Source organism: Talpa europaea (assembly GCF_964194135.1).
Source record: "Talpa europaea genome assembly, chromosome: 7".
In the NCBI taxonomy this organism is placed as follows: Eukaryota; Metazoa; Chordata; class Mammalia; order Eulipotyphla; family Talpidae; genus Talpa; species Talpa europaea.
The window spans coordinates 3,411,602-3,543,217 of NC_140074.1; the positions used below are offsets into that span (position 1 = coordinate 3,411,602).

At 60.7% G+C, this 131,616-nt stretch overlaps 1 protein-coding gene across 1 annotated transcript; it reads right to left on the minus strand.

Moving 5' to 3' along the window:
* Positions 1 to 1,851: 1,851 nt before the first annotated feature.
* HMCN2 (hemicentin 2) lies at positions 1,852 to 119,634 on the minus strand (the record flags this gene model as incomplete). The annotated part of the gene is given in 99 exon segments (XM_084237151.1): positions 1,852 to 2,695; positions 3,509 to 3,635; positions 4,371 to 4,490; positions 5,204 to 5,524; positions 5,942 to 6,070; positions 6,518 to 6,652; positions 7,295 to 7,354; positions 7,357 to 7,416; positions 7,540 to 7,602; positions 8,604 to 8,841; positions 9,229 to 9,350; positions 9,449 to 9,586; positions 10,842 to 10,991; positions 12,687 to 12,956; positions 14,593 to 14,674; positions 15,926 to 16,116; positions 17,033 to 17,167; positions 18,065 to 18,278; positions 18,907 to 19,097; positions 20,010 to 20,144; positions 20,460 to 20,594; positions 20,814 to 20,921; positions 21,163 to 21,327; positions 22,143 to 22,264; positions 22,882 to 23,038; positions 23,612 to 23,739; positions 25,017 to 25,161; positions 25,239 to 25,380; positions 25,986 to 26,122; positions 26,212 to 26,293; positions 26,701 to 26,891; positions 27,431 to 27,697; positions 28,147 to 28,244; positions 29,052 to 29,235; positions 29,591 to 29,715; positions 29,789 to 29,948; positions 30,042 to 30,185; positions 30,985 to 31,116; positions 31,648 to 31,729; positions 32,334 to 32,536; positions 33,369 to 33,482; positions 33,637 to 33,798; positions 34,388 to 34,484; positions 35,842 to 36,029; positions 36,373 to 36,486; positions 36,961 to 37,179; positions 38,200 to 38,350; positions 39,194 to 39,336; positions 39,762 to 39,875; positions 39,977 to 40,150; positions 40,851 to 41,042; positions 41,861 to 41,947; positions 42,386 to 42,499; positions 43,558 to 43,725; positions 44,765 to 45,046; positions 45,783 to 45,944; positions 47,725 to 47,844; positions 48,027 to 48,123; positions 49,140 to 49,315; positions 49,676 to 49,799; positions 50,280 to 50,437; positions 51,569 to 51,745; positions 52,247 to 52,342; positions 53,243 to 53,339; positions 53,744 to 53,898; positions 54,742 to 54,911; positions 55,097 to 55,205; positions 55,821 to 56,099; positions 56,626 to 56,904; positions 57,508 to 57,662; positions 58,158 to 58,284; positions 58,610 to 58,748; positions 59,043 to 59,173; positions 59,478 to 59,672; positions 61,187 to 61,273; positions 61,857 to 62,102; positions 64,176 to 64,303; positions 72,584 to 72,749; positions 74,031 to 74,190; positions 74,308 to 74,420; positions 76,768 to 76,912; positions 77,670 to 77,797; positions 78,041 to 78,136; positions 78,578 to 78,766; positions 81,555 to 81,704; positions 82,721 to 82,834; positions 83,555 to 83,682; positions 84,068 to 84,209; positions 85,212 to 85,484; positions 86,975 to 87,096; positions 87,586 to 87,730; positions 90,241 to 90,504; positions 92,411 to 92,531; positions 93,276 to 93,382; positions 93,956 to 94,127; positions 101,972 to 102,094; positions 102,722 to 102,880; positions 103,988 to 104,058; positions 119,391 to 119,634. Coding segments are annotated over 99 exon segments (15,192 nt in total). The 3' UTR covers positions 1,852 to 2,349.
* Between the last annotated feature and the right edge of the window lie 11,982 nt (positions 119,635 to 131,616).

Here is a 131,616-nt window from a genome sequence, read left to right on the forward strand (position 1 = left end):
ATCAAGCACCAGACTTTCAGGGAATGAGAAGGTTTTACAAGCAGGAAGGGCCGGGGGAGGCTGGGGAGGCTGGGCAGGACTGAACAGGCATGAAAAGTTGCCCAGCTTCCCCTCTGCAGGTCTCGCCTCTGCAGCAGCCCCGGGGGCTGAGCCGCAACTGGGCTGCGGAGTCTCCATAAAAAATTAACAGGACTCAAGGCTCAAGTTGCGGCCCATGTCCCTGGGGTTGCACAAAAAGGTGAGGCCGTGCTCAGCCCCAGGAAGGGCCTCCCAGGCGGGGGTGGACAGATGAGGTCTGGAGGGGGGTGAGGAGGACCTGGGGAGCGCTTCCCCCCACTTCCCCAGCCAGCCTGAAACCCAGCATCAGAGACAAGCAGGGCTGTAAGTGGCTTTGCCAGGGCGAATTACAGCTCCCACCTGTTTCCTTAAAGCCTGCAGGCTAAGGATGGTTTTTGCATTTGTAATGGTGGGGGAAAAAAAGAATATTTCATGGCAAGGGAAAATCACATGAACTGTAGGTGTCCGGGAATCCAGTTTCTGGGCCGTGCTCATGGCCCTGTGCTTGGCTGTGGCCGCTCTCGCTCTGCCAAGGCCAGGGACGTGGCTCCGCCGGACTAGGTCTTTGCAAAGCCTGAAACCCTCCCTCTCTGGTCCGTCACAAGTGCAGGCCCCTGACTCGAAAGAAATCAGCTTTAAAAGTGGACGTATCCTGGGGGGAAACGAATTGGAGCTTCAGGTGGGAGTCACCATTCAGGCCATGACTGGGGGGGGTCCCTTCTTTGAGTCTCCTTTTCCCACCTGTAAAATGGGCACAGTGATTTCCCTCCGTTACCCCAGTGTTGCCAGGAGGCCCCCCTCGCATTGGCACCCACCCTGCAATGGGCAACTGCTCAGCGTCTCCCGTGCGCAGGAGAGAAGGAGGTTGCTGAGGGAAGGTGGTGAGGGTCACCCTCCTCCCAAAGCCACGTGCAAAAGAGACAGCCTCTTCCTGCCCGGGCCATGTCCCCGTGGCAGGTGACAGGACAGTGGCCGAGGCAGGGGCCAGTCTGGGGGGGAGGGCAGGGACCGGAGGCGGGGAGGGGATGTGCGCTGCGCTTCTGCTGAGCTTTGCTGCGCCTGCTGCCCCGAGGCCGGCCCAGCCCAGCACATGGACACACGCGCGTGCTCACGCGGGTGCTCTGAGGGTGTCCCTCACCGGCTCACTCCGTCAAAGCCAAAGTCCCTCCGGTGACCCAAGGGCTCCCCCTGGCCCACCCCTCTTACTTTCTGATGGCACCCCCGTCTCCCTCTAGACTTCCGCCAGCGAGCGCTGTCCTGCCCGAGGTCTCTGGCATTTGCTGTTCCCTCTGCCAGGACCGGCCTCCCTGCAGATGTCTGCCCAGCTTTCTCCCTCGCCTCCTCTGTCCCCCTCACCAGCCCCTAACCCCGCCCCCACCACCCAACTTGGTACTTCCCCCCAACGCGCCTCACTAGCTCTGGGTGCACACTTGACTCCCCATTCCCCTGCTGGTTAAGCCCTTGGCCACTAGAATGTGAGCTCTCCAGCGCCAGGGTGAGGCCCTCTGCCCGCCACGGGACTGCTGAACTCAAGGAATTCGTGAGAAATAACAGGAACTACCTTGGCCTTCGCGTATTGCTGCCAGGTCGGACCTGTCAGGCTCTTTATTTCCCTCACAATCCTGGGGAGGAGCCTATTGGCATATTCATATTTTTGGATGAGGAAACTGAACCCAGAGAGGTGACCGGGTTCCCCTGATCCTAAGGAGCTGTGGCCCCTACCCGCAGCCCCCTCCTGGCTACAGCCCTGTGAGCAAAGCAGAAGAACTGGATGAAGAAATCAGGTTGGGTAAAAACAAATGTTTTTATAGTGGACACGTGCACACATGGGCTTCAGGATGAGGGCGCCAGCGTGGGCGGGTGACCACTTCTGCTGTGGCACAGGGCAGCGGCTGCCGCGCCCCTTGGGCAGGGGGCAACCTCGGAGCAGCTGCTGGGCGGACCTGCAGGCTTCCCTCCAGCCCTGCCGCTGACTCTGTTGCTTCGGATCAACTTCTGACCCCAGCCTGAAGCTCTGCGGCCCGGGTGGGGGTGGGTTGAGGGAGAGCACCGTCCTGGTTGTCCTGAGGTCAAGGCTGCCTGCGTGCGCACAGGGTCCTGTTTGCCGAAGGTCTCAGTGACGCACGGGAGCGGGAGATGACCTCGCTTGCCACAGCTAGCAGTGTGGACCAGGGCAGGGCCACCGGGTCCTGCTCCGTCCCTCCCGCCTGGGTGGTGGGGCCTGGGTGGACTCCTCCCTGCGCCCCATCCATAGAGGTAGCGACCCCACAACTCCTGCCCACGACGCCCCCCTCAGTAGGGGTAAGGGGACACGGCGATGAGCAGGACGTGGACGCTCTGGTGGCGCGGCGCCACGGCGCGCACGGTCATCCGGTAGAGGCCTGCGCGGGAGAGCGCGCGGCGGGTGTAGACGGCGCCCAGGCCGGCGCGCAGAGGGCGCAGCCCAAAGGGGCTGCGTGGGTCGGACTCCAGAACGCTGAGCTCCGTGCGGTTGGCAGGGACGCCAGCCTCGGAGAAGGCGGCCAGGCGGGCCACGTCGTGGTGGGCGCGCACGCCCAGCGGCAGCGGCAGCAGCTTGTACTGCAGCGTGGACGGGCCGCCGGCGCGGCAGTCCTGCGAGCAGCGGCGGAAGCATGTCCTGGGGGGACAAGCGCCCACCAGGTTACCCCAGTGAGGACCGGCCGCATAAGCCCATCTCAACTCCCCTGGGCACCCCCGCGCTGCCAGACCCCACCCCGGTCCCTACACGCTTGTCTGCCAGCGCCACCGTGAGCCCACTTCAGAGAGGCACAAACTGAGGCCAGATTCGTGCCCCTTCCTGTGGGAGTGGGGCCCTCCGCAGGCTCTCCCCGCTCCTGCCCCGGGGCAGAGGGCACAGGGCTGACAAAACTTGGAGGGGGATTTGCAAGGGGTTGGGGTGTAAAGGGTACTCGTTCCCTGATCCCAGCCCGCACAGGCAAGTCCCCCGCTCCCCGCCAGCAGACACTCTCCCTAGGAGCCGCTCAGCTGGCGCCGGGGTGGGCAGGGCCGCCTCTGTTCTTCTGTGTATCTGGGCCTGGGCCCTGGTCTTGGGTTCTGAGAGGCGTTTGTGTCTCTGCGGGTTCCTGTCCTGGGTTCATGCCTGTGCTATGTATCCGGCTCCCAGCCCCCACCCTGCCCCCCGGTTCTCTTCCCATCCCTGCCTCGCCCGGCCCAGGGCTCAGGAGAGGAGTGTCTGGCGAGCTCACACCCGCGCTGGCGGAAGGAGGCGCTGGTCTTGTGGGCACGTGGCCCTGCGGCACGGAGGCCCGTCCGGCTCTGGCGGGGCGGCCCCACCCGTCCACGAGGGCTCTGCCGAGCCATGGCCGTCCTGGACTGGGGGTCTGGCTACACGAGGGCCAGAGCATCCGCGGCCCAGCCCCGGGGGTAGCACGGCCACCCTGCCCCAGGCCTGCCCCGCAGGGCCCCTCACCCTGGGCTGGAGCCCTGCCGGTAGGTGGCAGGACATGGGGTGTCCACACACTGGTAGCTGCCACGGGTGTTGAAGCACATCTGGCCGGGCTCGCACTGGATGCCGTCCTCCTCGCACTCGTTGATGTCTGGGGCCGGGGAGAAGGGGTGAAAAGATGGAGCCCAGGGAGGGGCCGCAGGCAGAGGGAATGAGTGTTGGGGGGTAAGTGGGCAGGAAATGCCTTCAGAGCCCCAGCGAGGTGGGCAGTCCTTCCTTTATCCTCAGCAGCCCTGACCCCTGAAGCCCCAGCCAGGGGCCCCTAGCACCCCCGTGTCTCCCACAGGCATGGCAGTGGGCGCCCCAGGGGCCTCTTGAGCCCAGAGCTGGGTTGGAGCACCTGGGAGAGAGGAGGGCTGCCCCGGGCCCAGGGGACCCACTGCCCCTGGACAGAGCTTCTGACCACTGTCCGCCCCGACAGAAGCCACATCATCCCGAGGACAGTCGTGGAGCCCTGTGGCAGCAGCGGGGATGGAGACGGGACAGCAGCTCATTTCGCACTTTGTGGGGTGGGAGCATGGCGACCCCCGCCCCTGAGCATGGGGCAGCAGTGCACTCGACCTGGGACTGAGGTGGGCGGACATGACCACTACCCCCGCAGCAGCTGTGAGCCTGCTCCTTGTCCACCTCCACCTGCCTCCTCCAGCCGTGGGAGGCCCAGAGAGGTGATGGGCCCAGCGGGGATGGGCCTGCCCGTGCCATCTCTGAGCTCCCGCTACAGTACTGGGGTGGTCACTTAGCCCCTCTGAGCTCCTATGTGGCCCTGCCTCCCCAGGGGTGTCGAGGGGGCTGGGGAGAGCAGAGGGTGCAGGATGCACTCGCTCACCCTGGCAGTTCTTTCCGCTGGGGAGCAGGCGGTAGCCGGCAGGGCACAGGCACCGGTAGCTGCCCTCGGTGTTCCGGCAGGCGTGCTGGCACAGGCGCCTCGCCCGGCACTCGTCCAGGTCTGGCCGGCACGGGGTGGAGGGACCGGCAGATACTTGCTGAGTCACAGGCGCCCAGGTAGCCACACACCTGCCCTCGGGGCTCGGGGCAGGCCAGGGACGTTCCCTGCTGGGCAGCCCACACCTTCCCCCACCTTGCCCCACCCCACCTTGGAGTCAGGGAGCTGGGGGGAGCCCGGGCTTACTGAGAGTGGGGGTCCTGCCCCCGCTCACCTCATGTCCCCCAAGGCATGCAGGGGGAACGCACAGGCCCCTCTGCCCAGGCAGGAGTGCTGAAGCCGGCCTGCCCCAGGCTACTGCCCCTCACCCCACCAGGAACCCAGCACCACCCTCCGCAGGGCCAGGGGCCGCCCCAGCTCCCCACCCATCTCCACCAGTCACTTTCTCCTGGAACATTCTCCCTCACTTCTGAAATCTCCCTCCCTCCCTGACTGTTCACCAATGAGCGCCAAGAGGAGGGCTCCTTTAAGTTGGTTTTGGGGGACTTTTGCCCAGGGACCCCCTCCGACCAAGTGCCCGAAGTCAAAGGGTTTGGGAAAAACTCCACGCCATCTCGGAAGCCCTTTAGCCCTTTGCCCATTAGCACAGCCGGATCCCTGTAGCCCGCTTGTGGGCTCGGGGGTTCTGCACCTGACATGGTGCCAAACCCTGGCCCAGGAGCCCGAACTGACACAACGGGCGTGTCCCCCGGGGGGTGGCTGGGGCACGGCCTTACCTGTGCACACGCCGTTCTGCCGGATGAAGCCCGAGGGGCACCAGGCCCGTCCTGCACCGCCCAGGGCTCTGGAGCTTGGCCGGAGGGAGACCCAGGCACGGTAGGAGCCTCCCGGGACGGGGCCTCGGGGCCGCAGCCAGGGCAGCAAGGGGCCCCGGTAGCTGACAGTGGTCACATTCTCTCCGTTTGCCTCCAGCGGGATGCAGGTCTTGCCATCGGGGAGGAGGGTCTGGCCCGGGGGGCACAGGCAGCGGTAGGTGCCCTGGAGGTTGTGGCACTGGTGGGTGCAGGGCCGGGGCAGCTGCAGGCACTCATTGATATCTGAAAAGGGCAGGGGGGAGGCGCTGAGGGAGGCGGGGGAGCCGCCTCTGCGCCTGCTCTGGCCTTCTCTCCCACTCTCTGGTCTCCCCAGGATGCAGCAGCCTCCGCTTCAAACCTGCCCTCTCTTGGACCAGCCCAGACTCAGCATTCGCTCAGCCCCTCCCTCAGCCTTTGCGGCAGATCCATTCTACCCAAGCCTCCCGGGGCCCCCTCAAGCCTCCCCCTGCACCCAGGAGCCCAGGGAGGGTGACCTTGCAGGGTGGCAGGGAGGTTGGGCACCGTTAGGCAGGGGCCCGGCGGGTGGGAGGTGCACCCTCAGCGTCGCCTGCTGTTCAGGTCAATCACGAAATCAACGTTATCCTTGGCACAACCGCTCGCCAACGGCGGGGGGTCCCGGCCAGGGAGTGGGGCGCCTACCCAGGCAGGGCAGCCCGGGGCCCTGGGCCCGGTAGCCCCTGAGGCAGCGGCAGCGGTGTCCGCCTGGGGTGTTCTCGCACTGCTGGTTGTGGTGACACTCGTCCGACTGCTCCAGACACTCGTCCACATCTGGGGACAAGGCAGGAGAAGCCCCAATCATGAAGTCACAGAATGACAGAGCGGGAAGGACGCAGGAGGCCACCGTCCGGAGTGGCACCAGGCCTCATCCGCAGCCAGAGGCGGCTGCTTGAGAGCGGCGGGTGGAGAAGCGGCAGGGGCCGCCTCCAGGCTGGGCCATGAGCCGACACGGGCCGCCTGCCACCCCTGACCTGGTCCTCCTCCACGGAACAGGCGAGGCTCCCGAGGCCCCCCAAAGAGAAGACCCCATCCCATGGGCATCCAAGTGGCTGGTGGCAAACCGGGCCTCAGAACCCCGGGCCAGCTATGGCTCGCTGTGCTCTGCTGAGAGACTCCTGTCCCTTCGTAGGCCCGGGGTCCGTGACGCTGCACCCCTCCCTTGACAAAAAGCCGCTCCTGGGCCCCCGCAGTAGGATAGTCCCACAGGGTGCCGGTCACCTTCACAGCTGGCCCCGTCGGCGGCCACCCGGAAGCCAGGCCTGCAGCCAGGGAGGCAGCGGTAGGTGCCCCGCAGGTTCAAGCAGCGCTGTCCTTCTCGGCAAAGGTGGGCGCCCCACAAGCACTCGTCCACATCTGGGGGCACATGGGCGGGGGCGACGTGAGCACATGTGTCCTGTGTCACCCTGACTCTGGGCCCAGGCTTCCCCTGGGGCTTGGCGGGTCCCTGCCTGCCTGCTGGGTCTCTCCTTCCCCTTGACCCTGCCCCGCAGCCCAGAGCCTGAGGGAGTCTTGGCCCGCAGTGGCTGACTTGAGGTGCAGGCGGTGTCCCTGGGGCTCCACTGGAGGGAGTGGAAGGGCTGAAATGGGGGGATCAGCGTCCCAACAGTGTCCCAGGGCCAGATTTGTGGCCCAGCAGCTTTGCTGAGAGGACCAGGGGGCAGGAGGGCAGGGGGTGTCAGCTCGTCTCCATCCCCATGGCTGGCGATGGCGTCCGTGTGGGGAGAGGCTTCTGGGCTGTGTCCAGGCTCAGCAGGGAGGAGGCCAGGAGCACGTGAGAGCCATGTCTATCTGGGGAGCCCACCACCCCAGTACTTGAGCCTCCCCATCTGCCACCCTCAAAACAAGCTCTTCCCAGTGGGAAGGGGCGTCGGAGCCCTGGGGCTAGTGTCCAGTGTCCTTAGGCACCCATGAGCCATGTGCCCGCGGCCGGGGTGCTGGTCCAGAAGCTCCCGGCACACTCCTGGGCCACGGCCAGCCTCTACCGGGGCCGCTCACCCCTGCAGCTCCCGTTGTCCTTGGCCAGCGTGAAGCCGGCCGGGCAGGCGCAGGAGAATGGCCGGGCATGTTGTGGCAGGAGTGGGAGCAGGGGCTCAGGTCGTCTGAACACTCATCCCTGTCTGGGGGCGGGGAGTGCTGGTGCTCTGCCCACACGGGCCCCGGCCAGTTGGCCAGAACCCACCATCCATCGCTAAACGGAGGGGCCTCCCTCCTCCATGCCAGGGCGCGAAGAGGGCGCTCACCCACACAAAACACCCCCTCGGCGTCCAGCTCAAAGCCGTCGGGACAACCGGCTTCGTTCTCTTCTGCAAGGCAAAGGGACCAGCCATCAGGACGTGGCACCGGGGCCAGCGCCGAGACGCGGAGCTCCCTCTGCCAGCTTGGCCAGGCTGCGCCCCCTGTCCCAGCTGGGTGCCCAGACCCAGCCCTGAGCAGGCCAGTGCCCAGTGGACCACTGCCAGTCCAGGCCGCCAGGGCATCAGCCGTGTGATGTGCCTGCTGGTGTAAGTGCCCGCAGGGTTGGGGTGGGCTGGAGGCAGGAGAAATCATTAGCGAGCACAGAGCCGGAGGGGGCACCTGTTGAAATGTGCTCCTGAAACCCAGGGGCGACCCGGGGGAGGACACGGGCCGGCAGCAGCACTGAGAGGACATGTAAGATGGCTGGATATGGGTGGGGCCTGGGCAGTGGCACGGGTGGGGTGGGGGGTGGGCAGGCTGCATTCTGGAGGTGCAAAGGAGACCAGACGTGCTAATGGCGAGGACAGCACCTTGATACCGCAGCCGTGGGCACCAGGGGAGGGCTTTGGTGGCAGGCAATGCCCTGCCCATTTGGCCGATGGGCACACTGAGGCTCAGAGAAGGCCCCACGGCCGGGAGGTGGTAGGCTGGCCTGACCTTAAGCTGCCCTCTGCCCGCCTTCCCGTGTTTGAGGCTAAAAGCCCGTGGGGACCTCCGAAAACGGTATCGGGTGCCCGGCCCGCAGCTCGGGAGAGAATATCTGGCATGTCCTCGTGAGCATGGCCAGCACTGGCTCCCGGCCCCCTGGAGGGGTGTGGCCGGACCACCCCCTCGGGGCTCTGGGGGCTTTGAACAGGAGCTGTGAGTTTGAACTGGAGCTGCGTTCCTGCCGGGCGGAGGGTTGGAGCAAGAACGGCCGCAGTGGGGGGACGGGAGGTGAGCTGTCTCTGTCCCCAGCCTGAGGCTCACGGTGAGGGGACAGGGTCACCTGGCTTTGAGTCAGGTGCTTCTGGGCCTCGTCAGGTGGGGCAGCGGGGTGGCCTGGGCTGGATAAAGGCGGGGGGCTCACCGGCTTGCAGGGCTGTGGTGAGCTGGAAGTGCAGGGCCTCGGCCTCGGGGTCGAAGTCGCTGTGGACGGCGGAGGCCCGCAGGTGCTGCACCAGCTGGGGCTGGGGCCCCCGGGCCGCGTCGTACCGGATGCTGTGGTTGCAGCGCAGGGTTGCTGGGAGGCCGTCCTGCAGGAAGCCCTGAGTGGAGCCCACGAAGAGCTGGCCAGGCCCCGTCTGCACGTAGTGTTCCTGGAAGTCCTGAAGGAGCAGGGAGTCAGTGGGAGGGCATTCGGGTTTCGACTCCCAAGGACCTCCCAGGGCCCCCCTCGAGGGGTGTGTGGATGCTGGGGGAGGAGAGCCGGGGGGCTTTCCCGATCTTCTTCCACCAGCTGGGTGCCCTGGGGCGGGTCACTCCTCAGTGTCCCTGTGGGTAGGGGAGAGAACACCCATCCTACAGAGGCTGGGCCCACAGCGTCCCCGCACTGCACTGTGAGTCCTTCCCGAGTCCAAGGTCGGGCCACACACGCCCTGGCCCCAGCAGCAGGGACAGGAAGGACAGGGGACCCGGCTGCTCAGGCACAGTCGGGCAGGACATCTCAGTCTCTCCCACCCCACCGCGCACTCCTCAGCTCCCGCCCCTCCCACCTGCACTTGGAGGTCTGCATCAGCCAGGCTCTCGGGGACGACGCCATTGACCTCCACGTCGAGGAGCAGGAAGCCGTCGGGATCCAGGCCCCGGGCCACCTGGGTCATGGTGAGTAGCTCTCCTGCAATTCATCCCCACCCGGTCCGGAATCACCACGGGGAGAGGCCCTGGGTGCAGGCCTCCGCCCCACCTGGCCCACCTGCGGGGAGACCCACTCACCTGTAGCAAACTCCACGTGCGACTCTTGCCAGAAGTTGCCGCCCGTCAGGGAGTGGCCGTTCAGGGTGTCCCCACTCTCTCCAGTCAGGGCCCAGTAGACGGGAGCGATGGTGGCCACAAGCACCCGCATCAGAGGCCCTGGCAGGGTGGGGTGTGGAGACGGCTGAGGGCTGGCTCCCGAGGGCAGCCACTGTCCTGCTCAAGGCCCCTCTGCGGCTCCCTAGTGCCCTGGGGAGAGCTCAGCCCCGTCCCTCCTGCCCCTCCCAGTCCAGGGATACCTGGGCCGGTTATTAGATCAGAGCCTGGGGAGTGGCGAAGGCAAATATCCACTTGATGGAATCGTGACAATAACAAAATACATTCACACGAAGACCTGCATGTAGCTTCTTGATATTCAGCCAGTTCAACAAACACCGAGGCTGTCGGGCGACCTCAGAGCCCGGGGCTGCACGCACCTATCACGGCTTATTTGCTGGACTCGGTTGAAAATCAACCAAGTCTCCTTCCAGAAGAGCCGCAGAGGAAGGGCCGTTTGTAACCACTGACTGACAAAGAGCCAGAACTGCTCCAGGGCCTTCGGGTGATGCCAGACCCTCCTCTCAGGGCCAGGGGGCTTCGAGCTGGGGTCAGAGTGGCCTGGCTCCCCGGCTCCACTGCCAGCTGGTGGGGGCGGGGGGCGGATCCAGGCTCCGGGAACAAGGGGTCCATGGGGGCAGAGCCTCTGGACCTCGGTGCGGGTTTTGACCAGACAGAGCGGGGCCCGCCGGGCTCAGGGCCAGGCTCCCCTGAGGCTCCTGCTCCTTCCGAGGAGGTGGCAGCACATCTGGGCAGAGTCTCCGGTCACCTCCCTGCTGCCTGCGCTCCCAGCGGCGCCCATACCCGGGCTGTGCACACAACGGCAGCCAGTCCAGACTGTCAGTGCCACCCTCACCTGCGGGGCATGCAGGGCCCCCTGCGGCCAGGTCTGCGACATCTCTCCAGAACGTTCCATTTGCTCAGGACACACCATGCTATGAACTTGTTTGCAAGTGGCCACGCCTCCTAGCCCATTTTATTCTTCATATATCTCCCTCTCTGTGCCTCCAGTAACCCCTTCATTTTTCGAGCTGCTCTAAACTGGGCAAAGCCTCACAGCGATCAGTGGTTTCAGGTAGCATTGTCTGACTGCCTGGCTCCCAACGCAGCTATGTTGTGCGGGGGGAGTGGGGGGTTGGGAAGGGGGAGGAAGGGCGAGCGCCTAAACTTCTCGGACTGGAGTTCAGCTGTTGGAGATGCTGGGTTTCCTCTGGGGTAAGGTCCGAGGGGAGCCTCGAACATGGGCTTTCTTTGCTCCTCCTGGGTCTAGCCCTGGTTGGAGGCCCCCAGGCTATGACCATGCTCTGGCCCCACTTACCCACGTTGGCAGGGATGTGGCTGATGCTGCTCCGGACGGTGGTGCGCCCAGAACTTGCCTCCTGCTGCACGCTGGTGTTGAGGGCGGCCACGCCAAGTTCCTGGCCGTTAATCACCCCTATCATGCTGCCCCAGCTCCCCCGGGGCTCCCCTGTGAGGAAGGAAAAGAACAAGAGTGATACGGGTCGCCTCAGTATACGTAGGGACCTTACCTTCCCGGTTGCCAAGGGTTAAACAGACTCAGAGGAGTGAGTGAGTTGCCCAAGGGCACACCACTAATGGTGATGGACTCAAGGCCAGGGGACCCTGGTCCAGAGCAGATGGGAGGCTTTCGAGAAGAGCCTGCCCTGGGATGAGGGCACCAGCTTCTAATTTTACTTCTGCCATCACCTCCCCTGGAATCACGGCAAGTCAGGCCCCAGGCCACACCTGAGTTGCTTTATCTGTCAAGTAAGGAGGTGGGACCCCAGAGGGTCAAGGACCTGCTGGGTTCTGAAATGCCAGGAGCCCATGATGGCAGGGGCTGGCATGTGGGCAGAGCCAGGGCACCATGCCAGGTTTGGGATGCTGCTGCCCAAAGCCCCCCATTCCATCAGTGTCCTGGCTCCAGCTGCTCTGCAGCTGGCCAGCTGGGGGAGGGGCGGGTGGCTGGATTTCCAGCAGCCACAGGCTGTCTCCAGGCAGACGCTGTCCAGGCACAGTCAGACGGACGCGTGCCCAGGGGTTGCTTCCTCTGGCTAATGGACCAGCTGTCTCCTCTGGACAGATGGCATTCCAGTGGGCAAGAGACAGATGCTAGCCTGGCTCTCTCTGCTCACCAGCGCTCGGGGGAAATTAACAACAAATTGCCCATGATCTGTCAAAAAAATAACATAAAACATACAACTGCCAGGATCCTAAGTAGGTAAATCAGGGGGCAGGCTAGCTTTGGGTTCCAGGAAGCATGCCATTTCCTGCAGCCTGTGGCTGGGTTTGATGAGATTTTATACCCATCTGGGTTGTCTCTTGTCAATATCTGCTACTCTGGGGAGGACTAACAACTATGGGTTTATGGGAAGGACAGGAGAAGGCCATGAACTGACCGCTGGAGTCGGGAGCTGTGGAAAAGCAGCCTGCTCTGCACAGCTTTAGGAGGAGACAGGAATTTGGAGGCCAGGAATGACAAGCTATGGTCTGCTTTCTCAGATGGGGTGACCCAGCAGCCTCTCTCCTCCCACAAGGCCCGGATGCATCCCACCCCGTTCCCAGCTGACCGGAAAGGAGGGAGAAAAGACCATTTTGTCGTTAGTGCCTCAAAACCTCTGACGACCTTTTCCTAGCAATGCCCCTTGGAGAAAGTAGCTCCAGAAAGCAGGCAGGTTATACAAGGACACGTATCAGCCACGGTGAAGGTGCCGGAGGCATCGGGGACCATGTTGTTACTTAAGGAAGCCAGTGGCAGTTACGTTCAAAAACGTAAAGAGGATTTGATGGAACGATGTGACATGAAAGGGCGACGTGGAAGCACCCAGGAAGCTGTGGGCCACCGACCAGCAGCCTGGCGGGCCACGTTCAGGGCGAGGGCTCATCCGTAGGGTTTTCACAGAACCCCGGGGGATCGTGGGAGTCCAGAAAGAGGACATGTGTCCTAGCCAGGTAATCTGGAAGAGCCAGGCGTAGCCCCTCAAAGCCTCCGTTTCCCCAGCCGTCAAGGGCAGGGTAGATTAGACAATCTCCCCACGGTCAGCTTCAGTCTGTGACTCCAAGCAGACAATATTGGAGCTGGCAGGGGCAGGCGCCAGACCCCCCACAGGCGACCCACAAACCCCCATCACGCAGGAGACCCCTCCTCTGTGCCTGTCTGTACCTCTCACAGCCAGGACCGCCTGGGCGGTGGCCGAGCCCAGGGGATTGTGAGCGACGCACTCGTAGGCCCCCGAGTCCCCGACCTCGGCGTGCTCCAGCCACAGGCTCCCGTCCGGCAGGGTGCGCAGCCGCCGGCTGGCCCGCAGGGGCTGTCCCGCCCGCAGCCACTGGATAGTGGGCGCCGGCTCCCCCTCGGCCTGGCAAGGCAGGGCCACCGCGTCTCCTGAGCTCACCGTCACGTCCTGTGGTTCCACCTGGAAGACCGGGGCACCTGTGGGAGGCCCGGGCAACTTTTAGGGACACCAAGCGGCCCACATTCACTCAGGTCGGAAAGCAGAGGCAGAGGTGAAGAGGGGACCCCGAGGCCGCTGCCACCCAGAGGCCGCTGCTGGCGTTTCCTGCCGGGCTCTGTGCTCGCAAGCCCACCTCGGCTGCTTCCAGTGGTGTTTTCACTCCACACGGAGCGGGACGCCCTCCCCGCGGCAGGAGATAGTCACAGTTAGGGGCTGCTTGCTCCTCCGTGGTTCAGATCTAGGGAGATTTGCTTCCCCGCACCCCACCTGTGCAAACCACTGACTGAAACATCCCGTGCATGACTGTAGGTGCCTTTAGGGCCTTGCAACAAAGAGGGACTGGCCAGAACTGCCTCTACTGTCACCAGAGGGGCGGGCGGGGGCTCCGTCTCTTCTGGCGAGTGATTCCCACCAGATCTCTCCCAACTCTCAGTCTTCTCATCTGAAAGTTGCTAGTTCCTGCCCACCTACGATTCCAGAAGCCCCGGGACAGCTAAAACGACAAAGATGGACGGGCCCAGGCCTGGCGACCACCGCGGGGGGACGCCGCCAATCTGCTGTGCAGCCGCTGTGGGAGACTAAACACAGACTCGGGGGCTGAAACGTCGATTGTCTCAGGGTTCTGGGGCCAGAAGTCCAAAGCCAGTTGTTTCCCAGGCTGAGGTGGAGATGCTAGACGCCCCCCCCCCCCGCCCCACCCCAGGCCACCTGCCTCTCCCGGCTTCTGGAGGCTCCTGGCATTCCAGCCTGAGCCTGGTCACCCCATTCTCTGCCTTCAGCTCCACATTATACCCCCCACCCCCTTCCCTCGCTCTCTTGTCGGAACTTCTGTGATAACATTTAGGGCTCACCCAAGATAATCCAGGATAACTCCCTGATCTCATCCTTAACTTATTCACATCTGCAAAGACGATTTTTCCAGACATGATTGGATTTACGGGCTCTGGAGGCCGCCAGGATGTGCTCCTGTCTGGGGGAGCCACTCGTCAGCCCTCAAGGTCAGCGTCTTCCGAGGCTGGGCCGAGGTGTCCTCCCTGACCTGCTCCCGGTCGAGTGCCTACCAGAGCTGAGCACACAGCGCCACCAGAGCCACACGGCAGAGGGTCGCTGCCCCAAGCTGGAGACTCGCCCGGGGAGACTTCGTGAACTAATGAGGGCCTGTCCTCTGGTGGGGAGGGACAGCCGTGGGAGTGCACAGGCTGATTCCACGTGCAGCCTCCCAGATGATGCCCACACGCGGCCGGCGCTGGAGCACACAGGCTAACTTCCCGTTTAGATACAGGTCAAAATCAGCCCGGTGCAAGGGGTCGGCGGGGCCAGGGGGAGAGGCCGGCCGGTCGGCTCGCCCGGAAATCAAGTGTAAAACTTGAAATCGTCAGAGCCGGCTCGTGGTCACTGCGCTCTCAGCGACGGCTCTGCCTTTTAAATAAGCAGGCCCCGGCCTGGCTGTTGGATCCCCGTGTGCACACTGTGTGTGTGTGTCCCGAGCCAACACCTGCACGCGCCTTCCAGGTCGCGGCTCTGCTTCTCTGCCACCGTGGCCGGGACAGCCTCAGGCGGCGCCCGAGTGCCCGCGCGGTCCTGCCCGGGGCCAGGGAGGGGCGGTGGACTCACTCTGCAGCACGAGGAGCACCACTCTCTCCACGGCGCCCAGCTCGCTCCGCGCCAGGCACTGGTACCGTCCCGCGTCGTCCCTCTGCGGCAGGCACGGGAAGAGCGTGGTCAGGACGCGGGCTGGGACCGGACACGGAGAGGGGCGACGGGAGCAAGACCATCCAGCAGGGAGGGACTAAGAGCGTCCACCAGCCCATGGTGGACATGGAGGGCCTGGACACACCTTCAGGGCAGCTCTGGGCCTGACCCCACCCCCCTCCCCTGCAGGCTGATTGCTATCCCCCGTGGCACATTATTAGGGGTCCTGTGGAAAAGGGCTCCGTGTCCAGGAGTTTTGGGAAACAGCCATGGGCCAGGGGGGCGGAGCTGCGGTTTCCTAAGCTTTCTGTGCTGGCCTGCTGCGCCCCGTCTCCCGAGGGGAGGCAGTTTGCAGTGATTCCCCAGCTTCAGTGAGAGGGGGCTGTCCTCATGGCAGCCAGGACCCGATGACTCGGGGAGAACTAGCCCAGAGGAGCTGGGGGCAGCAGGGGCCAGTCCATGCCCAGACGGGGACAGCCTGGAGGCCGCTCGCAGGGGAACTTCAGGGGCAGCAGGGCACATAGGGAAGAGAAGATCTGGGGCTCAGACCAATAGGGGGACAGTCCCACCACTTACCAGATGCACCCCACGGCTAGGAATTGCCAGTCCTCCCCATCTCTAACTTGGGGAGCACCGTGAGGACCAGGCTCAGCATTCTATGAATTGCACTTGCTAAGTGGAGCCCATGGACACTGAGCTCACAGCGCCCGGGGTCACACAGCCCAACGGCTGCTCCAGACGGGTCCCCATCGGGTCAGATCCAGGGCCCACGTGAGCTTCACAGACCCAGCTCTGGACAGCACAGCCCATCAGGGGGACGCAGTGGGAAGCTGTGTGGGGGCTGCTCGTTTCCGGCAACTGCATGGACTGGCTGAGAACTGACCTGGGCACAGCCTGCCGTGGGCACTCACCAGTGTGGGCCTTTGGGAGCCTGTTTTCACCTGTAAAGCGGGGCCCGCTCACCCGTCTACCCTGGCCTGTCACACACAACATTTATCAGGTTGCCCAGGAGCGAGTTTCTCTTAACTACCTTGCACAGGGCATCTCGCTGATCTCTACCTATGAGGTAGAAATAACTGTTAGCCCCACTGAATGGGTGATGAGGTGGAGGCGCAGGGATGCTAAGTGACCGCCTGAGGTCACCCTAGTGAGTGGGGGGAGTCTCTAGCTTACAGGCAGGAAGTGCCTGGGAGACTAGAGGCTGGTGCCACATAAAGAGTGGTCAGAGACACCAGGGGCTATCTGGCGGCCTTGCCTCTGTCCTGCGGATGGTCAGCGAGCCATTCTGTAGCTGGTGCCGGAGGCGGCTGCCCCGCAGTGGAAGGCCATCCTTGAGCCAGCGGATGTCGGGCGCCGGGTCTCCTCGGACCACACAGTCCAGCCGGACGCTGCCCCCTACAGGTTCCACCAGGTAGGAGAAAGCCTCTCCCTGCAGGACGGGAGCCTCTGCATGAGAGGACATCAGACAAGGGGTCAGAAAGGAGGGTCCATCAGGCTTAGTCCTCATCAGCCCAACCCCCCCAATGCCTGCCCTCCAGACCCCAGGGTCTAGAACCTCCTGCTGGCTCAGCATGGCTTTGTAGAGTCATTGCTTTTGTGTGTGGGTCAGTGAAACAGACTGGCTGTGGCTGCCAGAAACACTGCACTGAGAAAGAGCCTAGAGGGAATAGTGCTGTGATTGATTAGTTATGTCTGAGATGGGCACAGGAGGGATGGCAGGGAGATGAGCGGCATATATTCATGCTCATGGATCCCATCTGCAGACAGCCTGCCAGTACTTTGGAAAACAAGGACCACTGACCATCAGGACACCTCTGTGGGACACAGCAATAACGAAGACATCCCCGATCCTCGTTTCATTCAGATCTTAAACCATTCTTGGATGCCCTGTGTTGGTTTCCATGCCTGCTGGTTTCCTGAGTTTGAATCTACCAAGATGCCCTGGTGCCCTGGGCTACTCAGCCCACACCACACATCCTGAAGCTGAGCATGCTACACCAGCGTGTCACCATGGCCCTTGGCAGAGCAGAGCTGTGGGCACCAAGGCAGACTAGTGAGCTTCACACTTTTTTTGCTGGGCACCCTGTCTCCCTTGCCTGCCTCACATACTGGCACCACCAGCAGAGGGTAGTGTTGCAGGCCAAGGGGTCAGCTGTCAATTCTACCTGCAGCTGCGTCCTCTGGGGAGTCGCACCCCAGAGAGGCTGGCTTGCTGAGTGGGGAGTGGAATCTGGACTTGGTGTTTTATAAAGTCCCCTGAGGACCTCATGCACAGCCAGGGAAGGTTCAGAGGTCAGGAGGCCAGTTTCATAGACACAGCAGGTCAGCAGAGGTCCGGAGAAAGGCCACAGGCCAGCCCTACCCTTCACGTGGACGAAGCTGACCGCCTGCACACGGCCCACTCTGTTCTCGGCCCAGCAGACGTAGGTCCCGCTGTCCTCTCTGGTCACGGCCACCCGCTGCAGTGTGCTGCCCCCATCCTGTTCAGACACCCCCTCTGTGGCACAGAGAGACACACAGGGGCCTCTGAGCCCAGGCTGTCCAGGACCTCCTGTCCTGAAAGCTTAACTCAGGCCTTGGTATCCTGCAGGTACTTAATAAAGACACAGGTAACAGGTGTCCTTCTCCCTGGGTGGAAGTCTGAGCAGGGGCAGAGGGAGACCCAGCCTGCGGTCACCCTGGGTCCACTCCATGGGTGTGGTGAGCGACTGCGGTGGTCCGTGGGCCTGTTCACACAGGACGCTCAAGGAAGCGGTGCCACATCCTACAGATGTGAGCCACTGATGGACTTTGTTGTGGGCTGGCCACACCCGGCCCCAGAGCAGGGGCGGCTGGTCGCTGAGGCAGCATTTACATTGGGGGGCGGGCCCAGAGGAAATGCATGAGCTCACCCTGCCTCAGGACCTGTTATCTCCACTTGAGGTGAAGAGGCTGAGTGGGGAGGCTGAGTCACCCGCCCCGGGATCCCCCCAGGAGGTGGTGGGTATTCGAAGGTGGCATCTGCACACACTTCGCAGCACCTGGAAGTGGTTAGGAGGGACCTGGCAATTCATCAGCTCAGCAGATACTTCTCAGCACTGGCCTCCCTAACCACCACCCAGGGCCCAGGGAGAAGGACAGAGCCCCTTCAAAGGGGCTGGCCAAGGGGGGCACAATGGGAGCTCCAGGCTGGAGCACAGGCTCCTCCGCCTTGAAGTCTCCAGGGTGAATCTCTTCTGCAAGTGGCTTCTTGTCAGATCTGGCATGTGACTTGGGCCCTGTCCCAAGACATGGCCGACTCTGGAGACCTGGGCCCCGTGGGGCTGGCCGACACCCTGTCCCTCTCGCCAAGCTGGATCTCCCCAGCTGCCCGCCCTCCTCCAGCCCCCGGCACCCGCCCCGAGCAAGCCCAGACCCGTGACGAGCCGGTCATTGATGGTCCAGCCGATGCGGGGGGGAGGGCTGCCCCGGGCGGCACAGCGAAGCCACAGCCTGTCCCCGAGGCGCAGGCTGCGGTCCCCAGGCAGCGTGGTGAAGACGGGCAGTGCCAGGATGGTGAGGTGGATGCGGCGGCGGGCGCGGCCCACGGCGTTTTCAGCGGTGCAGGTGTAGGTGCCGGCGTCCTGGCTCTGTGGGCCAATGAACGTGGACCTGAGAGCTGCCAACTCCGCGTGGTGCCTGGGTCCCTGCAGGTTCTCATGGCCCCCCCAGAGAGGCAGATGGCGCCACTTCACCCAGTCCCGGCAACCCCGCAGCCTTCACGGGCTCTGCACCATCCAGGCCCTGACGGAGCACCTGTGGGTGCCGGCCCTGTGCTCAGGCTGGGCCTGTGCAGGGTGCTCACGGGTCCAGTGTCTGACTTGGGGCTTTCTGAGAGTTGGTGCAAGGCCGGTGTGCTCCCCAACACACTATCTAACTGGGGGCAGTTAGACTGGTTGAGAACCTGGTGCAGTTTGGGGACCCAAAGTCATGGCCATTCCCCTGAACCCCCACATCCCCTCCAGGGAGGGGCTCCCCCCACGCCAGGGAGCTCTAGCCCTGAAGGTCTGGATGCAGAGCTTGCCTCTGCCCTTGGTAACAGGTGTCTCTGGAAAACCGGGTACAGTCTGAGCCTCGGTTTCCTCATCTGTATGCCGGGACAGTAACACCTGCCTTCCCAAATTCCTGGGGCTCAGAGGCTGCCCGGGGCGCTGCTGGGAGTGTGGCCGAGGGGTGGACATTGCGGTGGCTGCCGTGGCTGCCCTGGGCCCGGCTCACCTCCGAGTCCTTCAGCAGCAGCTCCCCGGAAGGCTGGATGGTGAACTTCCCCCCGGCGCCGGACACGGGCTGGCCATCTTTTTCCCAGGTGATGTCCGGCTGGGGACTGCCGCTGGCCGTGCAGGGCAAGAGCGCATGGGAGCCTTCGGTGGTGGACAGGTCAGCGAGGCCAGTCTCGATCATGGGGGGCACTGTGGGGGTGGGAAGCCCACTCAGGCATTGGGCTGGAGTGGGCTGCCTCTGCCCCAGTGTTCTGGCCCTTGGCACTCCCCCAGATCCTTCCTCCACCCCCATTGGCAGCCCCCCAACTCGCTGGTCATAGATCACAGACTATTGCCAGTGGCTGGACAGCGCGCCCCCACTGCACACGCGGGCCTGTGCGCTCGAGCACATGCTCACACCAAGGCTCTGGGGCAGGGCCTTCCTGAACAGCCATGCCGGGCCCTGGGACCAGGGGCACAGCAGTAGTCCCTCGAGTGGCCTCCTCTGAGGGGGGCCACGCTGGGCAGCGTGCAGGGCACTGGCTGGGTGGGCTCCTGTCCAGCCTTCAGTGCCCCCAGTGACGCTCCAGGTACAGGGAAGAGGGGCACATGGGACAAGGGGCTCCGGAGAAGGCGTGTAGCCGGGAGTCCCTGGGAGCCCACAGCTGTCCACGGGATGGCCACCAAAGCAGGTCGCTGGGGTCCCAGCAGGACCGGCCCACACGAGCATCCCCGGACGCTTGCAGATATTTAGCCAGAGGCCTCCCTTCTCTTTGTTCAGACTGAGGCACGTTTAACTGCGTGTCCTGCAGGCGCGGGGCCAGGAGTGGCCTCTGTCCCTGGGGAGTTGAAATGAGCGCGGGACGACAGCTCAGACAGCCCGGGCACAGAGAAGAGGCGGGGAGGGCGGTGGCGGAAGCCACACCTCGGGTGCAAAATGAGAATGTTTTTCCTTCATTTCCTTCCAGAACCACGAGCTGCCCCGGGGCAGGGGTGGATGCAGGGTCAGGCCGGCCTGGGCCCAGAGCTGGGCAGTGAAGGGAGAGCCCGCCAGGAGCCCGGAGACCCCCCCAACACCACCCAGTCTCCTGGGACCCCTCCTCCCGGGGCCCCTCCTCGCACCCTGCACCACCAGCCGTGTCTTCCCCAGGGCGCTGCCCGCACTGTTCTGGGCGATGCACAGGTAGTTGCCGGCGTCATCCGGGCTGACGTGCACGAGCCGCAGGTGCCCGCTGCGCAGGACCTGCACGCCGGCTCCTGGATTCGGCGGAAGGAAATGGGGTGACTAGGGCAGCAGGGCCTCGGGGAGGGCGGGAGGGCGGCTTGGGCCGCTCTGGTCCGCGGCTGTGGTCACAGGGTGACAGTGTGGGCCCAGTCGAGGGGCCCCATCCCCAACCTCCTGCCCCCCGCGCACTCCCAGTTCCGGGGAGGAGAGAGCAGGAGGAAGGGCAGGTCAGTGGGGCGGGCAGGTGATGTGCGGGGGTGGGGGGCCGGCCTGGAGCTTTCAGAGAGTCCGGGAGATTCCCGGGGCAGGAGGGACGCCAGGCCCAGCCGCTCTCCTCCCTCACTCACCGGCCGCGATGCTGAGCCCCTCCTTCTGCCAGGTGACGCTCGGCCGGGGGACGCCCAGGGCCTCGCAGGGCAGCAGCACCTCCTCCTCAGCCACCGCCCGGACCACGCTGGGCAGGGGCTTCACCACGGGGGAGGCTGCGAAGGAGCAAGACTGCACAGGTGCCCAGAACACCCGTAGCACCAGACTCCTCCAACCGAGGGCCTCCGAGCACCAGTGGGGCCTCAGAGGAGGCTGGTGGTTCTGCTGACTCTTTCTCCCCATGAGGGAGCAGGCCGAGGAGCAGGTCTGAGCATCTGGACCAGGGTTCTCACTCCCCCCAACCCAAGGGTGAGAGCTGGGCCGGAGGCCTCTACCTTGCACGGTGAGGGCCACGTGCTTATGGGCGACGCCTGCGGAGTTCCGGGCGGTGCAGGTGTAGCGGCCGGCGTGGATGGGCAGGGCCTGTCTGATTTCCAGGGCGCCTGTGCATGGGAAGGGGGTGTGGAGCAGCATGAAGGGCCCAGGGACAAGGCTCCTATACACCCTACCCTGGTGTCTCCCGTCCAGGCCATCCTGACCACTGTGAGCAGCTGTGGGGCTCAGACAGGGTGGCGGCCTGGGTTCTGCTCCCTGCCCAGAGCATAGCCACAGGCAAGTCCCTTCTACTCTTGGGCCTCAGTTTCCCTGTCTGTACAATGACATATCAGGCTCCCCCTTACTTACCTGAAGGCAAGACACGGTAGCCACTCCCCCGCACACCCAGCCGGGTGCCCGCCTTGCTCCAGGACACAACAGGGGCTGGCACACCCGAGCTATGGCACGTGAGCACCACGGGCGCCATCTTGGTCACAGTGAAGTCCGTCTGGTCATCAGCAATGGTGGGGGGCACTGAAATGCAAGACAAGGCTTAAGGCTCGGCCGAAATCCACTGGGGTGCACATGGCCACTGGGCCAGGCAGACACCAACTAGAAACAGACTGAGCAAAAGGTGATGTTAGTGAGGAGGTGTCAGGGAGGGGGCAGCAGAGAGGGCGGTCACCTTTGCTTCCTCAGCAGCTATTTTTTGCTGGGCTTGGGGGACAGTTAGGGGCTGCTTTCTGCAGTGCCCCCAGCCAAGAGAGAGCTGAGTGCGAGCTCAGGGGAGGCAGCCCACGCTTCCAGGGGAAGTGGCATTGAACCTGCCACCTAAAGGAAAAGCAGGTATTGACCAGATGAAGGGAACAGTGTTCATGGCAGAGGGAATGGCATGTGCGAAAGCTCTGAGGTGAGGAACAAGATGCTGAGTGGCATGACTGGACCCCAGAATGAGGCAGGCTGTGGGGTGGGCTGAACCTGGGTAGGGTCAGCATGGCCAGGGGACACGCAACTGCAGGGGTCCAAGTGGCACCTTGCACTCTCTCCTGAGAGCAGCGGGCAGCAGGAAGGATTTTAATCCGGGTGACTACAAGATCACACTTGGGTTTAGAACATTCCGGATTAAGCAGAGACTTCACCTGTGAGCTCCTACATGTTGGGAGCTATGCTAGGGCCGGGGTAATGTCAGTGCAGGTAGGTGGGGCACAGAGAGGGCCTCGGAGGAGGTGGCCCGAGAAGCGCAGGAAGGTTGAGAGGGGACAGTCAAGTACTTGCAGACAGAGAGAGAGGGCCCGGGGTGGGGGAGGTGCACCCCAGCCCCCCTCCACCCCGCTGCCTGCCCAACTCACTGTGAACAGTCACCAGGAAGAGGCTGCGGGCCTCGCCCACCTCGTTGCTCACCACACACTCAAACTGAGCTGAGTCCTGGGGCCCGGGGTTCGTGAGGAGCAGGGCATTGGAGGGTAGGAGCCTGGCACAGACAGACAGACGTGAGGCTGCTAAGTGGCTAGCCTCCCACTGGGGAATCTGGGTGGGGGGGGGGTGTCTCACAACCCTTTATCCAGCCTGCATCTGGCCCCCAAGCCTGGTTCTAGAAGTTTCTAGAAATTTCTCCCCATAAAAGTCTAGATGTTGAGAGTGTGGGCAATTTCCGTTTCCCTCGTTTCTCTAGCGCCTGCCTGAGTTTGCAGTGACCATGTATGGTCACTTCCATGTAGCAGCCGCACCCAGGTCCCTGGCTGCGATACCCGGTTAACTGAGCGCCTGCTTTAGACGGGGCCCAGCTACCCGGCACTGGCACTGGGTCGCCACGCAGAGCCGTGAGTTAGCGGATAAATTAACTCCTTTAGCTCCAGCGCTCGCTTCCTGATCAGCTGTGTCTGAGAAAGCAGGAGCCGGAGGGTTTCCGTTCTTTTGGCTGTGAGTCTCAAACGCCCCTGCCAGGCAGCTCAGGGGAGTCCCTCTTGGCCCCGAGTTTGGGAAGACCCCAGCACATCGGTCTCACTTCTGGCCCAGCTTGCCCTCAGAGGAATGCGCACCCCTCCCACCTCAAAGACCCCCAGGCCTCTGCAAGGGCCAGCTCAGTACCGGTAGGCACCCTGCTGCAGACGGAAGTCCAGTTTCTGTCCGTCCTTCTGCCAGACCACGAGGGGCTTGGGGGAGCCACTGGCCTCACAGGGCAGCGACGCAGGGGTGTGTGCAGTCAGCGTCAGGTTGGAGGAGCTGGGGACGATGGTTGGAGGCTCTGGGGAGAGTCCGGAATTGGGAGCAGGGTGTCAGGGGCTCTCCCTGAGGCTGTGCCCAGAGGCAGAGCTGTCCCTAAGAAAGCAGGGGAGAGCAGCCAGAGAAACTCCCGGAAGGAAACCGCCAAGAGGCCCTCAAAGCTGGGGTGAGAGGCATCTCCGTCCCCTCTTGCCCCTTCTCCTAGAAAGAGGCCTCTGGGCTAATTCCCGACGTGCCAGCCCGAGGCCAAGGCCAAGGCGCTGCTGCACCTCCCAGGTGACCCGCTGGGGCGGGAGGAGCACAGCGCAACGCCCGCTCCGTGATTCCGAATGGCATCCTTTCAAACGGCTCCATCGGTGCTGGTGCCACCACCCACTCAGCGGCGCAGCACGGCGGGTAGCACACGCAGCGCGGGGAAGAAGTGAGCCTGCAGCTTTGCTGTGCGCGTGCTCAGTATTTCACTAGCGGACTTCACGGTTGCAGACATTGCCCTTGGCGCCCGTCAGCTCGGACGACCCAGAAACTAAGCAGGATCTGGCCCAGACAGGGTGCTGGATGCCGCAGGCAGGGAACGCCCTTCCCCACGTCCACCTACCGAAGACCTGGAGGTCACGGCCTTGCCGATCGGAGCCTGCAGAGTTGGACGCCAGGCAGAGGTAGTGGCCGGCGTCCTGGGCGAGGACCGGCTGGATCCTCAGGGAACCCTCTGGCAGCACCTGCAACCTGGGGTGGAGGGAGGGGTTGCCATGGAGACCTGCACACCAGTGAGGCCCCAAGAAGGACTGAACCCCTAGTGGCGGCTCTAGCAAACCTGGCCTGCGCTCCACCCTCCCAGCAAGAGGGTACGAACTCAGGTGTCCTGCGCCGTGTGGCCAAGGCTGGGGTGGTCACAGCTACAGGCAGCTCCCAACCCCAACCCAATATCAGAATGAGCGGGGCTGCTTCTGATCTCCTGTGCCCCCCACGGGTGCAGTGTCTCCCCAAGAGTCAGCACAGTGGACTCTGTTGTTTTGGAGAATGGCCCCTAGATCTGAGAGCTGCCCCTTCCCAAGGGCCAGGGCTGGGCGGCTTGACTCCTGATCAGACCGGAGATGAACACATGCCCCAGGCCGAGCCAGCGGATGCTCTGCCCTGGGAGTTTGGGGTGGGGACTCACAGGCAGCTCTCTAGGCTCTGAGGGTGCCTGAATCTGAAGGAGGAGCTCTAATGAGGGGGACGGGATGGGGGAGTTTTTCATGGTCACAGAGAAAGAAGGGGTAGAAAACTGGTCGGAGAGCGCGTGGCAAGCCCCCAGGGCTGACTTCTGTCTCGTCACGCGCTGCCTGACTTGGGCTGGGTGCCGAGGAGCCCACATCAAAGGGGCCAGGCCGCCCCCACAGAGGCGCCTTCATCTCACAGATCCCAGTCAATTTAGGCAGCGGGTCAGTTGGGGCTGAGTCATGTCTTCCTTCTCCCCTGTCTGGTCTCTTCCAGACTTCCATTCCCACGCGAACGATCTGAGCGCAGCAATAAGCAGCAAACCCGTGAGATCCTAGCCCCCCCCCCAAGGCCCCAATCAGAGCAGGACCCAGCCACACGCTCTCTGCCCCGCCCACAGCCTCCTGCGGCCAGGTGTGCGGGGTGACCCCCGGCTCGCGCGAGCCAGAAACCCGTGTTTCACCGAAGCTCCTTGCGGGTTACGGCGAAGGGCACCTTATAATCATAAGGACTCCAAGAACCCAGCCTTGACGGCAATAAGCTGAGGCCAGAGGGAGGGAGGGGGAGCTGCAGAGGGGCAAGAAGCCCCCCAACCCCGTAACAGAGATTAGCGTAGGGACCACAGTCAAAACCAGACAGACGGACAGGTGGACCGGCAGAGGGCACCCTTGGCCGGCGGGCACCCTGTCCCGGGGCTCCCAGGGGCCCCTGTCCTGATGAGACGTCTCCTTTCTGCCCCACCTGCCCGAGAGAATTTGTTTCCAGCTTGCAGACGTAGCCCAGAAGCCCCCCACAATGCCCACCTGGGGTTCTCAGGATCCAGGGGGGCTCCGTCCTTCCGCCAGCTCAGCAGGGGCAGAGGGGTGCCATCTGCCTGGCAGGGCAGCAGGGCTGTCTGGTTGACAGAGGCGTTCACCGCGGGTGGTCCCGGCCGGATGGTGGGCACCGCTGGAGAGGGCGAGAGGGCATGGGCGCGGGAGCCTGTCGCTCTAAGGGGGTCGGGGCGGTGGGGCGGCGCCACTCACTGTGGATCTCCACGTGGAAGGCCACGCTGGTGCTGCCCGCGGTGTTGCGGGCCGTGCAGCCGTAGTCCCCGCCGTCAGCCAGGCTCAGGGCCTGCAGCCGGAGGAACCTGCCTCCCTCTGGGAACTGGGTGTGTGCGTCCGCCTGCCGGGTGAGGAGGCAGAGATGACCACCAGGTCACAGTCCAGGCTGCTGCAGGGACGGGGGATTCCCCTCTCTGGAGCCCTAGGGTCAGAGACCCCATCCGCACCCGGCCAGGCCAGGCCAGGTAGACTGCCTGGGGGGGCTGGGAACCGGAGGGGCCTCTGCCCCTTTCTGGGTTGACCTGCAGCCCCGAACTTGACACACACAGAGGCCCCCCAAGGAAATGGACCTGCATGGGAGGGAATGAACGCCTGGAGCTCTGCAGAGGGGGCTTGTGATCAGACCAAGAGACCTACAGCCCTGGTTGTGTAGCACAGAAAGGAGCAGAACTGAGCCCGGGCCACGCAGCAGCCAACTGCAGCTTGAAGGGACTGTGGAAAAGCAGCGTGGGAAGACCTGGGTGCAGACCTTAGTCTGGCCTCCGTGTCTCCCCGCAGCTAAGGTGACCTAATAGGGTGACCGTAATAAGAGGGGTGAGGGAGGTCAGGGGAGGGGGTTTGCAAAGTGCTGGCACTGAGCAGGCCCTCTGCCCCTGGGGTCCCATCACGGTCTGGGGTCTGGGAGGGACAAAGGCTGGGCCCCCGGGTCCCCAGCTCAGCCCCCACCTGCAGCAGGACGCCATCTCGGTGCCACTCGATCTCAGGTGCTGGTTCTGCCTCCACGGAGCATTCCAGAACCAGCTCCCCTGGTGCCAGGCCAACCACAGAGCGGGGGCCTCGGGGCCCGATAACATTTGGGGGAGCTGTCAGGAGCAGAGGGCATGAGAAACAGATCCACCCCTGCAGGTCCAGTCCTGCTTCCCTCTCCTACCTCTGCTCCGGCAGCCCCTACCTTGAACCCTGACCCGGAAACTCTTCTCAGCTTCACCAGCTGGATTCTGGGCCAGGCAAGTGTATAGTCCGGCATCGCCCACCTGGGGATGGAGCGGGGTGACCAGCTGTTCCTGCCCCAGCCTGCCCACTGCCCCATCTAGTTTCCTTTGCAAGTAAGAGTCCAGGATCCAGACGCAGGTCTACTGAGTCTGCCTTCCCACCTTCCAACCCACCTGCCCCCCCCCACCCCGTGACAGTGCTTCTCTAGTCCCCCTCATCCTTGCTTCAGAGGTGGGGCAAAGCCTGCCTCCTCCAGGAAGTCCCCTCTCATGGCACCAGCCCTCCTCTGGCCAGGCTGGTTTCCCCATCAGCCTTGACTCTGACTTGGTGGGTCATCTCTGCATCCTCACCCTGCATGAAGTTGGAGCTCAGCCAAATCTTGCCAAGTGCTGCCTGGTCCCTCTGGCCCTCCCCCAGCCTCATCCCACAGGGGGTAGGGCAGAAGCACCTGCACAGCGTCCACCCGCAGCACACGGCCAGCCCTGTTGCCATTCTCTGTCCAGCTCAGGGCCTGCCCATCCTTATGCCAGGTGATGTTGGGCTGGGGGGTGCCCTGGGCATCACAGGGGAGCTCCAAGGGGGTGCCGGGGGTCAGTGATAGCTCTGCAGGCTGGCCTGAGTCCTCGATGTGGGGGGGATCTGCAAGACACCCCACTGTGGGTCAGCCATGGAGGCTGTGCCCAGAGAGCTGAGAGCTGGGGCTTACTTGCACCCCGTACCCTCCAGATGCCGGGTGCTGACAGCCTAGGGAGGTGGTGGGGGTGGTGCTGGATGGATTGAGCCTGTATTTGGGACATGATTATTTGAAACCAGCTGAGACACGGCGGGGAGGGGAACCACCATCGACACAAGCTTGTCTAATCTACAGCTCATCACTTAAAACATTTTGAGCTGGAAACTTAGGACCCTGCCCCCCAGATGTCAGGGTCGTGATGCTGTTTACATGGCTCGGGAGACTGGACAGGGGAGCACAGCCCCCAGAACGGGAAGCCACCAGCCGTCCCAGCCCAGGAGCAAGGTCAGGGAAGCTTACCCCAGCCCCCCTCCCCAGAGACATCCCTGACATGCGGGGCAGGGGTGGGGGCGGGAGCTCACTTCCCCATTGCCTTCTCCACCGCCGGAGAGCCCCACCCTGCCCTCCCTGGGCCAGCGGGAACGCGCTGAGGGCGGACACCCACCCATCACGGTCAGCTGGAAGTGCCTCCTGGCCTCGCCCGCCTCGTTCACGGCCACGCAGGAGTAGGTCCCCGAGTCGCCGGGTCCCACCGCCTCCAGCTGCAGACCAGGACCCTGCTCCAGACTCTGGGACAACCAGGGCTCCCCATCCTTCAGCCACGACACGAGGGGCAGGGGGCTGCCCTGGGCTTCACAGGGGAGGACCAGCGGAGAGCCCCGCACCGCTGCCACATCTTCCTCTAACTCCACCGGCTCCAGGACAGGCGGCTCTGTGCAGGCGAGAGTGGACAGGCGCCATCTCATCCCATGCCAGCGGCCCTCACCCCTGCGCCTTGGCACAGGCTGTTCCTACTGGCCAGAATGCCCTTCTGGACAATTTCTTCTCATCTCTAGTCCTTGGCTTGGACCTCACCTCCTCCAGGAAGTCTTCCCTGAGCCCCCAGGCCAGGTGAGATGCCTCCTCTGTGATCCCACAGCACCCTCCTTCCCCTGGCACCGCTCGTCTCCTTACAGAGCTGTTTCCCTGAACTGCCCTGGTGGCGGGGTCCACTCTGCTCCCATCCGGAGCCTGGGTGTCCCTGGCACACCACGTGTCCGACGACTGCTCGTGAGATGAATGAATGAGCAGCCGAGGGAATCAGGTTGAGGAGCCACAGGGGCCCCCAAGGCTCTGCGTCCCACCCCGAAGGCCAGCAGACCCACGAGGCGCCCCGCGTACCGTGCACCCGCAAGCTGAAGTTCCTGTTGGTCACACCGGCCGGGCTCGCAGCCACGCAGGTGAAGGTGCCAGAATCTGCCAGCTGCACCGGGGAGATCCTGAACCCCTCAAGAGTGGAGGGGAGGACGAGAGAGGGGAGAGGGGCTGGTCAGTGGCAGGGCAGGTCCTGCCCTTCTCCAGGGATCATCCTGTCTCCCAGCCGCTTGCTGGAGTGGCTGAAATGCGCCCCAGCCCAGCCTCTGCTTCCTCCTTCCCGGCTCCTGGTGCCCACACTCCTGGTGCCCCTGTCTGCCTCCTCTAAACCACCTCGCCCGCTGCTTTCCTGAGGCTCTGGTGCCTGTGGGGCTCCCCAGAGCAGTCCCCACCCACTGTCTGCCCCACTCTCCTTTCTGTAGACCCTCTTGTCCCCCTGACCTCTCCTCCTAAGCTGCTCATCAATGACCCCGGTGATCTTTACTCAGCCCCTGCCACACATGCCAGGACCCTTAGAGCTGACCTAACGAGCAGCTGGGCGCAGTCCACAGAGCTGTGCCCCACGTGCCATTTCACTTTCACATCGGTTTGTTTTCTATCCCTCCCCGGTGCCCGGGGGGCAGGCGCTCTGTAAGTGTGGCTGCCGTGTGAAGACTTTGCTCAGGCACCTCCTTCCAGGAAGCCCTCCCTGATTTCCCCCAGCCAGGGTCAGGCTGAGTCCAGTGCAACCCGATGTCGTCACTGGGATCACTGAGCTCCCCCAGTGTCATTTGGGGGTGGGGTCTTCTCCTCCTCCCTGTCACAAATGCCCATGTGTTTATCTTATTCTCATTCTAAAAACCATCCAGGTATGTTTTTAAACCTGAGCTGCCTGAAGAGCGTGTCTGGAGGTGTGTGCCCCCGGCCAGCCGGGCCCGGACTCCACCCCCTACCTGAGGGTGCGGCCGTGGCCATGGAGGTGGGTGCGCTGGGACAGCGGAAGGGGCAGGCCGTCCTTGAGCCAGCTCACACGGATGGGCGGGGAGCCCCGAACCGGGCATGCCATGGTCACCAGCTCCCCTGGCCTGCTCACGAGGGTCCCCGAACCCTCTGCCCCTTGCTCGATGGTGGGAGGAACTGGGGGTGCACGGAGAATAAAGCAGGCAGTGAGGGGGTGAGCGCGGGGACAGGGAACTTCCGGGAGGTGGTTGTTGAGGCCAGACTTTGGCCACAACCGGCCGTCATGGAGGGGAGCCACATGCCCCCCACCCGAGGAGGAAGCCTGCGCTGCGGGCACGGCCCCCAGGGACCCTCTTCTCATCTCCCTCTCCCCGACTCCCTGGCTGCACCCCCAGAGTGGCTGTGCCTCTAGTCTGAGCAGGGGGCACTGGGCCCAGAGAGGGCAGACCAGGCCCCACTCAGCTCACGGCGTGGCCAGGCCGGGGCTCGGAGCAGGTCTCCCGCCGCCCGGCCACTCTCCGGCCGCTCTCACCCAGCACGCTGACGGCGTGCAGCCGGGCGTCCTCCCCGGCCGCGTTGTGGGCCACGCAGGTGTAGGCGCCCGAGTCAGAGGCCCTCAGGCCCTTCAGCACCAGGGAGCTGCTGTCCAGGTAGAACCTGGAAGGGGGAGCACAGGCCGTGAGGATTCACGGGCGCTGCTGGGGCAGGGGAGGGCGTGGGCCAGCCTTACCGGAGGTGGGGGCCCGCGCGCTCTTCCAGGGGGCCCCCGTCCTTCAGCCAGGCCACGTCGGGCGGCGGCTGCCCGTCGGCCTCGCAGTCCAGCCGCACCTCCTGCCCCTCCAGCACGCTGTGCTCCTGTGTGGTGCCCGAGCTCCGAATCTGGGGGGCCACTGTGGCAGGGGCAGTGGTGAGAGGGGGCGCTGGCAGGGGCTGGCGTGGGGATGGGGCGCCAGGGGCGCGGGGGTGGGAGGGCACAGACATACCCAGCACAGCCACCACGAAGTCCTTGCGGACCTCGGCCTGGGCGCTCTCTGCCACACACGTGTAGGTGCCAGCCTGGGTGGGCTGTAGGCGACTCAGCTGGAGGCGGCCCCCCCGGGAGACCACGCCGTGCACCACGCTGCTCTCTGTGGGGCAGAGGGGCGTGCCAGCCTGCAGCTGCACAGACCCGCCCCCCGACCCCCAGGAGCAAGGGTCACCTGGCTCCCAGGGCAATGTCCCTCCCCCAGGCCAAGAGGGAAAGATCCCAGGAAGCCTCGAGTACCCCACCCCTTCTTGTGCTCAGGGGGAAACTGAGTCTCTTTCCAGCGTCATCACGGTCCGCCGCAGCCTGGTCTGTCTGCTGGCTCTACTTCCTTCCACTGGGACGTTCTTCCCAAAGGACCCCACCCCACAGTGTTCAGCGGGCCCTGAAGCGCCCTCTTGCCACATGGAGCCTGCGCTGGAGTCCAGCGTGGATCTACTGCCCTCGCCGGGGCCAGTGGGGCTGGCACCATAGGGCTCTTCAGCTGATGGCCAGGTAGGGGGGAGGGAGAGAGTGGGGCTGGGACAAAGGCCTGGATGGGGTCAGTGACTGTGGGGCCAGGTCGCAGGTAAGTGACCACAGCTACCGGAGTGGGAGCAGCTGTGGGGGCCAGTGCCAAGCCCGGGGTCAGCCAGCAGGCCCTCAGCTCCCGCATAGCGCTTCATCCTCGTGGGAGCTGGTGGGAGCACACGCAGCGGGGGCCCTGAAGCCCCCACAGCAATTCCTGATGTTGGGGCTTTTAGGGCCACATTGACAGAGAAGTGGGGCGTGGGACCAGCACCACACTGCCAGCTGTTGATTTTGCCAAGAACAGTTACAGCCAACAATGCCCCCCTCTTTCACCATTACTCCATTCAATAAAGGGGTATCAACACTCAAAAGACAAGGCCGCACACACTCACCAACGGGCATTCTGTCCTTCAGCCAGGTCACAGTGGGCGCAGGGACCCCCGTCACATCACAGGTCAGGACCAGGGGGCTTCCAGCCACCTGGCTCACCAACTCCGTCTCGGGGTTCTCAAATGTTGGGGATACTACAGGAGGGAAGCCAGATCCCCAGAACCTAAGACTGCTCCTGCTACTTCCTTCCTCTTGGGTAGAGTTGGGTACCCTAGAAGGTCTCCCCTGGGCTTAGGAGCCAACATTTGTGCTCAGCCACTAATGGTGACCCAGGCTGTTTTACTCACAAATGTAAACACAACCAGCAGCTGGCTGTTTCAGACATGGACATTTGAAATATGTAATGTTTCAAAACATTTACAAAGCAGAGCCTAAGAGGATGTGCTCAGCACAAAGATGTTTCTCGTGTGGCTAACATACACAGTCTGCAGCCTGTGCCCAGGCAGGCATCACTAATCAATCCCAATGCTCTTGCTCAGCCAGGATGAAGTGGTGCACTTCAGGCAGCCATTACCGGTGTAACAGAGAAGGCTGGGCTCAGGCTGAAATACCTTTGCCCTCAGGGACCCAATAATCCCCCTTCTCCAGCTCCTGCCCTTGCATCCTTGGCCTCCCGAGTGTGACAAGGGGTCCCTTGGTAAGGCTCTCGCCAGCTCCCAGCTTACCCTGGACGGTGAGAATGAAGGTCCGCATGGCCTCCCCGGCCACATTGCTGACTTTACAGCTGTAGAGACCTTTATCTGACACCTGGGACAGAGAGCATGTGGAGAATATATACATGGGGAGGGAGAGGGGAGCCTAGGGGTTCCCCCAAACACATAGGTCCCAGAACCTTCCAGAGCAGTGATTCCCAGACCTGCACATCCTGCCTGAGAAGCCAGGGGGAAAAGGGAGCCGCTGACCTTTCCCAAGAACCTGGAGAGGCAGGAGGCTGATGGAAAGGGAGTGTACAGGCCCTGGAAGACTCCCCTTCCCCCAAACCAGCCATCCTGTGGGCTAAGCTGGAGGAAAAGGCTCCTCGTTCTGGGTGGGCCAGGAGAGAGGAGGCCAGGACGGACCCACCCAGCAAACACCTCGCCCCAGGGAGTGAGGGCGAGAGACCCCTAGAAAGCCATCACCAGAAGGGCCTGGATAAACCCCTAGATCCAGGAAAACTGAGGTCAGTGGGGGGCACGTTCTCAAGGTCATTCTGTGGGTGGAAGCTCTAGAGGTTGCTCATCAACTCAGCCAGGGGTCTGGTAGGCCCTGGAGGCAGTAGCCCCTGCCCTGGGTGCCCCCTCACTGCCCCACCCAGGGTCACTGGGACCAGGAGGCATATCCCTACAGCCACCTGGGCCACTAGGCTGCTCACCTGGGTGTCTAGGATCTCCAGCTTCTGCCCACCTGGAAGCACCTGGGTCCGCTGTGCTGGGACAAGGGGCTGCCTGTCCTTGAACCAGGTCACAGCTGGCTCAGGGAGCGAGTCTGTCTCACAGCTCAGCACAGCCTTGTCCCCCGCCTGCACTAGAACCGCATCCTGGGGACCACCGGGGGCCTGCCTGAAAGTGGGGGGAACTGGGCCAGAGACAGGGGAGTGAGTCGTAGAGGCCGCAGATTAACAGCCCACAGGGGTCACATGTGGACCTCACCCCAGGGGAGGGCACAGATCCAGGGAGTTCAGGCCAGCCCACCAAGAACCTGCTGGGTGACCTGGGAAAAGCAAAGCCTCCTGCCCTCTCTGGGCCTCAGCCTCTTCTGCGGGGAGATGCTCTGACAGCTCCCCCAGCTCTTCCCTTTGCGGGGCAGGCCCCAGCTGGGTTAGTACCCTCTCTGGGGCTCCCACCACCCCATCTCCTCCAGCAAACCAATATAGAAGCCCCCACCCTGGCTGTGAGCCCACGGAGTGGTGGCCGGCTAGGAGGAAACTTCCCGTGAGTCCTGGCTCATATGTCTTGGGCCAGCTTGTCCCCAAAGGACTGGGAAGAGCTTGCGACCCCAAACAAACTCCATGCCAAGAATCTCAGCTGGGACAGGTTCGGGGGGTGGGAGGTGGTGGTTCCTCAGCTTCAGAACTCCAGGCACAGCGCTGAGAGTTCACGGTCGTCCTTCCACCTGGAGACCCTTGGCACCATGTGGGTGGGAAACCTGAGGCTCGGGGTGGGGGGCACTTGCCCGAGGTCACAGAGCAAATGCGTGCAGGGCTGAGTGCCCAGCCCGAGTGTGTGCAGCTCTGCAGACCAGGATCTCCGCCACCCGGACGGGGTCGCTGCAGGGCAGCTGTGCTGCCCAGGGGTGCGGAGCTGAGGCTGATGGCAGGGGCGGGAATGTGAGGTTGGGGGCAGGACGTACCCAGCAATGTGAGGTTGGGGGCATCCCAACGGGATGTGAGGTTGGGGGCAGGACATACCCAGCACGCTGAGCTGCACCAGCCTCTGGTCTCGGCCGGCGGCGTTGAGGGCCTCACATACGTATGTCCCGGAGTCGGATGGCTGTACCCGAGCCAGCTGCAGTGTGTGGGTGCCTGCGGGGGGAGGGAGGGAGCCGCCCCTCGCATCAGCCAACAGGCCTGGCCTAAAGCACCCGTCCTAAAGCCCCCAGCCTGGCCCCAGGTTAGGAGAAGCCATGTGGCCCTTCATAGAACCTCAGAGCTGGGCCCCTCGCCTCAGTTCACCCACCAGGCAGGAGGAAGACCTCCGCTCCCAGGGAGAGGGCCCGGCCGTCCTTGTACCACGTGACCTCTGGGTTCGGGTGGGCGCGGACGTCGCAGGGGAGGGACACGCTGCTGTTGTGGATGCTGGAGACCTGCTCCGAATCTGGGCCTGCGATTCGTGGCGGGACTTCCCCACGGCCACCAGAGCAGAGAGAGCCGCGTGAGGACGCACCCCAGCAGAGGGCAGAGAGCCAGGGAGCGGGCCAGGCCCGACGAGCCCGGGCGCTGCACCTCGCACGCCCTGGAACAACGTGGCCAAAGAAGGCAGGACCTCCCGCGGATGGGAACGGGGCTGGGCCATCGGAGGTGAGTCCCTTCCCAGGCCACTCAGCGGTGGGGCAAGAGCCAGCATATAAAATGGGTTTCCGTTCTAGATCTGAGTGCCAACACTGTCGCCCCTCTGCCCCGGAGGTCACTGCTCCCCACATCTGGAGGCACAGGTAGAGAGTGCGACCTCACAGGTCACCCTCTGACTGTCGGAAGCCGCGGGCCCAGGGAGCGCAGCGGCCCAAGCCAGGCACACTGCGGCAGCCCCAGAACGTGCCATAAGGCCCATGACCAGGGTCCCCCGATGTTGCCATCCCAGGATGTGGCTGGTGCCAAGACTGGATGCCTGAGCTCTGAGCGCGGACCCCAGGGCCCCAGAAACTCGGTACCCCAGGGCCCAGAACACCTGCCCCTCCTGGCTGGGTCCCCAGGGCCTGGGGCCAGCTCACCTTGTACCCTGAGGGTGAAGAGCTTCTCCGCAGAACCCGCCAGGTTCTCAGCCACACACATGTAGCTGGCAGTGTCGGCCGCCTCCGCCGTGGAAACCTGTGGGCACAGGGAGCGGGTGTCTGCCAGGTGCCCGGCCTGGTGGGCCCAGCTCACTCTGGTGAGGCCCACTGTGGGGCTCCTCCCTCCCACCCCAGCTGCAGCGGGCGCAGGGAGCCTCAGAAGCCGCGACGCTGTGCTTGTAAGAAACACAGGCTTCAGCCCCTCGGACGCCAGGACCCTGCCTCTGCACAGCAGGTCTTGCCCACAGCCCTGCTCGCAGCTTCCAGAAGCCGGGGCTCCCTGGCGTTGAGAGTGATGTGGGCGTCTCCTGCTATCGGACTGAGGCGACTTTTGGAAGCACCTAAGGGTGGGGGCTAGTTGCCAGGGGGACCAGCCATGTGATTAGAAGGCTGGAATGTCCAGACCAATCAGGCCAAGCAGATGGGCTTGGGAGAGCTTCTGGGCTGGTGAACACGCGGAGATTTGGGGAGCAGGGTGCACCTGGGCAGGATGTCTGTGTCGCTTCCTATACCTCACCCGCATGTCACCCTCCACCTGGCTGTTATAGCCTTTGTAATAAATCAGTTATCTAGTTAATTAAGTTATCTTGTTAATTAAGCAAACCCAAGAAGGGGGGCTCAGGAACCCCTTTTTACAGCCAGTTGGTTAGAAGCACAGGTGGCAACTGGGCCTGTGATGGGCACCTGAGTCACAGGAAAGTCGTGGGAGCCTCCGATCTGGTGCACAGAAGCTCAGGTGACAGCCTGGGCTCACAGTGGCACCTGGTGTGTGGGGGGGGTGCTGGAGAGCTTGGAGACTGAGCCCTCAAGCTGTGGAATCAGGTGCTACCTCTGGGTAGACGGGGGCAGAATTGAGTCACCCTTCAGTGTCTGAGAACTGCTCATTGGAATGGGGTGTCTACCCAGACACCCCCCTAGAATTAGGTCCAAGAACTCCCTAGAAGGTCTCCTTTGTCTACATGGAGCAGCCCTTAGTAGGCTCTGCTCTGTGCATGCACCCCCACATCCATCTAGGGTGTTCTGTGGCACAGGGGAGTGAGGATAGTGAGTGAGTCTGGTGAGTCTGTGGTGAACAGCCGCTCTCCACCCCCTGTGGGGCTGCTCCACGCTGTTGGCCTTCAGGGGCTCGGCAGTGGCCACGGGTGCTGCCAGGGGTCCGAGCACAACTCCTCAGGTGTCAGGGGCTCTGGGTGGGGTGTGTGGGTGCGCCTTCAGGCACAGCGCTGCCTACCCTCCTGCGAGGCACCCCCTCGGGCTGCTTGGGGAGCGGAGTGGGACCCCAGGTGCTCCAGGACGATTTCAGGCAAAGAGCCTCATGCGCCACAGACGATGGCGGCTCCTCGGTTCCCAGACAAACCACACAGGCCCCCCCAGCCCTGGCCTTGGGCCCTGACCTGCAAGACTTGCCCATCCTCCAGGACCTGTAGCCGGGGGTTTGGGGAGAAAGGCAGCCCGTTCTGGAGCCACGAGATGGAGGGCACGGGGCTGCCCAGGGCCGGGCACCGCAGGCTGACAGTGCTGCTGGCGTTGACGGTCACCTCCTCCACCAGCTCCTCCGTGTCTCCCGGGATCACAGGTGGGGCTGGGGTGGGGGACAGCAGGGTGAGGAGCGGGGGCCTCCTGGGATAGGTGCCCATTGGGAGGGCATGGGGGCGAGAGCAGCCCTCAGTGCCAGGAGCAGGCTGGGACTCCTGTGCCCTGCTCACCAAGCCCCCCAGCCCCAACGCAGACCCCGACGCAGAGAGGGTGGAGACCGACGCCAGGTCACACAGCAGGACGTGGCCCACGTGGCATTGGTGCCCAGCCCTGCCAGGTTTCAGAGCCCAGGCTGTGACCCCCGTATTATCACCCTCCCAGGACCTCCAGGGCGCTCAGGGGAGGTGCTGGGGGCCTTAGGCCGAGACCCCACCCCCGGGGGCACTCACTCAGCACCAGCAGCTCGTAGTGCAGCCAGTCCTCGCCCACCTCGTTGGAGGCCTTGCAGGAGTACCTCCCGGTGTCCTCAGCACGCACCAGGGGGATCTGCAGGACCCGGCCCCCTGCAGGGACAGAGGCCTGAGCCAGGGCCAGGAGAGGCACCTGCCCTGAATGGGGCCTGGGTCACATCAAGGACACCTGGTGTCCCCCGCAAATATTTAAGGTGGCGAAAAGAAAACCAAAATCACATGTGCCATGAGCTTTGACCCCAGGCGGCCCTCAAGGGGAGTTGGGGGAGTGTCATCAACATGTGGGGTCACAAGTCTTCCGAGCTGCTCAGCAAAGACCCAGCTCCCTCCAGTAATTGCTGAGCTTTGGGGGACTATTCCAGGACACGACCAGTCTCGGAGGTGGCCTAGCCCGCATTTTCTAGAAGGTTCCAGCTATGTCGAGAAGGTGCCCAGGCCTGGAGAGGCCACCCGAGTCACACAGCAAGCAGCACCGAGCACCGAGAAAGGTGCCGAGCTGGCCCACTCTGGTTTGGGGGTGCCCTGTCCCCGCCTGCAAACTCCCCACTTCTGCACGTCCCTGCCTACCTTGCAGGATGGACACCCCGTCCGTGGCCACCAGGGGCTGGTCCTCCCTGTACCAGGTGAGCTTGGGGGGCGGCACCGCGTTGGTGTCGCAGTAGAGGTAGACAGGGTTGTTCTCCACGATCTCCCGGTACTCCGTCACCCCACCCCGGGCCTCCTCCTCCCGAGACAGGATCTCAAAGCCTGCACCGGCGTCACCCACCTTCTGGAACATGGGGGGCACTGGGTGGAGGAGATGAAGCCATCAGGACACGCTGCTGGGGGAGGGGACCCCCCCACTGCAGCCAAATCCCCTTCGCCCTTGAAGGCAGTTTCACCAGCGTGCACTGGGCAGCTTCTCTGCCTGGGGTGAGGCCCCTGCCCTCTCAGGCACGCATCTGAGGGCCTCAGAGACTCCTTGGGACACTCTGACAAGCTTCCGCGAGCCTGCTGCCCCAGCTCGGGGCACATGGCCCGCCTCTCCAACTGCGGGGCCGCGAGGCCCCTGACGCGATGGCCCACATTTTCCAAGGGCCCAGGGGTGCAGGGACGGGCCGATCACAAATTCAGTCGTGCCTCCCCAGGAGTCTGGGGCCAGAGGACAAAGTGGAAGCATATGAGCACCCCAGAACAGAGTCCTTCTGCCAGGACACCCCAGAAGCACCCCTCAGCGAAACCTGGCTCTGGCACTCATCCATGAACTCCAGTTGGCCATCAGCCTCTTCCCTCCCTCCTCTTCCCTCCTCTCCCTGCCTCCTTCCCTCCTCCTCCCAGAGGTGAGAGCCCCGGTTCCCCTCTGTCCATGGGGGAGGTCCCCAGGAGGCGGGTGACTGGCGGGGGATGTGGGGACCGAGTGCAGCTGCTGCAGTCTCTCGAGGTCCTTCTTGCTGCGGACCCGCTAGGGAGCTCTCAAGGGCTCTTTGCTCCTCTCTGCACCCAGTGAAGTAGGGGCGCTATTAAAGCACCCTCAGGGGCGCCTAAAGCACCGTCCTGTCCATGGGGTCTTGGCGCGGGGGTCTTTCTAAGACGGCACCTTAAGCCAGGGGAGCAACCACAATGTTGGCAGCTTTGGGGGCTGCAGAGCAGATGGCGGATGGGGCAGGAGCTGCCAGGCCAGGGTGCTGTGAGCCCCCACCCGCCCCCCTTGGCCCCACCGTCCAGCACCCCCAGACCACTCATCGACCACCCCGTCCCGGGCCTAAAGACGGATGCGCCACGCCTGCTGGCCCGCCCTGCCCCCGCGGGGCTCTGCCCCCGGCGCACCCTGGATGAGCACGCTGAAGTCCTGCTCGTCCTCCCCGGCCACGTTGGAGGCCACGCACAGGTATCGGCCCGAGTCCGACAGGCGCGTGGGCTGGATCTGCAGCAGCCGCCCTTCGCCCAGGACGTGGAGCCTCTGGTCGGGGGCCACCGGCTGCGGGGAGGAGGGGGCGCGGGGTTCAGATGAGGGAGGGGCAGAAGGCGCCGGAGGAGGAGAGCCCTGACTTAAAACCCGCCGCCAAGCGACAGCGCCCTGACGGCCTTGAGCAGCCAGATCCGGGGCCTTGAACATCGGGAGAGAACGAAACGGGCGCCGTGGTTTAACGTCTATGAGGCGGTTTCCTGCCAAGAGCTGGATTTCTTATAAAAAAATAAAGGGTGGGCGGGTGCAGGTCACCTCTGGGGCCACGTGCTCTAATGTCATTGTACTTTGGGGAAAAGGTCAACTCATTTAATCCCCACAACCCTGCGAGATCCTCCCCCGGCCCCGCGGCTCCCCTCACGCCTTCGGCTCTCTTCCACCGTCCCCTTTGCACTTCAGAAGCCACGCCTTGCTGCTTCGTGTTCTACAGGCGCCTCGTACTAGTCACCGCTGGTATCAGCCACTCTGTCCCGGTTTTGTGAGTGTTTTGCTTTGTCGACGCGTCTGCTGTGTGTACTCTGATGCTGGCCTGCCAGCCTGGCTTGCTTCTCTGACATCATTCCCTCCAGCAACTTCCATTTTACTGTCTTTCCTATGGCTGAGAAGTGCTCCCAAGTGGGACAGGCCCCTCCTCTGGACCCAGTCCTCTGTCAGGGGGCGCTTGGGTGGCCCCCAGGGCCTAGCTATTGTCACTAGTGCTGCAGTGGACACATGGAGCATAGAATTTTGGGGCTGGTGGTTCATGTTCTTTGGACAGATGTGGGCTAGTTGCTTGGCTGCCTTTTCTAGAAGGTTCTGGGCAAAACGGGGGAGCCAGAGATAAGGGCCTGAGGTGGCCGCGGCATTGGCGCTCACCTGTCCATCCTTGTACCAGCTGATGGTGGGTGGGGGCGCGGCCCAGCACTCACACTCCAGGGTCAAAGTGCTGTTGACCTTGGTCTTCACTTCCTTCACGCTGACCTCCCCCAAGGGGTCGTCTTTAGAGATGGAAGGAGGGACTGAAAACACAAGGAGGGCTCTGAACAACAGGTGTGGGGAAGGGGCACGGAGACCCTGTGCTCACTACTTCCAAGGCTATCCCAGAATTGGGGGGCTCCCGAGTGTGGAGGAACAGGGACCCTGGAAAGTGACCCGCTCCTGAGGCCGCTCACTTAGGGGAAAGGGTGATAGTGAAGGTTACAGACAGATCAGGTCTGGAGCAGGGTGACCTCTGGGAGACCTTTCAGAGGTTCCAGGTCTTCAATTCTGGGGGTTTTGGGTGTACCCCAATACAAGTGGCAGAAGGAAAACAGGACTGGCATGGGTCTCGGTGCCCATGTGAGCCCTACCCTCACTTACTCTTTCCTCCCTGTGTCCTCAGACCTAAAAGGAAGACCCTGGGGTGTCATCTGGGCGCAGGGGAGCCCTGCAGGCCCCGACTCACTGAGGACCTCCACGTGGTAGTGCTTCACGGCCTCCCCAAGCTCGTTGGTGACCACACAGGTGTACTGGCCAGCGTCCTCCTTCTGGGCATTCAGGATCTGCAGCCCATGGGTGCCTGCTTGGGGGGCAGGGGCCAAGGTCTCCCTCAGGCATGAGCTCAGACTCCCCGATCCCCTCCTCTGTGTCGCCTGCCCCCGTACCCTCAGGGGGCATCACCTGGAAGCAGCTGAATGTTGTCAGAGGCCTCAAATGGGGCCCCGTCCTTCATCCAGGTGATGGTGGGGGCAGGGAAGGCCAGCGCCTCGCAGATCAGAGAAATGGGGTTGTTGATGGTCACCGTCACCTCCTCGTCCCCATTGTTCTCGGTCACTCCCAGGATAGTGGGAACTACTGTGGAGGGGGGCAGGAGGGCACCCCCGGTCAGGGCATCTGAGGAAGGCTCAGAGCCTTGGGTGCTCCTGCTGTTTTCATTACCCAGATGGGAGACTGAGGCTCACAGCAGCCCTTGCTTGGGGCTGCCAGACGTGAATTCTGGGGGGACCCCGTGCTCAGGGAAAGCTGCCTCCATTTCCAAAAAATTCCACTGGGGCCTTCTTAGCCCCGAGGTGCCCGCCCTGAGCTGGGGCAGGTGGAGTTCTGGGGTCTGCTGCTCTCCAGGGTCCTAAGGCTTCCCCTTTTGGCCCCAGGGGACTCTTCCCTTCCACCACCTGTGTCTACAAACAGGTTATACTACACCTGCTACTACACCTGCCCTTCTCCTGGTCTAGATCCCTGTGTCTCCAGCCGAACAGGACAGTTGTCGGTGCAGCACTGACCACAGGAGAGGACAGCCTGGGTGAGCCTGCCTTGGGCCTGGAGCTACCGCCTCGCCTCTCTGGGCCTGAGTGTCCACAGTGACTTGGGGTGGGGAGGTTCCCAACCACTCACAAGGCCTGGCCCATGACAGATGTTCTACCAATATCACCGCTGTTACTGCTGGACTGGGGGAAGTGAGAGAAAAGAGTCCTGGAGCACCTTATGGGGAGCTGCCTCAGGAGTTGGGTCACCTTGGCTTTCCCCCGTACCAGCATCTTCAGTGGCCAGCACTTACCCAGGATGCTAAGCTGCAAGTGCTTGGTCTTCTCGCCCACAGCATTGGCTGCAATGCAGGAGTAGTGGCCAGCACTGGACAGGTTGGCCTGCAGGACCTGCAGGAGGGCTCCATCTGGAGAAATGTGGTGGGCGTCTCCACCAGCCAGGGGCCTGCCATCTTTGAACCACGTGACCGTGGGCTGCGGGTGGCCTGCACACGTGTGAGAGAGGCAGGGAAGACAATCCCATAGGTTTTGACCAGGTGGGCACAGAGGTGCTCCAGCATGGAACTGGAACATGGATTCTCTGTCTTTGTCCAGAAACAGGGCAGTAGGGCAAGAAGCCCTCTGTCCAAGGAGTGGACAGAGATGAGGTAGACAAGAGAGCAAGGCAAGTTCTTCATCCCATCCCCCCACCAACCATCCATCCATCCATCCATCCATCCATCCATCCATCCATCCATCCCTTCAACCATCCATCCACACATCCTCCTATGCATCCATATACCCATCGATTCAACCACAAATTTATCCAACCATCCATCCATCCATCCATGCATCCATCCATCCATGCATCCATCCATCCACCCACCCATCTGCCCCAGTCCATAAGCATTAATGGGCTCCTTCTCCACCAAGCACTGGGGAAACCATGGAGACAAGGTAGCCCTTGGATCCTCCAGCAGCCCAGAACCCAGCTGAGGTACACAGATGTCACAAGGCCACTGAGGGCCAGTGTGGTCAGTGCTGCGATAAGGAAGCACTGAGGCCCAGCAGAGGTGGCCCCTCGGTCCAAGGGGTAAACCAAGGACTCCTTCTGGAGAGTCTGGAAGCTGAGGTCTGTAGTCGGGCGAGGAGCAGGGAAGAGTATTGGGAAGTAGAGAGATGAGTGCAAAAATTTCGGGGGCCATGGTGCTGGGTTCAGGATGGAGGAGGCCTCCGTGGGGAGCAGCAGGGCTGTGGACAAGCAGGCCGGACCCGCAGGGCTCCAGTCCCCCCCTTTGCCGCGCCCGTCCTGTGTGGCCCTTACCTGTGGCATTGCACGTCAGGTGGGCTGTCTGTCCCTCGGGGACCTTGATGGCCTCCTCCAGGCCCTCATTCTCGATACTAGGAGGAACTGGGAGAAGCAGGGAGGACTGTTACTGACCAGAGTTGGCCCACTCAGCCTGAAAAACCACAGAGCAGAAAGCCGAGGGTCCAGGGCGTCTCTCTTCAGTGCCTCAGTTTCCCCTCATGACTGCTTCCATGGGAAAGCAAGTTTAACGAAGATTGGCTGCTGACTCAGGGGAATACCGGAGCCCTGGGAGAAGGCCCTGGACAGAGGAAGGCCAGCAACCGGGTGGCGCCTCCCACATGGGCTTAGGCCCAGCTGCATCTGGGAAGCCCCACGGCAGCCTCAGAGCAGAGGTTTCTGGCGAGGCAAAGACAATAAGGCTTGACCGCTCCCTCCTTCCTGTACACCTGGTACAGCTGGCGCCCCTAGTCCTGGGCCCGCTCCCTGAAGCTCTCAGGAAGGGGTCACTGGTGGTGTGCCCCGGGATCAGCTGTGCCATACCCAAGACCTCCACGCTGAAGTTCCTCCGCGCCTCCCCAGCCTCATTGCTCGCCAGGCAAGAGTAGAGGCCTCTGTCTGGCTCCTGCGCTCGGGTCATCTTCAGCATCCAGCCACCTGGGGAGAGCGGGGAGCTGGGGTCCAAGCCTGGCTACGAGCAGCCTCCGTCCCAAGCTGCCCAGCGGGAGGAGGAGCACCAGATGTGTGTGTGCCGCCCAGGGCTCCACTCCTCAGACGGGGACACCGAGGGTGAACGGATGGAACCCCGGGACATCAGGCATGCACCAGGGGAAACTGAGGACCCTGTTCTAGTAGTACAGCTCTGTCACCTGGCCACCCCCAGTTCTGGGGATTGGCCAGGGTTAAAGAAGAGCAGGGGGCAGTGCTGCCCTGGCCCAGGTCAGACCCCAGGCTAATCTGATGGGCTCTGTGAAAGCCACCTCTCTGAGGCCAGCTCCTCTCTGCGGAAGCCGGAGGTCTCCTAAGACCAGCCCAAGATTTCACAGGACACATTGTGCTGCTGTTCCTGCCCAGAGCAGGCATCACTAATTGATTGCCGCCTTCTCTTCTGCCAGACCCATGTGCAGTCCTTGAGTCCACATGCTCACGATGCCTTGGGCGGCCCACCGAATGCTCAGACATGGTGCACAAGGGCAAACTTATCTGCTACCCCAACTTTGTCTGTATAGAACAACCAATAGGTCATGGAGGCGGAACTTCAGTGGACCTTAAAGTCCTCGCAAGATTTGAATGGAACACTGGCTCACAGTCTCGGTTTCCCCACTTACATATCAGCAAGAACCATCACAAACCACCTCTGGGAGGCGGTTGCCTATTTAAAGAAGGTGCTTAGATCAGCCTCTCCAAGCCTGCCGCTGCTCTGTGGGACGTTTCATAAGGGCCATGAGAATTTTTGCTGCAGGAATCATCAGTACCTTGACAAGGCAAGTGGTCACTGGAAATCTCTAGAAGGGGAGCAGAGTAGGAAACCTTTCCAAAATTACTTAAATCCAGTTTTTTCCCTGGAGCACATCACCTGACCAGTATTCACCCTCCCGGCACCTGTATTTTGGGGTACATTTGAAATGGTCCCAACCAGACTTGGCAACTCAGGGTCAGTGAGCGGAGGCAGAGGTCAGACCTGACAGCCACACGCCCCCTGGTGGGCACCTTACCTGCCAAGAGGTAGGTGTCCTCCCCGGGGCTGATGGGCTCCTCCCCTCGGAACCAGAGGACCCCTGGGGGCGGGGTGCCAGTGGCCTCACAGAGCAGCGTCAAGGGACTGTGCAAGGCCACTGTGATGTTGCTCAGGGGGTCCAAGTCGCCAACAAACTCTGGGGGCACTAGACACAGAGAAGAAATCACATCCAGGTGCAGACAGGGGTGCTCCCCCCACACGCTGACCTCCCTGCCTGAGGACCTCCACCCCACTTGACAGAATCTGTGGGGCAGAAGTGACAAGATGGAAGCTGTTCCCCCTGAAGGGAGATTGGGCTTTGGTGTGAGGCAGACACCTTGGGCCTCAGTTTCCCCAGCACCTCCAGGGCGTGCCAGGAGGATTCAACCAGAATGTTTGAAGACTTAGCACAGTGCCTGGCAGGTGCTGAGCGAATGAGACTAGAATTAGAGCAAAAGCGACCGCGGCCGAGTTCCCGAGATGCACGTCACGGTGTGGAGGACAGTGGTTTCTAGAGGAGCCATTCAAAAGAGCAGCCGCGTGCCTCCCCACAGGGACAACCGGGAGAGGGGAGGGATCCCAGCAAGGCCAGGGGCAAGGTGAGGGGGCTTCCCTAAAGTGACCCCTGCCCCACTCTCCCATCTCACCTCTTACCAGGCCTGCCTCCACCCCAAACTGCACTAGTTACACTATAGGCAGCGTCGGAGCTCAATAAACGACCGAATGGTGAGGCTGCTCCAGCCGTCCTGCACACAGTCACCCCTCCGGGCCCTCTGCTCCCTCTGCTTGGCATGCTTTCCCCTCACCGCAGCACCAGCTTAACTCCTACTCCACTTTGACATTTTAGCCAAAAGGCCACCTCCTCCAGGAGGCTGCCCTGGTTTCCCTTAACAGCGTTCATGGTCAATCTGATCTCTCCCAGGCCTCGGGATTCCCGTCTCACATATGAATTACATAGGATAGTGCAGAACAGGGTAATGGACAGTGAGGGAAGGAGGGAGGGAAATCAGGGCTCACTGGAGGCAGTCCTGATTTTGAGAGCCGTGTTGCTGACAGCCCCCCTCAGCAGTCCCGACCGCAGGAAGAGGAGACCCCAGGAACACCACACAGATGACGCTCTCCTGCGGACTGTGCTGGAGGTGGAACCAGCCTTGCCCTCTCCAGCCACCCCTCCCGGCCCTCCTTGGCAGTCTGCTGGTCCTCACCCAGTACAGAGAGCGAGAACCTCCTCTCAGCCCTGCCAGCCACGTTCTCAGCCACGCAGCTGTAGTGCCCAGCGTGGGCCGCCTGGGCCCGCACCACATGCAGGCTCTGGCCCTGGTTCTGCAGCTGCAGGCCAGACTCGGCCCCCAACGGCTGGTCATCCCGTTCCCATGTCACCCTGGGTGGGGGATTCCCTGTGGCGCTGCATTCCAGAGTGGTCTCTCCATCCTCGACCACGGACACATCTGTGTGGGGCTCCCGGGGGGCAGTGATCTGAGGAGGGACTGGAGAGTGGGCAGAAGACAGGTCAGGGAAAGCCGCTGCCACATGTCACATGCCACGTCCCCACTGCCATGGTGGGTGCCCCCTCCCAGGTCTGCTCCCCCCACCACCCTTGGCCAGGTGACCTGACTTCTCTGGGCCTCCGCTCCCCACTTCTATAATGGGTCATAAGAGTACCCCGCAGCCCCTCTCCCACACCCTGCGTTCTGGGACTCTGAGGGTGGCGGGGGGCACTGCTATTTGGTGCAAGCTCCGTAGAACTGCCCCTCCGATCTGGGAGGGGTTTCCTTCCTCAGAAAACAGCTCTCTGGATCTCAAACAGGCGTGGGGATTGGTTGGGGTTGGGGATTATTCCATGGGACGGTTTCTCCCCAAGATGCCAAACTGCACCTTTCTTGGTTTTACTTTCTAGAGTGATCCTATAAGGTGGAGCTACTCCGTGCCGCCGCCGCGGGACAGGCAGACGCAGCGCCAGGGCATCTGCCCCCTATCGGGACCCCTATCAACGTCACATCCTTCCCTTCCCAGCCAGCCCAAGAAGTGCTTCTTTCCTCGGGGCCGTGGGGTGACATGGCATCATGTCGCCCCTCCTAGGAAGCTGACTGGGAGAGGAGTTTGCAAAATGCCAGGAACCTAAGAGAACTGTCTCCCGGGGGGCGGGTTCTGCCTGCTGGGGTGCCCGGTTGTCCACCCTTCCAGCCCCTTCCACCCGGGTCAGGTCCTCCCAGCCCGGCTCACCATGCACCTCCAGCTGCTGGTCCTGGCTGCTACTCCCCGCCACGTTGCTGCACTCACAGGTGTACGTTCCCTCCTGCGCCTGCCGGGCGTGGCCCAGGTACAGCAGCCTCCCCACGGCCGACACCTGCCCGAGGTCAGCTCCCTCCCCGGGCAGCGACTGACCTGGATGCAGCGAGAAAGAAGTCCCTGGTCCCTGGTCCTCCCACCTGGAGCATCCGCCCTCCGACCCGCCCCGGCCATCTCCTGCTCGCCCTTCAGGTGAGACGTCACCTCCACCAAGTCTGACCCTGGCACCCCCTTCTGAACTCCGACAACCCCCAAGGTTCTCCCCACCACAGGTCTGCCTGCAGCCATCCCCTCTGAATGCTGCCCTGGTCTGGGCCCCCAGGAGGGCCGGCCCCACCTCAGTTTCCCTCAGGGACCTTTAGCGGCTCCCCGGGGCCCAGCACAGAGCAGGACTCGACGAGGCTCCTGAATGAAGGGCCCCCCCGACCCGGCCATCTAGCTGCAGCGCCCAAGCCGCGGGACGCGAGGAGGGTCTGAGGTAGGGTCTGCAGGCCCCGCATGAAACCCGAACATCTGTCCTCCTGCGCATGCTCCAAGCGGATTGGAGCTCTGAGCCTATGGGGGGGTCAGCCGGCCACTAAGACCCACGTGCAGGTCTCCGTCTCACCTCTCTGCTGTCCATGCCCTAGGCCCTTCTGGCTGCTCCAGGGTTTATTCCCAGTTCACCCCCACTCACCCCATGAGCTCCCCACATCTGTTTGACCGCCCACTTGATATCCAACGGATGTCTCCAAGTTGCTATGCCCCCAGCCCCAGGCGTGCCCCAGCCCTGCTCTGCAGCTGTGCCCTCTTGTGATGGCAGCACCACTTCTCAGGCCCCAGCGCCCCAGGCAGTCCCACCAGCGCCCTCCTGCACCCGCCCAGCCCAGGCCTCCTCCTGCTCCCGCTGCCCCCTCTCCGGGTCTAGCCTCGGCACAGCTGGCAACAGGAAGCGGCGGGCGCGTGAACGGGGTTCTGCCCTCCTGTGCGCACAGCCCTGCCCTTCTCGCTGGAGGGCAAATCCAGGGACCCAAACCAAAGCCTCCCACCCAGCCCCACCGCCTGCTGACCGTCTGTTCTGTCCCCCTGCCCCCTCTGCTCCAGGCTACTTGCCTCTTCGCTGTTTTTCAAACACTTGCTCCTCCCTGTCTCAGGCCCTTTACACCTGAGCTGGCCGGATGCTTGCCCCAGGAGAGCCTTCACCTTCTTAAAGTCGGCTTGGTCAGCTGTCCCGGCCACTCAGCTTAGAATCGCAGCTCCCCACCCCCCCACCCCGCACATCTTTACCCCTTTGCCTGGCTTTATTTTTCTCCAAAGCACTTGTCCCCTAAGGTACCAAGCGATTTCCTGACTTTTCTTTTATCTGACTGCCCCGCTCCCCTGCTGTACCCTCAGCATCTAGCGTAGGGGAGTGGAGAGACTCCCCATAAATACTGGGTAATAATGAAGTCCTAATCTGAATTGAACACCCATTTGGACCAGGTCCTGTCTTGGAATTCAGTAAGATAGTGCCTCACAGCGCCCACCTGCTCCTGGCGGAGAGGACTAAGGACTGAGATGGTGACATGACAAGTTACTACACGGCTGGGTCAAGGAGGCCTCACCTAGCCTGGGGTGGGAGTCAGGGAGGGCTTCCTGGAAGAAGTGACACCTGAGGCCTGACCCAGCTCTCACTGACTGGGAAGGGATGAGGGCAAGGGCCTGCAGACGGGGGCACTGCGCAGAGAGGGCTGAGGGAGCATTCCTTCTGTACCCAGCACCCCACCCCCAAGGAGTGTAAGTGCACCCACCCCCTCTCAGCTAAGCGCTGGGGCGGGGTGGGGGGGCACAGTGAGGTCAGGGAGCAGCCTCCTTGTGAGGGGCAATAGGGTGGGGCTGGCAAGGGCACCGATCCTACCGTCCTTCTTCCAGGAGATCTTGGGGAAGGGGACACCCCAGCACTCGCAGGACATCCTGGCAGGGTGCCCCTCCATCACGGTCAGGGTGAGGGGCTCCCGAGAGGGGAACACTGGAGCGGCTGGGTAAGAGCAAAGAGGGGGTGAGGGGCCTGGGGTGGGACAGGGGTGAGGTGAGGGCAGGTGGAGGAAGACTGTTCCCGGGACCCAGTGGAGGCGGCACCCCTCCCTCTGCACCCCAGGGTCTAGGAGCCAGCCCTGCAGCGTCTGGGAAGGCGCCCCAGCCCGGCCCGCGAGACCTTACCCCAGACATTGAGGTTGTAGTGCTTCTCCGAGCGGCCTGCCTGGTTCAGCGCCTCGCAGGTGTAGCGGCCCGCATCGCCCACCTCCGCTCTGTGCACCTGGCCGGGGGCAGACGCCACCCTCAGCCCCAGGAGCAGGGCAGCAAGGAGACGGGCCTCCTCTGGCACCCGTGAGACCCGGGCAGATCACTTTACCCCGCCAAGTCCCAGCCTCCCCACCAGGAATGCCCAGAGAAGTTTCCAGAAGACAGCACCGTGTGTCCAACACAGTCCAGACACATGGAACAGGCTCCCTAAATGGCGGCCCTGCCAGCTTCACCCCACTTCTCATCCCCCCAGCCCTGCTTAGGGCGGTGGGTCCCACGCTACCTTTAATCTGCTCCCAGGCTCTTTGGATGGAGAAAAAGCCAGAAAAGAAGGTGGAAGATGAAGAATGGGGTGGAGGGGACCCTGCCCTTGGGGGTCGGATCCTAACATAGGGGGTATTGGAGCACGACCATCCTGTGACTTTGAAGACTGAAGGGACAGAGGGGGCAGGCACCCCAGACAGAGGGAACCAAAGAGCAGTGCTAGAGTTGGAATGACCATATCACAAAATGTCAAGGGGGAGGAGGAGCAGCGGGCTGCACTGGGAGGTTGTCCCCGGCGCTGGAGAGGTACCTGGCATGGATGAGTTATTCTCTGGGGACCTGGCAGACATTGCCCAGTCACCCCGGGGTCCACGTGTTTACATGAGAGACCCGAGGGTACATGGTCAGGACGCCCACAGTGGCCCGGCCAGGAGAAGGAGCTGGAATTTACATCCAGACTGATCCCGAGGCCCTGCCCCTAATCCGCCCCTGCAGGCCTGATGCCCTGGGAGGACCTTTGCTGCCCAAAGGCAAGGAGGCTTTGGAGCAGAAGCGGAAACAGGTGGGCGAGAGCTGCTCAGCTGTGTGGGTGCCAAGGGGTGCCAAGGGTGAGTCCTGGGTGATGGGCCAGGGTTGTGCCTGGAGACTAGGGCTGGAGGGGCTTGCAGGCCATGCTGAGCCAAATGGGTACTCTTGGGGGTCACCCACAGGCCCCGTGCCCAGGGCCCCGCTGTGCCTGGGCGAAGGCCTCGGGAGGGAGCACACCTCCAGCAAGGCCTTGTCTGCAGAGAGGCGGACGCCGGGCCGAGGGTCCAGCGGGCGGCCGTCCTTCCTCCAGCTCAGCACGGGCGGGGGCACGGCGTGGCTCCGACACTCCAGGGCCACCGACTCGTTGGTCAGCACAGACACGTTCCGCTCTTCTCCTTGGATGCTGGGGGGCACTGCGGGAGGGGCAGGAGGCGCTGTCTTGGGCATATTGCAGGGACCCGGCAGGTCAGGGCCAAGGCCTGGGTAAGGGCCAGCCTCTTCCAGCAGCCGGAACAAACCAGGGGGTGGGAGCCTCTCCCAGCCTGGCCTCCCCCCTTGACCTTCCCTGACCTGCTTCAAAAGGAGGTGCCGGCCTGTCTGTGATGGGGGCTCACATCCCAGCTGAGCCCATGTGAAGGCAGCCACAGTCCCAGGCTGGTGCCTCCCACGCCCAGTCACCCCTCTCCTTTTGGAGGTGAGCGGGCTGCCCCAGTCCCACCCTCGAAAGCCACTGACCTGGACCAGACGACCGCCCACGGGGGCCTGAGACTCACCGTGGACTTGTAGGGTGACTTCCTGGCGGTCCTCGCCCACGGCGTTCACGGCCACGCAGGTGTAGCTGCCAGAGTCAGACACCCGGGCACTGGCCAAGGTGAGGACCCGGCCCCCAGGGAAGACCTGTGCCCCGGCCGGAAGCCTGTGTGAGGTGTGCCCCAAAGGCGGCACCCACACCTTCGCGGGAGGGCCCTGCTGCCAGGCTACTGAGGCGGCCTGCCCCACCCCAGCACCCCCACAATCCAGTGGGCCCATGAGCTGCCCCAGATCTTGGGGCCTGCCCCGGCCAGTGGACAAGGGCACAGTGACACTGACCACCTGCCAGAGCAGCGCTGTCCACGTTAGAATGGACTGGGCAAACTAGAATGCGTTGAAGTTGGCTTCACTGCTTATTTTTACTCATCTCAATGAGGCTACTAGAAAGTTCTAAACAGTGTGACTGCCTCGCATGTGTGGTGTGCAAGCTTCAGGGCCCAGCACAGCTTCAGACCATCACCCACCATCCTCCCGCCGCCCACTGCCCAGCTGTGCTCCCGCACGCTGGCCTCTGCGTCACACTGGCTGAGGCACAGGGCGTGAACCAGGGCACCCAGCCCTGCTGACCTGGAGGCCAGAGGTCCCGGCAGCGGACACGGGGTTGCCGTCCTTCAGCCACATCAGCGTGGGGCTGGGGGCTCCGCTGGCATTGCAGGTCAGCCGCACCGGGGCATTGAGCAGCACGGGGCCCAGCAGGCTGGGGGGCAGCGTGATGCGTGGGGGAGCTGCAGGGGGGTGACACCAGAGCAGGCTGAGTCCCACAGTGTGTGGTGCAGGCCCTGCAGGGCCACAGCACGCGGCTCCAAACCAAAGCACCGGGAAAGTGCTCCCTACACAGGCCCCCACTCCAGGCCTCCTGGCTCAGCCCTCCCTGGCAACACCAGCCCGAGGCCCTCCACGTGGGAGATGAGGCTCAGAGAGGGCAGGTCACCAGCCCAAGGTTGACCAGCTAGGAAGTGGCGAGGCCGTCCTCGACCTTGGGTCTTCTGGTTGGCATGGGGTCATATCATGGGGAGGGAGTGGGTGACAAGGGCTGAGGACCCCTGGACAGAGTCTGTTGCCCCCCTCAGAAGTATCAGATGCAGCTCTGCCCTACCGGCATCCCCTTGGGCAGGAGACGGCTGGGAGAGTCGACTGCACCAGGGAAGCAGGAGCACGACGCTCACAGCCAGCCCTACCCGGCCACACCCCGCTCCAAGGAGCAAGCCCGACCTGGCCAGCCCCACCTGGCCGCCAGCACCAGCCTGGCCGCCTCTTGTTTCATAAGCTCCGGGCCAGGCATCCTTTCCATTTCTAGGATTCCTCCATCCTCTGCGACCTCAGGCCGGGGCAGGCGGTCTCCATAAGGGCACCCGGCTCTCCAAGATGCCTCCCAGACCCCCCAGGCCAGGTCAGCACCCTGGTTCCAGGCACCCGGTGGGACCTCACCTATACTAACTCCGCTCACAACTGTCAGGCAACAGAGCTCTGGGTAGTAGCTCATTACTGTCCCTTCCACTGCGCTGAGATTCTTGGGTCTGTCTTATTTGGGCTGCGGCCCTGGGGCACTGCCTCAATAACTGTGGCTGGCTGAAGACGGAGAGATGGAGAGATGGAGGACTGGATGGCTGAGCGGGAGGATGGACAGATGAGCAGGTGGATGGATGGGCAGAGGACTGGCAGGGTGATTGGATCAGTGGATGGACAGTGGGGTATTTTCATGAATGGGCGGGTGGGTGGATGGGTGGGTGGGTGAGTGGGTGGGTGGATGGATGGATGGATGGATGGATGGATGGATGGATGGACAGAGAGACTAACAGACAGATGGGTGGAGCCTCAACTTTTTGAACAAAGACCCCCAGTCCCAGGCGGCTCACCATTGACCCGCAGGCCATACTGCAGCTCTGTGCTGCCCACTACATTGGCTGCCACACAGCGGTAACTCCCAGTATCAGAAAACTGGGCTCGCTCGATGAGGAGGACCCTCCCATCTGCCGACACCGTCACTCCCTCCTGGGCAGAGACAGGCTGGCGGCCCTTGAACCAGGAAATATCTGGGGAAGAAGAGAAAAGAGATGCGAGGGGTCTTGCCAGTCCTCCTGCCTGGAGAGCAGGCAGCAGAGAGCAGCTTCGGGGCTGGCCACACGAGGGCCATTATTCCAGGCTCCCCTGGGGATAGGGCAACTTCTCCAGGCCTCGCCACCCCAGGCAGAGCACCCCACAGTAGCAGGGGAGCTAGTGGGCCCTCCTGTCCTCCCAGCGCTCATGCCTACTGCCATACTCCCAGCCCCCCCTCAACTGCTGATCTGGGGGGCCCAGATGGAGAGTGAGTAGAGGCCCTGGTCCTCACCCCCACCCCCTGGGGAGCCTTGGGGAGCAGCAGACGTCCTGCAGCTTCAGCACAGGCCCTGGCAGTGACTGGCATGTAGCAGGCATTGGAAGAACCAGGGGATTTTCTCCCCATTTTTGCCCACAGAGAAGGACCTGGGTCTGGGGGCTCTCGTTCAATGGCCACAGGCGCTGGGGAGGTGGCTCTCAGTCCAGGGGGGCCTTACCGGGGGAGGGCACACCCGAAGCCAGACACTCCAGGGCCACCGAGGCGTTTTCCAGCACTGCCTTGTTGGTGGGGACCGGCTCGATGTTGGGGGGCACTGGGGGCGACAAGGAGAGCCCTGGCTTAGTGGGGTGGGCTCTGGGGTGCCCCCCTCCCTAGCCTCTCATGGGGCCCTGGGCAACGCAACACTCCAAATAGCTCGTGTCTCCTCCTCAGAGGCACTGGCCACAACCTTCACCACAACCACACAGAGGCCGCGAACAGCGGCCTCCAGCACGGCGCCCCCCGGCCCTGAGCACAGGCGGCCAGAGCAGGCAAGGGGTGCCTCCAACTCTGGGCCCCTTGGCGGGACGGGAGGTGGTGCCGCCACCTTGGGAAGAGCTCTGGACGGTTCTCAAGAGACTAAAAACAGAAAGATCACATGATCCAGCGACCCCACTTCTGGTTATCTGAGGAGCACGGAAGCTTCGGCTCTGAATGTGCCCCGCGGGGTGTGGCGCCTGCTCCTCCGGGAGCAGCCAAGGCCCGCGAGAGACCAGGGAACAGGGAGGGGCCAGCCGCGGGCGCTCAGCTGCCAGGCAGAGGCATCAAGGTCATTTGCAGCAAATGGAAGGAACTCCAGGGAGTTCCGGGAAATGGAGTCAGCCAGAAAGACAAAGAGCGGGAGGGGTCCTGTGTAGGGGGGTCTCGAAACAAAGCGGGCGAGCAGACGCAGCCAAGTAAAACTGGACACTGCTGACCAGGGCACCCGCGGCCAGCGGGCGCTGGGGTGAGGGAGGGTGGCGGGACTTGGTCTCTGCACTGGCTTTCTGATTCTTAAAGACAAGGGGCGAGGGCAGGGACGTGGGGACCAGCGGGAGGGATACCCCTGGAAGCGGCGCGGAAGCCTGGCTTTGGACTTCTGAAGGAAGCGTGTGGCTGGGAATTTAAAGCCCAGCTCCGTCCCTGACGCCCAAGGCAGCCGCGGCCTCGAGAGCCACCTCCCGTCCCTCCTCACCCAGGACCTTGAGAGCCAGGTCCCTTCTGCTCTCGCCGGCCAGGTTAGTGGCGACGCAAGTGTAGACGCCCTCGTCCCTCAGGTCCACCTTTTCGATCTGGAGACAGAGGAAGCAGGGGGCAGAGTTCGCCATGGGGATGGGGGTACAGGGGGCCTAGAGCTTGGGGCAGTCAGGTCAATCCTGGGACATGAGAGCACGACGCGCTGGGGGAGGCGAGGCGTGGGGACCAGCTGGCTCTGGGTCACCCACTCAGAGTCCAGGGGACCCCTCTGATCCTGTGCCCGTCCCCGTCCCCCTCATTTCTCCCTCTGATAGCTGAAGTTCCTGGGGTCCTAGGCTAGACTAAGGGTCCCACTGAGAACCCCAGGTTAAGTGGGCTCCGTGTTCATCTTCCTTCCCATATCCAGACTGCCAGGACCCTACTTGGAGTCTCCAGGCCCCTAAAGGCAGCCCCTTCGCCTGTACCCAACTGCCCCGCCAGGCCTGGCCCCCGCATGTACCTGCAGGCTCCCCCCCGAGGCTGCCAGGGCTACTCCATCCTTCCACCAGCGGAGGCTTGGAGCAGGCACCCCTGTCCCTTCACATCGGAGAGTGACGGGCTGCAGGAAAGGGGCCGTGACATTCTCACCCCCGACAATGACCACTGAAGGGAGCTCTGGGCGGGAGACAGGGTGAGCTTGGGTCAGGCTCAGGAAGGGTGCACGGACACGCAGCAACCCCTCGTGCCTGGGGAGGCGGCATCTGGCCTCCTGCCTTCTGCCTCCCCCTGCCCCACTCTGCCCTCCCAGATACTGGCTTAGGAGAAAGAGCACCACACTCAGGCCAGCAGAGCAGACCTTTCCCTTTTAAATGCTCCCAACCATCCATCCATCCATCCATCCATCCATCCATCCATCCATCCATCCATCCGCCCGTCCATCCGCACGTCCATCCGTCCATCCATCCATCCATCCATCTGTCCATCCGTCCATCCATCCGTCCATCCATCCATCCATCCATCCATCCATCCGTCCATCCATCCGTGCACTGAGCATCCACTCTGTGCCCCAGACTCCCTCTGGCGCAGGGACACGGCAGAGAAAGGTGGCCACTGTGCTGCACACTCAGAGCTCCCAGAGCTGGGTAGTACAGATTAGAACTGTGGTGGAATCAAGGAGGGATTCCTGGAGGAAGCACCAATTCTAGGACAGACCTGAAAGGTAGGGAGGAGCCAGACAGGCAAAGAGGAAGCCGGGGAAGCTTCCAGGCAGCAGAACAGCAGGCGCAGATGAGAGAGGCTGATGTTGGACGATGAAGGTCAGGGTGGTCAGCAAGAAGAGAGCAAGTAGAGAGAGGGAGGCTTGGGGGAGCGAGGGCCTGGACTGCACAGACAGCAAGGGTGGTGAGCAGCTGAGACCAGCTTCCCATGTGTCCCTTTGGGGAGACCTCCCCAGGTCGGAGGGCCAGATGGTCATGCCCTCTGACCCTCCCCTCCCCGGCGTCCCAGGCACGCCCTCACCGTGCACGGACAACTCCACCTCGGCCCCGGCAGTGCCCGCCTCGTTGGTGGCCTGGCAGGAGAAGAGGCCGGCATGGCCCAGCTGTACGTGGTCAATCTGCAGTGTGGTCCCTTGGGGGCCCACCTGCACCCCAGCCAGCTCCTCCACTGGGTGGCCGTTCTGTAGCCACCTAAAGTGGTTGGGGAGGGGGACAGGTCAGCCGAGGCCAAGGCTGCAGGACTAGCCAGGAGGGCCACATGGTCTCTGACCTCATGGCCTCATCCACAGTCCTGGGAGGAGGAAGCCTCTCCCATCCCCACCCACCCCAAAGTATGGCCTTCCCCCCATTCCTGGCCTCCGCCACCCCATACGCACTGGATAGTGGGCACTGGGGAGCCGGAGGCCTGGCAGGGGAGTTCCAGGGGCTGTCCCACGAGGGCGGTCACCTGGCCCAAGCCTTCAGCCACCAGCAGCTGTGGGGGCACTGCAGGCAGAGCATCGGTGCTTAGAGCTGAGCACGGCGCGGCCAGAGGACCTCCCAAGCCTCAGGCTCCTGAGCAAGGCCGCAGCCTCACTCGCCTCAAGTCCCCCATCAATGGCCCCTCCTCCAGGAAGCCTCTGGGACCACTCAAGGCGGGATGGCACACCTGCCCCTCTGCCCGCCTCCCACAGGCGCGGCCTGCTCTTTCCATGTCTGTGGCCCTGGGAGACTCGGGGCTCAGGAGTCCCTGTCCCCTGCTATCCCCAGCACCACACAGGTCTGGCCCAGAGTTAAACATGGCATGGAGGGAGGGAACAGGCCAGGGTCCCACCCCCATCCCCGCGGCCGGCGCCCATAGCCCCATGTTGGGCTTTGGGGAGTTCTCTGTAAATATCTGGCCACTCCTGGAAGGCAGAGCGGTGGCCTCCATCCTGAGTGACCTGGTAGGGGCCCCACCCCCTCTGCGTGCTGAGCGTCCCCCGACCCAGGACTCAGACCATACAGGACACTGCGCATTTCTCTGCCACCTTCCATGCCGGCAGGGGCCGGGGGGCCCGAGCCCAGTGGGTGTGGGGATGGGGGGGTGCGGCCCAGGTGAGGGCGGCAGGTGGGGCTCACCCTGCACCTCCACAGAGTACCGCAGCACAGCCTCCCCGGCGGGGCTGGCGGCCACGCAGCTGTACAGGCCACCCGCCGCCTCGTCCAGGTGCTCCAGCCTCAGCGCGCCGCCCGCCTGCAGCCGCGTGCTGTTGCTCTCGGCCACGGGCAGCCCCTCGTGCTGCCAGGAGAGGGTGGGGGGCGGGTGGCCTCGGGCCACGCACTCCAGGGCCAGGGGCCTCCCCGCCACAGCCTTCACGGCGCGCGGCCCGCCTCCTGCTCCCTCGATGCTGGGCGGCACTGGGGGGGGACGGGGCTGCTCAGGGGGGCCTGCTCAGCCCCGCGCCCCCCCACGTGAGCCACCCTCCCTCTCCTCCATCAGCCGAAACCCCCTGTTCCGGCACTCCCCGCCCCCGACGCGCTCATGGCTAAGTGGGGACCTGGGGTCGAGTCCCGGGGCAGCTGATCCAACGAGCAGAAGCGGTGAGGGGCCCGGGCCGGGCTCACAGGGAGCCGTCAGTTCAGAGCCACTAATTCCTAGCGAGGCCGCAGGGTCTGGGCGTGGGTTGTGGAGAGTCTCGGGCCAGAGAGACCTGGATTCTCTGCTGCTCCGCCTCAGCCTGGGCAGCCCCCACCCTGGCCGCAGGGCCCGGCTTGTCTGAAGGAGACTGGACCCTTCAACGTGCCCAGCTCCTTAGTGCCGTTCCTGTCCCACCCCGCTGGCCTGGGCTCTGAACAGACGGCCCTGTGTCCTCTGGCCTGGCGAGGCCACCACGGCCAACACCCCCCACCCCCCGCTGCCCCAGCTGCTGCCCCGGCCACTCACCATACACCTGCAGCCTCGTGGCCCTCTCCGCGAGCCCCGCCGGGTTGCTGGCCCGGCAGGTATAGAAGCCTGCGTCCGAGCCCCGGGCCCTCCCCAGCTGCAGCTGCCGGCCCCCCCTGGAGTAGACGGCCTCGGCGCTGGGGGGCAGCGGCACCCCGTCCTTGAACCAGGCGATGTCCGGAGCTGGCACACCTCGGGCCTCGCACAGGAAGCGCGCGGGCTGGCCCTCCACGACGGCCACCTCGCCCGTCTCATTGGAGCCCCAGATGGTGGGAGGTGCTGAGAAGGACAGAGGGGTCACGGGGGCCCCCAGGGGCCGGCGGCCGCCTCCAGGTGGCACGCACAGGCTGCTACCACGGGGTGGGGGAGGGAGGGTGGGGCCCGGGACAGACGGGAGAGGCCAGCCTGGTCATCCCCAGTGACCTCATGGTGGAAGCTGGGGGGGCCGCAGGCTGGGGCTCTGCACCCCGCTGGCCTGGACTGCACGCAGCCTCCTTCTGTAGAGAGCACACGGGCGCAGCGCCCTCTGCAGGCAGCTTCAGTTCCCACCCATCCGGGCCAGGGGCCCTGGTTCTGCCCCCAAGCGGAGACAGTGAACAGCCTTTCGATGAGCGCGTCTCTCCGTGTGGAGGAAAGGGGCTTGATTTAGAGAAAAAGTCGAAGGAGGCGCCGCCCCGACTGGCCTCAGAGACTGTGAACGCTTGCTTGCGAAGCTGAGACGGGCCCCAGGGGGCTTGGAACAAGCGGGCTCCCTCAGCCCCGCCCCATCCCCCCAGCCTGACGGGGAGGGACCCCTCTCTGCCCCCATCCCCCTCCGAGGCGGTGGGCAGCGGCCGGCGGGGGGGGGGGGGCAGCGGGGGGCACGCAGAGGCAGGAGCGCACCGTGGACGCTGAGCTGGAAGTCCTTGGCCTGCTGGCCGGCTGGGCTGAAGGCCACACACTGGTACCGTCCCTCGTCGCCCAAGTGGCTGCTGGCGATCCTGAGGACCTGGCCGTCCTCCTGGAGCTGGACGCGAGGGTCTCCCGGAAGGACAGGCCTGAAAAGGTGGTCGCGAGGTGCGGCCAGTGAGTGAAGGCGCCCGCAGGGGCAGGGATGAGGGGGCAGCTGCTCTAGGGACGATGAGCCCATCCCCATGTGGAATATTATTTAGTCCCAAAAAGGAATGAGGCCCCTGCAGGCCGGCGAAGGGGAGCAGGCCCGAAGGCCCCGTGCCTGTGCGGAGGGCTGCAGGGCTGGGGGGGGACACGGCTGCTGGTGCCTCCTGGAACGTGAGGGAGCTGGTGGCCGTGGGACGCCGCGCCAGACCCGCTGAATTCACACCTGAGAGTCGTCCATTTCATGTCGTGTGAATTTTATCCCCCCGCAAAAAGAGGACCCGAGTGATGAGAAAACCCCGCCCGGTGAGAGCAGGGTGATCCCGGGGAGCGGGGTGGGGGTACGCCCCTGCCCTCCGCCAGTGCCCTGGGGGTCGCAGGCGATGCCTGACACCTCCCCCCAACACACACCGCCCACGGGGAGGGGAGGCACTCACTGCCCGTCCTTGGTCCACTCCATCTGGGGCGTGGGGACCCCCGAGGCCCGGCACGCCAGCTGCACCTCCGCCCCAGCCCGGCCCAGCACCTCCTGGGCAGCCCCGGCGCCGAGCACGGAAGGTGGGACTGGGGGCGAGAAGGGGAAGGGATTCCTCACACCCTGCCAGACCCGTGCAGACCCGGGCTGGGCACTCTTCACTCCTCCCATCCTTCAGGGAAGCTCCCCCCACACACCCCGCATGGGCTCGGGCCTGCCCTCTGCTGTCTGGGCTGCCTGTGCAACCGTTAGAGCTCACAGTGAGGTGCTTGGCTAGTGTCTGCCCAGAGAGCTCAGGGAGGATGGGGGCTCTGTGGGGGGCCCCTCTCTGCTCTGCTCTCCCCTTCCCAACCACCTAAAAAGTGAGAGGATGCAGGGCTGGGGGGGGGGGGCGGGGGCTCAGGCCTCACTCACTGAGCACAAGGAGATCAAAGTCCTTCTGGGCGGTCCCGGCCTGGTTCTCTGCCCGGCAGGAGTAGAGGCCAGAATCGCCCTCCTGGATCCTGGGGAAGTGGAGGGCACCCAGGAAGCGGTGACTGCCTAGGTGGGGGATCTGGGCAGAAGAGGCCAGAGGGAGCTGGTGAGCGGGATCTGGCCACCTCCAGCATCCGCGATGAGAAACCGAGGCCAGGGAGCTGGCTGGCGACCGCAACCCTGAGGTTCTAGCTCCGAGAACAGTGTGGTGCCCTCTCCACCAGGCAGGCCCCCAGACTTCATCATGGGTCCACAATCCTCCACTTCCCTGAGCCCCAATGACACCATCACGTATCTCCCCCACATCTTGACACATGTGGGGGAGACCTGATCTGAATGCCACCCACCCCCCACCGGCCCTGGGGACACCCACCGGCTGCCCATCTTTGAGCCACACGACCTCAGGGGCTGGAAAGCCACTCGCATCACACTCCAGTGTCAGGGGCTGCCCGGCCATGCCCGTCACGTTGACTCTGTGCTCGTCCTCCCGGATACTGGGGGCCACTTGGGGACAAAGAGAAGCAGAGGTGCTGTCCCTCCCCCGGAAAACCACAGTTGCCTGGATTCGGGCCACTTTCCCTGGTCTGGACAGATGGCCCCAGCCCCTGCCCTCTCCTAGATTTGGGGTCCAGGACACCGGTCCAGCCCCTAATCTGGCTACAAGGAGCCCTCAATGTGGACCTGGACTGCACCCCAGGACCTCGGCAGCCTTGCCCCCCACAGGCCCCAAGGGAGCTGCCACCCAGGGTGTCCTGGAGTGCGTGGGTGTGTGGGCCAGCCCTGCCCCAGCTCTGGGGCCCCTGCTCACCGAGGACCACCAGCTTGGCTGTCCTGGACGCAGAGCCCGCCTCGTTGGTGGCCCGGCACTCATAGTCGCCGCTGTCGCTGGGGGACACTGAGGCCAGGAACAGGGAGCCCTCGTCCAGCACCGCCAGGCCGGGGCGGCCGTGCAGGAGCTCCGAGGACGGGCCCTTCCGCCACGTGACCTGAGGCTTGGGCGTCCCTGGCAGGCGCAGGGAATCAGCATGAATACCCCCTTCCGACTCCTCACCCTTGCTGCCCCCCCATGATGGTCCTCGCTCCTGCAGAGCCCCCCACACCACCCCCAGGGCCAGCACTTCTGTGGGGCTGCCTGGAGGGGCCCTGGGGCTTGAACCCTGGATTCCTGAGCCCAGACTGGCTGTAACCAGAGCTACAGTGGGACTCAGCGCTGTCGCCCAAAATCACCCTCCACACCCGACTCCCCCAGGGACCATGGCCTGCCGGTCACAGTCGGGGGCCACTGCAGGAGAAGACAGTTGGGGCTCCCCACTGGGGAACAGGGGCACCCACATCCTGGGGACTGGCTCGGTGCTTGGTCCTTTAGCCCTGAGCCCTCTAGGCCCGAGGTCACTTGGCAGGTGAATCCCAGCACCCCCCGGCAGCTCCCTGCCTGGAGAGGAGGGAGGCCAAGGGCGGCCAGGGCAAGGCCATGTTTATTGGCAGGGAGGGGTTGGGTTATGCTGAGACTGGAGTCGGCCCAGAGGACAGGCCGGATGGGCCAGGGATGGAGTGGGGTCCTGGGCAGCCTCCGGGCACCAAGGACAGGAGACCAGGGCCTGGCTGGGTCCCACCTCCCAAGAGGGAGCAGCTGCCTGCTGACACCAGTAACTGACACGAGGTGGCGCCATGATCAAAGGCTGAAATCTCAGGCCCTCTGGGCAGCTGTGCACACTGGCACCCTTGGGGATCCTGAGGAGCCCCACTTCCAGCAGGTGCCTGCCTCAACCTGTCCCTCTCTGTGTCCTGCTCTGGGCCCTGTGGCACCAGGAAGCATAGCTGAGACGAGTCAGCTCTCCCGGCTCCTGCCAGGCTTTTTGTCACCTGCCACTTGCTCAGAAACCCAGCCTTCTAGAAGGCTCCATCCATGCCTAGGGAGGGGGCTCATCTTCCTAGTCAGGGAAGAGCCCAAAGCCCAAAGAAGCAACTCAGGCAGGCAGCAGGTCTGCGGGACAGGAAGGCAGACCCCTGCCCAGGGCCCTGCTGGACCAGGCACAGAACGGGACCGGAACAGCAGCCCTGTGGGGCGCCTGGTGTGTCCCCACTAGGGAGGGGGACACAGAGGCTCTGAGAGGAGGTATAAGCTGCCCCAAGTGCCAGATCCTGGAAGTGCTGCGGCTGGGCGACTGGGCTGGATTTCCCAGGAGCACAAGAGTCTGGCCCCTGGGAGAAAGTACAGGAATTGGGGCCCACTGAGCCCCGATCCACAGGACTTTTGGACCTCCCATGGCGCCGGCTGTTACAACTCAAGGACCAGAGTCAAACCACAGCACCCTGGTGAGCCCCCCAGCTGTGTGACCGTGGGCAAGCGTCCCAGCCCCTCTGGGCCGCCCCTAACAAGAGGACATAAGCTGACACTCATGCTACGGGGCGCTGACGGGGTGAGATGCCTGGTGCTCCTGGGCACGCGTGGCGCCTGTCACCCTCGGGTGCTGCCCGGTGCATGGCCCTGCCCCGCGGCCTCTGGTCCAGCCTCACCTCTGGCGGGGCACGGCAGGCTGGCGTTCTCTCCCGCCACTCTCTGCAGCAGGCCACTGGTCTCGTTGGCTCCCCAGTGCGGCGGCTCTGGAGGGAGGGAGGCCCGACGCTTGGTGCCCATGCTCCAGGGACTTGCGGTCAGCCGCAGGCCACGGAACAGCAGCCGGGGCCACACGGGGTCCGCGGGCTCAGGAGGCCGATGGGGCTCTCAGCCTCCCAGGGCCAGGGCTGTGCTGCCCTGGGCGTCCCTCCCGGTAGTGGCTTCCCAACATAACAGTGAAATGCTAACACCACTGGTCCAGAACTTTCTACATGCCACAGCTGCACACACACGCTCACCTGACCCCTCGCACCTTTTAGACCCACTTGGCAGGTGAGAATGCTGGGGGTGGAAGGTGTAGATGATGGGCTTCCTGTCCAGCTGACGGGTGGAAGAAGCTGGACCTGGGCCCAGGCACCTGCTCTACAATCGCTGACCCCAGTGACCCTCCAGGACCTCTGTCCACCCCAGAGGCTGACAGAGGCTCCCTGACACCACCTGGGGCTGGGGCTGCGAGGCAGCTTGAAGAGGTCAAGCAAGGCCCCAAGGACAGACAAGCATCTCAGAAGCCTGGGCTGTTGTGGGGTTGGGGTGGGCGGAGGTGAGTTCTGGGGTTTAGGGGACACTCACCCAGCACCCTGAGCTCCAGCTCCCAGTCATCCTGCCCGGCACTGCTGGAGGCTTCGCAGCGGTACACCCCTGCATCAGAGGCCTGCACGGCTGCAAAGTAGACTGAGCCCCCGCCCTGCAGGGCCATCCCATCCTTGGACCACTCCAGCTGGGGTTCAGGGGTGCCCTCGGCCACACAATTCAGGTCCACAGCTTCTCCTGCCAGCACCTTCCAGACCCTTGGGCCCTTCTGCACCTGAGGGGGCACTGACAGGGCCAGGGAGAGGGTTGTTAAGGTCGGGGTCCCCGGGTGGGGCTCACAGAGAGGACCTGGCTGGCTGCAGCGGTCCCCATACCCCTGGAAGTCACCAGGCAGCATAAGTCATCCTGGGAACAATTAAAGCCTTGTTTTGTGGAGAAAAGAGAATACACCCCTTGTGGGCCCCCCGAAAGTGAGCAGAATCTGGCTTTTCAACTGAACACATGCCCTCATCAAAGGATTGTTCCCCATTTTGCTCTCCCTGCTCCTCCGCCCACCTTCCCCCATACACCAAACACCCCCAGAGAATCACCCGCTGGGGATCACCTACTCCGCACTGGATGGGGAAACTGAGGCCCAAGGGGCAGAGGGAAAGCTTGGTGGCACCGCAAGGCTGGGTGGCAGTGCTCGTGCAGGTTTGAACCCCAGCTCTGCCCTCATGGCCCCAGGGCCCTGCACAGGCTGAGCCTCAGCTTCCCTCCTCATTGAGCCACCAGGATAATCTGAGAACCGGCACTAAGGCCGCCAGCTCGGAGTCTGGCCCCGTGGGGCACCGTGAGCTGTGGCTGATGCATTCTGGTCGCCCACTCTGCTCTCGCCCTCCCCAGAGCTGGGGGAGGAGGGGAGAGGGTGGGGGAGCGTGGAGGAGCGTGGGGGAGGGTGGGGGCGGGTGGGGGAGGGCGGGGCAGACAGAAGGAGGACCGTGGAGCACAGGGGAAGGACTGGAGCAGGGAGAGGAGGCCTGGTGGAGGAAGGGGTTTCCGTTCTTTCCCCGTGGTGTTTCCCAGGCACTTCCCCATCCCCCATCTGCCCTTGTCTTCCCCGAGGCGGCTGATGCCATGTCCATTTGGCAGATGAAGATACCGAGGCAGGGAGAGGCTGTGTGACTTGGCCAGTGTGCGCGTTCCCTCAGCAGGCAGCCGCGGGAGCAGGCCCCCGCCTGGGTCCGCGTGACCAGGATCCGGGCTCCAGCCCACTGGGAGGTAAGACCGTCGGTGGGAGTGTGACCCCGGAAGGGAGAGGCCCCTCGGCACAGGCACACGGGGGCACGCACAGCCTGCCCTTGCTGAGAACAAGTGCCAGAGCCGGATGTCATCAGTGGGAGGCGGGCACTGCTGTGGCCCCACCGAGAGCGGAGGAAGTGGAGGCTCAGAGAGCCCAAGCCACTGGCCGGAGGTCACACAGCCCTTGGGTGGCAGAGTCGGGATTCCGCCCAGCCCAGGCCGTCTCGGAGTCCCTCACACGTTCCTGCAAACCACAGCAAACCCTTGGCCCCGCCTTCTCCAAGCCTCAGACTGTCCCCCTGTGAAAGGGGGCGCTGGCTTGCATCGGGGGTGGCCTTCTCTGCAAAGGGCCAGATAGTGAATACCCCAAGCTGCGCAGGCCAGATGGTCTCTGTGTCAACTGTTCCACCCGGCCGCCACAGCGGACAGCAGCCAGAGCCAGCCGTGGGACAACCGCGTGGCTGGGTGCCAGTAATGTGTATTTATGGACACAGGCATGTGAATTTCACACCATGTCACATGTTGCAAAATATTGACTTTCTTCCCCCGGTCATTTAAGAACGTAGACACCATGCCCGGCGCCTGGGCCAAATGCTAGCAGCGGTGGACCAGATGTGGCTGAGGCCGTGGGTGGCTGACCACGGTCTTCAGGGCTCCTGGGCCCTTGAGGATGACCAGCACCCTGCCCCTCTGTGCAGAGCCCACTGGCCGGCTCCCAGGACTGGGGCCCGACGCCTGGGGAAATGGCCACTCCAGGCCCAGCCGGGCCGGGCACCCGGACCACAGCTGGGTGGGCGTGGTGCTGGCCCAGGGAAGGGGCTTCCTGGGCAGTAGCCACTCCTATCCGTGTGCCCAGGGCCTGTCTGCGTGGGCACAGTGGGGGGGCCTCTCTGGGGGCCTCACACCTCCTCACACCGCCAGGCCCTGGGCTCCATGGCCGGCTCACAGGGCAGAGAGACCCTCAGACACACCCTCCATGGCTGCCCCCATGAGACCCTCATAACCCTCAAGTTCCGCCCCCTAGAGCCACACTGGGCCCTGCTCTTTATTCTCAGGGGGCCACCAGCAAGGCCCTACCTTGCACCCTGAGGACGTAGTGCCGAGAGGTAGACCCCGCGGGGTTGCTGGCTGTGCATCTGTAGAGACCGCTGTCGCCGACCTGGGCCTGGGCCAGACGCAGGGAACCCGACTGGAGGAGGCCACGCCTGTGGAAGGCACTGGTGAGACCCCGACCCACCCCAGCCCCTGTCTGAAAAGGCTTCAAGCCCACCTGGAATCAGCCGCCTCTCCCAGAAAGCCTTCCAGGATTTAAGCAGGGACCAGGGCCCGCCCATCCTCCCTGCCCATTCCCCACTTCCGCAAATCCCCAGGCAGGACCAGGTCCCGGCACCAATGAACACCGGACCAGGAGTTCCCTGGGTTGGGTTCAAGTCCAAACTCAGCCCTTCGCTGGGTGAAGGAAGTACCTTCACCTCTTCGAGCCTCTGCTTCTTCGTCTGTCAAATGGGCAGAGTGAAATTAAGTACCTGGAGTGAGTGCAGATCCCATGAGGTCACCAGCACCTGGTCATCCGTGGCTCCTGCAGACCACTGCCAGCAGGCCCTTCCCCTGAACTCACCCCTGGCCTGTGAGAGGAGCTCTCAGTTCTGTGCGAGACTCTGAATCTGGTGTTTATTGGCGTCTGTGGTCTAGCCCCTCGCCCATGGCCTCCCCAGTCCAGCCCACCTTGCTCAATCACCTGCTGAATCAGACTGCATGGGGACCCAGGACACCGGCCAGGCTCCTGCAGCTGCACTGGACCCCCAGGAGCCCCTGTGGACATGATGTCACTGGCCCGTATGTCTGACTCTGAGCAGCCCGTCCCGTACAACAGGGAGGGCAGATTCGGCCACTGGCCTTAGCTGGCCTGAAGCACAAGCGGCAAGCATGGGGGTGAGAGACCCCCAGGGTCGGCCCTCAGCTCTGTGCTCACCAGGTTACAGCTGGTCTAGAGTCCTATGAACCTGGGCTCCAGACCCCTTTCTCTGATCCCCCGTTTCCTTCTCTGCAAAATGGGGAGGATGGTAGCCCCATCTCCCAGGCAGCTGCAAGCAAAGGGCAGGGCATGCACTTATCAAACAGGTAAATGATGGCAGCAACTCGCTCCCGGGAGATACCAGCTGTGTCTTGCTGTCTGTGTCCCCATCTGTGAAAGGGGTAATAACCCCCTGTGCAGCAAACCCCTCTTCCTGTTTGTCCCACGCATCCAGCAGGCACTTGGGGCCAGTCCTCTGAGGATAGTTGTGAATGATACACTGGACCTCCTGGGCCCAACCCTGTTCTGCCACATGCCTGCTGTGTGGGTCTGCGCCTGTCACTTAACCTTTCTGTGCCCCAATTGTCTCATTTTGGAAAAATGTGGCAATCATAGTGCTCATCCTCATCGGGTTGTCTGAGAACTGAGTGACCTCATTCCCAGCCCAGGGCCTGGAGCAGAGAGGTACTCAGCAAAGGCCAGCTGTTACCACAGTGACAACAGAACACCCATAAACAATTGCAGTGCAGTTATGCCTGATTTAAAACATTTCTATAAAAGGCCCGGGGTTATGTGTATCTGTTAGATTCATTCTTCACTGCTGTATAGTATTCCCATGAAGGTGCATACCGCAATGTATGAATCATCTCCCTTTTGGTGGCCATGTAAACATTTAGATTTTCCCTTTTCCTATCTCCCTCCTGCCTTCCTTCTTCCCTCCCTCTTTCTTTCCCCATCAGTATCCTCTGCACACTGCTGCACATGCCCCGTGCACAGGGGCGGAACTCTGGGCCACTGACTCACATACATCGGCTCTTACAGGTGGAGTCCACCATTCCTGCACTGCAGGGGAGGGCTTCTCACAGAATCTGTTATTTGTGAAACATGCATATTCTGGAGCCCCATGCTGATTCAAGGGCAGACCTGAGATATGAGCAAGGCCTCATGTGGCCCTGAGCCAGTGATCAGGAGGCCACCCCTTAGGAACACTAGCCAGGGACACAGGCAGCACCCCTGTCCAAGAAGCAGCACTTTGGCACAGACATGGGGTGGGGGGTTTTCAGGACAGCTGGCCCTCCATGAGCCGCCATTCTGCCTCTTGCCAGCTGACCTTGGGCCAAGGACTTCCCCTGTCTGAACTTGGTATCCTCATCTTGAGTGACTGCAGCTGGCACACACGATGTGGCACGGTGCTGACAAAGCCCACGGTGCCTGGGACAGATTGCGTCCTCAATAACCAGCGCTGTGGTTACTAAGAACCCCAGCCCTGTCCCAGCCCCCGAGCAGCTGGGAACAGGGAGCAGGTAGCTTGTCCTTCACGGTAGAGGCAAAGCCCTGCTCGGGTCCTGGTTTGTCCTAGTGACAACGGGTAAACCTCCCCCGGGGCCGGCCCCTGGCTGGAGTGTTCTCGCCTGCAGCTAAGTGCAGCAGTGTCGCCACGCACCAAGCAGGGCCAGGGCATCGTGAGCCCGGGACACGGCTCCCTCTTGGGACTTGACTACAAGCCTCAGCTGGAAACAGGGATGACAAGGGTCAGGGCACAGCAGGCTGGACTGGAACCAGCGCTCTGGATCTGCAGTTCAATTCTGCTATCAATACTCTGTGCAACCTCTGGCAAGGGAGACGACCTCTCTGAACCCCAATTTCCCCGTATTTGAAAAGGCAGCTCTGGACTCCTTTATCTCAGAGGCTGCCTTCTGGTTCTGAGAACTCTAGAGACCGTAGAAACCCTCACCCTTCCTTCACCAAGACGTCAAGAAGGTAAGAAGAGCCTCTGGGGAAAAAAGATGTTTCCAAAGTAGAAAAAATGCTCAACAGTCAAAGTAGCCAGGTTGTCCTTCCCGTGAGCAGTCCCTCGAAAGGGGTGCTGCCTGCTACATCACAAGGGAAGATGTGGAAGGGGAGAGTCTGCCTTACCGAAGGACTGGCTGGTGCCCGCCCCCAGAGCCAGCGTCTGCTCCCAACGCTGTTCACGTCACGGCTCTGCTTTAACCCTCTGTGGCCACCGCTGCTCGCTGGACAAAGCCCAAGCCCACAGCACCGGTGCGGGGGCCTGCATGGATTTTTCCCTGCCCCCACCCCACCACGTTCAGGCCCCACTGGGCAGCGTCACCCACTGTTCATTCTCAGAAAGGCCAGGCCCACCTCACCCCCAGTCCTTCGCACATGCTGTTCATTCTACCTGGGACACTCCTCCACCTCGCATTCACCTCCATAACACCTGCTCAGCCTTCAACACTTCGACGCCACCTCCTCTAGGAAGGCTTTCCTGGTGCCCCAAGGTGCAGTCTAAGGACTCCCACAGCTGCCTGCATTTACCCCCACGGCAGCCCTCACTGCACTGGCTTGTGCCCACGTGTCACCCACAGGCTCCAGGAGGGCCTCGTCATTTTGTTTGATTTGGCATCCCCAGAACCTCATCCAAACGTGGCCCAGAGCAGCCAGCAACCCTATGAGCCTTAGGAAGAAGGTAAAGCAGCAGAGGGCGGGTCTGGCTGCACAGGAACCGAGAGTCTGAGGGTCTCCAGGGCACCATTCTGCCGGCCCCCACCCCCAGCTCTCCCTCCACATTCCCAGAGGCTCCAAGGAGGCTTGGGGCTGCAGCTGGGGTGGGGGTACCGGGGGGAGGGAGTGGGGGAGCACTGTCTGTGCGTGGGGGCGTAATTAGTAGCAGCCGCTCCGTCGTGGCGTGAGCAGCAGATGGCTGCGCGTGGCGCCCAGACGAGAACGCCGAGAGGTTCGCGGGGAATTTCCTGTTTACAACATCCATCAAGCTCCAGCCTTCCTGTCGCTGCGAGGTCCACACAGCCATGCAGCTGGGGGCAGGACGGGGGCGCCCCAAGTGGGACCAGCTACCTGGCTGGGACCCACAGCTCCCTGGACTCCAAGGGGGACCTGCCTGCCCGGAGACCCTAGGGCGTCTGATGGAAAGTGCTCGTCATACAAATCCCCGGCCCACAGTAGGTGCTCAATAAATACTTGGCGGCAGGTTCCAGCTGTCTCTGCACCAGCACAAGCCCCTTCCCACCTTTGTTCACACTGTTTCCTGCCCCCACCCGCATCGCAATGCCGCCCTCTGGCCTGCAGGCCCCTCGGGCAACACAGGCCCAGCCCTTCCAGGAAGCTCTAAATACAGGCAGGCAGGCGTCCCTGCTCTGAGCTGCCCGGGGCCTGCGTCCCTCACGGCCATGTGTTTACTCAGCATTGGGTCCAGCGAGCCCCAGGAGGGGGGCAGGAGACGCAGAGGCTGTCTCCAGCTACCAGCCTGCCAGAGGGCTTCCTGCCCTGCCCTGCCACTGGGGCCTGGGGCAGGAGTCTAAGTTGGGGAGGGGCAGGGATCCCCCCACAGAACCCATCAGCCACCAATGGCCACTCTGACCCTCATCACCTTGCTGGGCCTCATCCACACCTTAGACCCTTGCTAGGGAGCCCCAGGTGGAAACCGGAGAATTTAGGAAGACGGGCTCCCTCCCAGCCAAAGGGCCCAGCACTATGTCTACGGAGAGGGAAAGACCCTGTCCTGCGAGTCCACCCTGCACGTTCTCGCCTGAGCCCCCAACAGCCACCCCTGCAAGGCAGGAGGCTCCTATTCCCATCGCCCCATTTGCAGAGGAAGAAACTGAGGCCCAGGGACATGAAGTGCCACGGTGCACGGCCACCCGGCTGGCCCAGGCAGAACTGAGCTCCTGGCTGTCACGGTGGCCTAGTGTCCAGTTCTGAAGCCCAGTTTGCTTGAATGTTCTCTGGAAAGATCCCAGGCCAGCGACCAGCAAGGGTGGCCAGGACCCGCCGAGGTAAAGACCAGGCCGCCGCAGGCGCGGGAGCATCCTTTCTCCCAGAATGCCCGCTGCAGGCCTCCTCTTCTGCTCTGGGCTGAGGGAAGAGGGGTGCTCCGCCCCCGCCACTCCCGTCCCCATGTCTCCCCTCCGCTGCCCCGGAAGCTGCTGGATTTGGCGCCATGTGGGACCCTGGCCGGCTGCCCCCGGAGCCGGAGCCCAGGCCAGGAGCGCTCACAGCTGTTCCAGCTACATGAGAACCACAAACAAACACTGCTGCCTGGAAACCACCTCGCCCAGCACCCCTGGCCGAGTCCTCGCGTGGAGCCGCTCTCGCCACCACCCCGGCCCAGCCCCTCCTTTTGTCACAGGGGAGAGCGAGGCCTGAGCGGGGAAGAGACTTGCTCACGTTCAACCTTCACTCAGCAAGTGGGGGGCGAGGCCGGGAGGGGCCGGGGCTGCTGCCGCCTGACCTCACACGCGGCCGGGGCTGCGTCCTCGCTCCCCCGTGCAATTTCAGCACAGCGTGCACGCGAGGTTGCTCGGGCAGTCCTGGGGGCTCTGACTTTGAATTCAGAACCCAGATGGGGCTTTTCACAAACAAACCTGTCCCAGGGGGTGAGAGGCCCCGGGGACCACTCCAGCCCATGGCCTCGCGTCTGCTTTCGGGACTACCCACCCCGCCCAGGACGCGACCCAGAAGATGAGGGAGGCATTTGTGCAAGGGTGTTCCCACGGCCCGCTCGCTGCCGCCGAAACCAGCAACAGAGAGCGTGCCCCGAACCGAGGCGCAGCCGGCACGGGGAGGCGCCCTGGGGTGCCACTCTGCCCTTCACGGTGAAAAGCAAATGCCAGGGGCCAGGAGAAAAGAAGAAAGTGGGCAAATGGGGGGGAATAGCGATAACACGAGCTGAACAGAAGCCGCGCTAAGTGTAACCCCGTGAAGCGCCCACCAGGACGAGCGGAAGGAGTTGTGCCCACGGCTGAGGCCCGCGCGGCTCCTCAGGCGCCTGCCCACCAGGCCTGCTGACTGGGCGGAGCGTCCCTGAGAACGCACAGTACTCCAGACCCTCCACCGCGGGGCCGCCTGCCGTGGCCCAGAGCCTGCGGCGTGTGTGGGTGTGAGCTGTGCCCGGTCCGTGCTGCTGTGCCCACGTGTTCATGCGTGCACATGTCCGTGTGTCTGTGTGTGTCCATAGCGTGCATGTTGGGGTCAGGACCCCAGGCCTCCACCTGCCATGTTCTCCTGTTTCCGCCTCCCTGGCCTGGGCACCCTCACCCCGCCCCCAACAGGGTGGCGGCTCTCGACCCCAACCAGCTCTGAGTTGCCTGCAGCTCGGCGAGCACAGGAGGCTCAGGGAAGACAGTGGGGTGACCATGGGGCCCCCCACAGGGGAGGCTGCTCCCCAGGTGGAGGAAGCACAAGACCCATGGTGATGGGGGAGGAGGGAAGCTGGTGAGGCAGCCCCCAAGCTCCTCATCTGGGTCAGTTCTCAAACTTCCAGAACAGCAGCCGTGAAGCCTGCCTGGGGACGCCCTCCGAGAAAGAGGAGGAAGAGGAGAGAGGAGAGGTGAGGGGAAGTGGGGGTGGGGGGAGCAGACAGCAGTATGTCCACCCCCGGCCCCCCAGTACCTGCCCCCACTCGGTGTGTTTTCCTTGTTTTGTTTTTATTTTCAATTTCCATTTTCTGGCAGAAAGACTCTGGGGCCAAGGGGAGCCGGCTGTCTGTGGGAAAATCGAGGTTTGCTCTTGCGGGGAAGTTGTCAGCGTGCTCAGGGGAGACCCAGAGAACCCCAAAGGACCCCAGGCACCCAGGGCCTGAGAATGACATCGAAACAGCATCAAAATAGCATCAAAATTCAGGGAGGTTATTCACAACCACCAGCTTGTGTCCATCACAGATAGGCAGAGAGAAGGACGGGGTGGCAGAGCCACACGGTGGCACGGAGTTCAGCCACAGGGAGCAGTGGGGGGCCGCGGGGGGCCTGTGGCTGGCAAGGAGCCACCAGCTGTGGCTGCACTTGTGGGAAGGCGGTGTCAGAATGGAGGTGAAGATGCACTGCTTGGGGGGGAGTGAGGGGCAGAAATGGGGGGTGGCTGCCTATGGGGTTGGGGGGAGTGATGGAAATGTCCTAAATTGGTCGTGACGGCTGCACCCCAAACACACACAGAGTCACGTGTGCCTGGATTATCTCCCAATAAAGCTCTCGTGTTTTAAAAAGTGCACGAAGCTTGAAGGAGGTAACAGATGGGATGAGGATGGTATTTCCAAGCTGGATGCCATCCTCGCCGGCGGACAGCGGCAGCAGGAAGATGCTATCAAGGGGGCCGCTTCCCAGCACTAGGGACCGCCCCACGTGGCCCGCTGTCCCTGGGCCTCGACAGCAGCGTCCAGGTCACGCCACGCACCCCAGGAGCCAGCCCGGGCCCAGCGTCCGGGGCTCCAGCGTCTGTGGCTACACCCACCCGCCATATTTTCCTCCTCATTTAGATAAACTCCTGGAATCTCATAAATCTGGAGAAGGCAGGAGGCCAGCAAGGAGCGGACAGGGCGCGGGAGAAGGGGCAGAAAACCCTGGAATTGCGAAAGCAGAGCCGGCAAATTTATGGCTCCCGGCTGACCCATTAGCGCATCACAACAAGGAGGGGTGAACAAATGGGACCCGCGGTCCCGATTCGGCAACAAGCCGTAAATAAACAAGGAGCCGCTGGCCGCCGCCCAGCCGAGCAGCGAGGCCCAAGCTCCCCGGGGATGTGCGGGTCCCTCGGCCACCCACCATCACCCCTACCCACAACCTGGAGCAGCAGCGACCCCCACAGCGCCTGGCGGTGGGGGCAGGGCAGGCCTGGCAGGCGCGGGACCCAGCTGCACCGGGGGTGCAGGTTTCAGGTCTGGAAGGGCTCGCTGAACAGCTGTTCTGAGACCAGAGCCCCACGTGTGGGTGTCGGGTGGGGGTGGAGGGAGGTGCTTGGCCCGCCGCTCCCAGACTTTTTTGGTCTGGATCGGCTCAAAGACCTCGCCAGGGTTGATGTCACCGTCCAGAGCCGAGTCCCCCACCCCCCGCTCAGGGCCAAGGGTCCCAGGAGTTTGGACGCTTTCTAGTCTGAAACTAGCACCCCCACCCTCCGCCTGGGGGGTACAGCCTGCCTTTGAAGGAAGCCCCGGCTGCCCCTCCCTGTGCATCCACTCCCAGCATCCGTGTTTGGGCAGAGCTGAGTCAGAAAGCTCCCCCAACCCCCCCGCCCCCTCCACCCCCACCTCCACCTGCTCTCCAGAGCAGGTGAGGCCTCAGCGCACGTCACTGTCGGGACAATGACCCAACCAAGGCTGCGCGTCTCTCGCCGGGCACCACAGCAGCCTCCCCGCCTGCAGGTCCGCCCAGCTCAGACGAGGCTGCCGCGGTGTCCAAACATGAAGTGATTTCCGGGGCCTCACTCTCAACAACAGCACCCTTAGGCATCCCCTGAGAGGCTTCCAGGCCCAGGGCACATGTGAGTACGTGGAATCAAATGCACGTTCCACTGGGGGTGTGGACTGGACCCCACACACCCCGGGAGTTTGCACCGGGTCCCTCACACGCCAGGAGGCGCCCACGCTCCCTCACGCCTGCTGGTCACCAGCCACCTTGAGGCCAGTTTCCCTCCAACCCCAAGCTCTGCTTCCCTGCCCCGAGGTAGTGCAGACTGGGGTTACCTGTCAGTGACGGGAGGCACAGGGCGGGAGTCCTTGGTCCAGGTGACCAGTGGGGGTGGGGAGCCCTGGGCCTCGCAGTCCAGGGTCACCTCGTCGCCGGCCTTGGCCACGACTCTCAGCGGCTCGTCGGTGTCCTGGGACCCATTCACCAGGATCCTGGGTTTGGCTGTTGGCGGAAGCGAGCAGGGACTGTGAGCCGGACGGCGGCACTGGGCGGCACCCGGGAAGCAGCAGCGGCCCTGCCCGCCGCAAGGGGCACAAGGGGCACTGGGTTATAGTGGGGGGAGGGCGGGGCAGGGCTCGTCCCTCGGTCCCCCACACAGGAGGTTCTTGCTTTGATGACAGCGACAGCAGAGCACACCCCCATTTGTCCCACAGGCCGTGCCCCTCTTGCGTCTGCCCATCCTGCTGCCCCCTCCCCAGAGGCATCCGCAGGTTACATGCACCCGCGCTCTCCTGGCCCTCTCCCCCCGATCATCCCACTTATCAGATGAGGCACCCCCGGCCCTCTCCTCTGAGTGGGGTCCACACTCATCCAGCACATCGCTGCTCTCCCGTGTGAAGCTGACAGCTGAGCCTCACCGCACCCTCCACCCCAGGGCCGCCCCTCCTCAGGCAGCTAAGACGGCAGGCCCACATGGCCTCCACGTGTCCCCTGCAGCCACTGGGTCGGGGAGGAACTCTCATACCCAATATACATACATATATATATATATATATATATATATATAGCAACATAGAAATACTGGATATAAGGATACGTGATTGGAAAAGACTGGCTATCCTTTCATCCACTCAACCAGACAGTTCCTGAGAGCGAGGGCCTGCGGTGTAAGCTGAGGAGCAGCAGCTAAGGAGACAGGTCCTGCCTGTGTACCCACCGCGCTCAGGGCTCACTTAACCCCAGTTGTGATGTGTGCTATGAAGGATTCTTCCAGAAAGTTGATAGCAAGGGAATCTGACCCACCCTGGGGGCTCGGGGAGAGCTCAGCTTGGACGGCTGGGCCAAGGGGCAGGGAAAGGACATTTCCAAACTAAAGAACCTGCCTGTGCAAAGGCCCTGAGGCAGGATGGACTGAGGAAAAAGTTGAAATTGGCCTGGGGGGCTCAGAGTGGGGAGAGGCAAGGAAGGGAGGAGACATAGGCAAGGCGGGGCTGCCAGGTCGGGGGAGTCCAGTGTAGGGCCTGTGTCTTTCCAAGCTTGTCCACGTGATGCCCCCCTGCCCCCTGCCCATCTGGCTATAAAGGGCTGAGCTAGAACCACTCTGGGCACCCACAGTTCTCAGACAGTGCTCCCAGGGAGGACACCGTGGGTCTATGTGCCCTCAGGCGGGAAGAATTAGAGGCAAGTTTGGCCAGGGCGCAAGGAGATGCAGGAAGGGCAGATGGCCACACCTCCGCCCCACACCCCCGAGCCCCCCTCTCAGGACGGGGTGGCATCACTCACTGTTGACAGAGAGCTGCATCTCCTGGCTGGAGAAGCCCACAGCATTGGTGGCCGTGCAGACATATGTCCCTGCGTCCTGGACAGAGGGCTGGGTGATGACCAGGGTGCCGTGTTTGCTCACATTGTAGTGGGGACCCCTGGAGCTCAGGACGCTGGATTCCTAGGGTAGACCCACGCTGACTTCAGCAGAGCACACCCACAGTGGTTGGCATCACCGCCCTCCCATGATGCACTGGACACCCCCTCTGGAGATGCTGTAGTCACAGGCTCTGCCTACCTTGGTCCAGGTGATGGTGGGGTTAGGGACACCTGAGGTGACACAGGGGAGAGAGACTGGAACCCCTTCATTGGTGACATGGTAGGTGGCAGTGGGCAGGATCCTAGGTGGCACTTTTAAAAACAAACCAGTTTTATCAACCAAGGCTCATGGCTGCATTAGTCACAATAGCTGGAATCGGGAAACAATCCTACTGTCTGTCAATGGGTGACGGGTAAACAAGCTGTGGAATATTACTCAGCCATCAAAAGGGGTAGAGCGATACCTGTTACAGCACGGCAGGCATTTTGATGCCACATGAAATAAGTCAGACTCTGAAGGACAAATGCAAAGGACCTAGAGGGGTCAATTTATGGAGGCAGGAAGTAGAATGCGGGGTGGGGGCGAGGGTGGGAGGGGTTGAGTGTTGAATGGGAACAAAGTTCCAGTAGGGGAAGCTGGATAGTTCTGCAGGGTGGGGGTGGCGGCCCAGGCACGCGAAGGGACTCGGTGGCGCCTACCCGCACACTTGAGTGCTCAATGTGGGACACTTTATGTCTATCTTACTACAAGTAAACCTAGAACAATTTCTGCAGAAGAACACAAACGTCACCACACCGACAGCCGCCACCGGGCTGAATCGTGCTCCAGGCAGAGGGCAGCCCCGGGCCAGGCCCTGGGACCTCGGCTCAGGGACTTGGGTAAATCACTTCATCTTCTGGTGCCTACACGCCTTGATCAGCAGAGAAGCTAATTAGCCCCATTCCCTGCCCACTCTCTGGGGATGGAGAGATGGGAAATGGCAGAGAAGAGTATTCACAGCGTGCAGCGAACTTGAAAACAAGGGCCAAATCCATGCCAGCACCATCCAGATTCACAGATGGCAACGGGGATCTCCGGGGGGTGGGGGCGGCGCTGGTAGGGGGGCAGGGTGTGGAGAAGTAGGAAGAGGAAATAGGAAACCACGGGCTCTGCCTGTACCACCTCAGGCTCCCTCGGGAGGTGGGGTCAGAACACCCTCTGGATTCTCTCAGGCAGCCCAAGCAAGTCAATGAACGTTTGCTGAATGGATATGAGTGAGCCAAGAGACCGGCTTGTTCACACCAGCAGAAGAGGTAATGCAGGCACCAAGTGAAGTCGGGGGAGGCTCTGCAGGGCAGCACGGCTTGCTGATCCCACCCTCTTGGTCACTGACTCCCCTCTCGGACCCTCAGCTTCCCGAACATGAGAGCGAGGAGCCTTTGAAGGCCCCACCTCTTAGACAAGCCATGAGGACATAGAGAAACACACACATAAGCACACTCGCCGGGCAGCCCTGATCACCACTGAGGTCAGAGGGCCAGGAGACAGGACGTCTGGGTCCTAGGCCCTGCCTCCTCTGAGTTTCAGTTTTTCTCTACAAAACGGGGAAACGGGTGTTCTCCCTCCTCATCCCCCAGGGTTTTATGAGACCAACAAACAAAATAAGGGGGAGCAGCATACTTAATAAATTACAAAATATGACCAAGCTTAGTTGAAACTTTGCCTCACATGCAAAGCATGTGGGTGCAGGAAACGGGGCTGGGTGGATGCTGAGAACGGGGCTGGGTGGGTGCAGGGAACGGGGCTCTGCAGCACATGGGTGGGAGAGCAGGCGGCTGGATGCCCAAACAGGCCTGAGAGGGGCCATCTCTGTGACTCAGAACCGAATTCCACACGACGGGACTTAGTCTGCGTCATATGGCCCCAGTTTGTTCGTTAAGTACTTACGGGTACGTGTGTACAAGGAAGTTACAGACAGGCAGGTAGATAAAAAGACAGATGTATGTAAGAATTTATATATGATTTCATAGAGTATTAGAGATTATGTAAAAAGTAATTTATATACAATTTGTATACTGAATATATAATTTATATAAAATGTATTATATATAGCGTGTGTGCATGTATATGCAACCTCACATGTGTATAAAGTTTGAAAGACACACGCCAGGGCCTCCCCAGTGGCACAGCTGGTCGAGCGCCGCACTGTGAAGCTGTCTGCAGCCTCTGAGCTGCGGGTTCGATTCCCGGGCGGCCAGGAAGAAACCCACATGGTGCGGCAGACCTCTCCTGCCGCCCGCTGCTCCCCTCAGCAGTGTCCTTCGGTCCTTCTGCCTGCTCTGCTCCCCGCTCTGTCTCTGGTGAATTCTCTCTCCCTCCCGCGCCTCTGACCTGTATTCCAGTTCTTGAATAAATAAATAAATCTTAAAAAAAATATATAAATGAAATTTAAAAATATTAAAAAATAAAAAGAAAGATACACAGCAAATGCAAAGTTACTCTGGTTATTCTAAGCTGCTGGTATTATGGTGGTATTTTTTTTAACTTGTTTAGGCTCTAACTTATCCACTGTGAATATGGACTATTTTTTCAACTTTTAAAAACCAAGGTATTCAAGATCAAGTGTGTCCGTGGCCTTCCCCGTGCCGTGGCACCCCGCCCCGCGGGGCCAGGACTCACCCTGGACGACCAGTAGCACGTTCTTGTGCTGAGAGCCGGCCGGGTTGCTGACGACACAGCTGTACCTGCCAGCATCCTCCCGCAGCGCCTGGTCAAGGTGGAGGCTGCCGTCCGCCCAGACCACAGGCCGGCCGCCAGCGGGGAGCTGCGGAGGACAGAGAAGCCCCAGCTTGGACCCTGGGCCTACTTAGAGGCCGCTGGGAGAGCCCAGCAAGCACACTACGCCGGGCCAGCAGGGGGCGGGCTGGACGGACAGGGCTTGGGGACAGGGGAGGCACTGGGGTTGGGGTTCAGGCCAGAACACCCGGTCCCCACCCCGCTGGCCTAGACCCCTGCACACCCCACCCCTCACCCCCCACCCACCCCCCACCCCCCTTCACACACGCACACACACGCACACACCCAGGGCCCAATGGCCAAAGGGAGCCCCTCCTGGGAGTGCAGGGCGGGGAGACACAGAGGAGTTAAATGGAACCAATGAGGGTTTTTTAAACTCAAAATAAAGACTTAAACAACGACTTGGCCTCTGCCCTGCCGCCCGGAGATTCTGATTTAATAGGAAAGGTTGAGGCCTCAGGATAATTTTAAACTCCTTGGGAGACTCGAGAGCACCCGAGTTTGAGAAGCGTGAGGGAAGCAGCCAGAAGTGGGGTGCAGGCAGACTTAGGGCTTGCACGCCCTGGTGTGCACCCAGTGAACCCCGCCCCAGCACACGGTCCCCAGCCGAGGCCCTCCCGCTGACGCCCGCATCCACACCCGGCCGGGCGACGGGTGCGCTCGGCACATTATTAGAGAAGGTTCTGGAAGGAGGCAGGACAGAGAGGGAGGAAGGAAGGAAGGAGACATTCCCAAGCAGGGCCCAGACGCCCCTGCCCACTGCACCCCGGGGGCCCCTTACTCACGGGCCCACCGGCCCTGAGCCAGCGCCTCTCCGGGAGGGGCCTCCCGGCCAGGATGATGCAGGGCAGGGACACGGGCTGGCCCTCCAGCACCCGGACCGTGGAGGCGCTGCTGGCGATCTGGGGGGGCTCTGGGGAGAGGAGATGGTGTGTCTGCCACATAGAGCCCCCACATCCCCTGGCCCCCAGGGTACCAACGCAAACTCCAAGAGTGGGGTTCCAAGCGGGTCAAAGGGCACACTTCCCAGAGCCCGCCACCCAGTGAGGGGTCCAGCTGCCCCTCGTGGAGAACCTGGCCCCCGGGACAGGTGGGCAGCCCTGGGGGAGGCCTCCCTGAGGTGCTCCCGCCTCCCGCCCCCAGATCACCCTCGCACCATGTCCAGTCACGACGAGCCGGGCCTCAGCCTGGACTTTCCCAAAGACGTTTTGCGCCTCGCAGATATACGGGGCCTGGTCTTCAGAGGCCACACCTGTGGGCAGGAGAGAGGCAGGTCTGGCCTTGGGGCGCCCGGCCCCTGGGGGGCAAAGAGGCTGGCCCTGCTGGGTGAGGCAGGCGGGCTGGCCTGCAGAGGGGAGGGGTGCCCGCCAGGCCTCGTGGGGCGAGAGGCTCAGCCTGCCCACCTGCAGAACTGGGGGTAATTGAGGTGACCAGTGATGACGGGGTCACACTTGGGCAACGTGGCGAGAGCCGCACTGAGCGCCGTCACCCCCACCATACCCCTCAGCAGCCTGTCGATAAGCCAGGCGGTGGCTGTGGTTCATCCATTATCAGGACACGTCAGAGGGCCACGTGATGGGCCGCAGTCAGACAAACGTGGCCCATGGTCAGTGCTGGGGTGCAGGACCCACCCCCAGCCACCCAGCCAGGAGCCGGGGACTCCCCTGACCGCCCCCCAGCTCCAGTCTCTTACTTTCAAAGAACAGCATTCCTGAATCACGCTGCCTGGTCCTGCTGCCCAGCCTGGACCCCAGGGGCTGACCGTCTCCACGGCGCCAGGTGACCTTGGGGGGCGGGCGGCCGGTGGCCCGGCAGGCCAGAAGGGCGCTCCTCCCCAGCTCCACAGTGACATCCCGGGGGGCCTCCGTCAGCTGGGGGGCGTCTGCAGGATGTGACCCGTCAGCCACGCCCGGCAGCGACCTGCGGCCCCCGGCGCCTGCCCCAGGCCCCCTCCCCTCCTGTCACAGAGAAAGCCTGTGTTCCAGCCTCGCCCTCATCTGCTCTGGGCTGACTCAAGTCCAGGGCTCCGGGGCCACCCTGACCTGCGCCCGCATCCACACCCGGCCGGAGGAAGGAGCCAGGATGGAGAGGGAGGAAGGAGACATTCCCAAGCAGGGCCCAGGCGCACCTGCCCACTGCACCCCGGGAGAACTCTCCGGGCAAGGCGAGGGAGCTGCCCGCAGGCCCCCTGCCCTGCATGGGCAGCAGGGACCCCGCTCTGCCCGCCAAGGGGGAGGCACCCCCAGGAGCCCACCCCCGGTCAGACAATCCACAAACGGTGCACGGGGGTGTGCCCAGTGCACCTCGCCCTCCATCCCCCACCCGGGTGACCACTCAACAGCAGGCAGTGGGTGCTTCCTCCAAAGCTTCTTGCTAAGGCTCATCTTCCCTTGTAGCCAGGGGAGGAAACAACTTATTCCCCCAAACAGAAACATGTGATTCTTTCTGCCCCTTGACAGGTCGGGACCTCCGTGCAGGCCCAGGCCATGTTCCTGGCCCCTGCAGGCTTGGGGTGCTGTCCTCAGGGACCCCCCAAGCTTGGGGTGCTGTCCGTGGGGTCCCCTCAGGCCTGAGGCACTGTCCTCGGGGAGCCCCCAGGCCCAGGACATTGTCCTCTGGCCCCTGCCCCAGACTCACGACCAGGAAGCTCCCAGGCCTTTTTTCACCCGTTGCCCCCAGCACCGAGGAAAGCCCCCACCTCTCTGCTCTGGTCTCTCTCTAGAAATCCCTCTCCATCCAAACGATGACATCAAATTTCCCTCCTGGCCTCAAGGATCAGGGGAGTTCCAGGGAGACAGACACATCTTGGAAAATCACTGCAGGAGGAAGACGGCCTTGGCCGGGCTGGCAGACACCACCCACACGCCTCGGGTCTGGCAGCCGCAGAGACCCGGGACCCCAGAAGCCTGCACTCCCTCAGCCGGGGTCACTGGTGCAGACGCTGACCCATGGTAGCGAGCAAGCAACACGTCTGGGTGGGCGCAGCGAGACCAGGGCCTGCTGCGGGAGGCAAGAGACGGAGCTCTCAGAGCAGGAGTCCATGGACGCCTCCGAGACAGCAGCTGCTACCGCAACCCCCTTACAGATGAGGAAACTGAGGGTGGGCGGCTAAGAGACTGTCCAGGGGTACGCTTGACGGCCACGGTCGAGCTGGGCTCAGAGTCCAGGTCCGGCCGCTCTGAGCCCCAGGCTCCCCCCGCCCAGCCGTCTCTCCCCAGGCACCTGGGGACAAGTTGGCCGCGACGCCAGCCAAAGCCTCACCCTCCTCTGCTGTCCTCCCTCACCCTCCTCATCTGTCCTCTGTGAAACCCAAAGAGCCAAGTTCCCAAATCTGGGACCCGCCCAGAAAGCTGACACTTGGCCTTCTGCACATCCACCCCCCCTCTTCATCTGGAGTGCCCCCCAAAAGGTGAACCTCTTCTCCGGAGCTGAAGGCGCACTGGTTCCTGGCCCCTTGACGTGCAGATGGGACAGAGCCCGAGGCCCCGACACAGCACGCAGGGCCTGGTCACCGGTGCCCGTGTGTTGGAGGAAGGAATGATGCCCTACACAAGTGAGGCTTGGGGCCCCAACCCGGAGGTGGCACTGTCCGCAGGGCCAGGCCCTCCCACCTCGCCGCTGCAGCCAGGCTGCTGCCTCCCTGGGGAGCCACTTGGCCGTCCCAGACAAGCACATTCTCGATTCTCTGCGCGTCCCCAGAACCCTCAGCACCTGTCCCTCCAGCTTGGCCACAGCGGACCCTCAGAGCCCCAGTCTGTCCTGGCTCTGCACACCAAGGAACTGTGCGTAGCTTCCAAGCAATGTCAGCGCCCAGGACCCAGGCCCGGGACTTAGACGAGATCATGGCAATCGCAGGCCAGGCCCTGCACCAGCCGAGGAGAATCCAGACCCCCCCCTTTTAATTATACACTCCAGAGGCCAGACCCTGGCCCAGCAGGCTGTGCTTGAGTGCAGGGCCCTCCCAGCAGCCAGGGAGGGAAGGCACGGCCAGCCCCACTTCACAGTGGGGACCAAGGGCTGGTGACTCAACCCAAGCACCCAGGTGGTGAGTGATGGCGACCAGACTGGAACTCGCTCTCTGGAGCACAATCCCCGGGACTGGCCCCAACTGCCCAGCCTACCAGAGGGCCCGGTGAGCCCCGTCTCCTGAGCCCGCCCCTCTCGCCTGCTTGCACCAGGTGGTCCTTGTGACCAATAGGATAGACTTAGCAGGTCCCTTTCAGACCGGCTGGTTGTGAAGACTTCAGCTTCCATCTGGGATGTCCTCCCGCTCCCCCTCCCCCTCTCTCTCTCCCCTTCCCCCCCACCCCTCGCTCTAGGAGAAGCCCACGAGGTGAGGCCCCTGCCAACAGCCGCATGTGTGAGCTTCGGGAGGACGCCAGCCCAGTTGAGCCTTCAGATGACACAGCCCCCACCAACATATCACCCCGTAGCCCATGAGAGCCCCGTGGTGGTCAGAGCCGCGCAGCCGAGTCACTCCTGGAACCCCAACCCCAGGACAGGAGACAAGAGACGCCTCCAGGGACAAAGTTCTGGGGCGGTTTGTCCCACAGCACCCACTGCACCCTCCTGGCTTCCCCTGTGCCACCTGCGCTGGAAACATCCCCGGCCATGCTCATGCCCGGCCAGAGGCCGGGCACTGCACGGGGCAGGGGCAGGATCACACTCACATCCAACCTCCAGCCGAACCTCCGCGGAGGCGTCACCCAGGTCGTTGACCGCACGGCAGGTGTAGACCCCGGCATCCCTCTCCCGGGTGGTCGGGATCCACAGCGTCCCCGAGCTGGAGCCCTCGGGGGCTAGGATCATCTCAAGACCCCCTGGATGAAGATGAGAAAGCACCAGTGGTCGCCATGGGGTCACGGTCTCGGGCCGCTGCAGCCTGGGCTCTGGACCAGGGGCTCCGAACCCCTCAAGGCTGGGCCTGGGAGGGCGCCCCCAGAGCCAGGCCCCTAGGTGGTTAATGGCATGGTCTGGGGATGGCAGGTGGGGGTGGTTGTATGGACTTGATGCTGCTGAACTGGGCACCTAAAAATGGTGAAGATGGTGAAGTTCACAGCAGGCATATTTTGCCACAACTAACTGTATCTTTAGGTCCGCACCCCGTCAGGTCCGGATGGAAGCGTCCCAGAGCCCCGGGAGTGAGGCCCCGGCCTGTCCCCTACACGTGGCACGCTCATCACCCAGCCACGCCTTGCCTGGGCCTCCCGCCAGGTCCCACCCTCCGCCCAGGTCCAGGTGGAGGCTCTGGGCCCAGGGTCACCCATGGTGATCACACTCCTGCCTGCCCCCCCACACCTGCCCTCAGACACCCTCAATGGCAGAAATGCGTCCAGTGCTGCTACTGCGCTGAGTTACCCCCTGCCTGTCTCAAGGTCAAGGTCAAGGTGAAGCTAACCAGGCAGCTAATGGAGAGACTGTGTCCAGGAGGGAGAAGCATGACTGGTGACCCTGGCTTGTTCTTGGGGAGCCCCGTGTCGGCTCCTGGAACCACCTTGTTCCTACAATTCTCGGGGCTCAGATAACCCCTCATCGCCGCCCCCACCACCAGGGCCTCTCAGTGCATCCTCACGGCCAGCCTGCCTTCGCCTGTCCCCATTTTCCTGAGCAAGCAGGCTCAGCGGCCCCCAGCCGTGTGCCTCAGGTCAGGGGGCGCAGGGGGCACTGAGTGCAAACCTGGGTCTACTCTCAATCCCCCTCCTCACCACTCAGTCGTGCACGTCAGCTGTGGATGCTGGCGGGTGGGGGACTGCTGGGGGCCAGTTCTCCCTGCCACCCAATTCAGGGTGCCCCCCGTGACTTTCTGGAAGCTGATTCTGCAGGCTACCCCATGTACCTCGATACCAGATGACTCGGGGCGGGGGTGCCCCAGACACGTCACACACCAGCACGGCCTCCTCCCCGACAGCTGCCAGCACCACGGCGTTCACAGCAGAGACCTTCGGCGGGTCTGCATGGGGATCGGGGAGGGGGGGGGAGGAATTAGGGACCAGCCCATGGACGCCCTGGGCTGGGGGATGGTGGGAGGCGGGTCCCCCACCAATCAGGAACAGCCAGGAACGCCCAGGCACAGCTCATTTCTTAAATCTTCCCACTCAGGACCTCAAGGTAAGGCTATCATTTCGGCAGCCAACCCCGCCTGCTTTGTTCCTCATCGACCTTGTCCTGAAGCCCAAATCCTATAAGGCTCTGAACAGCCCTGCCTAGAAGGGCCGCCCGCCCCACCCCATGGACTCCAGCCTCCTCGTAACCCCTGGAGCACCCCAGACTCGAGCTGTCCTCTGGGCCTTTGCCCTCTGCCTGGAGTGCCGCTCCTATCCCTCTCTGGCAAGGGCCACTCCTCGCAGGCCTGGGCTGGTCCCGAGTGTTACAGGTACGAGCCTCAAAAGTCTGAACTAGAGCTTCTAGCGAGTACTTACAGGGACTCCTGGTCGCCTCCTGCTCACCCAGCTGATGCCCCCACCCCACACACACCCTGCACCTGAGTTGTGTGCCTGAGTCGTGTGCCTGCTGGCTCTGAGCCTCCCATTAGATGTAAGCCCCCCCGGACAGGGGACCCCCTCTCTGGACAGCAACCACGTGTCCACTGTGTGCTCCAGGGGCTGCCCTAGAGCAGCACCCCGTAAATACGTGGGGACAAGCCAGTGGGATGTAGGGAGGGGGTCCATACCTGAGTAGTAGAGGGTGACGGTCTCCTCATCTGTGCCAAGCTCATTAGCAGCCTGGCAGCTGTAATTCCCGGCATCCTCTGGGGCCACTTCCTGAATGATCAGGGTTCCCTGGGCATCCACATGGACCCTGGAGTGGTGCCATGAAATAGCATGTTCAACAGCAGGGGTGGGGGAGGCCAGGCCAGGCACTCATTCTGTTACCCCAGGTATCACTAGTAACAAATTCATCAACATCATCAGGACAGCCGCGCGATGCTGACCACTCTGCGCCTGCTGTGTGCCCAGCACTTGACATTTTCATGTGCTAGACTCAGAGAGGCAAAGCGACTTTCCAAAGGTCACACAGCCTGAGCGAAGGCAGGACTTGAGCACAGGTCTGTCGGATGCGGAGCTGGAGCTCCTGACCCCTGAGCCTGCACGAGGCATCGTTACTTTCCAAGGAAGCACCCTCCTGACCCAGCGAGTCCTTGTCCACCTGTCCCAGTCCAGAGTTCCCGCCCTGGACCCCTCACCTGCTGTCCTCTTGCAGGGCGCGACCCTCACGGCTCCAGGAGAGGTGGGGTGCAGGGTACCCCGATGCTGAGCAGCTGACTCTCACCTCCACGCCCTGGGAGAAGCGCTGGGACCTGGTGCGGATGCTGACCTTTGGGGCCTCTGTAGTCGGGGTGGACAGGCAGGACGAGCCCTCAGAGTGGCCCTGTTGCCCTCCACGCCCCTGCCCAGGCCCCTGCCCCTGCCACAGCCCCAGACAGCAGAGATCAGGAAGCAAAGGCTCCAAAGGACCTGGATCCCCCGAGTGGCTTCCCCGGGCAGGGTTGACCAGATGGTCACCTGGGCACATCCCCGGCCACACAAGGAACTGGTTTCTTGCCAACCCCAGGCCCCTGGAGCTCTGCTCTGGCTGAGCATCTCAAAGGGTTTAGGGAAGCATCGGGCAGATGCCAGGGCTGGGGACGGCTGTCACCTCCAGTGACCTGGGGCAGACCCAATGCCCTAGTATTGACTCCACACTTAGCCTCTAAAAGCTCTAGTTCAGAGTTGCGAGGCTCGAACAGACCCCACGCCCATCTCACCTAGGAATGGGGAGCACCCCTTCTGCACTGGAGGCAGAGCCTCTAGAGGCCTCGGAACCCTCCTTAACACACCCAGGCAATAGCCAGCGTCACTGACCGAGAGAACACTTGTTCTCTCTGTGCGCATGGAAGGAGCTTCCAGGGAGGGGGCGCTGTCTAAATCCTGCGTAAATCCTGAGCCACACCCAGGTGCTACAACCCCAGACAGGTGCCTTCCACTCCCCTCCGGTGGGTGCTGCCAAGCACTTCTGATCTCTGGGCTTTCAGAAGCTTCCAGACTTCCATCCCTGTCCTACCAATTGGGGAGGAGGGAAGTCAGTGCTTAGTGGCCCAACATGATGGAATGGGCTCAGCCTACAGCAGTAGAGATTTAGGTCAGAGATTAGGATGAACTTCCCAGCCTCTAAACTTATGTTAGAACCTTATGCTAGAACCTTCTAGCTCAGAAGGTTCAGGAATCACCAAAAGAGCTAACATTGCCTGACAAAGCTGATGTCTGGGCGGAGGGCCAGGGGGCCGGGGGGCTAGAGGGACGGGCTTTGTGTTGAACTGGGGGGGCCAGCAGCAGCCCAAAGAGACTCACCGCGCACCAGAAGCCAGACAGACGCCCTGGTGACCCCGTTGGCGTTGCTGGCCACGCACTGGTAGCGCCCGCCATCGCTGGGAACCACGCCACTGACCTCCAGGGACAGGTTGGCCAGCTGGGTGACTCTGCCCACGGAGCCCGACAGGACTCGCCAGTCCCGGACCCATGTCAGGTTGTAGGGGAACTCGTCCAGGACCCAGCAAGACAGGACGGCGGTCTCCCCCGGGGACACGGTCACATTGGGAGCAGGCACCAGCTGTGGTGGGGGGTCTGCGGGGACACAGCAGGCACTGAGGGGCGCTCGCCTCACAGCGTGAGCCCCTCCCGTACCCCTTGCGAGGCCCACAGAGCAGCCAGGCAGCATCTGCTCAACTTCCTAGCTGCCCGGCGCCGCCCTGAGCTCCCCACACGCCATCAACACCCGCCCAGGGCTGCCGGGCGCTTGCTGAGCTTTCCGCACGACAGCGACAGCCAGCCGCGAGCTCCAGCAAGGACACCGCCCTTGCACACGCTCCGCTCGGAGCCAGTCACGCTCCACGGGGAGCAAAGCCTCAGAAGCAGCCTGGAGGGGAGGGAGGCGCGCAGAGCTGTTCTCTGTCCACCGGGGGCTGTGCCTAGAGCCAGACCTGGACCGTGACTCCCAAGGAGGGGCCTTGGGAAGCTGCTGTCCCCACAGGGAAATGTCCTAGGAAGTGACAGCGTCAGGGGCCGGTTTCCTAACTCGGACACGGGCCTGAGAACCTGCAGGATGAGGGGGACCCACCCTTGCTGGGGGCCGGTGACCATGACACCCCCGGACGTGTGCACAGGAAGGCGCCTGACGCCAGCCCCCAGCAGCGGTGTGGGAACCCGCTAGAAGGGAGACTCAGGGCAGAGGGCAATTGAGCTCTGGACAAAATGAAACAGCCATTAGGGCGCCCTGTCCACTTCACGAGGTGTGAGCCTAGAAACTTGCTCAACAGGAAAACAGGGGGTAACGAGGGGAGGCCCCCCGCCTGGGAGCCCGGCGGCTGGCGGGCACAGCGTCAGGCCGAGAACAGCCAGGCGGTGGAAACCTGCGTGATCCTATCCTGTGGTGGTTAAATTGCACAAAGATAAAGGTCAGAAAGGAAATGATCAAAACGCCACCGGCATCTCGGGTGGGGGACAGGCCGCTCCCAGCTTTGGTTCGTTGGTTTATGTTTTCCGGTGTTCCTCCCGGGACACATGTGACCTGGGGTGAGACCGAGAAAGCGGAGGGGCTGGTCCCCCCCTTGCTGGGTTCCTCGGCTTCTCCTCAAGACAACTTGGGTTTAGCATTTTCAGGGAGAACCAGCTGCTCTGGGAGCCGCCCGTGGGGCTCCTGGCTTCCCGAGCTGGACGGACGGGGCATCGGGGTGAGGACCCGGAGGCACGAAGGACCAGACCTTAAGAAGGACCCTGACCCCGAGAGCCCCGGGGCAAGGGCGTGTGGGGAGGGCCTGGCAAAGCCCGAAGAACAGACTGAGAAGTCAGCCTGGGCTCGAGCCAGGTGGGGGCGCCACAGCCTGAGCCAGGGTTCTCACCCTTTCACCCGCTGAGACCCCCCCCCAGGCCACTTCTAGGGGAGACGCTTCAAGTGGGGCCCAGCAGGCAGGTGGCATGAGGGCAGCCAGAGTCCAGACCATGGGCGGCCCCAGCTGAGGTGGCTGGCCTGCTCCCCCACAGAAGGACACCCCCCCAGGATAGCCTGGAGGGAAGAATTGGGGGTGGGGGGAGAGAAAGAGGGAGGAGGGACAGACCTGTGATGACGACCTGGGCCTGGGCGCGTCCGGTGCCCGCCCGGCTGACGGCCATGCACACGTACGTGCCTTCCTCGGCCTTGGAGGCCCGCGGGATCTCCCAGCTGCTGTTTCCCGACTCCCTGAAACACAGCAGGGGGAGACGTGTCGTCACACAGACCCCAGGCAGAGACCCCAGCCTCGTCTGGCCTCAGGCTCGGGCCCCTGAATCCTGTCCAGCGGGGAGCCCCGCAGCCGCCTGGACACTGGTGCGGAGGCCGTCCAGGGCACGCGGTTGCCACCATGCGCTGTGTGCCGCTCAGCAAGCCCCTGGCCCTCTCTGAGCCTTCAACTTCCACTCATAAGGGGAAGGGTCTCGGGGAACCCTTCCTGCCCTGACCCCCATGGAGCCGGGCCCTGCCTGGACTGAGTTTTCTAGAAGCCAAGGAAGACCTTTGGCTCCTTTGGGGGTGATGGTCCAGACTCTCCACCCTTGGCCACTGGGAGGTGCGCACAAGGACAATATGACCAAGACCAAGTTCCCTCTCACACCGTCCTCCTCGGGGCCCCCCAGGGCCTCAGGACCCCAGGAGCCCGGAAGCTGGGGGCGAAGCCGGCCACCAGGCACTCACTGGAGGTGCCTCTCCTCGCCCAGCCGGACTCCGTCCCGCCGCAGCTGCAGCCGGAAGGGGAGGTCGCTGTGCACGGAGCAGGAGACCAGTAGGGGCTGGTGCAGGTAGCCATGGATCCTGGGGGGCATGCTGACGAGGGGGGTGCCTGGAGACAAGGACAGCACTCAGAACTCTTCCCTGATGCCCGCTACCCGCCCTCACCGCCCGCCACACAAACCCACAGGAGACCCCAGCCGGGAGGTAGCGGCTCCAGCCCTGGCCGCACCGTGGGTGGTCGCCAAGAGCAGGTGGCCTCACCTCTCTCGGCCTCAGTTTCCACCTGTGCAACTGGGGGTAACCGTGAAGCTGACCTCATCATGGAGCCGGGGGGCTGAGGGGTGGCGGGGCCTGCACCTGGCAGATGCACGAGGCACGGCCAGCACAGCCATTAAGCTCACATGTTTTCACGGACCGTGGGAAGGCGGGCCAAGACCGAGGGGTCTGTGCCAGGGGCTCAATGGTCTGGGAGAGAGGCGCTGGACCGGCCTCGAAATCCAGTGAATGCTACCCCGACCGGACTCTCCAGGGGAAGGGTGGGGCATGCAACGGCTCCTCTTTACCCAAAGATGGTGAAGAAGCCTTTCCTCATTTCAAAATAAGCATCGTTGGCGCATGAGAGCGAGTACAAAATTCACACACATTTTTGAGATAAAATAAGAGACTTCAATGAAAGCTCACAGCTTGTGATGAGCCCCTGGGGGCCCCCATCAGACACGCTCGCCTCCCCCTTGCCTGACCCTGCTCATGGGGTGACACATTCTCTTTCCTGAGTTATTAGAATGACTTCGGTTGTCAGAAAACGCGTGAGAACTCCCTGGCGGGGTCGGTCTCACCCGTTGGTGCCTCGCTGGGTGATCGCGGGCTCAGCCCTGGCCTCGCCCTCTTCCCTACTCCCCACCAGAGGGGAGAAGGGCCGGGCAGAGCTGCTCCTGGGATGAGACAACGCGCCAGACCTCCTCGGAGCACAGGGCTGGGCGTGGGAGGCCGGCTGGTGACATCATGCTCCGGCTCCCTGCCACGTCCCCGGGGAGAGGGGTGTCGGAGCGACCAGCCACGTCCGCAGCTGCATGCGAGGCTGCCACCGCTCACCCACACATGCTGGAAGTCTCTGTCTGGCCAGCTCAGGCTCCCTCCTCAGTGAGCTGAAAGGGCCCCGGGCCCCCAAGCCCAGCCCCCACCCCCCACCACCACCCAGGTCTCCAAATCCAGAGCCTCCAGCTATAAGCCACCTGCTGTAAGCCGAACTCCCAGCCGCTCAGACCTGGAAGGTAGTGGCGGAAGCAAAACCCACACCACATGCCCCCTCTACGCACTTTACTAAGAGCTGAGATGGAGACTAAAGCTCAGAGCGACACCCCAAACTCTCGGACCCTCGTGACAGAACAGGGAAGCTGCTCCTCTGCTGGAAGCCCTTCCTGAGAATTACTCTTCAAAGCTGTAAAGGCCGAGGGAGGAGGGCCCACAGGAGAGTGGGAGCCAGGAGGCTAGAAAGAAGGGGTCCCCAGATGACCCACCCTGCCTCCCAGCCCTTCCTGCTCAGGTCCTCAAAGTCCCCCCATCACCAAGGGCACCCTAGTGCCTCCCCTGCTTCCCTATTTGAGGTGCATAGAGGATGCCCTGGCTGAGCTCTCCAGCCAAGAGGATGCTGGGATGTCAGCGACACGCACCTCCGTGAGCCCCTCCCAGGCTACCCCCAGCGGAAGGGGAGAGGGCAGAAGGAAGGAAGCCCAGCGAGGAGGCCAGATGGCCAGAGAACTCAGGCCCCCCTGCTAGAACCAGAGGCAGATCTGGGGAGACAAGGACTGCCCTGCCCTCAGGAGCTTCCAGCAGATGGGACCCTGTGAAAGCTGCACAACCACAACGGCACCGCAGACAAGGCCTGCACTGGGGGTGCTTGAGGGTGACTCGATGATGATGAAAGTGACTATGAGGATGAAGGAGCACCCACACACCTGTGCTGCGTCTACACCTGTGGCCGACACAGAGGGATGCTGGACACACAGGGGGATGGATGGACAAGGGATGGGTGGGTGCGCAGATGGAGGAACAGCTGAATGAGGGTGTGGACGGGTGGATGGATGGATGGGTGGATGGGTGGATGGGTGGTTGGATGGGTAGATGTGTAGATAGACAGAAAGATGGATGGATGGTTGAGAGGATGGAAGGACAAATGGATACATAATTATATGAGTGGATGGATGGGTGGGCGGGTGGGTGGGTCATGGATGGATGGATGGGTGGGTGGGTGGGTGGGTGGGGTAGGTGGACAAACGGATGAATTTTGGATGGATGCACAGATGGATAAATGAATGAATGACGATGGATGGTGGATGGCCAGATGGGCGCACGCAGGGGGAGGCAGCACACATGGATACATGGATAACCGGATACATGGCTGGATAATGGATGGGTGGAGAGACGACGGTGTTAAATCCTTGAGCTGAGAACGACACCGGAAGCATCTCAGTGTTTAGCAGAGAATCTTTCATAACTTGCTGCCCACAGAAGTTTAATGCGCAGGTATTTCCCAATCGAATACAATCAGGAGAGGCTTCCAGGAGAAAAGAGCCTCTGAGTGAACCAGGGAGCTGAGGGTCACAAGAGCAAGTCACTCACCTGGGGCCACCCCACTGTAGGAAACTCCAGAGACACGGAGGAGGGGGTTCCCCTCATGGTCCTGGCCCTTCACCTTGAGGTAGAAGCGCTCCCGGGGAGCATGGAAGGGTGGGCCGCCCCACAGCTGATGGGTGGATCCGTTGGCGAGGGGGCTCATGGGCAACGTCAGGAGGGACTGCCCCGAGCTGTGGGCAAGCTCCACCGAGTCCAGGCTGCCGGGTCCCTGCAGGCCCGTGGAGTTGATCACCAGCGAGATGGGCACCCCTGCAGAGGGAGGGGCACGGAAGCAGCTGCTGGCATCTGTGTTGGGCTCCACGAGTGTCCCCCAGCAGGGCCCCCAGGACATTGGGAGACCCAGCCTGCACAGCTCTCCTTCCCGCCTCCCCCGCCAGCCCTGGCAGGAGGGGTGCGGCCTGCCGGCTGCTGTCCATGGTCCTGAAGAGACCGTCCCGCAACCCAGGGTTTCCCCAGACACCGTCACCTCCACCCTGCAGACTGGGTGTGGCGGTAGAACTGGGCAGAGCATTTCCCAGCCACCCACCCTCCACCCCCACTCTGGAGCCGGCTCTGCGACAGCCTGGATGAGACGCTCAAGCTCGCGGGGGGACTCTGCCTCCTGCTCATCCCTCCTCTCCTTGGTTTCCTTTGATTTTGTTTTCTATCTGGTTGAAAATGCACTTCTCACACTACACCAGAAAGGAGAGAACAGAAATTGGGCCTCACAACTTCCTCAGCTGATTTCAAAGCAAAAGTCCACTCTCTCCCTTTTCAGACAGTTATTAATATTTTTCCTTCCAAGACCATAAACTAGGGACCAGTGGGTAGGGTTGGTGCGGTCCATGAAACGTTTTAAAATGTTTGAAGAAAGGCCAAGCCATCCGGGAAGGGCACATGCAAATCTAGAAGTCCGTTCTCCTGACACCCGGCGTGTGGACATGGGCCCCACCCCCGCGCCGCGGCGGTCAGCAGCAGAGAGCTGAGCCTGCGCCTCGGGCCCCAGAGCACTACAGGGCAGCCTCAGTCTCCCCCGCTCCTGAGCCCCCAGCACTGAGGCCAAGCGTCAGTCGCTGTTTATCATTTGCAACTGTCCTGCGGTTTCTCTTTTCCCCCCGTATGTCTTGGACCCACATTTTTATCAAAGCAGAGACCCAAAGGGTCCCCCGTGGCCCCTTCACTCTTCAACCTTCCACAGGGCTGGCCCTGAGGACAGTTCAGAATCAGCCCCCCACTCCCTTCACCTGGAATCCTTCCTCTCTTGGTTTTTGGGTGAGACCCACAGGCCTCTGCCTCTCCCCGGTTCTGCTACTGGCAAAACAAACACGAAGGGAGCAGGCAGCCCCTTGCGCTGCTGGCCCTGGCAGGGAGGCCAACCAGGGCTGACAAGAGTGGCAAATGTTAGAGGGCATTGGAGGGAAGCGCACAGGACCATTTTCTATCACGATTCAGTGGTCCAGAGTTAGCCTGACCTGGTCCAGACCCTTCCCCCTCTCGCTTCTGAGCTGATTGCAGCAAAATCCTCCAACTGGCCCCATGGCGAGGAGCCCTGTTTTCCAAACTATGAGTTGGGACCCCAGTCTGGCTACCAGATGGCATTCTCTGGCATGGAGCTCGGGCAACCTGAGCCAGGATCCCCGCCCGCCCAGGGCCCACCCTTCCCCAGAGGTACCCACGATGGGACACAGAGGCCACCTCGGACACCAGTGGGTGACTTCCACCCAGAAAACTGACCCTGTGCTTCCAACTCAACTCCCTCCCCAGGCAACCACCCCCAGCAAGGCTCCGGGGCATCTGACTGCCCATGGCCTCTCTCCTTTGGAGGCAGACTTCATTCTCTTCAGGAGGAGACAGCTCACTGGACGAGCCTGATAACCGCTGGACAACTGAAGTGGGTGTGACAGATGAGCCAGGAAAACTAAGTGGGGGAGATGTGAGCATGGGAGCAAGGGAGGCAGCATGAGGTACCGGGGGCCTCTGGGAGCAGAGAGGGTGTTTGCCTGTGAACGGTCTCCAGGTCAGTTGGGAACGGAGCTCAGCCCACTGTGGCCTGGGGGTCCGATCTCTGCAGGGCTGGCCCTGACTCACAGTCTACCCCCAGCATCCCCAGCACTTCCCAAATGCAGCCCATCTCTCCAGAGGCCGCTCCTCGGCAGCCCCAGGCTGGAGCCCGTACCTTCCAGGGGCCATTCGATGGTGTGGTTGAGGTCCAGAGAGGGCTGAGGGGAGAAGCCGGCTCGGAAGTTGATGTCGCTGACGCCCGTGATCCTCACGGAATGGCGGCCGCTGCTGTAGACCTAGCATGGGCCAGGCCCGGTCACAGGGCGTCCCGCCCCAGCAGCCCCCTCCAGGAAGGAGCCGGACAACCTTACCTGTCCGGAGCTGCCTCCCTGTTGCCTGCCTTTCCAGCCCCCCTCAGCCTGTCGGTCTCCTGCCGTCTAACCCCTGTCTTCCCCACTGGCGTCAGAACTCTTGGCTCAGAGATGCAGAGTTGGAGGGGCAGGGTCAATGCTGTGCTTCACTGGGCTGCTGACTCAGTGCCCGACACCCAGTAGGTGCTGTGTTTGCCCGATTAGCCGGAGCTCATGTGCTTTCAAGGCAGCCACCTGCCCCATCCCGGAAGGCTCTGTCAAGAGCCATGCCTGTCCCTACTCCCTGGCCTCTAGCACCTTGCAGGCCAGAGCAGGCCATGTTCCTATGCCACCCTATCCCTCTGAGCCACCTCCACCCAGGTCACCCTTGCTTTTGTGCATTGGTCATAGGAAAGGGTTCTGATCACAAGCCAATTCCATCACCTACTTCTGGACCCTCAAGTTCTTTCTCCAAGTCCTTTGTAACTAACCCTGAGCCTCTCCACCTCCTCTTACTGGTACAAAGCTGAATACCCTTCTGTTCTTGACCCTTTACTTCTATTGCTATGACCACACACCATCCCACAGCTTCCAGGGCCCCCAGCTCCCCAGGGTAGACAAGGGGGAGATGATGGCTGTTCAGTGAAGCCAGACTGCCCACCTCTGACCCCCAGAATCCCTGCCCCCTACCTTGATGGACCACAGTCCAGGATGCTCAGGCTTAAAGGCCACGACCTTGGCCGAGTCAGGGATATTGAGGAGCACATTAAGGCCCTCGTCCTTCTTCAAGATCCGCCCTGTGAAAGCCACACAGACTGCTCAGTCTCTGATCCTCTCCTGGGAGTGGCAGAGGCCACACCCTGTCCCCAGGAACCCAACACTCTCCAAGCACCAGCCTCAGACTCCCTAGAAATCAATGAGAGGACTTGGGCGGCGCTCAAGGCTCCACCTGTGCTGCACACCACCTCACCACTCCCGGGTGGAGGGACAGGGCAGGCTATATACTTGGCCTCCAGGCCTGGCTGCTTGTCGCATCCTCGGAGCATGGTGGAGCCAGGTGCCCAGGTCCAAATCACTGACCCTGGCAAGTCGCTCCATTGCCAGAGCCCAAGCCCCCACCCATAGTGTGCCACTGATTCTTGCCCCACTGACCCTCTAGGCCACCGTGGGGACCCACCAAGACCATACAGGAGACCCCCCACAAGCCTTGTGTCCCCTCACTCAGCTGCTCCCACTCTCCCTGCTTCCTCCCCCCTATGGGGGCCTCATGGCCCTCCTCTTGCCCCCCGCCCCCCTCCTTGCTTCCAACTCCCTACCACCCGGGTCTCTCTCTGCCCTACCCAGCTCAGTCTCGAGCCCTGAGGACCTACCCAGCGGGTCCCGGACTTGGATCTCAGGCCCTGGGCCGCTCAAGGAGATGGTGACCTCCTTCAGGCTGGGGTCAAAAGGGATGTTCCACAGGTGCTCGCCTTCCTCCTCGTGGTCCGTGGACAGCAGGTGCACCTTGGAGGCCTGGAGTGCTGACTCCACCCACTTCAGTACCTACGAGGCAAGTGTAAGAAGCTGGCTAGCAGGTACCACCAGGCCTGACTGGGTCTGGTCCACCCAAGGCAGGTCCCTAACAGGCTGCCAGCTGCGTGCAGAACCAAGTCTCCCCGGGGGGTTAGCATACAGGTCACCCAAGGCCACGCCAGGCCCCTGCCCCACTCCACGCCCCATCCTCACAGTGTTACTCTCCTGGTCTGTGGCACCTGAACTGAAGCCCCCAGAGGGCTCAGAGTGGAGGGGAGGAACAGGGTGTCCGCTCCTGGGAGGACTCTTCCCTGCTCCTCATCTGGGCAACTACTATGGCACCTGTCACTCGCTCTAGGACGCACCGCGAGGCCCTCTACACACGGATGAGCCCGGGAGACCCCAAGTCTCCCCCAGACCACACAGCTCACCATCATGAGACTCACACCAGGATGGGCCCCTGCGGTGAAGACAGCCCCGTCCTGAGCCTTCACCACGTCAAGAAGGTTTGAGCCCTTGGTTCCTACGATTGCTTATTCGTGAAGCTTACACGCTTTGGGGAGGTAACACTGAAAAGCAGGTAACTGGGGAGGGCTCTCTTCCAGAATCCCAGACCACTGAGACCTGCCTTTCAACTGTGATTTTAGGGGGTTCTTGAGCCCCCTCAAAGACAGCCCCCCTTCAGTGTCTGGGCCCCATGTTAACAACCCTGGATCCAGTCTAAGATGGCATCTTGTTGAGCACAAATTAACTCAGTTTCCCCAAATCTTTACTAAGGCCCTCAAGACCCCATGTTCTGGGTTCATCTGTTCAATCTGCCCCAAGGCCTGGTGCCCCTGACCTGCTGGGCTGGACCCCCAAACCTCCCTAGGCCACGCATACACATGTTGTCTTGGCAGAAATGCTTAGCCTATGCCAGGCTGCGTGTTCAGCACTTTACAAATATTATCTTTTTTAATTCACAAGGATCAGAGAGGTAAAGTGATTTGCACAATGTCACACAGCAGAAGCTTGAATGGCAGGGGCTGGAGCACAGGTCTGCTGGGTGCCGGAGCCAGGGCGTCTCCAATCCAAACAGTCTATCCCCTGCTGGACACTCTTTTGCAGCAATTTGCACCTCATTACTCAAGCCTATTAGATCCAGGCCTGCCTTCCCTACTGACCTGGAAACTCCATGACGGAAGAGGCTCCTGCTGTGCCTGGGGCTCAGTGACTGGCGCGGAATGTTCAAGAGACAATTGTTCGCTGCACGTGATACATCAGGGCACACGCCTCCCAAACGGGGCGTCAGGTTGACCCCGGGTTCACCTCCCAGATGTTTCATTCAATTCCAACCCCCAACTCCCTAATCACACCTCCTCCTTTGCAAGAACAGAGCCTCCCAGTTTCAGGGAGACAAGCAGGGGGGAGAGAGTGGAGGGCGCCCTCCAGTCTGAACCGGTTTCCTGGCCAAGTTACTGCAAGCAGCGCCCTGCGCAGCCTCAAGCCAGAACAACACGAAGCGTGAAGCTCACTGGCTGGCGAGGCCCTACCATCACCCCAGGGAGCACCCCAGCGCCTTGAGAACCAGGGTTCAGCTACACCTTCTCAGTGGGAGGATCCTGAAGCCAAAAAGGTCAGCGAGGAAATCTTCAGTTCCTAGGTTTTCAGTGGGTGCAACCATCTGTCTTATGATTTTGAAGCTGTTTAAGAATCTCATAGGATAAAGCAAAAAAAGTAAAGATGCTGCTGCCTCTGAGTCCCCCCCACCCCCAGCAGTGGAAGAGGACACAGCAGGTATTTTATGCAGACGAGTGTAACACTGCAGGTGAGTTCGGATCCCAGCTCGTTCTAAAGGCCACGCCCCACTACAGCTCCTTGGAGAAATGGTTGACTCCAGGGCCAGGGCGGGTGATTTAGGAGAACCCAGGGGCCTCCCTAGTGGCTCAGGGGTTGAAGTCTCAGTGCTACCAAGCTATAGCCAGCCACTGCGGCCTGAGTTCAATGCCCGGCCAGGGAGCTGACCCACCGGGCACAGCAGACCTCTCCTGTCTCCCCGCTGCTCCCCTCAGCAGTGAATCCTCTCACCTCCCCTGCCCCCCGTACCTCTGGCCTACACCCTAGTTCTTGTATGCATAAATAAATCTTAAAAAAATAAAGGAGAACCCAGGGCAAGGAAGCTCTCAGACCAAGGAGTTATAACGAAGGGACACAGAGCCAGTGGAAGGCGTGCCCATCAGCTAAATTCGGAATGGCCTCAGCCCCCAAAGAATGATGCCTGCGACCCAAGGGGCACATCGAATGCTAAATCCGCGTGTCCGTTCTGACACTCAAGAGAGAAACCACACTTCTCCACGACCAACCCCACTGCCCAGCGGGGCGGCCTCTTCCTCAGAGAGAGACACGCGCGGGCGCTCCGCCTCCTCCTCGGGAATCGCTTCCCAGAGAGCCCGAGCCCTCCCTGTGGAGGTACAAGCTCTTCTCCGGGGAAGGACGCCCGCCAGCAAATGTGGAAGGAATGAGGCAACTAGGAAATCATCGTGTTCAACCCTTAAGGAATCAATTGTGTCAAGCGAGGCTCCTCGACGGGGGCTGGGAGGTTGGCGGGAGCTGGAGGCGCAGCGTCCACCGTCCCCCACACACCACTTGAGTCATCGAGGGAAAACATGGGCTTATCACGCCGAGAGCGGCTGTCACCGCCTCCGCCGGCCATCAAACTTTTCATCAGTAACTGCAGACGGACATGATTTGTCGCCAGGGCTGACGCCAGGGCAGATACGCGGCACCGGCCAGGAAATGTTCCTGCGAAGTGCCAGCCAGCTCCCCGGCCGGGGGAGCCGGGGACAAGGGAGACATGACACCGTCGGGGGACGGCGAGAGGCAGCCCGGTTACGGGACACTGGTGGCATGAACACACGCCTGCCGCAGGCCGGAGAGACAGGGCGACCCTAGCAAATGCCTGGGCCCTCCTTCAGTCCCGATTTGACAAAAACTGGAATAAGCGACACTTTGAGGACAGCTGGGGACATCTGAATATGGACCCACGCTAGATGATGCTAGAAGTCGCCATTAAATGGATTAGGGGAACTAAGGAGCAGGGGGGAGGGGGGAGGGGCGGGACAAAGGAGTTTTGGTGGAGGGCGAGTGATGCATGTACACACAGAGAGGGGTGAAGTGTACACCCCAAATTATACATTGTCTATGTAAATGACTGGCAAAGTAATTTTAAAAGAATATAGTATGTAGGGCCTTCCTGGTGGCACAGGGGTTCAAGACAGCACTACCCACAGGGCGCAGCAGATCTCTCCTGTTTCCTGCTGCCCCCCTCAGCAGTGGATTTCAGTAGATCTGCCTGTTCTGCTCCCCGTTCTGTCTCTGGTGAGTCCTCTCACCCCTCCCACCACACATCTGGCCCGCATCCCCGTTCTTGTATGCATAAATAAACAAAATAAATCTTAAAAAAAGAATAGAGTATGCATATAACATAGGAAAAAATTTATTAGATGATACTGTAGAGTATGTTGGAGATTATAATTTTTTAAATGCTAGATTATGGGTAAGGTCTCAGAAGTCAGCAAAAAGTATAAAAGGGAGATGAAACAGGTAGAGAAAAAATATTGATTGCTAAATCTAGCTGGTACATATGTTCTTTTTACTTTTCTATAATTTCAAAACTTTTTGTACTAGCCCTTAAAGCAAAAGACATTTTAACAGAACAAGTATGCTATGGTTTTAATACATATGCGAACAAACAAGGTGCTATCCTGAAGCTCGCTAACTCTAGTCAACTGGAAGAGGCGTCCTGGAATACTGTTAGAAGAAGAAATACAAAGAAATACAAAGCTTAGAAAAAGCTCTGCAGTTGACTAGCAATGTCTGCCACGGACCTGGGCGTAGACAGTGGTGCCTTGTGTGCTATATATCAACCATCCTTGTTCTAAACTCTAAATCATGGTCCAGCTCTGGTCAGCATGTGCTCTTCCATAGAAGGGAAAAGAGGGAATTGGAAGAATGATTTAGATTTAGACAATGAATATGTGCTGCCCAGAGTGAGCTAAAACATGTGTGCCTAGCTATTACAGCTAAATTTCAGTTATCACCAGATAAGAATTCAGTGCTCTGAATACTCATCTGTTTTCACACTTGGAGAGACTTCGTACTTGTGTTTTGCCTAGCTTTCTAAGTAATGTTTCTCTTGAAAAGGTCCTGCCTGCCAAGGAATGGGGACATGGGGTGGACTGGAAGCAGTCAAGGCCCTCAGCTGGGGAGCTAGACAGAAGCTGGGAAAGTAAGTGAGGCAACTCCCCCACTGCAAAGCCACAGCTCTGTGACCACCATTTCTCTGGGGCCAGGCGTAAGGAGGAAATCCTATCGGCGCAAAGCTGCCAGGAGGTGGTGGCAGCACCAGCTAAAAATTACCCAGACAAGTCACACGCACTACTGTGTTGCAACTGTCATTTCAAGCTTGTTCTAGGATGTTCTGATGGAGGGGCAATGCCCAGGAGCTTGGGCTACTGAACCACAGAAAGGCTGAGACAGACAGAATGCCTGTGACCCCAACAGGAGACAGACGCCCACAGAGCATGTGCTGTGAGCACATCACTCGGCCACCAGGGAGCGTGGGGTGTCTGGCCCTCTGGCCCACAGTAAGGCCAGATCCCCATAGGTCCACGCTGGGGCACAAAGGCTTGGGGGCCCTGCAGTGCCCCCAGGCTCAGAGCGGAATCTGGGAGCCTTCCTAGCCGAGAGCCTTCATCCAGCGAGCTCAGTGTTTGTTTGGAGAAGGCGATTACTTCCAGATGTTAGCGGGCTGGGACCCGGGGGGGGGACAGGGAGCCAGCAATGCATTGGGGCTCATCTGTCTGTGGCTGATGGGGAAGGAATGAAGGATCTGGCACTGCTATCCTGGCCAGATGGCTGCCGCTGGGCCTCCACCAGATAAATCATCCCCTGAGGCTCCTTCCAGGACACTTGACAGCCAGGGTGACGGGGAGGCAAGAGGGGGAGCGGGGTGGGGAGGGAGGCTGAATGGGCCTCAGAGCTGCAGGTCAGAAAACTGCAGGCTGATCTGGGGACCCAGCGATGGAGAGCGAGCACTGACCCTCACCCACAGGACACCACTGGGCACCGTCCCTGGTTCCACCCTCCTGGAGAACTTCCCCAAGAGTTTTCACTCTGTCAGGGGCTTCGCTTGAGACAGGGGCGTGTCCTGGGCTCTGCTCCTGTGCCCAGGGGCTGGAGTCATGGCCGCCATGAGGCCTTACCACGGGTGCCCGGGTGCCTGGCCTGCTCCATGCCATCCCTCTTGCCCTCGGCCCCGTCTCACTAGGCCACCACTCTCCTGACCCAAACAGCGCACACACAAGGAAGGGGAGGCCCAGAGAGGGCCAGCGCTCCCTCAAGGCCATACAGCAGGAGGTGGCTGAGCCGGGTTGCTCCACCACCCTGCCCCCAGCTGGGAAGGGTCCAGGCTGACATCATCTCGGAGCTGGGCCTCCTGATCTGTTAATCAGAACCACCTGGTGGGACCTCCCCTCCCCCACGTCTGGGCAGGCGGGTCACCTTGTCCCACGTTGATGCACAGAATCTGGACAAGCTCTGGGCCTGCTGGTGTCGCACAGGGGCAGGATCTCAGCCCCAGAATGAGATTTCCCAGGACTCGGGAAGGCTGCAGGGTGATGGGCTCTGTCTGCCTTTCCAACCGGTTCCGCTGGGGCTGGGGTTCTTGATCGAAATTGCACACCTCCCCTGCCTGCCGTGGATGGCAAAAGTCCCTAATCACTCCAGCCGGGCATTGGGATGGGTTAGGGGGCACCGCCAACCTCCTTCAGTATGGGAGAACCCCAAAGGTTCCATGAGGCCAAGCCCACAAGAGAGAAGTGCTAAATGCTCACAAGACCAAGTCTGGTGCCGCTCTCCCAGCACCCTCGGCCCTGGCATGCAGCAGGTGCGCCCCGGATGCGGGACGTGCACAGTGTGGTCGCGCCTGCCACACCAGATGGACCCAGGAGCACTCTGGGGGCCGGTGCAGCTCCTGAGGGGTCCCTCTCCCAGCTGGAGCCCCCAGGGCTCTGGAGAAAATCATTCCTCTCCTGCGGGATGACCAAGCCCTGGCTGCCCCAACCACTTTCCCAGGCTTGTCAAGTGAATGTCTGGACATCTGGAAGGAGCCAGGTCCAAGCATTAAGCTAATAAAAGGCAGAGTTTCATGTCCAGGAAGTGGAGGGATCCAGGACCCCACTCGGCGGCCAGTCCTGGTCAGTGGATGTCCACTGAGTCAGGCTCTCTGGGCAGGAGCCGAGGATCCGCCCAGGTTCCCTGCCTCCAGCAGCATCTGGGGCACCAGAGCCCCACACCTGGGTAGGCTGTCGTTTGCCACTGCCCAGCCGACCCCGTCAGACCTACCCAGCAGGCACCCAGGTCCCCTGCAGCTGCCCAGATGGGTCTCCCCACCGAAACAAGCACCAAGTTGCCCTCCGCGCCCAACTGCCTCCCACCCCTCTGGGGCGGCCGGGTGCCAGAGTTGGCGGACATGCCAAGAAAGAAAGTTGAATGTGTCACTGGGAACCATAAATGCCATCTGTCAGCACAGCGTTAAGGCTCGCTAATCTAAACACAGCCCTGGAGACCAGAATCTTCCATGCACAAAGACACAACACGCGAAACCTCTCCCAGGGGCCACTGGGGGGCTGGCTCAGGGCCGGGACGGTGCAGGGATGTTGCCTCCCTCACTTCCCTCTTCCCAGACCCTCAGGCACCGGGGACTCGAGTCCCCTCTCACCAGCTATTTACGAAGCACCTGCTACTGCTGGTGGCCGCGCCAGGTGCTGGGAAGACAGTAGTGCATGGAACCCACTCCAGTCCGCCCCCGGGGAGCTCACAGCCGACTGGCATTAAATAATCACACACTTGTAAAATTATAATCATGGAGAGCGCAGAGTGGATGTGAAAGGGGGGTTCATCTTGACAAGCCTTCCCTGAGGGGGCGCGTTTCAGCTAAGACTGGGAAGATAAGAGGGAGATGAGGAGGCAGAATAGGGAAAAACAGCACCTGAGCAAAGGCCCTGGGGCAGGAAAAAATACGGCACATTGAAGAAACATCAGTGAGGCCAACGGGGCAGTGGCGAGGGGGTGTGGGGACGTGGGCAAGGGAGGGGCCGGCGTGGGCCAGAGAGGCAGAGGGGGCAGATAAGGGCCTCCAGGGGACAATGGAGGGATCTGTTGATCCAATTTGTTCTAGAAGGATCCAATGGTATGCAGGAGTCAGCCTCAAGAAAACTGCTCACAGCTTCCCAGCGACGCCCGGGGCTTCCTGACAGCCTGACATCAGCTCAGGAGGAGTTTGCACCACGGAAATGGGCGTCCCTCCACCTGCCAGAGTGGCTGGAAACCATCTGCCCGCTTGTCCCTGGGAAGCCCTCTGGCCGCTGGTAGGAACGGGCCCATGGGGTAGAGGGGAAGGGGGGAGACTGGGAGGAGAGACGGAGCCCTGAGCCCAGTGGAGCCCCAGGGTGGGGGGAGGCAGGCAGGCACCTGGTCAGCGCCACGCAGGCTTTACTGTCCCAGCAACGCAACCTGAACCTGATGGCTCCTCATGCTCCTCCACCCACCTGGGGTCCCCTGACTCTGGGGTGACACTCACCCCACCCCCCACTTCTGCCAAACTTTTGCCTGACCCATCTGGCAACCTGGCCCAGCTGTGGAAGCACTTCTAGCCCCGCCTCCTTACCTGCAAAATCAGAAAACCGGAAGTACCTGCCTTCGGGGCGGCGGGAGTGCGCCTGCTGGCGTCCTAAACCCCGGCGCTCGCTCCTGCGCTCGGCACCAGTCCCCTCTGACCACGGCCCAGCGGCAGGCAGCACCCCCCAGGGATGCAGGGAGGTCAGGAAGCTCACCTCCGTCACCTGCTGCTTGTCCAGGTGGAACACCTGCCCGGAGCTGGTGGCGGCAATGTCCTCGTAGGCCAGGTAGCCGGGATGCGTGCGGTCACCACAGTCCCCGGTCAGCACGAAGACCACCTGCAAGAGCACGCACAGCCTGGCCCCAGCCTCCGGGCGCCTCCCTGGGGGCGCGTGGCAGGGCTGGAAGCAGCCCCATGTCTGGGCTCACGTCGCGCCTGGGCTCGGGACACCTCCGTCTCCTGGGATGGGTGTGGGCCGGGGCTCCGCGCGCCGGGAGCGTGGCAGGAGCTGGGTGAGTGGGGGCTGTTACTAAATGCACAGCTGCACAGCGGGGAAGGGCTGGAGGCCAGCTCAGCTCTGGGGGCCCGGAGGCGCAGGGTGAGAGGAACCTCAGAAGAACAGTTTGTGTCACATGGGGACAGACGTGTCCCCGCCCTGGATCCTCACCCAAGGGTGTCAAATGGATGACCCTTCTCCCCTCCCTGCACCCCTTTCCTCTCCTGGCTGAGAGTCAGACACCGGGGTGGTGGGGAGACGGTGAGGCGCAGCCGGGAAGGAGTGGAGGGGCGGGGCAGGCGGGCCGGGCGGCAGCGTGGGGGGACGAGGGTGTGTGGTCCCCTGGGAGTCCCCGAGGGCACTCCGGGGGCTGAGGCTGGGGGAGGAGCAGGAGCCTCCGCACTCCAGGTGGGGCCCGGGCGCCCCACGGCCTCCTCAGGACCCCGCACGGCCCCAGCGCGGGCTCACCTGCGACTGCTTCAGCTGCAGGAGCCGCAGCAGCTCCTCCGTGCGGTGGTGGTCCTTGGCGCGGGCGTCCGAGAAGACGTAGATGAAGGAGCCGGGGTTGGCGACCTCCACGGCGGCCTTGATGGCCCCCACGCTCATCTCCGGGCAGTCGCCGCCGCCCTGGGGGACAGGAGCAGCGTCCTGGAGGTGCAACCCGCGAACCAAGGGGAGGCCAGCGCCCCGGGAGCCACCCGGGTCCTGCCCACTCGGGGAGGCCGGGACCCAGCCCCGCTTTCGCTGGGACACAGGCCACCCCCTGAAACTAGAGACAGCCTCGCTCTCTAAGCCACGGCCGGGGTGACTGGGCCTGCCACGCAGACTGGTGGGGAGGCAGACTCCCGCGCACAAGCGCGCCTGCGATGCATGCTCAAGGAGGCACCAGAGCCTGGGGAGGGGGGACACTCCCCCAGGAAGCCCCGCGCAGCCAAGACTTGGGGAGAAGGGGCGGCCTTGGGCAGGAGAGAGGGGTGAGGCAGAGGGAAGCACTGGGTCACCTTCCCGAACCCTCTCTGAGCTCTCCCTGGAATGGATCCCACATCAACACACACTCCGGGCTCCCTGCCCCCAAACAACAGGAGCCCCCTGCGGGGGACAGACCCTGCTGAGGGCAGGGGCCCGGAGGGGTACAGGCCCCACGGAGGGGGGCAGACAGGTCTTACACAGGTTTCTCACCTGCCAGCCCCAGGACTGGTGCCTGGAAGCTTCCCAGCCAGTGCCCCCGCCCTGGTGCACCATCCCTCAGAGGAGCCTCCTGCGTCTGCCTGTGCAGGCCCCTTTTCCGGCCCTGCAGGACCTGCCGTGACCTGAGCCAACATGTGGGGCCCCTGACCCCAGGGAGCTGGTGGTCTCGTGGGCGGGGAGGATGGCGAAGCCTGCTGGCCACGGGGCGTCTGACCCAAATCTGGGCCTGGTTTAGGGGGCCTGAACAGACCCATCACCCCCTCCCTCATCTGCACTCACCTCCAATCACCCTTTGCGCCCTCACTAAATAGCCAACCCCTGTGTGTGCCAGCACGGGGGCTCCTGGGGGTACCCGGTTAGCTGAACATAGCAGGGACAGTTATGAAGCACAGACGCTCAGGGGCCAAGCTGGGCTGTGGGCCAAGGCAGAGCGGGCATGGGGGGGGGTGGGGGTCGTTGGGAGAAGCTGCCATCCCAGCCCCAGGCCCCAGGCGGGGCGCAGGCCTCGGCCCAATGAGGGCGGGGAGCACCGCTGGCACGGCCCACCTGCACGTAGAGCTCTCTCAGCTCCCTCTGGAACACCGCCGGGTCCGCAGTCATGGTCACAGGGCCAATGTCTGTCGGGGAGAGAGAGGAGCAGGTGGCAGGACTCCCGGCACAGGGTCCGCGGACTGGGGCGTGTCACAGGGGTGCTGCAGAGGTGAGAGCCCAGGCCGGGCCCCAGAGACCCCCACAGAAGCGGGGTGTGCACCAGCAGCCTCCAGGCTGGCCAGGGTCATATCTGGAAGAGGGGTCACTACTGGGTCTCAGGCCCTGTCCAAACCGGGGTGAGAGCTCCAGGGGTGCTCAGAGTCAGGGCATCTCCCCCTCATCTGACTAGGACCCCCCAGGATCCTCCCTGGAGCAGCCTGCCCTCCCTCGGTCAATGAGGGAGGAATTCTGGGAAGGAACAGAGACGCAGAGAAGTCATCTTATTGAGCCACACAGAACCGCCCAGCCCCAGATCACCAATAAGAGTAAAATATCCTGGAAACTCCATCCACACACGAGCTCATGCTAACAGCACATCTCAAGAGAATTAGAAGACCAAGGCTGACGCCACCCAAGGCCCGCAGGACGCGAGCAACGGCGGGCCACCCCTCCCAGCCTTGGAAAGCCATGGACGTTTCTAGAAGACCCCCCGGGTGCACAGCCATCTCACCCCTGGGTGTTCATTCAGAAGTGAAGACCCGCAGCCACCAGAGACGTGTGTCCACAAGTGTCCCTGCTGCATCCTCAGCGCCGGAGCTGCAGGCGGCCGGCATGTGAGCACCAGGGAGCAGCCACCCGGCTGGGGCTCCTCCAGAACCAGACACGCTCACGAGGAAACAGAATGAGCTGGGAGCCAGGCTCCCTCGTGCTGCTCACAGACGCCAGGCACTTGGGTGCTCCGCTGCCATTTACTTATTTATTTTAAAGCATTTATTTTTTAAAGGTTTACTTATTTACGCATACAAAAGCTGGGGTACAGGCCAGGAGTGCCGGGGGGTGAGAGGATTCAACAGAGACAGAGTAGAGAGCAGAACAGGCAGATCTACTGAAACACGCTGCAGAGGGGAGCAGCGGGCGTGTCAGAAGAGGTCTGCTGTGCCGTGTGGGTAGCTCCCTGGTCAGACCCATGTGGGTCAGCTCCTATCTGCAGAGGCTGCGGATAGACTGATAGCCCTGTCTTAGCCCCTGCGCCACCAGGGAGGCCCCTCCGCTGCCATTTCAAGGAAGCTCTGCCACAGGCAAGGTTGATTTCAGGTGAAATGAGTCAGAACAGAGGTTGTCTGGGGGGCGGGGTGTGTCTTGGAGGGATGCAGGGAGCCTGCAGGAGAGAAGCTCCACATTGCAGTCTGTGGGGGTTTGCAGGCGGAGCCGTTTGTCAGAGTTCACGGCAGAGATGTGTGCATTTCAATGTATGTAAATTTCATCTTATGAAAAAGAACCATAAAAAATGATCATCCCAGGGGATGGGGGAGGGTGGGAGGAGGAAGAGAGGCAGCAGGAATGGGAGCATTTTTCCCATCTTTGGGGGTGCTGGGCGATGGGTGCAGGGACTCCTGCTACTATTCTGCTTGCTTCACTTGTGTCTGAAATGTTCCCTGATAAAAAGCTGGGTTTCCAGCAGCCAGACGGAAAGGCGCGGCCTGTGTGAGGCCAGGCCGCCAGGGCCTGCCGAGGAGTGAGAATTTCAGCCCAAAGCGGGAGGAAGTGCAGTGGCCACATGGATGTGGGCACAGTGGGCGTCCTGCAAGTTGCGTGGACATCAGATTTCTTAGGATAATATTTCACCAGAGTCCTTGGGGGACTCTTTTTCGTTCAGGGATTCTAAATCCCCATCACCCTCAAAGAATCCCCACACTTGGCAGCTAGTGTTTAGGCCTCGTCCCTCTTAGACGGATGCCTGAGGAACCAGCCAGCACTCACCAAGGAAGAGCCTGGGCCCCAGCTTTTCTGAACCCCTCACCCCCCCGGGGGCCCTGGACCTTGTGAGTTTATTCAGCAGGTCCGACACCCCCTTCCTCACCTGCTCTGGCAAACCCCCACCCCCACCCCTGCGGTCCCTATCTCTGAACTCTGCGGTCGTGAGTGCAGGACTCAGCCCTTGGCCTCAGACAGAGCTGAGTGGTGTCCTGGCTTCAGCCTTCACCGCTCTGGCCCTCTCACTCACTGTCCCCCGCACAGTTTGTAAACTGAGGCACAGAGCACACCATCCGCCATCCCAGACACCTGCTAGGCTCAGACCTCGCACGGAGCAAAGGCTCAGGCTGGGAGCTTGTCCCTCCCTGGGCCGCCCCCAGGCACAGCGGGGACAGCCTGGCTCCAATGTGGGGGCCTCTTGCTCTAGTTTGACTGAGAAGAGCAATAAGTTTACTCAACTTTGGTTGTTTCATATTAACAGTGTTCGTAATAATAATGTTCATGGTAAAGAGAGAGAGATTCTTGGCCTGACGTTTACTGAGCACTAAGTACCTGGAGCTTTGAAGCCGCTTCCTGTCCCTTTGCTCGCAGAATCTGCCCCGGCAGTGGTCCAAGTCTTACCCGCATTTACAGAGAAAATGGAAGCCCAGAGAGGTTGAGCCGCTTGCCCAAAGACACGCAGCCAGTGAGAGGCAGAGCTGGGACAGGTGCCTCCGCTTGTACGACTTCAGGATGTGCAACTGCTTCCTGGGAACTGCACACAGAAATCCCTGACAGGCAGAAAAAGAAGGGAATTCTACCAGCCAGGAGCCCTTTTTATTTTTGTATATAACCTTCAAAACTTTCATGCATCTTTATAAATATATAGGCGTATCTCACGTAGATGCGTGCTATTTTAAGCAGATTTTCTATTGAAGTATAAATAACACACTATTTTTAACCTGATTCCTTTCACTGAACCGCCGATTGTGAACATCTTCCCAGAAGGTCAAACACTCCTCTCAAGATCATTTTTAATGGTGACAAAGTATTTCCTTTGGGTAAGTGTCTAATAATGGACTTGCCCGACCCTCCCTGTTTTGTTTCCTTTTTTTTTTTTTTTTTTTTCCTGAACGATGCTGTTAGGAACATCTTCAGATCCATAGCATTTCAGCACTTAACGCATTTCAGTTCAGTAGTTTCCTGGGGATCCTTCCCACAAGTGGGATTGCTGGCTCCAAGGTGAGGGTGTCTGTAAAGACTCTGGGCGCTCACCACTGCACCCCCTCCCTGTGGCTGCCTCTGATCCTCCCACCTGCCAAGGCCACAGACCCGGCCTGAGCCTGGCTTGACTCACGGCTCCGCTTCATTGCGAGCGGCTGCTCGTGGGCTGCAAACCCAGGGCAGCCTCTGCCGCGCCCAGTCCTGTGTCCGGTGGGCCCGTCCCCACCCCACCCCCATCGTGGTCTGCAGCAGCGCCAGCCGACCCCAGGGGTTCCTAATTCCACCGCTAGGCTGACCACATTCTCTCCCTCACGCAGCAACGTGAGAAAATCAAGTCAGGGAGGTGGTGGGCTGTCATAAATCAAATGTACCCCACCCGGCAGGGATGCTTGATGCTACGCCGTGTGCTTCCTACTTGGGGCCTGGGGGGCGCTGGGGTGGGAGGGCAGTAACAGTGAGAGGAAGTCGATTCTGGTCAAGGTTCTGCTTGGCAGGACTGGTCGGTCACCCGTGGCCACTCCCTCTGTTTTCCATTTCCTTTCCTTCCTTTCTTCTAGCAGTCGTTTTCTGATTCTTTTTTCTTAAGATGTATTTATTCATGCATACAAGAATGGGGTTCAGACCAGAGGAGCGGGAGGGTGAGAGGACTCACCAGAGACAGAGTGGGGAGCAGAGCAGTTAGACTGATGAAATCCACTGCTGAGGGGAGCAGCAGGTGAGTCAGGAGGGGTCTGCTGCGCCCTGTGGGCAGCTCCCTGGCTGGGGATCAAACGCGTGCTGCAGAGGCTGCGGACAGCTTCACAGCGCTGCACTCAGCTGCCTGCGCCACCAGGAAAGGCCCCATTTTCTGTTTCTTCACATTCTACTGGATGCAGGAACCCTGCATGGGTGGCCCTGTGCTGGAGGCAGGAGGATGCCAGATTCCCTCTCGGGTCTGGCCTCCTGTGGCCAGTGTTGTTCTGGGAGCTCGCACTCTCTGGGAAAGCCAACAATTCCTCTAGAACATCTCGCAATCCTGCCCGCCCCCCTCAGCCAGGCTCCCCAGCCGTGACCTCCTCATCCAGCCTCTTCGTGTCCCAAGCACTCAGCCACCCCACGCCGGGACCAGGGGGCATGTGGCTAACACAGCACCCAGGACCTTCAGGAGCCAGGGGGACCCCCAGGGCGGGTGATCCCTGCAGGGGCGGTCGAGGCTGACCACTGGGTCAGTTTGCCGCGGATTCCTACAAACCAAGAACGGGGCGTTCATCTCTGAAGGGCACAAGACCTGAAACCAAGGCTATGTTCCTGCTGAAGGCCAGAGAGGAGAATCCTTTCCTGGCCCTGTTCTGCTTCTAGAGACGCCTGCGTTCCTTGGCCTCTTCCTCCAACTTCAAAGCTGGCAACGCGGCACCTTTACCACCCCCACCACACCCCGCCCCGCCCACCTGACTTCTGCGATCACAGCCCCTTTGCCCCGGTTCTCCTGCCCCCCCTCATGTGGGACCCTTGTCCCAGTGGCCCGGGGACGATCCCTGCTGTCCACCTCAAGACCCCTGTCTTAATCTCATCGGCAAAGTCCCTTTTGACACATCAGGTGAAGTACTTATGTGCATCAGGGTGTGGCCATCTTGAGGTGTGGTGGTGATGGTGGTTGTGATGGTGGTGAGGATGGTGGTGGTGAAGACGGTGATGTTTGTGGAGCTGGTGCTCATGATGCTGACCAACAGCCTCTCTGCACTGAGCACGGATTCTTTTACCTGCTTGAGCTCAGTCCTGTTAAATCTCCTGTTACAACTGAGGATGCTGAGACCTGAGGAAGGTCTTGGCGAAGGCCACACAGCTAGTAAGTGGCCCTAAGGTCTGCGCCCATTTCCTGGGGCCACCAGAGCAAAATATCACAAACTGGATGACTTTCGACAACAGAAATTTATTCTCTCACAATTCTGAAGGCCAGAAGTTCAAGATCAAGGTGCCAGCGGGCCGCGCTCCATCTCAAACGAAGGGAGAGCGTGTTCAGGCTGCCTTCCTGGTGTTCCCTGGCTCGCAGACACGTCATCGCTCCAATTCTGTCCTCACAGCCTCAGCATCTTCTCCTGCCTCTGTCTCTGGGTCTCTTCTCGCAAGGACATCAATCACACTGGATTAACAGCCCAGGATGACCTCATCTTAACTAATTACATCTCTAATGACCCTACTTCCAAATAAGGTCACATTCTGAGGTTCCAAGAAAGACATAAATTTCGTGAGGACACTGTTTAACCTAGAACAGTGTCCAAATCCACATGTTTGGCTCCACGGTCTATGCCCTTTGCCAGCGGTTGTGCTGCTTCCAGAAACGGGGGTGAGGATGAGGTGTCGGGTGGGGCGGCACCAGGTTTTGTTCTATGTGATAATATCAGTTTGCTCAGAAAAACCTCACGGCAACCTAGGAAGTCTATTACTGATGTCCCCGCTTTACAGATGAGGAATCAAGGCCCAGGGAGGTAAAGCAACTTGTCCAAAGTCTTCCAACAGGGAAGCAGCAAACTGGGACTCAGACCCAAGTCAGCGGGACCCGTCAAGCTCTGGCCCGTGCACAAAGCTGCAGATTCTCAGAACATGTCCCCCAGACCCATTCCTGTCCCCGAAGAGGGAGTGAGGTTTGTGACTTGCTAAACAGCTGGGCAGATGTGGCGTGCAGTCCCTGGGAGCCGGGCCCACTGCCCACAGGGAGGTCAAGTCCGTGACCTTGGCTCCCCCTGTGCCGCCTGGAGCATATGAGCCCCGAAGGCTGGCCCAGCGTCATCCTGCCACAGGAGTTTTTTCCACTCAACAAGAAGAGGACGCGGTGTCTCTTTTGCCTGCACAAGACCACAGTCTCGTGCCCTCCCAGAAAGGCGGGGTGCAGGCACCCAGGGCGGCAAGGATCACCCACAGATGAAGCCTCACGCAGGTGGGACGCTAACCCCTCACCCAGCCTCGTGTGTCCCAGGGGAGTCAGTCAAGGGCACTAGGGGTTCAACCTCAGAAAGACCTCATGTTAAGGACTTTTTTGGGGTCTTTTCTTATTCCCTCTTCCTCAAAAACTGGGGTCTTGAATCCTAAGGCTGATTCTGGATGCACACACACCCCCCTCCAGCTTCAGTGACACGAGGCAGGGTCCCACCATCTGCCACCATCGTGGGAAATTGTGTCCTTTCGCCTGACCTCATTCTCCCGTTTCTTAAGGGCTGGAAGAAGTGGGATCTAGCCCAGCAGAATCCCAGCACCCTCTGGGCCTGAGACTGGTGGAGCGTGATTCCCCCGAAGACACTCCAAAGCACAGACTTGGCAGAACCAGAACCAAATGGGCAAGCGATTGTCCAAAGGGCCCAAATGCCCCAGAAACTTCCTCTGCCTCTGCCAAGTCTCCTGGGGGTCTCTTCCTGAGGGTCCTTTGCCCTGAGCACCTGGGGGTGTTCCAGGTCTTTGCTGAGTGTCTGCGCCAGCCAGGTGCCACCGTCTGCAGGGACCCTGCCTGCCTGCAGCTCCAGAGCCCCTGCACCTGTGGGGTGCCCTCCCTGCCCCCTACAGGCCCCCCACCCACCCAGCTTCTCTCTACCCCAACGCAAATGTCACTCCTGTCTTCCCACCCCTTTGTAAGAGAGACCAGGCTGTGGGTAATGAATCTGGCCCTTTTCCGGGGTCCAGCTGGACTGAAGTTACCCCACCAAGCTGCCCTTTACCTGGTGATCCCTGAGAATCAAATAGGTTCTGTCGGGGACCCCTGGGGAATAAGCTGGCCCTAGCGCACCCAGCCCACCGCTGCCCCTTCCTGCGGCCTCTGGTCCTCACACCCACTGCATCGACACCCTGCTGCTGCTCCTGCTTCTCCACGCCGCCTGACTCTCTCCTGGCACCCCTGCCCTGCACAGACCTACATCTGGAAAGCTGCCCTTTGATGAGGTGCCAGCAATGACGGGACTGCCTCGCTTGGCTCCCAGCTCCCCGGCAGCTCACACCTCCTGGCCTCCAGGCAGACAAGGACGAGCCTCAGGGCTGCGTTTCCCCTTTGGAGCGAGGACTGATTCTGTCTGTGTCACGGTGAGGGGCTGATGGACAGCAATGTGCTCCAGGTGATAGGATCACCCACACACACACACACACACACACCCCAGAGTGTGCAGTCGGAGGCCAAGTCGCCCCAGCTCACAGGCAATTCTTCAAAGTGAACCCCTCTGCTCTGCCTGCCTGCAGCCCAGCCCCTGCCCACAGAACCCCTCTTCCCTGAGGGAAGCTGCCGGCAGCCTGGACATACAAGCAAGATGCTCAAACTTGGCAAGACTAAGTACAACTCATTTCTCCCCTATCAAATGAGAAAGAAAGAGCAGAGTGATGCCCCAGTGGCAGCCTGACCACAGTCTCGTGCCCTCCCAGAAAGGCGGGGTGCAGGCACCCGGGCAGAGAGGGCAGTTCCAGGACATCTCTCAAAACTGAAAATGTCAGACCTCCCTGGTGGCGCAAGGGTTAAGCACCGCACTATGAATCAATCCACAGCCTCTGCAGCACGAGTTCCATCCCCAGCTGGCCAGGGAGCTACCCACATGGCACAGCAGACCTCTCCTGTCTCACCCGCTGCTCCCCTCAGCAGTGTATTTCAGTCAGTCTGCCTGTTCTGTTCCCCACTCTCACCCTCCTGCATCTCTGGCCTGTACCCCAGCTCTTGTATGCAGAAATAAATAAATCTTAAAAAAAAAAAAAGATCCATTCTGTAGCATCTTACATGACCACCAAAAATAGTAGGTGAGCTCAACTTCTTGATGCGGAAAGATCCATGATATATTATGTGGGGGGAAAGCAAGTTGCAAAACAGTATTTCTAGTATAATCCATTCTTTCCTTCATAAAAGAATGAAGTGTATATATGCGTGAATAAATCACACACACATATACACATACACACAGGGTCGGGAAGGACACAAAATTATTCAGTGTTTGCATCTCTTGAGATTAGTACTATTAGAATATTTTACTGCATTACTAATTTTGCAATTTCTGGAAGAAACTTAATCATTTGAGTTATTAACCATAAGAGCTAAGCCCTGATGTCAAAACTTGACAAAGGACTCCAGTGGCTGATCACACAATTGAAAGGAAAAATGCGAGATTCCTAAACAGAGAGCTGACAAATAGAATCCAGCTGTCTATTCCAGAAAAATCCACCATGATCCAGCAGGGCTGATGTAAGCAGAATGAGGGAATGGTTAAAAATGAAGGAGTCACATTAGCAGGTCAACAGAAGGAAGATCTTATGACGATCTCACTGAAGCCAGACAGTCACTTGCTCAAAGTCACCACCCTTCCCTCTTGGGGTTTTTTTTTTTTTTTTTTTTTTACTCTTAATAAATTAGGGATCTAAAAAAAAAAAAACTTCTTTTGCCTGATAAAGAGCCAGCACTGTGCAACAGGATCCATTCAGAAGCAAGACAGGGAGGCAGGGAGGGCTGTGAGCACCCTGTTATTTAGCACTGGTCTGACAGTTCTAGCTGATAAATACCAAGAAATAAGACACCCCAAACAAGTGAAAGTGTTGACAGGAAAAGAGGAGGCAGAGTCATCATTTGGACAGGCTGGGGTTGTTAGAAAGCTCAAGACCTTGTCCCCCCAAATTAGAGCTGGTTAAGAAAAAAGTCAGTAAGAAAATTTGGAGCAAGATCAATATATGAAAATGAATTGTTTTCCAACATACTAGCAATACTCATTTGCAAAAAATGTAATGGAAAAAAATCCTGGTCAAAATAGTAACCAAAACCAAAATATTTAGAAAAATCTTTAAAAGAAATGGGTGGAACCTATAAGGAAAAACAACTGATAAATCTTCACAAAGGGAAATTAATTTGAGGACAAAGAAGGAGACCTGCCCCCTGGGGTGGAAACATTTGCATTTTTTTAATGATAATTCTTCCCCAAATCAAGACTTAACATGGTTGCAAGCAAAATCACAGTAGGAATTTTTTGGAAGTTGACAAAGTTTTCTATATTTCAACTGGAAGAATAAATCCTCAACAATCTTTTGAAAATGAAGAGGGATAAAAGGAATGTGAGTGTGAATAAGTCACTTTGGAAATGAGTGAAACTGGAAGACTAAAGGCAAAGGGACTGTGGTCCAGTTGATAGTCACTTTCCAGATGGTTGCAGGTCAGCAACGCTAAAGCTGCAATGCGTGAGCGCTGGCGCCAGCAACTGAGTGGGTGGGTGGGTGGGTGGCAGAGGGAGCATTTTAAATGGTGCATGGAGGATGGTGCATGGTGCGTGGTGGGTGGTGGGTGGTGTATGGTAGGTGGTGGGTGGTATATGGTGGATGGTACATGGTGGATGGCACAAGGCAAGAGCCAGTTTGTCACTGCTGGAGTGGGAGGGAGGTTACAGGTAGGCAAGGGTAGGAAGTTAGAAAGAGTCTAGTGGTAATAAATTAGAGTCAGAGACATCAACACGAACTCACATTCAGCTTGCTATAGATATGGATGGTCACACATAGAAACGTTTACAGATGTAGCTACACTCACGGCCTATATATCCAACGTATCTCCTTGTTTTATCAGCGAAGAGTCTGGAAGCAATGACAGTACAGGCCAGCTCACCAAGAACTCAGAACCTAATCTCTAGCACCATTTTTCAATAAAAGGAATGAGGGCTCCTGGGAATAATGCCTATTTTGGGGAGTGGGGCAGGACATACATGAGTCCAGAGCATCTTATAGTTCCAGGAAGTAAGAAAGTCTTAAAAAACAATATGTGCAATTGGGTCAAAGACACACAGCAGCCAACTGAGAACCTCCAATGCCCGAAGGTAGAAAAAACTGAGCAACGAACAGCATTAGATTATAGCTCAATGCCTAGGCAACATCCACGAGTCCTGACTGATTTGTATATACATGATTGAATAAATAAATACATACATAAGTAAATGGGGAGGGTGAGAGACAACTCTCTCATGGGGAAGAATTCCAGATAGCTGACAGCCTCTCTAAGCTCATGCGAATGGAGCACGAGTCCCCATTTAAGTGTAGGCTATGCACAGCCTCTCTTCCAAAAGCACAGTGTGGAAATGGACAAAGAATAACTTTGAGGGCCTCCCCAGCGGCGCAGCGGTTGAGCGCTGGGTTGTGAAGCTGCCCACAGCTTCTGCAGCACTGGTTCGATCCCCAGCCGCCGGCAAGGGTCCCACATGGTGCGCAGACCTCTCCTGCCGCCCGCTGCTCCCCTCAGCAGTGTACTTCAGTCCTTCTGCCTGCTCTGCTCCCCGCTCTGGCTCTGGTGAATTCTCTCACCCTCCCGCGCTTCTGACTGTACCCAGTGCTTGTATAAATAAATAAATAAATAAATAAATCTTTTTTTTAAAAAAAGTGTATCCTTTTAAAAAAAAAAAAGAATAACTTTGAGGTGGAGACACCTGACAACCTCAACCATTTTTCAAGGTCAAGGTCAACATCAAAGTCACTGTTGATGTCCAGAGCACATGCTCTTGACAGGATGGATAGATGAGAATGGCCTCCTCCTTCTGGGTCTTCGGCCATGATTGCAGAACAGATCCAGACAGTCCTCATCACATTGTCAAGGTCACTAAGAACAGTCAAGGAGACTGTCCCAACCAAGAGAACCTCAGACATGACCACAGATGGCACGTGGAAGCCTGGGTGGGACCCTAGTGCAGGAAAGAATATTAAGGGGAGACTGAGGAAATTGAAATAAATTACAGACTTTGCTTCATAGTAAGTGCTCACACTAGTTTGTTCATTGTGGTCAATGTCTGTGTATAAAGTGCTGTGAGATGACAGTAGTAGGGGAGACGGGTGGTGGGAGATGGAAACTTTTTATGTGATCTTTACAATAATTCTAGAAATCTAAAACTGCTCTAAAATGAATAGTTCCTTGTGTAGAGATTCCTCAACCTACTAAACATGGAGCTTCCATATGATCCAGCAATTCCACTCCTAGGTATTTACCTAAAGGAACCAGAAACATTAATTCAAAAGGGCACCTGCACCCCCTGTTTTTACTGCAGCACTATTTACAATAGGTGAGCTATGGAAACAACCCAAATGCCCAAAAATAGATGACTGGATCAAGAAGATGTGGTACAGGGACCTCCCTGGTGGTGCAGGCGGTTGAGCGCTGCACTGTGGGGCTGCCCTCAGCCTCTGCGGCACGGGTTCAATCCCGGCCGGCCGGCAAGAATCCCACATGGCATAGCAGACCTCTCCTGTCTTGCCCGCTGCTCCCCTCAGCAGTATATTTCATCAGTCTGCCTGTTCTCTTCCCCGTTCTGTCTCTGGTGAATCCTCTCACCCTCCCGTGCATCTGGCCCGTACCCCGGTTCTTGTATAAAATAAATAAAATCTTTAAAAAAAAAAGATGTGGTACATATATACCATGGAATATTACTCCACAATCAAAAAAGATAAACACATGCAATTTGCACCAACATGGATGGAGCTGGAAGGGATCATGCTCAGTGAAATAAGCCAGAAAGAAAAAGAAGAAAAATACCGATGGTCTCACTCATAGCAGGAATTTAGAAAACCTAAATAAGGGACCAGGAAAAAGACTAATTATAATAAAGTAAAAACCAAAATCAACAAGCAACTATAAACCAGAGATACACTATGGGGGAGGGGAAGAAAGGAGGGATTAGGGTCAAAACAAGGGGGGTGGGAATTGCATCAGGTGAAAATGCAAACATTGTGCAAAAATGAAAAATGATGTCAAAAACCATATAAAATAAAAAAATAAAATGAATAATTCCTTAATTTCTTTAAATATCAACAGATGGTGGATGGATAAAGTAGATGTGGTGTGTGTGAACATAGAGGAATATTACTCAGCCATGAAAACATAGAAAATCCCGGTATTTGAGCCCACTTGGATGAACTTGAGGGCATTATACTAAGTGACATAAGTCAGGCAAATCAAGACAAACAACGTCACTTTTATGTGGAATTGGAAAAAGTCAAACTCAAAAACAGGGTTGAATGTTAGTTAGCCGGGGTGGGGAGAAATGTTGGTCAAGGGTATAAATTTCCAGTTATGAGATTAACAAATTCTGGGAATTCATAAACAGCATGGTGATTTTAACACTTGAAAGCTGCTAAGAGGGTAGATCTTAAAAAAAGAAATAATTATGTGACCGGATGGAGGTGTGAGTTAGGGCTACTGGTAGTTACCATTTTGCAGAATAGAAGTGTATCAAATCCATACCCTGTGTACGTAAACTTACCCAATATTATGTTCCAATTCAATCGCAATAAAGTTGGGGAAGTTTCAAGTATATATACATATAGATGGAAGGATTTGCCCTCAATATATTTTTAAAGATCAATAATAGATACAGTGTGTTCCTGCCACAAGAAACGTTATAAAATGGAACTGAACAGAAAGCCTAGATAAATTCACATTAGATAAAGTAATTTGGTATAAAGGCAGCAGCCAAATGAGTAAAAAAGGACTGTTCAATAAAATATACGGAACAATTGATTTTCTCATTCTGGAAGAATCAAGTTAGTGTTTTGCACTATGCACCAATTTCTTTTAAATTTCAAGTTAAAGAATGAAGTATGGAGCGAGAGAGAGAAAGCAAATGAAAAAAACCTAGAACATATTGTACCTAGCTGATTTTGTGATAGGGAAAAAAATCTTCCTCAGCCCATAACTGAAGAAATTTCCAAGCAGAGAAGGTCGACAGATATCATTACCTAGACATTTAAAACTTCAGAAGACCAGACACCAAAGTCCTCACACTGATAAGAAAACCAATAAAAAGGAAGAATGAGCAAAAGTACCAGCAATTTGCAAAAGAAGAAATTCACTCAGAAAAGATCCAGAGAGCACTTGACATCATACTGAAGGAAGCCCGCTAGCAATTACATCAGGAAGCTATTTTTTCCAGTTTTTTGAGTTAGGGAAAAAAAATGTTCTTATCCTAATTCCCAGTGTCGTGACAGCTGCACTGAAATGGGCCCCTCCGATGCTTCTGGTAGAAGTTTAAATTTGCAGAACATTCTGGAAAACAATTTTAAGGGTCGCCCACCCACTCAGTGTGTTGAAAATGGTCTAGGAATTCCATTTCCAGAAACTTAATCCAACAGAAAAACCAATCAAAGATGCAAACAAAAATGTACACGAGAGCGCTTTTTTGCAACATTTTTTTGGCAACAACCTAATTTTCGGCCAAAATGAAGCCATTAGAAAAATCCTAATTTTCCAGTTTGGGAACATGCCACTTTTTTCATTTAAAAACTTTAAAACCTATTTCTAAAGCCCAGGTTCTGTCTGAGCTCCAAATAGGTGGGGTTCAGAATGGCCAATATTTGCCCTGCGGAGACTGGTCCTTGAGCTTCAGGGGGGTTTCCTTTAAGAAACCCCCTGGGATGAGGGGGGAGGGGGCAGGGAAAGTCAACTAAATCCCTGTCTCTCAAGCTCCTCTTCCACCCAAAGGGAATTCCATTGGCTGATTCAAAAGACACGGGCAGAGCTAAAGCGCAGCTCCTGTCTCTGCCCAGGAAGCGTCAGGGGCTGCTCACAGCCATAGAAGGAAATCTCAGTGCCCAAGACACTGCGGATCCAGATCCGGGGCCTCTCCCGAGCCTCTCCATGCCCCCCACCCCCCTCACATCTGTCCCCACGTGTCAGCCCCCAGACTGTCCTCCAGACACTACCCACTGAGCTCCTGTGCCCAGGGGACGCTGCCCCCTGAATCCCCAGCACCCAGCCTGAGCTGGGCAAACGGTGCACGCCTCACGGGCATTCCTTCATGTCCCACAAGTCCCAGTCCACGCTTCCTCCTGGTGACGGCCAGACGCGGGCCCCTAAGCCCACAGGCGACTGTCTCTGCTCTCTGCCTGGCCTGTTTCCAGCAGGTTGTCGGTGCCTGGGTGTGGAATTGGGGAGAAGGACGGGGGTTATGTGTCCCGATGGGTGGAAAGAGGAGAGGAAAGGTCTGGAAGGAGGGCTTCAAGGTTGACAGCCGAGAGGGACAGTGAGGACCCCCCTAAGGAGCCCCGCCTGGGCCCCGGGACGCTATGTCCAGCTCTCCAACAGGCTGCGCCCCTGCCCTGCAGTGCAGCCAAGCGTTTTGAGAAAATATGGGTTATGAATCAGAAATTACATCAACCTGGCAGGTGGCCTTGGGTAAGTCTCATCCATGTCCTGAGCCTCAGTTTCTCCAAATGGAAGGGGAGGGGAATTAGATGAGCTCTAGGCTCCCGCAAGGTGAAATCTCTGGAAGCCTGAAGATGACCCCGAAAGGGAGGGAGAGAGGCGGGCAGAGGGGAGCGCGACCTTTGCTCCAGCTGAAGCCCCGGGACACACACATCTTCAGGACCCCCTTAACTGTGTTGCCCCCAGCCCCAGGGGGTGGGGTCTAGACCTCTGGCTCCTGGACTTTGAGACCAGAAATCCTGGAAGCAGAGGGTCCCCCAGCCCCTGTGTCCAAACGCAGCCTGGGGTCCAGCCCAGCCCAGCCCTGCAGCTCCACTCTGCTGTGATGCTGATCGGCGAAGGCCAGTCCTCAGGAAGGGCTCCCGCTCATGGAGCCCGGGCAGTACTTTCCAGAACGATTTTACAAGGAGCCTGTCGTCTCGATACTATCTTTCGGCTTCATTAAACTATGCAGCGTGGAGGGGTCCACAGCCAGCCCGGGTGCCAGGGTCTAGCAGGGGGGACCGTCAACCAGCCAACTGTCTCCCTGCTTTGCTGCGTGAATTTCCATGAGAAAATACTGGGAAGAACGCGGCCCCGAAGCTCAGAAGTGGGGAGTCTGCAGCGTTCTCAGCAGCCTTCTCCCTGAAAATCCCCGCGGGGTCTCCCAGACACCCCCCCTCACGGCCAAGCCCCCAGCGCTGCGCCCAAGGAAAGGGCTCCAGGGACTAGGGGCGCCGCCTGCGGGGTTGGGGGGCAGGGCGGGACTGGCCAGCGGAGAACAGGTGAGGGGGTCCCCCCCACCCCCCGCCGCTGGGGGCAGGTCTGGCCTGCGGGGTCCGGGCTGGGACTGGGTTCCAGGAATTACGAAAAGTCAAAAAGCAAACCCGGGCCAGGCTCCTCGCTCTGGTTCCAGGTCTCGCCCCGCGGAGCGCCTGTCCCCGCGTTTCAGAGCCCGAAGGCGGGCGGGAGGGGTGAGCCCCGTTGCTGAGGCCGCGGGCCGGGAGGGGAGCGCGGCCGGGAGCCCCGGGAGCAGCGCGGCCCCGGGAGGCCTGCGGGGCCCTCGGGGAGCAGCGGGCGAGGGCACCGGGGAGCGGGGCGGCCGCGGCCCGGGCTGGCCGGGCGGGCAGGTGGCGCGGGGCGGGCGCGGGGCGGCCGGGGCGCTACCTGGGTCGTGGAAGGGCACCAGCGCGTAGTTGGAGACGGCGCGGCCGTGCAGGCTGCGCTCCAGGATGCGCGAGGCGCCGTCGATCACCTGCAGCAGGTCGTCCCACATGGAGCCGGTCACGTCGAAGACGAAGGCCAGGGTGGCGTCCCCGGGGGTCGCGGCCAGCCGGGTCGGGGTCCGGGGCGCGCCGGCCCCCGCCGCCCAGAGCGCCAGCAGCAGCCGCAGGAGGCGCGCGGCGGGCATCGTGCTGGGAGCGGCCGGAGAGCCCGCGGGTCGCGTCGGCAGCCGGTCCTGGGCGCGCCGCCTGCTCGGGACAGGGGCTCGCGCGGGGTCCCCCTGCTGGGAGCCCGAGGCGGGCCCTGGAGCCCACCCCGCTCGGGGTCACGCCCGCCCCCTCCACTCCCCCCTGGTGACTCAAACTCTCCCGCCCCGCCGGCCGCGCCGTCCAGACCCGAGGTTAGGGGAGGACGCGGGCGCAGGGCAGGCGCGAGCTGGGGCGCGGCCCAGCCGGCGTGGGTGGGATGGGGGTGCGCGGGGCGCAGCGACACCTGCGCCTCCGCCTCGGCCCGCGGGGGTGGGGGGGGGAGGGAGCGCCCGGCGACCCCCGCCCCAGACCTGGGCACGAGGGCCCTGTCTTTAGGGACTCGCTGCACTCAGCCTGCCCCAGACTTCTCTCTCTCTCTCCCTTTTTTGTGGGGATCACACGGTAATTACTGTGGTATAACCAAGCCCTGTAAGCTGAGCACCTACTGTGTGCTAAGACTTGAGCAGTTACTCGCTCCTTGAATGCTTGCTGCGCTCCCCGAGGGCGGCAGGAACCTCCAGCCCATTTGACAGATAAGCAGAAAGAGCCTCAGCGGGTTGGGCACCTGCCTGGCTGCTCGGCTCTCCAGTGGAGACGGGTCAGAGGCCAGAGCTGGTGTGACCCCAAAGCCCCGGCTCTGCTGCCTCCCTCAGCGTCACCAGACACTGTCACGGGTCGTGGATGAGACTCCCGAGGATGGGGACCACCCTCTGCGCGCCCACCCCACCCCATCCCTGGATTGCAGGTGAAGGTGGGGGACACAGATGAGGTGCCGCCCGTGGTTGCCCTTCGCTCCCCAACGGTGCTTCTCCTGCCACCACTGCCCATGGCGGGCTGTGTGGGGGGGTCTTTCTACTAAAGCTCTCTCTCCCCCTGCAGGCCTGAGGGCCCTCAAGGGCAGGGCTGTCTTGGGTCCCCAAGTCACACTCCAGTACCCAACCTGGCACCTGGCACACAGGGAGGGCGGGGGGGTTGGCTCACTGAGGCTGCTTGAATAATTGAAGAGACAGCTTTCGTGGGCCTGCCTGTTTAGGGGGCCATGACAGAGAGGAAGCCTGCTCCCCTCACCTCTCGGTCCCTCCCCTAGAAATAGTATGAGCCCAGGACAGGGTGGGCAGCCTGGACACAGCCAGTGAGGGCACTGGGTCTGTGCTGCGGGCAGGGTGATTTCTCCAGCTCCTGCCCCTCCAGAGTCCCTCACCCCACGCCTCCTGCCCCTCCTTGCAGTCGCAGCTCACACCCCGCCATGAGGCTTCTTTGGCCTCTTGCCCTATAACTCTATTGTATGACCCTTTGAGTTGAAGGTCACTACTCTCTATCACCAGTGTCCTCTCCTTCCCACCCCGGCGGTGACTGTGGCAGCAGGACCAGTGCTGGGCCCTTGGCAGGTGCCCAAGGAAGGGTTGCCATCGGAATGGACCAGAAGGTGTCAGAGAATCTGGTAGCTGGGCACTGGGCGGAGGAGGGGAGCACATGTCCTCAAGGACCCAGTTCTAGACCAAGGGTCAGGCTCTGGCAGGAGGAGGGCTGGGCCTCTGGTGGCAGCCGAGCTCACAGGAAGAGTCACCTGCGTGGCCGACCAAGGGCTCTTTCAATCTCCCCGGGCCCAGGAGTCTGGGCAGGGCTGGGCCAGCCGCTGGAGAGGGAGAGAGGCCCCAGCTGTGGAACGCAAAAGTGAACAGGAGCCAGGAACCAGGCAGGGCTCCCAGCTGGTGACAATTCAGGCACGGGGCACGGGGCCTTGGGACAGAGGGGGCCTTCGGGCCTTCAGTCCACAGCACTGACTGCGCCTGCACTGGGTGTCAGGCCCTCTGCACGCGCGGCTGCGGGCGGTGAACGTAAAGACACGTACGCCGCGTGCTTCCTGCCCTGGGGAGAAGCCGCCACAAACAAGTAATTCTAAGTCAATGAGATAAGTGCTAATGGAGGAATTACCAAGAGCTTTGGGAGCCCAGAGGAAGGACTGGAGGAAGCTCAGGGGTCAGAGGAGGCCACGGAGTCGGCCTGATGAGGCTTACAGAGGCAGAGAGGAAGGGCATCGGAGGAGCGGGAACGGCATGTGCAAAGGCCAGGACCCGCTGCTGACCCCGGGCGAGCGGAAGGTGGTGGAGGAGGGGACATAAGGCCAGATCACCAAGGCTCCTCTCTAGGCCGCAGAGGGTGGGGCTTCTCCAGAGGCTGGGGAGCCTTAGAGGGTGTCAGGTCAGTTTGCGTTTCAGAAAGGTGACATGGCGGAAGTTCAGAGGGACCAGCAAGAAGCCATGCCCCCTCCCCGCACACGTAAGTGCTGGTCCCAGAAAGTAAGGGGTTTCTCCCTGGCCTGATCCTCAGGGTGCGTGGGATCATGGCTTTGGGTCCTGAAATAGCTATGTCACCTTGATCAAGGCCCTCCCCTTCTCTGGCCCTGGGTCTCCCCGTTTGCAGAATTATTTGAAATGGAGGGGCTCACAAGATGACCCCAAATGGTTCTTGGGCCTCACCAGGCTGCAACCACCTCCAGGGGGCCCTGGAGACGAGGAAGGACTCGGGAGAATGTCTGAGTTCTTGGTGGCAAAGTCTCCCCCAGCTGCCATGGAAGGGGCATTCGACAGGCACCCGTCATCCCATCCTGGGGGTCAGGGGTCCTGCCCCAAGCCTGGACACCCCAACCAGGTGGCCAAGGCTGTCTGAGTGAGCCAGGCCCGAGCTGCCCGCCAGAGCACAACCGAGCTCATCCATCAGTTTCCACCCCTCCACCTCGGCCTTCCAAGCCACCTGGGAACACATACTTTTAAACTTAAGATAATCCACATTTTTCCCCCATTTCCAGAAGCAGTGGTCTCGGTGGAACCATTTGTCTCCTGACATACCACGTGTGTACCCTGGCGAGCTCCCCAGGCCTGGCCCGGCCACTTGACAGGAGAATGCGGTGCTGCTGTTCTCCCCACCAGACAGCCTCGGCATGGAGACCCTGCCCTCTTGTGTCTCCTTGGGGAACCCAAGACCAGCTGAGGGGCCGGATCAGAACCCAGGGCTCTGGACATTCGGCCTGTCAGAGGAAAGTGGCCCCTTCCTAACAGCAGGGCTGCCCATGCCCCTCCCTAGATACACGTCTCCTGCCCCTGGTCCCTTCTCTCCCCTGTCTCACCCAGCCCTCTTGCCTCTGCTCGTTTCCCCAAAAGAATCAAAATACTGGGCCTCCCTGGTGGCACAGGGGTTAAGTCTCAGCGCTATCGAGTAACCTGCAGCCACTGCAGCACGAGTTCGATCCCCAGCCAGGGAGCTACCTACATGGTGCAGCAGACCTCTCCTGTCTCCTGGCTGCTCCCCTCTGCAGTGCATTTTAGTAGATCTGCCTGTTCTGCAACCCACTCTATCTCAGGTGACTCCTCTCAGCCCCTGCACCTCTGGCTGCACCCCAGCTCTTGTATGCATAAATAAATAAATCTTTAAAAAAAAAGAGTCAAAATACTAACAGAAATAATAACAAATACTAACAGAGGCATTACATGACCTGCTGGGAAGTGTCTCCAAATGCAGCGGTAATTACGACGGCGTGATATGGGCAAGAGGGAAGGCCAACATTTACTCTTCCCGTAACAGATGAGGAAACTGAGGCTCAGAGAGGGGGTGGCCTGTGTCCAGGCTGGCTTCAGCCTCCAAGTCTGCCTTTTCCCGGTGCCTGTGAGCCAGCACTACACACCGCCCCAGAAATATGAGGGTCCCTGGCCAGCAGGACTTCTAGAGCCTATGGGGAGCGTGAGCAGCTCCTCAGCCTGGACCCCGTAAAGCCACATCCTACCCATATTGACCCAAACTGCCGGGCAGCCTGAGGGAGAGAAACAGGCACGCAGACAGGCAGGCACATCTGCCCGTCCTTCTACAGACACCTGCCAAGGGCTGAGACTCAGGGATTCTCTCAAAGCCTTGTTTCTCCCTCCTAGGGAGGAGATGAGGCGCTAAGTGAGGGCCCGGGAGGACAGGGCCCACAGGGACACTGGGAACTGACAGATAATCTGGGCAGATGGAGCTACTGAGGACCAGGAAGAGCTGGGAGTCAACCTCTGAGCAACTGTGTGGAGCAGGGTCCAAGCCGCAGGGCGCTTGAGTGATTTACGGCTGGACCCAGGTCCCGGTGGAGGCGGCCTCCAAGTCACATGCACCACCAGGAATGGTTTGAGGCCATCCCAAGAAATACTTGAGCAGCCCCAGGGACATGGAACCATTGCCCAGCCCCTGTTTTCGAGCACAAACAAGCAGATGAGTGATGCGTCGACAGATCTAGGCCCACTCCCCCCACTGGCCTGGCCCGAGTCGCTGGGACAGGGCCCATGTGCCACTGAGCCCCAGATGCTGTCACCAGCCGGGGTCAGCACTCACGACTTGTGCTGAGTCCTATGCCTTGTTGTCACTGGTGGCCATTAAGAATGACATGCAGTCATTTTGTCCACTTTGGTACACCTTCTTGGTTTCTTACATGCAGCCTCCCCACAACTTCTTGAAAAGTCTGGCTCCCCCCTGACTTTCTGGTTCAGGGAGGGGTCTACTCTTCTTCTACATGACTTGGGGAAGTCACCCCAATCTCTCCAAGGGGAAGCCTGATGGCCTAGGTCAGCCCTGCCCCCCTCTCCTTACCCGTGATGGGGCTGGAGTGACATCTGAGGTCGTCCTGGCCCACAGGAGGCAAGGGAAGGTGTGCTGGTGTTTCCCTAAAGAGACACACACTCAGAGGCATTACATGACCTGCTGGGAAGTGTCTCCAAATGCAGCGGTAATTAAGACGGTGTGATATGGGCAAGAGGGAAGGTGAACGGACGGAGAGACCCGACCAGACAGCCCGGAAGCAGGTGTGCACCTACATGTGCAACTGATCCTTGACCCAGGTGCCAGTGGAGAAAGGGAACCTTTTTCAATGAGCTGGACGTCTGGAAGGAAAAACAATGAAGCCAGATCCCTGCCTCACACCATACACAAAACAATTACCTTGAGATGATTCACAGGCTTAAATGTAAAAGCGAAACTATAAAACGGCTAGAAAAAGAGTCATCAGGAAGAAAGGGCCCCTCTACCTCCACTCAGTGGGGTCTTGTCTGCATAGGAACCCCAGGACTTTGCAGCGGAATCAATGAGGCCAGCCTGGCAGAAGAGGGAGAAGAGCCGGGGCCGCCCCCTGCCTGCTTTTACATCCTACACTGTCAGGCATTTCTCATCATCGAGTCGATGGCACGGCCTTCTCATTTTGCAACCAAGGGCCTTCTCGCTGAGAGGAACCTGTTTGCTCCTGTCCCTCCCCGGGCTCCCCGCTCCCTCCATCTCTACCACAACTGTCTCTACCAGGCAGCAAAGCAAATACCACACACACCAGTCTTCACCATCAGTGTAAGGGATTATCAAGCAAACTTGTTTTTACATCGAATTTCTCCTTATGTGCCTACTTTGGGCTCCACACTCTGGGCAGTGGGCTGAGGAAAGAGCTGGGGTTGTTCCTACAGAAAGTGACCCCCAGGGAAGTGTTCCCAAAGGACAGAGGCCCCAAACCCCAGCACAATAGGAGGAGCTCAAGAAATCAGGCGTTGAGTGAATGAAGGGCTAGAACAAGAAGTCCAAACCCTTTCATTCATCGTTTTATAAGCCCACAAGCTTAATGCATCCAATTAAGGCACCACAAGTCGTATCCCAGTTCCTCAGTCATTCCCCCCGAGGGTTGGAAAACATGGACAGCCCTGGTGTTGGGAACACATTAGAGCCTGGGGTTTTATAAGGCTCCACCTGGCCCATGTGGCTCCCCTCCTGGCGGGTCATTACAAACCGCCCCACCCCCAGAGCAAGCAGCAAAGATGAAGGAAGGGATTTGCTCCAGAAGGTCCCCATGAGACAGCACTTGGCTGGACAAGACGTCCTCGCCCTTCCCATCAGCACATCAGCTTGGCCTGTTCAGCAGACCAATTCCTGTCAACCAGGAGGTTCTGAGCGACTGTCTCCAAGGTAATGAAAGGGAAGCCTGTCAGCCAAGTGAAAGCACTGGGAAGCATTTAGAGGTGCCAGGTCAAGAAGAGGCAGGCAGTGGGGAATCCGAGGGGGCAGCGCCATGACCGTAACCTGGCAGCTCCTCAAAAAATGTAAACATCAAATTGCCATGTGGTGCAGGAGTCCCGCTCCTAGGTACATACCCCAAAGAACTGAAAACAGGTGTTTGGAAAAAAACAGGAGTGCGCACAGTCGCTTATTCACAGGGGTGGAAGCAACCCAGGTGTCCACCACTGAGGAGGGGATAGCCGGTGCCACAACTGCCTCTTAGCTGTAGAAAGGAATCAAGTCCTGATGCACACATCAGTGTGGCCAAAACCTCCAAAATAAATGCTAAGAGAAAGAAGCCAGACACCAAAGGCCACACATCATGTGAGTCTGCTCATCTGGAATCACATAAGTGGAATCTAGAAATGTCCAGAATATGAAATAGGCAAATTGAGAGAGAGAAAAAGCAGGTTAGTGGTTGCCTGGGGCCAGCAGAGTTGGGGTGGGGAGGTGACTGCTTAGGGGATAGGGGGTTTTCTTTTGGGGTGATGAAAATGTTCTGAACTAGATAGAGGTGATATTTGCATAGCATTGAGAATGGGCTAAATGTCACCAAACTGTACATGTGAAGATAATTTAAATGGTAAATTTTATTTTGTGTGTCTTTTCCCACAATAAAAAAATATTTAAAGATGTGGGGTGTGGGGCAGGGCAAGTGGAAAACCAACCAGTCTCAGAGGTTGGCAACCTCAAGGCCGGTGGGGCCTCTCTCTGCCTCTGACGCAGCTGAGACGGCCCCGCAGTCGGGGCGATGGATTCGCCTGCCGCCAGGACCCCCTTTAACGTCTGAGGTAAGCGGCTCCTTTAAGGTCTCGACAATTCAATTTACCCCCAGGAACCTCCACCAAAGACTCCATAGTGTCACCGAGATGATGTCAATCTAGGAAACAGATCGATCCCAACAATCGAGCTGTGACAGCTGACCTTTGATTAAAGAGAGAATTGCAAAAGGAATTAGATCAAAAAGCTTAAATTAATGGTGCCTGGAGCCGCTTCCCAAGAAATCCCATTTGGAAAATCTGAAGAAGAGAAATGATGTGCCACAGCCCAGACATCGGGCTGTGACCTTCTTAGAGGAGAGGAGTTGTTTGCCAAGTGACAAGATTTATGGGAAGGATGGCTCCATTACAAAGGCGCTCTGATGCCTCTCATGTGACACGCAGCAGAAGCGCCCGCATCCCAGGAACAAAGCAGTTAGAGGCTGTTGCACAAACACACAGAACTGACCCTGCGTGTGCATTTGTTGTGAATTTGGGTACCCCAAATGCTAAAAAGCCAGTGAGTGGATTTCCCGTCCTCGCTGGCATCTGAGGCAGGGGTACGGTGATTTTGGTGCAGAATCAAAACCACAAAGAAGCTGGTGGTCTCTGGGTGGCAGTGGCAGCCAGAGGAAGCTCCCAGCATGGCAGGGGCCGTGGCGGGACCCTGACTTGGGCTGCAGTGGCTATCGGGACTTGTTTCCACTGGGTTGTCACCAAGCATCATCTCTGACTCAAATATGAGCGCCGCATAGCAGCGCTTACATCAGCAAAAGTTCACTTCCATGGGCAACAGTGGAGAACACTGCCCTGTCCCTTCTGGTAAAGATCGCAACCGCCTGCCTCCAGCCAGAGCAGTCATGTGACGGAGTCTGAATGAATCATTGTCCATCCCTCCAGCTGCAGCGATTGGGCGAGGGCTGGGCATGTGACCTGAGCAGAGCCAATCAACATCCTTCCCTGGGAGGTTTCTACTGGACAATTTCTCTTGCGTCTGGGGAGGTGGGACTCATAGTCTGGGAAGGGGGCAGACCAGAAGTCATGGTCCCCGGCTCCAGGGAGGAGACCACCTGCAACAGAAGGGAATGATGCCAGGGACCCGGGGTGGGGGGGAGAGCAGTGCTGCCACCCTCCACGTTTAGGTGGCGATTAGTGAATTGATAAGTTCTCTTGTCTTGCAAGGGCTCCTTAGGGTGGGGTCTGGTTTCCGCCATTAGTAACAATGATCCTAAATGCTGAAGGTGCAGAAATGTTGCTTTACTCATCAGATGGTACTGTGGGCCTGTCTTTTCAGATAGCAACTAACTTACAGTTAAAAGGGGCAAAAAACACCCTTGGCAGGGCCGTCCAATACCAGCATTTGCGGGACATCTTCCTGATGCCAGTCCTGGGCTAGGCGCTTTCTGGGTATGTGAAATGACCTGGCATCCAGCAAGCACTCAACGGCTGCTGAATACAACAAGCTGTTACCCTCATTGATCCTGATATTTCCTCCCCATTTGCAAAAAAAAAAAAAAAAAAAAAAAAAGGGATTGGGAAGAAAGAGCGAAGGGGGAGGAGAGAAGAAGGGACAATGTTGGTATTGGGCTTGGTATTGGGGACAATGTTTCCCCCTTTAGTCCAAACCTCTCTGATTAAGACCCCACCTTAAGTCGTTCCTCCTAGCTCTGATCTTCAAAAAGGAAAATCATGTTTTTTGATGTAACCCGAAAAGCCTGCCCACGGAGGGAGCTGACGACCTGTTCTTGGAGGCAGCAATCCGCTTCCAATGCGGAACTTTGATAATCAAGGAGTTCCTGAATTCTAACGTGTCATGTTCTTGCCAAGTTTCCCCTGCTGGCATGAGGAGCACGATTCTGTGCCTTCTGGGCCTGGAATAAGAGAAAAGCTACCCAACTCCAGTTCCTGCAGGGTGTCCCCGAAATAACTGCAGTGGACGAGACAGTGTGGACTCTGCCTGACCTTCAGGTCCAGCTCAGCACTACGGCACAGCCTGAAGAAGCACAAGTCCAACTCAAAGTCTTCAAAGAGTCAGGAAAGGAAAGTCAGTGTTTCCTGAAGACATGGGATATTGGCAAAGGGGCAATGATCCCTCATAATACCCAACTCGACTTCCTAAGACCCCCTTCAACCTGTGTGCCCCAAGCCCGCTCGGCCTCGCCGCTCCGCTCGCAAGTTCTCTTCTCCTCTCTGTCCAGCTCTCCTCTCCCTTCTACACTGAATTTTTTCCCCTCTTTCTGAGAGCAATGAGCTTTTTTCATGCAAATTAATTTAGCCTTTTTTAGACTAGTCCCAACTTCACCAGTTCACCAACCTCATTGGTCCTTAAACGTTCAGGGACAGCAACAAAATATTCAGCAGGAGGGCCTCCCTGGTGGCGCAAGGGGTTAAGCACCACATTAGGAAGCTGTCTGCAGCCTCTGCAGCCCAAGTTCCATCCCGGCCGGCCAGGGAGCAACCCACATGGCACAGCAGGCCTCTCCTGACTCGCCTGCTGCTCCCCTCAGCAGTGTATTTCGGTCAGTCTGCCTGTTCTGCTCCCCACTCTGTCTCTGGTGAGTCCTCTCACCCCCCACAACTCTGGCCTGTACCCCAGCTCTTGTATGCATAAATAAATAAATCTTTAAAAAAATATTCAGTAGGAGATCAGGGAGGGGGAAAGGCAGTGAATATGCCAATGACCACTATGTTCCCTCCCAACGACATCCCGAGAAAACCACAAGGACGAGCGAGGGCTGGACATGGGTGCGTTTGGGTGTAGACAACCTACATCTGCAACTCCAGCTTTCACCATGGATCCTCCTCAGAGGGACTGGTGGGTTTCAAACCCATGTGTCTCCCTCACGACGCGGCATTGACACCACTGCTGTTATGAGGACTCAGCATCCTGGTCACCGAGAAAAAATTAATCACAAGAGGCCTTTTGGAGGCTAACATCTACTTTGTAAGAGTTTACGCTCCCAGTTGAAGACAGCTGCTCGCGGGGTTGGTCACAGACCAGAGCGTCGGTCCATGGAAAGAAAAGGACTTTTTCCTGTGACTTTAGGGCGGGGCTGTTCAAAGTGTCCAGCCCTGCCCACTGATATCACTTCTTTGGGTCGTACTTTTTGTCGTACGCTCGGGCCCGGCAGTGTTACGCATGTTATTTTATTCCACTGTAAAAAGCCAAACAAGTCACCGGACTCAGGAGTTGGAGCTCCTCCGAGGGGCCTGCAGGTGCTCCCGCTGGGATCACGGGGGGTCTGGTGGACTCTGGGGTGGCAATGAGGGTGGACTGCCCGGAGGGGCATGGAGGAAGGGGGCATGGGAGGAGCCCTCTGGCGCTGCTGCCTGGGCAGCTGCTTCTGCTTGGGAGGAAACAGACACCTTACTAGTAGCGTCATTCCATTCCATCTCATTCCACGGGGAACAGTGTCTTGTCATCCCGGCCCCCTGAGAGATGGGGTGCTCCCTGAGCTGTCACGTGGTGCGATGACAGTGAGCCCAGGTTCAACCCCATTTTACAGCTCCAGACCTGCCCGGGAGGGGCCCTGGGGTCCTGCCCAGGCTCCCCACCTCCATTCCAGCGCTCTGGCGTCCCCTCTCCAGCACACCCCGGCTCCTGGTCCAGGCCCTGCCCGCCCCAGCCGGCCTCTCAGCGGCTTCTCCCACCAGACTCAGTGCGCGCCCCACCCCTACTTGCTCTGCGCCCTGGTGGATCCGGCTGCCTCCAGCCCCACAAACCTCACCTCCCCACACCTCAGGCATCAGGGGAGGAGAGAGCAGTGGCGACTGACCACTGCCCAGACCTAGATGGCTCACCGCTGCCTCGGACCTCCTGCCTCCGGCAGACGGCGGGCCACCCCTGGAGACCCTGCCCAGCCACCGGGGCGGCGACACCAGGACCGGCCTCCAGGGGGCGCGGCCGCGAGCAGGCCACGAGATCGCGGGGTCACCAGGCTCGAACCGGCGGGATGTTAGGGGGGCGGCCCATGGAGAGGAGGCTCAGGCCGGCTTCCCGGGATCCCACAAGGATGCCGGGGCTGCGCGCTGCTGGAGAGTGGCCCGGGTCTTTCTAGACAAGGAGGATGCTTCGCGGGCTGGGCGCGGGCGCCTGCCTTTAGCGCTGCTCCATCCTCCTGCCCCCACTTGGGCAATTTCCTATAATCCTCCCTCCGGGCACCCGAGGGGCAGGGGACCCGGGAAGCTGGCAGGAAGGAGGCGGGCACAGCAGGACAGGGGTCGGCAGGGTGTCCCCCAAGCCCCGTCTCTGCCCCAGCCAGCTCTGAACTGGGCTCTAGGAGATAAGATTTAGGGAGATGCTTTAAACATGCAGATGCGAATTGGGGCGGGGGTGACAGGTGGAAGCTCCCCGTGGGGAGAAACAGACAGGGCCCTGCGGGGAGGTTCTGGGCTGTCAGACCAGGAAGGGCAGGCACCCTGGTGAGTCAGGTGACCCAGGTGGGGCGGGAGAGGCAGGTCGGGGCCTGAACCCACAGGAAGCCGCCCAGGGCAGGCAGGGCCAGGACAGGCCAGGTCGTGGGAACCTCAGCCTGACCCAGAGCAAGGGACACGCGCCCTGGTGTGGCCCCAGAGGCAGGCGCTGTGCCGTGTCCCTGCGCGTCCTCCAAGCTGCCTGGGGGGCACCGGCGCCGCCTCCAGCCATAGCCGCCAGGCTCCCCGGGACCTCCGCCCTGGGCTCTGAGCCAGATCCCTGTTTGCTGAGGCCTGCCCTGTGCTCTTTACTCCCAGCTTCGTGGGGAGGGGTATGTGCCTGCAAACCACCCCCCAGGGTTCCTTATGACTGGAAAGACCCTCGCAGGGAATCACTCTCTTGAAGGCATCCCAATCGCATCGTAAATATGCGCGGCTTGTAAAATGCACACCACGCTTTGTTCATCAGCAACAGCAACGAGATGTGAACAATCACTTTTCTTGGGACAAGTGTGAGGTGCTGGAGGTGCATGGTTGGCTGCAAAGATCCCGGGGAACACGGTGTCGTTCCTGCTGGGAGAGGGCCTTGCAATCTGAGGCCGAGTTCGGGGCAGGGCGCCCGGGTGCTGAGTCCCCCGCGCCTCGGACAGCAGGCGCAGGTGGGGGCTACCTTGCTGCTGCTTGGTAGGGACTGCT